The sequence below is a fragment of the Macrotis lagotis genome, chromosome 1 (genome assembly GCF_037893015.1).
Source record: "Macrotis lagotis isolate mMagLag1 chromosome 1, bilby.v1.9.chrom.fasta, whole genome shotgun sequence".
Classification (NCBI taxonomy): domain Eukaryota; kingdom Metazoa; phylum Chordata; class Mammalia; order Peramelemorphia; family Peramelidae; genus Macrotis; species Macrotis lagotis.
In genome coordinates, this window is record NC_133658.1 from 848,175,364 (window position 1) to 848,276,621 (window position 101,258).

General features: G+C 36.6%; 1 protein-coding gene and 1 pseudogene across 4 annotated transcripts; both read left to right on the plus strand.

The window, feature by feature from the left end:
- Positions 1-1,703: 1,703 nt before the first annotated feature.
- On the plus strand, positions 1,704-98,062 carry LOC141508692 (protein argonaute-3). 4 transcript variants are annotated; one of them, XM_074217525.1, is made up of 19 exons: positions 1,704-2,038; positions 19,494-19,668; positions 39,112-39,232; positions 43,990-44,198; positions 52,359-52,495; positions 62,983-63,117; positions 66,130-66,217; positions 66,369-66,516; positions 67,312-67,431; positions 73,143-73,265; positions 73,598-73,731; positions 74,793-74,977; positions 75,603-75,762; positions 77,827-77,917; positions 81,724-81,918; positions 82,698-82,832; positions 84,425-84,526; positions 87,134-87,333; positions 87,992-98,062. In XM_074217525.1, the coding sequence occupies exons 1-19, from the start codon at positions 2,020-2,022 to the stop codon at positions 88,098-88,100; spliced, it is 2,586 nt and encodes an 861-aa protein (XP_074073626.1). In that variant the 5' UTR covers positions 1,704-2,019; the 3' UTR covers positions 88,101-98,062. The 4 variants fall into 4 exon arrangements, with proteins under 4 accessions (XP_074073626.1, XP_074073627.1, XP_074073628.1 ...); XM_074217526.1 differs by having other exon boundaries at positions 19,497-19,668; XM_074217527.1 differs by lacking the exon at positions 1,704-2,038 and adding an exon at positions 2,205-2,254 and having other exon boundaries at positions 19,497-19,668.
- Positions 44,205-49,688, plus strand: LOC141508694 (transgelin-2 pseudogene; annotated as a pseudogene).
- Positions 98,063-101,258: the final 3,196 nt, after the last annotated feature.

The window sequence follows — 101,258 nt, forward strand, 5'->3', positions numbered from 1 at the left end:
TAAAACAATCTCTTTCTCATGACTTTCAGGAATTTGAAGTCAGCGATACTGTCCACGATAGCCTAAACACCAAATGGTGTCAAGGGTCACAATTCTTAAAGAGACTGGGTTAAATAGGTTATGGTTGCCAGAAACTTCCTCTACCTTGAGTCCAGAGATTCAGTTCCAGGAACCAGCTGGTATTCGGTAATCACACACACTTTCCCCTTTACTAAGACTCAGAAGCATGACTAGAATGGGGAATCTTTTAGGGAAAGAGAATCATTAGGCCATCAACAGTGCACCATAGTGGGACAGTTTGAAGATAGTGTGGAAGATTTCCAGGCAGTTGCAGGTGCTGGATTTCCCAACTCTTATTCCCCAGCTTGAGGAGTGTGTTTTTGAAATTCCCTCATTGAAACTCCTATTGCTCAATCCAAGATTTTGACTTAAGAAAAATTAGAATTGGCATGTGAGGGTGGGGATAGAAAACCAACGGTACTGGGGTTATTAAGGATCGGGTGTCAGTGTCTAGCCTTCCACTTTTCATTCCAAGAATGGATTTGAAAGCAGCAATTCTTTTTCTTGGAAATGCGGTGACCTTTTTTAGAAAAAGTTTGCTCCTGCATCCCTTCCTCCTAATCCAACATAACAAAGATCAGAAGGAGCGACGGTGCTTGCTGTTGGGAAGGGGGCCTTACTTGAATGGCTATTTAAGTCTTAAGGTCACTTTTAGCGTTCACATCAATGCACCAAGAATTTCTCACGCGCCTGTTATGGATGGGAATCCAAAGAGGAAAAGAAAAGCCTCCGTGCTCAAATAGCTTCCGTACAGTGACTGGAAGCATATGATGGACCAGGCCATGAGAAAGGCTGCGAATGGGTACCGCGTCCGGAACATAATAAGCGCTTAATAACGCTCCTTGACAGATCGCGGCGTGGGGGGCGGGGCTGTCTGTCTAGAGATGCCTGAGACTAGAAACCGTCATGGCGGCCCCGCTGGGCTGGGCAAGCTGCCGGGTGGGCAGCGTCCCGGACTGCCCGTCCAGGGCGCCAGAGGTGGGCGGGCGACCGTTAAACGACCGGGCGCTAGCAGTTGGTGGAATGTTCACGCTGCTCTACGCCGAAGTGTAACTGTCTAAACGGGGGGGGGGGGGCTCAGAGCGCCCAATCAGAGAAGCGGAAAAGCTGACAGACCTGGCTGCTAGCCAATCCTGCGGGGGGGGGAAGGCTGTCTAAAAAATGACACATTCCCCCACCCTCCTGTCAGTCAGCTTGGAGCAATAGGAGGCACCAGGAGAGCTCTGCCCCCTGGCAGGACCACGCCCCCAAGGCTTTCTTTTTCCCGATTGGCCTCTTCCCCGGCGCACCTGAGGCCGGTGGGACGCGCCCCGAGCCCGCGGGTCTCCTCCGTCTCGGGGCCGGGACACACCCCCCACACGAGTCCCTCATTCCCCTCCGCTCCGCCCCAGCCACACACGTCTCCCGCTCCCCTTCGCCTCCATCCCCGCCCACCTGCCCGGAGTTTCGCGCCCCACCTCTTTCCCCCCCGCCCCGGGCCGGCCTGGGGTGCGCGCGCCGGAATAAACTATTCATTCAGGGTAAAGGGCGGCTGGGCGACGGAGGCGGCGGGTTGGAACTGGCTGCGGAAGTGACGCAGCCGGGCTTCCGGGAGGGGCGCCGGCGGGGAAGTCGGCGGTTGAGCGAGCCCGAGCCCAGCGGCTGCGAGGCACCGCGGCTCCGGACCCCGGCCCGCGGCGCTCCCCGCCTCTCCTCCGCTCGGCCCAGCTCGGCCCGCCCCGGCGCGCCGGCCGCATCTCCACGGCCGTCTCCTCCCGGCGTGGTCGGAGCTCCAGCGGAGCCACGGAGTCCTGAGCCCGGCCGGCCGTTGGCCAGCTCGGGGAAGGGGCCCCGGAGGAGGAGCCGGCGCCGCCCCGAGAGCCCGGCCCGGGCGGGGAGCCGCCGCCCGCCTCGTTTCGTCGCCTCCCTCGCCGGACCGGGCCCCATTCTCGCTTAGAGCAGCCCTGCCCAGCTCCATGAATGGAAATCGGCCCCGCAGGTGAGAGGGAGCTCCCTCCCGGGGGCGGCCCCCGCCTCTAGTCACTCGGGACTTGGGGGGCCGGCTGTCCGCCGCTCTGCCCCTCGGCGTCCCACCCCCGGAGCTGGAGGGTGTGTGCGCCGAGCGCGCGTGCGTGCGTGCTGGCGGGTGCCCACTGCGCCGAGGCCGGAGCCTGTCACCCTTAGGAGATCCTTTGCCATTCATTGACAGGAAATGGTTTGTTCCCGTGTCTGTGTTTCTGTGTGTGTTTGTCTCTGTCCCTGTGTGTGTGTGTGTGTGTGTTTGTCTCTGTCCCTGTGTGTGTGTGTGTGTGTGTGTGTGTGTGTGTGTGTTGTTTTTAGCTCTCCTTTGCCACCTCAGTGAATCTTCAGGATTAAGGAGAGAGGGGAAGTGTTGGGAGTAGCTTTGGAAAAGTGTGTAAGCTGCTCTGGAAATGCGATGCTTGTTGCTCCTCACGCCTCGGAACCGTTAGAGAGCTTTAAAGTTACCCCTGCACGCACGTCGCTGTGTGCGTGCTTTGGCGGTGGCCTAGCCCTGACTGGGCCCTTGGGCACGGAGAAAGCGATTCCTCGGCCTCGATAAACTCTTTTTGTTTATATTTGTATCCCCAGTTAGTGCGGCAGCAGATACATAGTAACCGCTCCGTGGGGTGGGGGCGGGAGGGGGAGGGCCTTGGTGCGTGCCTGCGGAAACTGACGGGAAAGAGTGAGCGCGGTGATTGGCTAAAGATGTTGCAAATGCAAACATAACATTTCTGGAGACTCTGCTTTGGGGAAAGTTGAAATCGAGGCTACACTTTATTCCACTTTTATTTCTCAAAAAATCATTTCGAGTTCGACATTAAAACTTGATTTGTTTTTTAAAATGATCATCTTTGGCAAATCCAAATTTAAAAGTATGCAGTTTCTTCAAGCATTTAGAAATTAATTTGATTTACTATTTAAGATAATTATCATAAAGGGAGCTACAAATTGCTGAGCTTTGAACTTGGTTTTTGCTACTCTTAGAAAACAGGCAAAAACTTGAACAAGGAGAAACCAACATTATAGTAAAGGCCAATTGCTACATTTTTCTGGGCATGGTGCCCACCATAGCAGCCAACTAATGAAGAAAACATTCTTTTTTTTCCAAAAAAGATTTTTGAGGGGGGGAAGCCCCCCCATCTCTAAATTCATTTGACTATAGTTTTTACTCTCCAGATGATACTTTTTTACCTTTACAACATTCTGTAAAGAGGAAGTTTTGTTTACCTGAATTTGGGCAAGCTGCACCATCTTTTTGCAAGAATTTTAGAACTGGGGCAGTTGAGTTGTTCAGTGGAGAGAGCTCCGTCCCTGGAGTCTGGAGGAACTGAGTTCAAATCGACCTCGGACTCTTAATAATTGCCTAACTGTGAGACACCTTGGGCAAGTCACATAACCCCCCATACCTTGTAAAAAAACCCAAAAAAGTCTAGAACTGGACTTGAAAATCAGAAGGGACCTAGGTTCTCTGATACTGACTGAGACTATGAATATTTTGAGTTTTTACAATTTTGTCCCCTATTCTTGCTTCCCTTCCCCCACTCCCCACAGAAGGCAGTCTGTAGAGACTATGAATATTCAATAAACATTTTAAGTTTGAAGCAATATGCCAAGTATTTATGCTAGATCTGAGGATACTAAGACAAAAAATTCCTTTCCCTCCAGCAATGACCTTGCTTTGCAAAGCCTTTCTCACATAGCTATGATTGTCATTTTACAAATGAGGAAACTGAGGTTCAAAATCAACTAACAGTAAGCACCTACTATGTGCAAAGGATTATGCTAGAATAAGAAAATTTAAGGAATTATGGTCCAAAATAAGGATAATATCTGCAGTACCTGCTCCCATTTTTGTGAAATAGATATAAAATATATAAAATGAAAATTTTAAAGCTCCACATAAATATTTCCTTGCCACATGGTTTTTGACTTATTCCAGTAATGATGTAGGCGCACCTTATGTCATTCTAAAAGAAAATTTTTCATTTATGCTTTAGGCAGAAGAAAAAAATTTCCTATTTTTTCACACTTTGTTCTCCACTTTTTTTATTCTTTATATATCTAGATTCATACAGCTTGATTTTTCTGTTTGCATAAAGTTATGCAAAAGATCAGGTATAACCCATCTGTTTAATTGAATTTTTTGAAATATTTTCCCTTAATTTAGCCTTTTGGCTCAGAAGTTTGGTTTAATGCAAATTATACTGTTTTTGTGTCATTTGAATAATTTTATTACTTTTATATTCATGCTGAAATACATTCTCATTCAAGTGAAAGCAGAGGAAGTTAATTTATACTTTGTCCATAAATTTGGACATTTTGAAACATTAGCTTTATATGCTTGGTTAAGTAATCAAAAATAACATTGTTTTAAAGTAATCATCTTTGGTTATTTTTAATAAAACAAGATAATGTACTATTCCATAAATTTTTAATAGTGGGAAATAGAACAACTCAATAGCAAGCATTTATATAGTACTTAGAGGAAAAAGGAATACTGAACTTCAAAAAGGTTTGTGAAAAAAGAATCTTAGATATATAGTAGAGAAGATGTATTAGAATTTTTAGAAATTAGAATGCCAGATTTTTAGAGTTGGAACTAGGACCCACAAGACTATTTAGTCCAGTGATGTCAAAACCCAAATAGAAATGGGACTACTACACTGGACAGAAAAATCCCTGGGAGCTGCATATTGACTTGAAAAACCATATAGTAACATTATTTATATTCTTTTGTATTTTTTTATTTTACTAAATATTTCCCAACTACATTTTCATCTAGTTCTGACTGTGCTTGAATTTGTTAGGATCTACCTGTAGGTCCAGTGTTTGAAGCCTCTAATCTAAAATCCAGCCTTTGTCTGAACCAGAATACTCAGCTACAATTTCCCTGACAAGTGGTAACCCAGATTGCTACTGTAGCCTATTTGATCACCTTAATACTTTAGAAATATCATTTGAGCCCCACAGTTATGGACTAGTGATATTTTTCTGAATTTCTGAAATGCTAAAGTAAGATTCTTAGGACATAGAGTAATTGTTTTAATTAGTAGTTAGAAAACAAACTCCCAATTGTAGAATTGTATTGTATTATGATTCTGGGAAGGAAAAATTATATAATTGTATTTGAATCATTTTGTGAATCATTTTCTCAAACTTTTGTCTCTTGTTTCATATGGAATATTTTCTTTTTTAGGATTTTGCAAGGCAAATGGGGTTAACTGGCTTGCCAAAGGCCACACAGCTAGGTAAATAAGTGTCTGAGGCCAGATTTGAACTCAGGTACTCCTGACTCCAGGGCCAGTGCTTTATCCACTACACCACCTAGCTGTCCCCCATATGGAATATTTTAACTAATATTTAAAGAATATTTTATGGTCTTTGACCTCCTTGTTTATCACTATCACCATTGCATGTTGCATAAACAAAGCAAAACAGTTACTTCAGTGAGGAGTGTGAAAAACATCAGAAAATGTCAAGCCATAAAACATTGAATCTTATTTACTAAACAGGGAGATACATAGCCAGTGGAAATGTCAGTTTTAATTATAAACTCCTCTATAAAGTTTAAAGCATTTCAAGGATGACAAATTATGACAGTATTTCCTTGCAAAGAGTGGGGAAAAATGAATAGAAAATAACTGCTGAGAGGTCGGCTTTGGAACTGACTGAGTTCCAATATATTTTTATATGAAACAAATTGATCAATAAGTCAATAATCACTTCTTAAGAATCTAATATGTGCCAGGTGCTATGTGAAGCACTGAGAATACATAAAAGTGAAACAATAAGTACACTTAAAGATAGATGAATACTAAGTAGAAAAGAAGGAAGGGGTCCTACTGAAGATGTTTGAGAGGAGGTGGTGGTCAGACCTATATTGTAGGGAAGTATTTGTGTAGTTGTCTAAGAAGTTGAATTGAAGCAGAGTTCAGACAGATCAATTAGAAAACTATTGCAAGAGTCTAGGCAAGAGATAATGAGAGCCAGAACTAGAGTGAGTAGAAATAAGGGTGATGTATTTTACTGCCATCATTCATTCTCCCTGAATTTAACTCCAGTCTTATCAGCTTTTATGGTTCTCTCAAACTTGGCCTCATATCAATGTTGTTTCTTTTTAGCATTGGAAAAAATGTAGGTTTCTTAAAAGAATGAATCTGTCACAGAGTGCTCAAAGAAAAACCAACCAAAGATAAAATGTGTGCAGTCTTGCCTAAGATAAGATTATATATGCTACCTAAAGAGTTTTTTATTCAGATTTTTAAAAATCTTAATTTCAAAAGCAATACATTATGAGGTAAGATTCTGACCCTAAACTTAGCATGTTTGGATTGTATTGACCTAGATAACTGAAATACTTTTTATAGTATTATACAGCTTTTGGAAAGAGTTAATAAAGATTAGAGTTGTTACCTAAAAAGTGAAGGTAATTCATTTTCATGGAACCTAATTATATGCTTTTGAATTTTTTTCTTCTTTTCAATCTTTTCCCATTGCATCTCAGCACTGATGCCAGCTGATACAAATGCCCTTCCAAGAGTCATAGTCCTCACTTAGAACCTGAAACACAAAATACATGTTGATCTTGGCAGCAGTCCCATCATGAGGGATGAGGGATGGGCACCTCAGAAATTCCTAAAAATAATTCTAAAATGAACATTATATTGAATCTGTGTCCTGTGTTCTATTGTCAGTTGTGTGGTGTTTTAGTGGTTCTTTATTTATTAGCAATGACTATATGGCAAGTGTTGTACTAAGCACTAAGGATATCAAGAAGGGTGTCTATGAGCAACTTCTATTCTGGTAGAATAAGTGAAGCATTCCAGTCTTTACAGAACTGGTGAATTTGTGAATATCATAGTTTAAGTTAAACTTGGAGGCTTTTCTTATCTGGGTTAAGTCCTTTAATAGTATTAACTAACATTTATATAATGCTTACTGTATGCCAGGCCCTGTGTTAAATGCTTTGATCCCTACAATAATAGCCCTGGGTGTTGAATACTATTATTATCCCTATTTTACAGATGAGCAAACTAAAGCAAGATTAAGTTCCTTGCTCAGGGTCACATTTCTGGCTAAGTGTTTTTTTTTAGGTTTTTGCAAGGCAAATGGGGTTAAGTGGCTTGCCCAAGGCCACACAGCTAGGTAATTATTAAGTGTCTGAGATCGGATTTGAACCCAGGTACTCCTGACTCCAAGGCTGGTGCTTTATCCACTATGCCACCTAGCTGCCCCTCTGGCTAAGTGTTTAGGCAGAATTGAACCAGGGTCTTCACATTTCAGGCCCCACTCTTTATCCACTCTTATTTGTTTGGCATTTAAAGTTCTTTACAAATCTAGGCTTTCTACCATTTGTCATCTTACATTTTACTTTCCTCCACAAACTGATTCAGCCACATTAAGGTGCTTGCATGACATTCTTATCTTTCATCTTGTGCCTTTACATTGTCTCTTTATCTCCTTATAGAAGAATCTCTGACTTCCTTCAAGACTCAGCTCAAAGCCCCTCAGTTCTCAGAGAGGCCCTTTTATATTCCTCTTCCTCCCCTCCTCCCAAGGCCTCAGTCTTCTTTTACTCTGTATATATCTATTCACATATCACTTTTCTAAGTTCCCTATAGAATCTCAATATCCTTATTGCTCAATATAATTTTTGCCATGTGATAACTAATAAATTAATTAATAAATATAAAGATATGCTACAATTCTGATATAGAATACAATGCATATTCAATGTAATGCTCATTTTAGAATATTTCTATTATAATTTAAGAAGAAAAAGGATAGTCTATATTTGGGAAGCAATGAATTTCATAATTCTCTACAAATTCCATAATTTTGATCATTATAAAATTTTAAACAATTGTGGTAGAAGACTTAAATGAGAAGGTTTTAATTTAGTAGCTGTACTTACTGTTTGCTAATGAAAGAATGGTTTGAAGAAAATTTTTGTAACAGGACTCAAAGAATTGCAAATGTTATGAAGAAATGACTGAAACTGAATGAAAAGAGCTTTAGATGATGGTACTTTTTAACCTCCCTTCCCCCTTTTTTTTTCTTAAGGGACTAAGGATATTTTCATTAATGTAGAATTGACTTAGGTTTTCCAAAGGAAGTGATGAGTTGTTCTGGCTGGGCCTCTGAGTCTAAGCAAAGGTCTGGGGCCCTGTAAAAGGGAATTTTTCCTAGAAGGGTTCTTTCTGTTGGATACAGACCAGTTCTCTATGACATAGAAAACCTCAGTTTATAGCAGAATATCTGCTTAGACAAATTATTTTGAGCTTCTGAACCATAATTAAGTGATTTTTATTGAATAATGAAGTTATCTTTTTTCACACACACTAAAAGATTTTAATTCTTACCTAAGGGGTACGTTAGACTAAATTGTATATTAATATAATCCCAAATACTTTGTTTTGTAATTTTGAAAACTCTGAACAGAAATGTGTTATTTTTACTTGTTGGCAAGTAATTATATGCTTGCAGAAAGGGAAAACTTGTTTAAGGGGAGATTAAAATTAAAGGGATCATTTTATTTCAGATCAATTTTCTTTCCATACTTGTTTAGAAGATCAGAGAAAATTGCCATGGAACCTTTAGTAGAATGCTTTCATGAATAACATTTACCAGACATACCGTATAATTCTTATCTAGGATACTCAGTAGGTCTGTATCTTTGGCTTTTAATCAAAATAGACATGAGAAAGTACAGTATGTGGTTCAAGCATAGTGTTTGTGCAGTTAATATACATAAATAGCCTTTTTGTGTTTGTGGAAATTTTTGGTCTTCAATTATCCTTATGATAATATTAGTAACTTTCTTCAGGCATTATTCTCTCTCCCTCTCAGAGGGGGAAAGGATTCAGTATGATCTTTTCATATAACTCCACTCCTCCATCTTAAAATATGCAGTTGATTATATCAAGAGAAAGAACTGATAGTGATTACAGATCAAATTTTTGTTATTTTTCGCTTATTTTTTCATAGTTTTTTGTCTGTTTTCTTTCATAACATTACTAATATGGAAATATGTTTTGCATGATTGCACATGTACAACCCATATCAAATTGCTTGCCATCTTGGGGTGGGGGAGGAAGGAAAGGATAGAATTTGGAACTCAAAAAACCTCCAAACAAATGTTAAAAATTATTTCTACATGTAGGTGGAAAAAATAACTTTAAAAAATTCCTTTGTCTAGTATTCAAGAGCCTCCAAAATTTCTTAATACTACTTTTTATTATTCTCATATTTCTCTCCTTTAAATACATTATCAAAACTTGACTATTCTTTGTATTTTTTGGTCTCTAACCTTCCTTCATTTTACCATTTGCTTCTCTGTCTTGAATGGCTTCTTTGCTCTGCCTGTTGTATTCCTAATCATCCAGTAAAGTTCAAGTCAAACATCACCTCCTCCACAAGGACTTTCAATAACAGCCCTTATATATTTTATCTCTTAAAGGACATGGAATGTTTTGTTGTCATTGTAGCTCTAGAATATAACTTAATAACTACTTTGCATATAAGTATTTGTTAACTAGAAATTAGAATAATATGTATTTCACTCATTTATATTTGGTCTTATTTCACTATTAGGCAGTAAGTTATACAGGGACTTATCAAAAATCTTTCTCTTACCAAAATCTCTTCCTTAAAACCTATTCTTTTGAATGAAGTTGGGTAACATTTAAAAGTTCAAATGTATCATCCCAGTACATAAAGATTTAAGTATGACTGAATATAGACTACTTTGAAATAGTGCAATTAATTTGGAATTATTCAAGAAAAGTGACAGCAAATCTACAATTTGTGTGTGTACTCCCCATTTAGAGAAATGCTTTAAAAAACACCCAAAATTTTGCATTTTTAAAAAAATTTTTGGAAATTGTAGTGTCCCAGAACTTCATCATAATGACATCAAGAAAAGAATTCTAGAATTATTTAAAAAAATGAAGCATGAGCTATTCAGATAAAAATATATAGGAGAGTTTTAACTAAATCTTAATGTAGGGGCGGCTAGGTGGCGTAGTGGATAAAGCACCGGCCCTGGAGTCAGGAGTACCTGGGTTCAAATCCAGTCTCAGACACTTAATAATTACCTAGCTATGTGGCCTTGGGCAAGCCACTTAACCCCATTTGCCTTGCAAAAACCTAAAAAAAAAAACTTAATGCAGACAACATTATGATTACTGAAAGAAGCAGATAGAAAGAATTGAAGGACAACTGCTTTGGTCTGTGAAAACTTAATTCCAGTGCCTTATCCAGTTTTAGAAGCAAGACCAAACATAATTGATGAGTGTTTTTCATATTCTTACCTGTAATGTATTTTATCACTTGTTCTTTGTATCTGCAATTGAACATTGCAAATAATTAGTAACCAGTTGCCTTTTTAGGACTTTGATTTGTGTTATATTCATTATTCTGATAACACTTATCTCTCATCTTTGCCCTGACAGACCCGACCCTTATGCTTAAAAAAATTTCAGATTGCCTTCCTTTTATTTTCTTCAAGCAACATCTTCTCAATGAGACATTTACTGATACCCTCAGATGTTAGTGCCTTCCCTTCAGGGAGAAAAAGAATCTTGTATTTTATTTTATTTTATTATTTTATTTATTTTATTATTTTTATTTATTGTTTTTATTATTTTATTATTTTATTAGGCTGGATGACTCCAGGACTGGTGCTTTATCTACTGTGCCACCTAGCCACCCCTTGTATTTTATTTTTAGAATCTTTTAAGATTTAAAAAAAAATAGCAAGTATTAAGATGGTGATGTGAAGGCAGAAATTCCCAGCTCCCCCCCCCAAAAAAACTCCCAAAGGTGTAAAACTATGACTCCAAACAAAATCTAGAATTCACAGAAAGACTAAGCGAAGCAATCTACAGCCTAAGACCGTTTGGTGAATCCTTGGGAAAGGTCTGTTCCACCTGAAGAGGGGTTTGGAAAAAGCCACAGCCCTGTGTGCACACCAATTCCATCCTTCCAGGAAAAGCCCAAAGCTGAGGGAACACATGGAGCCACCCTGTACCTGCTTCCAGAGCACTCATCCCATAGATGGTAAGGAGTTGGGGGAGACTGCAGAGGTCTCTTTGCTATCCCTGAGGCAGGACTCTGCTGCCTTGCCCATACTTGCAATTCTGGGGCCCCTATACTACCATGGAGGAGCTGGGACTCTCCTCATAGCTCCAGGGAAGAGAGGGAATGCTTGTAGTCATCCACAGACCAGAGCATAGGCCAGGAGAGCAGTCAGCCTCTCATAAAACATTGGAGTATTAAGGTTGGGGGAGGCAGTGTGTGTCCCAAAAATTCCCCCAAAGCTTTGGAAGTATGGTAAATCAGTCACAGGCTGAGGAAATGAGCAAACGTAAGAAAAAAATCTGACCATAGACAATTACTTTGGCTCCATGGAGGATGAAAATATACACTCAGAAGATGACCAAGTCAAAGCTTCTATATCCAAAGCCTCCAAGAAAAATATGAATTGGTCTCAGGCAATGGAAGAGCTCAAAAGAGACTTTGAAAAGCAAGTAAGGGAGGTAGAGGAAACACTTGGAAGAGAAATGAAAGGGATGCAGGAGATTCATGAAAATCAAGTCAGCAACTTGGTGAAAGAGATACAAAGAAACACTGAACAAGATAGCATGTTAAAAATCAATTTGGTAGGGGCAGCTAGGTGGCACATTGGATAGAGCACTGGCCCTGGAGTCAGGAGTACCTGAGTTCAAATCCGGCCTCAGACACTTAATAATTACCTAGCTATGTGGCCCATTGCCTTGCAAAAACCTTAAAAAAAAAAAGAATTGGTCAGGGGTAGCTAGGTGATGCAGTGGTTAAGAGCCACCTGCCCTGGAGTCGGGGGAAACAGAGTTCAAATCTGTCCTTTGACACTTTTTTTTTGCAAGGCAATGGCATAAACTGACTTGCCCAAGTCACACAGCTAAGTAATTTGCCAACTAGCTGCCCTGTCCTTAGACACTTAATAATTACCTAGCTGTGTGACCTTGGGTAAGTTACTTAACACCATTGCCTTGCCCCCACAAAAAGAATTGGCCAGTTGGAAAAGGAGATAAAAAAGCTTGCTGAAGAAAATAACTAAATTCAGATGTAGAATGGAACTAAAAAGAAGCTGATGACTTTGCGAGAAATCAAAAAACAATAAAAATCAAAATTTGAAAAACAGCTAAGCTGGAGAATTTTAAAATTAAGTGGGCTGGGGGGAGCTAGGTGTTACAGTGGATAGAGCACCTGCCCTGGAGCTAAAAGGACCTGAGTTCAAATCCAGATTCAGACACTTAATAATTGCCTAGCTGTGTGATCTTGGGCAAGTCACTCTTTAACCCCATTGCCTTAAGTCATGACTAGGAAAAGAGCCTAGACTTAATTTTTCAAGAAATAATCTAGAAAAATTGCCCTCAGGTCCTAGAAGCAGAGGGTAAAATAGAATTCAAGGGAATACACTGATCACCTCCTAAAAGAGTTCTTCCTGCCCCCCCCAAAAAAAAAACTCCCACAAGTGCTATAGCCAAATTCCAGAACTCCCAAGTCAAAGAGAAAATGCTACAAGCAGCCAGAAAGAAACGTGGTACTACAGTCAGGATTACACGGGATTTAGCAGCATCTACATTAAGGATTTGTAGGGCTTGGAATATGATATTCTGGAAGGCAAGAGAGTTTGGATTACAAGAATTAACTCCCCAGCAAAACTGAACATCCTCTTTCAGGGAAAAAGATGGACTTTCAATGAAACTTTTCCTGTTGAAATGACCAGAGCTTAACAGAAAGTTTGATCTTCAAGTACAGGAAAAGCAGAGAGGGTAGATGGGAAGGGCTAATTATGAAGGATTTAATGAGCTGAACTGTGTGAATTCCTGCATGGGAAGAAGATACTCTGCATCAGTTCATGCAGATCTTTGCATGTTTTTCTGAAATCATACCTTGAATTATTTATTTTGGTGGTGTGTGATATTATAGTATTATACCACGACTTGTTCAGCCATCCTATAATTGATCCTTTTTTTTGTCACTACAAAAAGGGCTACTATAAAAAATATATTCTTCCCCTCCCTCCCCCCCTTTCCTTGATTGCTTTAGACTATAGGCCTAGTAGTGTCAAAGGACATTCACAATTTATTAACTTTTGGGCCATAATTTAAAATTACTTTCCAGAATTGCTGGACCGATTCATAGCTCTACCAAGTGTGCCTTGATGTGCTTGTTTTCCTATAACCTCTCCAACATTTGCCTTTTTCTTTTATTAACTTTGCCAGTTTTTGATATATATGGGAGTGAGAGTAATTTTCATTTATTTTTAGTGTTTTGGAGCATTTTTTTCTTATGGCTACAGATAGTTTAAATTTCTTCCTCTGAAAACTGCCTGTTCGTATCATCTATCATTTCTGAGGATTATTAGCTCTTGATATATCTGGGAAATGAGACTTTTGAAAAAGGGTTTTTTTAACCCATATCTATTTTAAAACTTTTTAATTAATAAAAATCCTCCCCCATTTATAAAGAAAACAAAACCTTTGTATCAAATATGCATTTCTCAGAAGATTCCTACTCTCCCACTTGTCTTCAATTGTTTCCTATCTACTAATTGCCATGTCTTCCCCAGTCTTCACCCCCACCCCCACCCTTGATTTGATTCATTCATTCCTGCTAGTAGTGGTGGTAGTAGTAGTAGTAGTAGTAGTAGTAGTAGTAGTAGTAGTAGTAGCAGTAGTAGTAGTAGTAGTAGTAGTAGCAGCAGTAGTAGTAGTAGTAGTAGTAGTTGTTGTTGTCCTTCAGTATTGAAAAAGACCAGTACATGAGTGATGTTATGATTTACACATAAGATTGATTAAAGATAAAGATGCTATTCTCAGTGTCCCATGTGAGCCCAGTGACCTGACATAGATCAGGATGGTTGGTGATAAGTGGGTGATCCCATAATACTGAGGTTCTTTGGCAATAGGTATTATCTCTCAGTGGTGCAATGGTCAATTTGATAATTTTTTGGTGTCAGCAGTACAGTAAAGCTGAAAGGATGGTCTATTGTAACTTGATTGTCTATACTATTCAGCTCTGGAACTATACTCCCCCTAGGACCCTATTTTTTGAAAACTTTTGAAAGACTTAAAAACTGAGTGGGTCATGGAATTAATGCCACCTGCTCACTAGTCGACATCATTTATGGTTGAAAATATGATGGCTTCTGATGGTCTTTGAACTTCTGACTTCACTGTGACCCAGTGGATAGAGCACTGGACCTAGAGTCAGGATAGACTCAGACCTGGAGCCTCATCTTCCTGAGTTCAAATCTGGCATCAGTTGATTACTAGCTGTGTGACCCATTGACAAGTCACTTAATCCTCTTTGCCTCAGCTTTTCAGCTAAATGGCAATGCACTCTAGTATCTTTGCCAAGAAAACCTCAAATGGGTCACAAGGAGTCAGATTTGACTGAGAGAACTTGACAGCAACAACATAGGCTCATAGTTCTCTTGTCTTTTGTGACCAAATTCCTTGAGAAAGTCATCTACAATAAATGCCGTCACTTCCTTTTTCTTGCTCTTTTCTTCTGTCTAAATCAGAGTTATAAAATTCAACAGTAGACTAAAGTTCAGAAATCAGCAAGAATCATATTAAAATGTTGTTGGGAAATTCAATTTATTAAGTGCCTTCTATGTGCCAGACACTGTGTGCCCAGGGCACACAAAAAGGGACAACACACAAGTCCACACTTTGTGGAACTTACATCTAATAGGGGAGATAACTTGCAAACAAATCCATATAAAATAAGCTCTATACGGAATAAATAGGAAATAATTTAGTATGAACTTAAGGAAACCAGGGAGATCAGTAAGAGTGGAGGAAGGAGAGCATTTCAGTAAAGGGGGAGAGCCAAAGAGTCTGGCTGGATGGAGTCCAGAGATGGAGTTTTTTTGTTTGTGTAGCAAACAAGAAGCCTCTGTCACTGCAAGGAAAAGGGGTGGGGAGAGTAAGGTGCTGTTTGGTCTCCTTGCCTCCATTCCCTACCCATTGCAGTTCATCTTCCACTTAACTGTCAAATTGATTTTCTATGTCACCTTGTTGTTCAATGACTCTGCACTGCCTGCTTGACCAAATATAAAATCATCTGTTTGGTTTTTTTAGTCCTTCATAACTTGGCTCCCTCCTACCTTTTTTGCAGGCTTTACACATCCATCCTTTCGCCTAAGTACTCTGTAATTAATGAAGCTGGCCTTTGTGTCCTTTATTGTACATAGCAGTATATGTCTTGATTATAGATATTTTCATTGATTGTCCCCCATGCCTGGAATTCTCTCCTTCTTCAACTCTGCCTCCTGGCTTACTTTAATTTTTTTTGCAAGAAGCCTTTTCTAATTTTCCTTAATCTTCATGCCTCCCCTCTGTAACTGTCCCCAATTAATATTGCCCCATAGCTGTTTGCATGTTGAGAGTAGAGATTGTTTTTTCACATTCACTGTGTCCTCACAGTCCCTGACAGTTAGTAGGTGTTTAATAAATGCTTCTTGGGGGCGGCTAGGTGGCACAGTGGATAAAGCACCGGCCCTGGAGTCAGGAGTACCTGGGTTCAAATCTGGTCTCAGACACTTAATAATAACCTAGCTGTGTTGCCTTGGGCAAGCCACTTAACCCCATTTGCCTTGCAAAAACCTAAATAAATAAATAAATGAACAAATAAATAAATGCTTCTTGACTTGACAGAGATTTGGATGGTCTGTTGAGTGGGGGTTCTTTTGAGGTGTGAGTTGGCCATTGGGGTTCCTTCCATCTCTAATTCTCTTTAATTTGATTCCTCTTAATATCTATATGTGCCTATTAGAGATCTATCTGATTCTTTCATTAATACTTGAAAATTATGGTTTTGAGTTAGAAGAACTTAATATCCCAGTTTTGCCACTTCACTACCAGGATTATACTTGGCTGCCTTTGATAAGTTCCTTAACTGCTCTGGGCCTCTGTTTCTCATCTGAAAAATATACTGTCCTGTGTAACTCCTTACCTATCTTCTTCAGTTCACTCATGGATCCAATGTTAGATTTATAGTTAAGGAAGATTAAAATCAAATCCTACTTTAGATTCTAACTATGTAACCTGGACAAGTCATTTAGCTTTATAACCTTATCTACAAAATAATAATATCTCCTTCCCTGAGTTGTGAAGTTCAAATACAATAATTAATATAAAGTGCTTGGGAAACCTTAATTATAAAAGTGTTAACTATTATTTCACCCTTATTTCTTGTTGAGTGTATGAATTTTGACAATTGCTTATCCTTTACTCCAAATTTTCAATCACTTGCCAGGTCATGTCAATTTTTATCTTGACAGTATATTTTGCATTGGGTTTTTTTTTTCTCCACTTAGACCACTATTCTCCTAATTGAGGTTTTCATCACTACTTGGCTAAAATAATGAAAGAGCTTTCATATTGGTCTTTTATACTTCTAGTGTGTCCCTTTGATTCGTTCTTCACTCAGCTATGGCAGAAAAAAAAACCTTCCTTTTGCTTATCAATGTCTATTCATAAACCTTCAGTAGTTCTCTGTTGCCTTTCCATTAAAATGTAAAGCCTGGCATTTAAGCTTCACTATCTGACTCTACCTTACCTTTCTAGCTTTATTTTAGCTGTTTAGAGCATGTGATGTCAAACTCAGAGAGAAATAGGGCCACTAAACTGTATGTAAAGATTCCTGCAGACCACAGGTGGTAATGCAGAGTTGTATTTGATACCTCTGTGGGGAAAAATATAGGACGCAGAGATAGCAAGACCTACTGAGTTCAAATCCTTCCTCAGATACTTGCTAATGAGCATGGTGCTTAACCTGTCTGTTTCCTCATCTACAAAATGAGAATAATAACACATTCCTCACATAGTACATAATTATGAGGATCAAATGAGTTACATAAGTAGATGGGAAAGCAAATATAAAATACAGAAAATACTTTGCATACCTCAAAGTGCTATAGCCATTATTAACACAGTTTTCTAGTGCCAATATTCACTATATTCCAATCCTGAAAGCACTTCATTCTCACCTCTTATTTATAGAATTCTTATGAAGGTTTAGCTCAGGTGTCATTTCTTCCTTATTATATTTTCTTCCATTATCATATTTTCCCTTTTCAAAAGTTTCTTTGGAATATTTTGATGTTTATTTCTCTTTTGGTACAGCTTAGTGTGATCTATATCTTTGTATGTGTTCTATTCTCTTTGAGGTTAAGGACCACTTAGATTCTCTTTATATTACCAAAACTTGGTGAATTTCCGTTTTGATTTGTGGCTGTGGTTGGATGAAGATTGAAATCTTATAGCAAGACAGCCTGAGCAACTTAAGGATAGACTCTCCAGTGTATTTCTATGTAGATTCTCCTTTTCTTCTGTTTTGATTCAACAAGTAGGCTTAATCACACAGACCACCAACCTAGTACCTTCTTCAAAAATAATTAAATATAGTAACATAAGGATGACTGTCACTGCAGATGTGGTCTTACATTTTTAATGACCTTACCATTCATTCAATTAGTCCTTAAGAATGACTTGAGGACCTGAGTTCAAAGGCGGCCTCAGACACTTAATAATTACCTAGCTGTGTGGCCTCGGGCAAGCCACTTAACCCTATTGCCTTGCAAAAAAAAAAAAAATGACTTGAGGAAATAAAGTCAGCAGGGCATCCTGAAGAACTATGAAGACTAGGTTGGCCTAGATAATCTCCTTAAGTATAGTTCCTCCTTCAGTAGATTTTTATCAGACTTAAATCTCCCTCTTGTAATTATTGTATGTGGGGGAGGGGGGCTTTGCCATTCTTTTTAGTGAGGTAGCGTAGTATAGTTTCAAAAAGGCCAGTTTTAGAATCAAACAGACCTACAGATCTTAAGAAACTTTCTCTTAAGCTTATAAATTGAGTAGAGGGAGTTTGAAAGTTCTCTAGAACCGGGCTGCCCCTATTATTATTATTTTTTATTTTGATTTTAATTTTTTCCCCTTTACTTTATTGTTCATGAGGGTCTATATTTTTGGGGGGAGGGGGTATTATATATTAAACAAGAACATTTTAGTAATGTATAAAAAATCATTTGTACAAAAAATAAAATAAATGTAATTTTTAAAAAAGTTCTGTAGAACAGAACTCCTCTTTCTCCATCCCCCAAACTCACTCTGCTTTCCAAGTTCCCTATTATTGTCAAGGGCACCACCATTCTCCCAGTCTAATCTGACCATGTCACTCCCCCCCATTCAATAAAGTCCAGTTTGTTCCCTATTATCTCTGGGATCAAAGAAGAGTCCTGTTTGACATTCACAACTCCTACCTTTCTAGTCTTATGTCTTAAATCCCCTCAATGAACTCAGTAATGTAGTATTACTACATAACTAGACTCTGGATTTTTTTCTTTTCTTTTCTTTTTCTGACCTAAAATAATCTCCTTTCTCATCTCCACCTTCTGACTTCCCTAGCTTCCATCAAGTCTCAAATAAAATCTCATTTTCTATTGAGAAACTTTTTTTGCTTATCTTTAATGCTATTACTATCTATCCATAACTTCTTTGTATCTATCCATAACTTCTTTGTATCTATCCATAACTTGTTTGTATCTATCCATAACTTGTTTGTATATAGTTGTGTATTTTTTCCTCTCCCCCCACTCCAATTAGACTTTGAACTCATTGCCTTTTTTAGGGAAGGGGATTCCTAGTACTTAGCATAGTACCTCACCTCCTCAACTCTTAAAATGCATTGAATATTAAGCTCTTGGACAGTCTTATGACTCCTTTGAAATTCACTATGTGTGGATAGCGCACTAGTTTTAGGATGATTATCTCTTAAGTAGATATGACATGCAATTATGGGCAACCCTGTCAAATTTGACTTTTTTCATTCTAAATGCAAAGGAACCCTCAATCCAAAATTTTATAACTTTGCAACAAGCCCAGATCTAGGAACTATTAAATACTAGGTTACCTCCACTTGGATATGACAGTTTAAATATTAATCATGTAGAATGGGGATTTATAAACTGCTTCATCTTTTTTTTTTTGGCCATGGACCCATTTTGGCAGTCTAGTGAAACCTAACAACCATTTCTTAGGAATTATATTTTCTTTTCACATTTGAACACCACATTTTATTTAAAATAATAGTTTTCCCCAAATCACTTTAGCATGTTTATAAATTGAAGGGATTAGGAGAAATAAAAGGATAGGAAAGCAACATAACTAGCTAATAGATCACAAAGGATTAAGTCTATGGAGAGGAAAGGCAAATGAGGAATTATATTTTTAAATGCATAAAATAAAATATTATTTATATTGAAATAGCTATAATTTAAAAAAAATAAAATTTATAGATCCCAAGTTAAGATTTCCCTCCTCTAAATCTCTGACCCTAGTAAGGTTTAATGATATATTTCTCTTTCTTTTTCCTAGCAGGACCCGTTGGGGCACAGCCCCTGCTCATGGTGCCCAGACGTCCTGGCTATGGCACCATGGGCAAACCCATTAAGCTGTTGGCCAACTGCTTCCAAGTTGAAATCCCAAAGATTGATGTCTATCTCTATGAGGTAGATATTAAACCAGACAAATGTCCCAGGAGGGTAAACAGGTAAGATATAAAAAAGAAATTTTCATTTTAAAGGGAGTGCAACCCATTTTGTTTGTGTATCTGTTATAAGACTATGCCTACAATTTGACTCACTATACTCTTAACTTATTTTTAGAATTCAGTATACCTCAGGAATAAAAGAATTGCAAAAATAGTAATGCTTATTGTATAAACTACTTTGAAGCTACAATTTATGTCAACTTGAACATTTACATTTACCTAGTTATGATAGGAGAAATCTAGTGCATCTACACACCTTTCCTCAACTTAGAGTAAACCTGGTAGGGGAAGTGCTGTATTCTGACATAATAGAAAGAGTTTAGATTTCCAGTCAGGGAAATTGGGTTTGATGTGAGACCTCTGACCCTCAGTTAACTCATCTGAAAACAGGAATTAAAACTAAATTGTCCCTACATTCCTTTCCAGGTCTAAATCTGTGGTCCTGAGTTTGTACTATATTCTTCTCTTCTTCCTCTTTTCTCTCATCCTTCCCAGTTACCTCACATTTCCTCATGTTCAGCTTCTGACAAGTTGTTCTTCCTATTTAGGGACCTTATGGCCAGAAATATAGGTTAAATGATATTAGGCTATTAAGACAAACAGCATGTGTTAAGTGTCACAGAACATTTGTGTATTAAGTGCCCATGCACCATAGCTTTGCTAGGTGCTAGGGAATAGAAAAACCAAAGAAAGAAACACTGTACACTCTGAAAGAGTTTGCTTTCTTTTGGGGTCGAGATATTATAAAGATATTATATATGTATACAGAGTACATATTTAATAGATATAAATAACTTTGAAGTAGTTAAGGAAAGAACTAGCTATTGGGGGAAAAGTCAAGAAAGGCTTTGTCTGTAAGGTGAATTGCATATTGAAAGAAGTGAAATAATTTTTGAGGCAATGAGAAAGGAGTGTTTTCTAACAATACAGAGGTGTCAAAATGATGTAGAGAGCTGTTTTGGATGGACTCTAGAGTAAATGAGAGTAATGTATAAATGAGCTGGAGAAATAGGTTGGGGCCAGTTTGTGAGCCCCCAAAAGCCTACACATACACCTATTAAAATAATTTATGTTTTATTCTAAAGGCAATGAAGTTATCACTAGGTTTTATCAAGTATCAAGTGATATAGAAAAATCTTGAGGGAAATCATTTTGAACTCTCATATAGGAGATTAATTGGAGTCAAGAAAGATTTGAGGCAGGGTGAATCTAGTAGGAGGCTAATGGTAGTAGTCCAGATAGAGGTAAGGAGGGCTTGACCTTTAGGTGGTTTTGTGTGTGTGTGTGTGTGTGTGTGTGTGAGAGAGAGAGAAAGGTTCAGGTCAAATGTGAAGAATATTGTAAATGTAGAAATAGCAAGATTTGTCAAATGTTTCATTATCTGGAAGGAGATGGAAGGATTGAATATCCCTGAATTTGGAAACCCGGGAGATTGAAAAGATGCTTTTGATAGAAATAGGGAAATTTAAAAATACATTCTTTTGGTTATAATGACTTTAAGACATTTCTCTGAGATAACCAATTTGAAATGTCTTAATGCAGATCTAGAACACCACAGAGAGACTTGGGCTGGATATGTAATAAGATCTTGGAGTCATCTGCATAAACATAATTAAACTCATGGGAACTGGATAACTGTGAGAGAGGGGAGGATTCATGACAAAACCTTGGGGAACACCCTCAGTAAAGGGGTGTATGATAGAGAATAAACTTAAAGGAGTAATCAGTTAGGTAGGAGAAATAATCAGAGAATAGTATCAAGAAAATTCAAGAGAAAGCATTCTGGAGAAGAGTGTAGTCAGTCATGTCAGATGCAATCAGGCCAAGAAGTATAAGAACAGAGAAGACTATCACATAAGACAGTACAATCATTTTGAAGAAGACTTAGTAATGAGGTATTTTTGAGTGGTACAAAGTAACTTGTTGATCCAGTTGTATTTTTCATAGTTATAAAAAATGGTAGTTCACACAGATAATATAATACCTTATACTTGAAAAAAATTTTAAAATAAGTGTTATTTTATCTCAGTTAACTAAAATCTACCCTCTCTCTACCTGTCTCCCTACCACCACCTTACACTTTATTTTGAAATTTAATATTTATTTATTGTCATTTGTATAAATGTTTTTAATACATTAATAAAATATTCTTGTTTAAGAGTAAACAAAATGCCCCCTCCCCCAAAAAATACAGACTTGCTTGAGTGATAAAGTAAAGGAGAGAGAAAAAATTAAAATTAAACAAATAATAGTTATAATTGTAGGTATGGCCAGATGTATCGCAGTGGATGGAGCACCAGCCCTGGAGCCAGAAGCACCCAAGCCCATATCGTGCCCCTTACACCCAACAAATCACTCAGCCATGTGACATGCAAGCCATCTCAACCCCACTGCCCTGCAAAAAAAACAAAAAAAAAGACCCAAAATAAAATAAAATAGTAATAATAGTAGGGGCGTCTGGGTGGTAGACAGAGCATTGGCTCTTGAACCAGGAGCACCCGGGTCCAAATCCAGCCTCAGACACCCAACAATCACCCTGCTATATGGCCCCAAGCAGGCCACCCAGCCCCATTTGCCATGCACCCTCCTCCAAAATAATAATAAGAAGAAAAAATGTGCTTCAGTCTGTGTTCGAACACCACCAACTCTGTTGTGGATGTATCACGTTCTTTATGATAAGTCCATCACAAAAGTTACTTCCATATTTTTCCACCATTGCCATGGCTGATCACAACTCCCTCCTTTCGTACTTCTCCACCACCATGTACTATATTTTTTCTCTCCTTTCACTCTGACTCTGCTGTAGGGTAGCTGAGTGGCACAGCAGACAGATCTCTGGCCCTGGAGCCAAGAGGCCCCGAGCCCCCATACCACCCCTTAGCCCCAGAATCCACCTGGTCCTATGGTCCCAGACAGGCCATCCAATCCAAGCCCCTTGCAAGAAGTACAAAAGAAAATGTGTTATATCTGACCACTCTTCCCATATGGTCCATCCTCTCCTCCTTCATTCACATCCCCACACCTTCCCCCTGTCCCCCCCTACTTCTTACTCCAGATGTCTCTATCCCATTGAGTATATATCCTGTTTCCTCTCCTAGCCACCTCTGATGAGAGCGAAGATTCTCTCATTCCTCCTTGCCTCCCCCCTTCCATATCATTGCAATAGCTCATTGTAATAAAGAAAAATCTTATTATATGAAATATCTTGGCCTATTCCCCCTCTCCTTTTTCTTTCTCCCATTACATTCCCCTTTTTTCTATTGACTCCATTTTTACACCATATTTTATCTTCAAGTTCAGCTTTCACCTGTGCTTCAACTATAAAAGCTCCCTCTACCTGCTCTATTAACTGAGAAGGGTCATATGAGTATTATCAGTGTCATTTCTCTATACAGGAATACATGTAGTTCATCATCATTAAGTCTCTCATATTTTCCCCCTCTTCTCCAATCTCTATGCTTCACCTGAGTGAAGATCTGAAGTTCAAACCTTCCAACAGGAACATTTGAAATTCCCCTGGTTCATTGAAAGTCCATCTTTTCCCCTGGAAACACATTCAGTTTTGCTGGGTAGTTGATTCTCGGTTGCATTCTAACCTCGTTTGCCTTCCACTATATTATATTCCAAGCCCTACGAGCTTTCAAAGTAGTTGCTGCTAAGTCCTGTGTGATCCTGATTGCAGCTCCACAGTATTTGAATTGTGTTCTTCTGGCTGCTTGTAATATTTTCTCTTTGACTTAGGAGTTCTGGAACTTGGCTATAATATTCCTAGGGGTTGGTTTTTGGGATCTCTTTCTCAGGGGGGATCTGTGGATTCTCTCCATTTCTATTTTGCCCTCTGCTTCTAGGATATCAGGGCAATTTTCCTGTAGTAATTCTTTGAAAATGATGTCAAGGCTCTTTTTCCTGATTGTGACTTCCAGGTATTCCAATAATTTTTAAATTATCTTTCTTAAATCTGTTTTCCATATCAGTTGTTTTTTCAATGAGATGTTTCACATTTTCTTCTAATTTTTCATTCTTTTGGTTTTGAAGTATTGAGTCCTGATTTCTCATAAATTCATCTATCTCCCTGAATTCTATTCTTTGTCTGAAGGACTTGTTCTCCTCAGAGAGCTTTCTTATCTCTTTTTCCATCTGGCCAATTTTGCTTTTTAAAGCATTCTTCTCCTCAATAACTTTTTGAATTGTTTTATCCATTTGGCCTAAGCTGGTTTTTAGCATGCTATTTTCTTCAGCATTTTTTTGGATTTCTTTGACTAGACTGCTGACTTCATTTCCATGTTTTTCCTGCATCTCTCTCCTTTCTTTTGCCAGTTTTTCTTCTAACTCCATCATTTGATTTTCAAAGTCTTTTTTGAGCTCTGTCATAGCCTGAGAATTTGTTTTTTCTTGGAGTCTTTAGATGCAGGAGCTTGTGCTTCCTCATCTTCAGACTGAGTATTTTGATCCTTCTTGTGCTCACAGGCAAAATATTTCTCAATGGTGTTACTTTTGTTTCTCTGCTTGCTCATTTTCCCAGCCTGAGCCTGTTTTGGGGGTGCTTCCTGAGCTTTTGGGACACTCCCATGAGGGTCTCAGTGTATGAGGCTCTGTCCTCCCTCCTGGTCTGTGAATGACCATAAGCACCCCCCTCTGCCACGGGGCTGAAGTGGAGGGGGCCCCTGCTGTTCTATGGGGGGGCCTTGACTGCAATCAAGATCTGTATTTGGTCAGAGCCCCAGAGTCCTCCCACCTTATACTTTTAAAGCCCATTACACATTTTGTCATCTGATCTTTAAAAAATTCTCATGAGACTTGAAATCATTTATAAAGTGACATGGAAAAATAAAAATTATCTGCATTAATGAGGAAGTGGAGTCTTAGATGGGATCTAATGTAGAACCATGGAGTTACACAGCTGGAAAGTATTTTGGAGGTCATCTATTCAGATCTCTTCATTTTGCAGATATGAAAATGGAGGTCTAAAAAAGTTGACTTAATGTCGACTATGTGGCACATAGAAGTTCAAATCTAAATCTTCTAGTACTAAATCAGAACTTTTATATTGGTGAGAACAAATATAAGTAGAAAATCAATATAAATAACTTTGTACTTACTTGAATTCAGCAAGAATTGAGCTCTTTCATGCCCCTGTTTTTGGATGCTAATGTGATCCCTGTCCTATAGCAGTTTACAACCTGCTTGAAATGGTCATCCACAGGTATATTAAATTTATTAGATCATAAAAATATAAAAAAGAATGTGCTAAATTGTATACTAAGGTGTTTAAAAACTTGATATTCAACATATCTATGTATATTCTATGCAATTCAATCAAATTCAACAAAAATTAAGAGTCTACTATATTTAAAGTTCTCTTGAATTTGTCATTGAGTTACCATATTTTCCAGTTCTTGACCTTTGTTATCCAAGACTAAAATGACATCACTACGTTTGAGACAAATTACAGTGTGTCCTACTGTGGCTGATTAGACCAGTACAAGCTCGGAATGCTCTACCACAAGTAAGGAACAAATACTCCATATGAACAACTAGCTGGAGTGGGTATTCTAAATTTATATATGGCATGTTTCCTTTGAGCTGCTTAAAATCTCCCTCATAGAGTGCAGTACCCTCACGCCATGCTGGGTGATCTTGTGCCAGTGTCTCCCATGCTGTACAATTATTTCTAAAGTTCTTTAATGAGACCTTCAGGGTGTCTCAGTATCACTTCTTCTAACCCCCTTGAGAGCAATTGCCTAGTGTGAGTTCTCCATAAAATAGTTTTTTGTGGCAAACATATGTCTGGCATTCTAACTATGTGTCCAGCCCATCATAGTTGCATTCTCTGTAGTAATGTTGGAATGCTAAGCAATTTAGTTCAAGAAAGGACCTTGGTGTCTGGTATTTTCTCTTGCTGGGTGGTCTTCAGAATCTTCCTAAGATAATTTAAATGGAAGTGATATTTAGTTTCCTGACATACCGTTGGTGACTGTCAGGTTTCACAGGCATTATAGCAATGAGGTCAGCACAACAGTTCTGTAAACCTTCAGTTTGGTAGTTAGTCTAATCCTACTCTTTCCCCACACTTTTTTTGGAATCTCCCAAATACTGAGCTAGCTCTGGCAATGCATGTGTCAACCTCATTGTGAATGTGTACCTCCTTGGAAAGGACACTAAGGTAAGTGAACTTGTCCATAGTACTCAAAACTTCTCCATTTGTAATCAATGGTTCCACAAGAACAGAGAATCGATCCATACTTCAAACCTGCATTGAAGGCACAATCATCTGCAAATAGAAGATCATGCACCAACAATTCTCCATTTTGGTCTTGGCTTTGTAGCCTTTTCAAGTTGAAGAATTTGCCATTAATGCAGTAGCTGACCTTGAAACCATGTTTATCTTCAGTGAAGGTATTTGATAACATGGCTGAAAACATCATGCTATACAAGGACACAGCCTTATTTCACTCCATTGGTGACTGGGAAATCTCAAGAGCATCATCCACTATCCAGAACCTAAGCATGCAAAGTTGTCATGAAACGACATACAATACTGATGAACTTCTCTGGGAAACCAAATTTTGACATAATTTTCCATAAGCCTGATGGTATATCAAAGGCATTGGTCAGATCTACAAATGTTGTATATGTTGTATACAGACCACTGTTCTGTTCCTGGCATTTTTCCTGGAGTTGTTAGGTAGTAAATACATATTGACTGCTATTCTACCCTTTCTGAAGTCACACTGGCTCTCAGGGAAGTGACTATCTTCCAAGTGAAGGATTCTGGCAAGAATCTGAGCAGCAATGACTAAAAGAGAAATACTCCTGTGATTGTCACAAGATAATCTATTCCATTTACCTTTATAGAATGGATGATGGAGGCATCCTTAAATTCTTGGAGGGTAACCTCTTCATGCCATATAACCTGGAAAATTTCAATCAGTTTTTGGATGAGCAATGTACCCCTCACCTTGTAGGTCTCAACTGGAATAGAATCAGCACCATGTGCTTTATCATTTGAAAGAAACCTAAAGACATTCAAAATCTCCTCTCCAGTTGGAACTTCAGCTAGGGATTGATTGACTTCATCTTGAGGTAAATGGTCAATGGCTTTTGCATTGATTGATGGTCTATTAAGAACATTATGGAAGTGTTCAGCCCATCTCTCTAGGATTGTATCCCTATTGTTAATCAATGTGGATCCATCAGCACTGAGTAGTTGAAATGCACCATATGTCATATGTCTTTGCCCATAAATAGCCTTCAGGACAACATAAAAGCATATTTTCCAGAAACATTGCACTCAATGGAAATACAAATGACAAAAAAATGAAATTATTCCTGATCTCAAGGAGCTTACATCCTAGTGGGAGGAAACTATATACTTAAAAACATAGCTAAATATAAGGTAATTTGAGCTGAGTGAAAATGTTAAGACGGGGGAGGGCAGTCATAGAGTTAGGGAAAGATTTCATTATAAAAGATGAAATATGATTTGCCAGTAATTGTAAATGAAAAATATTTGCAATTTTTAGTGGACTATCCTCTTTTGAGCCCTCATCATCTCAAGTCTTTTCGAACTCCCAATTTTTTAGTCATCTTAGATTGCGATAATAGAAACCTAGCTTTCAAGAGTAAGGATCTGATAGTTTCACTATTAGTAATTGAATATTGTTTCCAGTTCTGGGTGCTATCATATAAAAAAATTAACAAACTACAGTATTCAGAGAAGGGTAACCAGAAAGGTAAAGGGCCTTGAATTGTTGATAAGGAAGATTAGTTGAAAGAAATGAGTAAATTTATGATGGAGAGGAGAGAAGATGCTAGGGCAGCACAATACATCAAAGTTATTTGAAGGACTGATAATGTGGAGTAAGATTGGACTGGTTTTGTTTGGACCAAGGGGAAAACTTGGGTTTGTGATATCAGTGGAAACTGAATCAAATAGAAGTATACAGAAGTGGAATTGGCTTCCATGAGAGGTAGTGTGTTCCCTCTACTTGGAGGTCTTGAAGCAGAGGCTGGATGACTACTTGACAACTATGTTATAATATCAATTCCTTTTGGATATCAGTTGGACTTGGCTGCTGAAATGTCCCTCTTAAGTATAAAAATTTGTGATGCAGTTCTGAGCCTTGATAATAGCAGTAGGTTAAAGTCTGTGTGCAGGGTTAATTGACTTCTTGAAGTAAATCAGGCTTGACTTGATAAAGGACTGGACCAGAGTGGTAGCAAGCAGAGTAGAAGAAAGAGATGTATTAGTAAACTAGATGTTTAAAAACAAACAAACTACTAAAACACACGTGTGTGTGTGTGTGTGTGTGTGTGTGTGTGTGTGTGCTGGTTCTTTTTTGTAATTTTAAAAATTTGTGTGGATTGATTTACTATAGAAATGCTAAGTGTAGATGAGATTAAGCCTTTGGGTCTGCAGTGGATTAGATGACTTCTAACTTTTCAGCAACTCCATGTTTCTTGGTCTTAATGCATTGTTCCATTAAGTCTCCAATTTTATATCTTGAAATTTGATTATATTCTCATTTAATGAATCATTTTATTGTTACTTAAGTAGGAGGAAATAGGATATCTGATTTTGTTCATTTTATTTTCATTTCAGTTTCAAATTCTCTCCCTCCAGCCTCTTCCCCACCCAACTGAGAAGGCAAGAAATACAATACAATTCATATATACATATGAAATCATGCAAAGCATATTTCCACATTAGCCATATTGTGGGGAGGAGAAGAAAGAAGAAAAATAAAGTTTAAAAAAAATATAGTTTGGTATGCAGAATTGATCAGTTTTATGGAAGTAAATAGCATTTTTATCATGAGTCCTTCAAATGTCTTGGAAGATTGATCAAAGCATCTACATTTGATTCTTGTTGCATTGTTGCTGTTGTATCAGTTCACATAAATATTCCCAAGTTTCTCTGAAACCATCCTCTTTGTCATTTCTTATAGCACAATAATGTTATTCTATCACAATCATATACCACAACTTGTTTAGCCATTTCCCCTTGATAGGTACCCCTCAGTTACCAATTCTTTGCCACCACAGAAAAAGCTTGCTCTAATCTCTTTGGGATACAGACCTAGCAGTATTTTTTGTTCAAAAGGGGTACAGAGTTTTATAGCATTGTTCCAAATTGTTCTCCAGAATGGTTGGACCAGTTTACACTCCTCCAGTAATAAGTAGCTTCAATTTTTTGTTCCACATCCCTTCTTCACATTTTCCTTTTCTGTCATGTTAGACAATCTGATAGGTCTGAAGTGGTAACACATCAGAGTCATTTTAATTTTTATTTCTCTTTTAGTGATGTATTTAAGTATTAACTAATTCTTTTTCTGAAAATTGCCCATTCATATCCTTTGACCATATATAAATTGGGAAATAGTTTAACTTTTAGAAATTTGACTCAATTTCCTCTATTAGAGAAATGAGACCTTTTTTTCCAGGAAAACTTACTATAAAATCTTTTCCCAGTTAACTTTTTCTTATAATTTTGGCTGCATTGGTTTTTGTTTGTGCAAAATAACTTTAATTTTGTGTAATCAAAATTTCATTATTCTCCCTTGATTCTCTCTATCATTTAGTCATGAACTCTTTTTTTTCCCTTACAGGTACTTAGAATCTATAGTCATGATGAATATTTCCAAACTAAATTACTCAAGGAATACTTTCAGATATATAATGTAAGGAAGGACTTTAGCATAGAATATGGGAATTGGACCTAGGATAACTGTGTAATGAGGAGCAATATAATGGTAATTAAACTTGTTTCCAGATTGTAAATTTTCCTTACATTGAAAAACTAATTTTGGATCTATGATTGCACATTAAATGTTTTAAAAGGAATTATTTGTTAACATCTGTATTCTCATAAAACCTTCTACACATCATACAGAATAGAGTTTGAAAAGTACTGCTTTCAATGATTCCAGATGGAAACAAATTTTGCTTTATTAGCACCCTTCACCTTAAGGCAGCAACTAATTTGTTTTATCTTTTTATCTACAATGCCTTTCCTATTATAATAATCACTTAATAATTGTTTGTTGAATTTTTTTTTTGTAGCTCTGGAACCTATTGGTATTCTAACAGTTTTATGCTTTATGAATATTTTTAATTTCAGTAGACTTGATTGAGTTGTAAAGATCAAAATTTAATTCTAAATTCTTGATGTCTTCTTTTTATATTCTCCAAATTCTTTTCATACTATGTTGAATCTTGATTAATTTATGAAATTTGTGGTTTAAAAGGGGGAAAACCCAGGAGCCTTTACCTTCTGAGAGAATAAATAAAAATGGAGTCACTTTATCATGTTTAAAAAAAACCTAGGTGCCTTTACCTTCTAAGCAAATAAATAAAAATTGAGTTACTTTATCATGTTTAAAAATAAATAAAATAAATAAAAAAGGGGGAAACATCCTGAAATTGCACAGATACTATTCTAAAAGTATGAGAGGGAGCAAGGATTCATCTGTAATTTGCATTTAGTTTTAACCAGACAGCTGTGACTTTAAACCCCAAAGCCAATGTATGATTCAATTTTAATTTACAATGTGCTCAGGTTCTACCCAGTTACTTGTTAGTGGAAAGGTTTGTTCATTTCTGAGAAGGCTTACAAGTAACTCACTTAGAAGAGATTAATGCTCAGAAATACTCTTGAAATCAACATATTAGTTCCCTAGGTCCTTATCTAGTTCACATATTAGCCAGAACTGTATTAAGTGGAGTTTTAGAATGATAGACTCCAATGAATTTCCACTTCAATCAGAAGGAATTTTTATTGGTTCTTAGCATGTCATTAAATGCTTTGAATCATCTCATAAGAAAACTGGCAAGATTCTTTCATTTTTTTTGGTTTTTGCAAGGCAATGGGGTTAAGTGACTTGCCCAAGGTCACACAGCTAGGTAATTGTCTGAAGCTGAATTTGAACTCAGATCATCCTGACTCCAGGGCCAGTACTTTATCCACTGTACTACCTAACTGCTCCTAAGATTATTTTTTGGACTACTATTATTTTAGTTTGCTACCTTTATGTCCCTTTTCTCTTGTATTCCTATCTGAATTGAAACATGTCAATAGTATGTGACCATTTTTATTACTCTGGTATCAAATGCTATAAATACTTATTTGAAATATTAGATGATTGCAATAAAAAAAATCTTTTAAAAACTGACTCAGGGTGGCTAGGTGGCGCAGTGGATAGAGCACCGGCCCTGGAGTCAGGAGTACCTGAGTTCAAATCCGGTCTCAGACACTTAATAATTACCTAGCCGTGTGGCCTTGGGCAAGCCACTTAACCCCATTGCCTTGCAAAAACTAAAAAAAAAAAAAAAAAAAAAAAGCTGACCCAGTTCAGAAGTACTTCTGAGTTCTTTGCTGTTTTTTATTTTTCTACTTTTTTTCCTTCTTTCCTTGTATGCTCATGCTTGGAAGTATCTCTGGGGTAGACATGTACTTTATTTTAAATTTCATTATATAGTATTTACTTTCAAGTGAATATCTTTGTACTCCTGTAACATGACATTCACAAGCTGCTGAGTTCTGCCAACTAGCCTTACTCCATCAAGGGTAAACTCGAAGGATTTTAAATGACCTATATCAGCAATGTTATACTAACTCCTGACTAGATGGGACCATTTGATGCCTGTCACTTCCCACTGCTCTATTGAAGCTTGTGAAAGCTGTGTAGAATTGAATATAATTTTGAATATAATTGAATATAATTGTGAAATCTGCATAGAATTGAATATAATTGAATATAATTTGAATAAACTCCTTTAAGGAGTTTCTTTTTTCTTTTATTTTTGTACTCAAAGCCACAAAATTTGCTGCTTATGCTAATTTTGGTCTAACAATTAACTCAACCCAGGTGCTCCAACAGCTAGCACCACACCATCCATATGAGGAACCACTGATTATAGCAAATGGAGTTTTGAGTACTGTAGACAAATTCATTTACCTTGGCAGTGTCCTTTCCAAGGCGGTATTAGATTGACTACCAAACTGAATGTCTACAGAGCTGTTGTCCTGACCTCATTGCTAAATGCCTGTGAAACCTGGACTACCAGTGCCATGTCAGGAAACTGAATTGCTTCCATCTCAATTGTTTTAGGAAGATTCTGAAAATCACCTGCCTGGAGAAGATAACAGAGACTGAGGCTCTTTCTTGAGCTAAACAACCTAGCATTTCAATATTACTACAGAGAATGCAACTACAATGAGCTGGACACATTGTGAATGCCAGATGTATGCTTGCCAAAAGGCAAGTGCTCACAAGGCAGTCAGAAGAAGCAATACTGAGACACTTCTCATTGAAGAACTTTAGAATTGATTGTACAGCATGGGAGACACTGGCACAGGACCATCCAGAATGGCATGCCCTCATCTGTGAGGGTGTTGCATTCTATGATGAAGGCCGAATTGGGGCAGCTCAAACTTATGTAAGTTTAGAGAATCCACTCCAGGTGTTCATGTGGATTGTTTATGCCCATATTGTTGTAGCATTCTGAGCTCATTTTGATCTGATCACCTATAGTCAGACACAAACTGTAATTTGTCTCAAATATAGTGATTTAATTTTGATCTTCTTTGAAAAGGAAGGACAAGAACCAACCAACTAACCAACCAATCACCCAACTAAGGCCACACATGAAGCACTGTGGCATTCTACTTGACAACTAAAAGACATAGAAAGCTTATATTCATTAAATGAATTAGTATGAAATAATAGAAGAGTATTAAATGTTTTCATAAGATTTCAATCCATATTGAAGCTGGATTTTCTAGTCTCCAAAAAAGGTAAAAATACCATACCAAATACTATCCAGAAATAGTTTTTAATCTAAGCATCTGATTGCAGCATGGCAAAAGCTTCACATTCTTCTATAGAACAACTGAACTGCCCAACTTAAGAAATATGAGGTTTTTTCCTTATTTATTATGTGATATTGTAGAATTCTGAATAGATAACTCACAGAAGCCAACAGGATTAGTAGAATTTCCTTCTTGTTCACTTGGAAGTAGCTCTGGGAGACAGATGTGTTCTCCAGGATTTCCTTCTCTACTTCAATGGTACAACAATCATGCCACCCAGAACTATAGCTTTTTTGGCCTTCAATTCTTTCTTTCCATTGACAGTACTATTCAATCTCAGACAAGGGCTGCTTTTACCTGCTTCAGTTTCTGATTCTTATGTCTGCTCCAGAAACCTTAACAATTCAATTCTGAGCCTGGAGCAGCTGCTATATATCCCACAGCAAGTGGGCTATAACCATGCCAAGACTGCTACGACTATCACTAGCAGATATTTAATTGGTAAAGCAAAGTCAGTGAAAAGGACATCTTTTTGGAATGCTTTTGAAGCTACACCATTGACCTGTATCATCAGTGTGCCAAATGCTTGCCTCTTTGTTTAAAAATTCTCTGTAAAACAGGATGATATTCCTTTTGTTGCAGAGATATTGTGAAGTCAGGGGTATTAAATGATAAAATATTTTGGTGCAATATAATTTTTTTTAAATTTATTTAAGGAATGGGGTTAGGTGACTTGCCCAGGGTCACACAGCTATTAAATATCTGAGGTCAGATTTTAACTCAGGTCCTCCTGATTCCAGGGCCAGTGCTCTAACCACTGGGAAACTAGCTGCTATTCAATGTAATTTCTTAAGAAAAGAAACTAGTAGGTATGAGGACAGGATTTCTCAGGGCTTGCTTCCAAAAACCTTAAAATTATAACTAAATGAGACAGACAGAACCAACAGAAAGATCCAGTGAGGCAATTCTCCAGCCCAAGGTAACCTGGAAGATTATGGGAAGGTTCTGTTCCACAGGATTGGAAGGGGCAGCAGTACAGCCAGGATCACCAGGCAGGAGTGAAAGATCTCCAGTCCACAGGGTGCCTGGGTCCCCGGGAGCACCATCTCATAGCAGCAGAAGTAGTTTCCTGACCTGCCAACCCAAGAAATACCAAGAACAACTTGGAAGATCAACAGGGAAACCTCTGCTGGAGTGAACGTGGCCAGCATAACCCTGAGCACAACCCAGATCCCAGAAAACAGAAGCAGGCCCATAGAGCTACCCAGCAAGGAGCTGCCCAGCAGCTGCTCCCAAAGCACTCACTCCACAGAAGATAAGGGGGTGGAGGAAGACTGTTGAGGTCTTTCCTCTGTCCCTGGGACAGGACTCTGGTGCTTTGTCCATATTTGGGCCCCCAAACTACCAGAGTGGAGTAGGGACCCTCCTCACAGTTCCAGGACAGAGGGGTGTGCTTGTCATCCACAGACCAAAGCACAGGCCAGGAGGGCAAGCAGAGCCTCTCATAAGACCTTGAAGAAACAGGACCTTGTGGGGGTATCCAAGTAACAACTCAAAAACTCAGGAAGCACCTCAAAACCAGGGCACAGGCTGGGGAAATGAGTGAACAGAAAAAAAAGAAACCAGACCATAGATGATTTCTTTATTCCCATGGAAGATCAAAACACACACTCAGAAGATGACAGAATCCAAGCTTCTGTATCCAGAGCCTCCAAGAAAAATAAGAATGGACTCAGGCTATGGCAGAACTCAAAAAAGATTTTGAAAATAAAAAAAGATTTTGAAAATCAAATAAGGGAGGTAGAGGAAAAATTGGGAAGAGAAATGAGAGAGATCCAGGACAAACATGAAAACCAAGTCAGCAACTTAGTCAAGGAGATCCAAAAAATACCAAAGAAAATATGTTAAAAACTAGTTTAGGTCAAATGGAAAAAGTCCAAAAAGTTAATGAGAAGAATACCTTAAAAAAGCAGAATTGGCTAGATATTAAAAGAGATAAAAAAAAAGCTCTCTGAAGAAAACAACTTCAAATGTAGAATGGAGCTAAAGGAAGTTGATGACTTTGAAAGAAATGAAGAAACAATAAAACAATACTAAAAGAAAGAAAAACTAGAAGAAAATGTGAAATATCTCATTGGAAAAACTGACCTAGAGAATGGATCCAGGAGACACAGTTTAAAAGTTATTGGGCTACTGAAAAATCATGATCAGGAAAAGCGTCTTGACTTAATTTTTAAAGACTCTCCACAGGAAAATTGCCCTGATATCCTAGAAGCAGAGGGTAAAATAGAAATTGAGAGAATCTGCCAATCTCCTCCTGAAAGATTCAAAAAGAATAACCCCCAAGAATATTATAGACAAATTCCAGACCTTACAAGTTGAAGAGAAAATATTACAAGCAACCAGAACAAAACAATTCAAATATCATGGAGCTACAGTCAGGATTACAGTCAGGATTTACCAGCATCCATATTAAGGGCTTGTAGGGCTTAGAATATAATAGTCCAGAATGCAAATGAGCTTAGAATGTAATCGAGAAGCAAGTACCCAGCAAAACTGAACATCCTCTTCCAGGGGAAAAGATGGACATTCAATGAAATAGGGAAATTTCAAATGTTTGTATTGAAACAGCTTGAGCTGAACAGAAAATTTGATCTTCAAGTACAGGACTCAGGTGAAGCTAAGAGAGGGTGGACAAGAATGGCAAATTATGAGGGATTTAATGATGATGAACTGCATATATTCCTGCATGGAAAGATGATATAACTCATATGAACCTTCTCATTTATTAGAGCAGTTAGGAGTATATATAGACAAGGCACAGGAGGGAGCTGAATTTGAATGTATAATATATTATAGAAATGAAATCAGTGGGTGAAAAGGGAATGTACTGGGAGAAAGAGAAAGGAGAGGCAGAATGGACTAAGATATTTCATGTAAAAGAGTTAAGAAAACTATTGCGATCGAGTAGAAGGGAGGGTAGATGTGGAGGAATGAGGGAAACTTCATTCTCATCAGAAATGTCTTGAGAGGAAACAACTACATACTTAATAGGGTATAGAAATCTAAAGGAAAAAGGAGAGGAAAGGGAATGGGTCCCTGTGGTAGGATGTAGAGGCCTCCTGGCCCCAGGGCCAGTGCTCTGTCCACTCTACCACTGTACCCATAGTACACTTTTGAAGAGGGGGGAGTGAAAGGAGAGAAAAAAATAAAATAAATGTGGGGAGGAATGGATGGAGGAATTATAATCAGCAAACTGGAAAAATATAGAAATAACTTTTCTGATGGACTTATGATAGAGAATGTGATCTACCCCAGAGACAGAGCTGATGGTATCTGAGTTTTTTAATTTTTTTTTGGGGGGGGGGATTCTTTACTCTTGAAACAAGACTAATAATGTATATATGAAAAGAAAACCAAAAGAAGTTCAACTCTTTCTCAGTTTAAGTGTAGAAATTTTTGGAATGGTCTCCACCTTTAGGTTTAAATGGTGAATCTCAGAGAATAAAACTTGACTAATCTAGTTGTATTAGGGTGTTTTTTAGTAGATATGCTAATTCTGTTCCAATCATGATGGAATGGATAGGAAAATGAGTACCTACAATTAGGTAATTGCTCCCAGTGCAGGATACAATGCTTTTGTTTGTTTGATTGAATTTTGAGGAAAGACCCAAGAAAACACCGCTTGTGAGAAACTTAATTTTAGGTTCTGCTCTTAATGTTTAGGTCTCTTGGAAAAACTATAGCAAACAAAATATAATAATAAATGGTAATTTTTTTTAATTAAAAGAACATTTACAAATAGCAACTGAATGTCTCACAGAGCTTAAAATGGCCTTGGAGTGATATCTAAATACATCTTATTGAAAGGAAGAATGAATCTTTTTAGGACAGAACTATGGAATGTCTCTATACTTTTACTAACTTTTTGCCAATCTCTGCAAATCATAATATTTTAAAGCTGAATAAATTGAACTTTAGAGACTAATTCCTTATTTTTCTTAACTTTATCCTCCTTTTTGAGTTTAGTCTGAGTATTTTTTTCTTCATGTAGACCTGTGATCTGACCCCCTCTTTCAATAGAGATTCTAGGAGATGTCATTACAACAGAAAGAAAAGGGTCTGAAGAAAGCAGTGAGCCTTTCAGGGTTGAAATAATCCTCCAGCATGAAGAGATTTTGGGGGGATATGGAGAACTCCTGAGGAATGTAACCAAATGAAGATTAATAGAATTCTGTAATGACCGATGTGGAGGAGGACCCTAGTTATTTAGTCCAACCCTGTCCTGATCAGGATTCTCTAGTACAGTATCTCCAGGTCATTATTTCCCTCTCTATCTTTTCTGAGGGAACCTAAAGCCTTCTGAAAAAAGTTCTGTTAGGGAATTGTTTTTGATTCAAGATGAAAGACAGCTTGAAGTAGTAGACAGCGATCATCAGAGCTCTGAAATCCTAGGTCATTTGGTCATCCAGTAGTTAATTCCTTGTTTTGTATCAAGGTATGTGGTAGGAATGCAAAGAAAAAAATACAGCCCTTGCACTCAAGCAGCACACAATGTAATGGAGGAGACAAGAAGACAGAAGCAAGATTGATGGACGTTCATCAGTGGGGGAAGGTACTAGAAGAAAAGAGAATAATAAGGAAAGCTTTTTGTTAAAGATGGGATTTTAGAGACATGGAATCCAAAGAAAACTGCCTATAAGCTGTGATTCAGATATAAGCTGATGAAGGCCTCTACTGGGAAGTGGCAGTTTCAGAAAAGGAGACATTTGTGAGAGGTATTATGAAGGCAGAAACAGCAGGATCTGATCAGATTGAAAGTGTTAAGAGTGTGAAAAGTAAAGAAAATGACTGGCAGGCCAAGGGATGATGATGGAAGTGGGAAAGGTTTGGATATATTGAATTTAAGATTTCTGTAGGAATTCAGTTCAAGATATCCACTAGGAGATGGGAGATCGGAGATCATTGGAAAAGTTAGGACTGGACAAATCTGATGATCATCTACATAGAGATAGTAGTTGAATCCATGGGAGTATTTCTGTGAAAATGCTTTGTGGTTGTGTTCATACAATTCTTGTATGTGTCTTAGCAAATGAACTCACAGATATTGTTACATTTGGTCAGTCAGTCAACAAGCAATTATTAACGATTTATGATGTCAGGCACTTTGCTAAGCATCAAGGGTGTGAAGGATAAAAACAGCAAATTTTCTGCTTTCAAGCAACTCAGATTTTCATGGGAGACAACTTGAAAAATTAGCTACTAAGTACATACATTATGGATACAAGGTAAATGGAACATAATTTCAGAGAGAAGATACTAGTAATAAGTAAGAAAGTAAGAAGGTGGAATTTGAGTCTTGAAAGAACTCAAGGAAGTCAGGAGTCTGAGGTGAGGAGGGTAAGCCATCCTAGGCATTGGGGCAGTTAGCATAAAAGCAGAGTTGGTATAATGGCACTAACAGGACCAGGTTATGCGTGGAGGGAGTCCTGACTAGTGGGAAAATTGTAGGATTAGCAGGGTTGGGTCTAGCTGGTCCTCTATATTAGTGGAAGTTCAGTATTGGAATGAAATGAGTCATATAATCAGTTAACAAAGGAATATTTTCCTAGCTATTCTTAGAGTATAGAAAAGATCTTGAGCTTCCTAGAGTATAGAAAAGAGCTTCAGCAACAAGAGGATGTCACTGAGCTTGTGTAGAAGTGTCTCCTAGGCTATTGTATGAATAGGCTGTCCCCAGTGTTTGGAATGCATTCTTCCCATAGATCTTTTTCCTAGAATCTCTTTCAGGAAGGCTATCTGATGTCAATTGTCAGTGTTGTTCCTACCCCCTTACCCCCCAAATTAATTTGTATTTAATTTTTTACACCCATGTTTCTCCACCCTAATAAAAAACAAACTTTTTGTAGTCAGGCAATATTTTGTTTTTGTCTTTGTATCTCCATTACCTGGTTCTGTGCTTGATCCCATAATAGTTACTAAATGCTTTTTTAGATGAATAGGTGAAAATAAAAATTTCTGCAAGGGAATTAAAGCGTTTTCTTAGTAAGAGAGGAGATAGAGTTATATTAGAGACCTGAAGAGAATGGAAGAGATTTGAAGAAGAGCTTTGTGAATGGAATTGGGATTCCAAAATAAAAAGATTATCAGATATAGTGTGGCCTTATTGTACTTTTAACTTCTGATTTTATGAATTTCCATATAATTATATAAGCAAAGTTTCCTAGATAAAATGCTATTTAATTGCTCTATTGGACCGGATTCTTTTGAATTATTGCCTATATTCCATCTTTTGGGGTGTAGTTCATAAATGTTTTAACTGAGATATCTAGCTATACAATTTTTAGATTTTTTTTTCCTACCTTATTCTCCCACATTCCATTTGTCAGCCTTGATCAAATTATCCAACCAAACTCATTCTTAACCTGTCTTCTCAAAATAGCTAATCCTCGTAAGAGCATATTATTTTCCAGAAAACCAAATGCCTTTGAAAATTTTGATAGGTTTTTAAATCTTAACCAGAATTGATTCACCTAAATTGGTTATGCTAAAGTTCTTCAGATTTGTGATTTATTGTTTTTTTCCCCTCAGTCTTACATAGAAGTTAATGTTAATGTTTTTTTCTTATTTAGGGAAGTGGTTGACTCAATGGTTCAGCATTTTAAGGTAACAATATTTGGAGACCGGAGACCAGTTTATGATGGGAAAAGAAGCCTCTATACTGCCAATCCACTTCCTGTAGCAACTACTGGGGTAAGAAATTCTATTTGTAGTTTTTATTAACATATATACATAGGGGCAGCTACGTGGTGCAGTGGATAGAGCACCGTCCCTGGAGTTGGGAGTATCTGAGTTCAAATCTGGCCTCAGACACTTAATAATTACCTAGCTGTGTGGCCTTGGGCAAGCCACTTAACCCCATTTGCCTTGCAAAAACCTAAAAAAAAAAAAAACCCCATATGTGTTTTGTGTGTGTGTGTGTGTGTGTGTGTGTGTGTGTGCTTTTACTAAGTCTCTCCTCCCACCCAAAAAAGTAGAACCGATAAAACACCATATACTATGACCAAAAGAGAGAAGAAATGAAGGAGAATGAATGAGTAGGAGAGAAAAAAAAAAAACTCTGATGGTAATCACAGAGATTTGACTGAAAAGTCATGATAGTTTAAATGTAATTTGTTACATTGCATCTCTTGACTTTAGTCTTCTAACAGGGTAGAAAGAAAATCAGTTCAGTCAAGAAAATCAAGCTTCTAACATTATATATACCATTTCTTGATCCATCTTGATCTTCTACCAAGAAGGAAAGGAGGTGAATTAATTATACCACTTCAGATATGTGTGACTCTGGGAAGGTCACTAATCCTGATTGCCCCACATTCAAGGCCATCTCCAGTCATCCTGATTCATAAATCTGGGGCTGTGGAGGAGAAAGTGAGGCTGGTGTTCTCACTCAAATCCAATTCACGTGCATGTCATGGCATCACCTCCTTTACGTCAACAAGAATGAAGGACAAAATAAAAACATAAATTCATATGACATCTCATGCTTTTCTATAAATTTCCATTGTCTGTCTTTCACAGAATAGGAATATTCTAATACATTTGATGTAACAGTTTAGTCATTCCCAAGTTGTGATGGCATTGTGAAAATGATGCTATAAATATTTTGATTTATTGGAGCTTTCATTTTGTCATTGCTTCTCTGAACTATGTTCTTAAAAGTGGGACTTCTGTGTCATAGTTTATGAACATTTTAGTCATTTGTTTCACATTGCTTTCTAGAATCTTTGGACTTTCTATAAGAAATTATTCACTTTTCATGGCGGGGAGGGAAGGGAAGGAGGTAGAAAAATATGGAACTCAAAAGTTGACAAAAAGATGAATATTGCGGAGGGCAGCTAGGTGGCACAGTGGATAGAGCACCAACCCTGGAGTCAAGGGCCTGAGTTCAAATTTGACCTCAGATACTTAATAATTGCCTAGCTGTCTGACCTTAGCCAAGTCACTTAACCCCATTCCCTTAAATAAAAATTTAAAAATTAAAAAGAAAGATGAATATTGAAAACTATCTTTGCATGTAATTGGAAAAAATAAAATAACATTTAAAAAAGAACCTTTGAAACAATTCATAAATATCAACAGTGCATCACTTTTTATCATTTATTATAACTTTCCATTTTTGAGGGGGTGGAGCCAAGATGGTGACAGGAGAGGATCGTCTCTTAGGTGCTCTCTCTCAAAACTTATAAATTAAGACTCTAACTAAATTTTCAAGAGACATAATCCACAGAGGAATTCAGTGAGGCAGTTCTCCAACCCAAGGTAGCCTGGAAAAGAGCAGAAAGGCTCCACTTCATGGGGTTGGGGGCGGGGGTAACCTGCCAGAGCAAAGGAACTTCAGCCTCCTGGAGGCAGCCCCAGGCCACTGGAAGCAGCTGCTCATGGCAGCGGGGGCAGTTTCCTGACCTATACTCAGAGAGCACCGGGCTCAACTTGGGGGATCAGCAGGAGGACCTCTGCCAGAGCAAGAGCATGAAACCCAGCCCTGAGGCACTCAGTGAGCAGCATGGCCTGTGGCAGCCCAGACCAGGAACCAGAAGCAGGAGCCGGTAAGCAGAAGCCCCCAGGGCATGAGTGCTGAGTCTAGGGAGGGGAGTGTTTCTGATCCTGATCACAGTCTAGGCCCCCCCACCTCAGCCCCATGGCAGAGGGGTGTACTTGTGGTCATTCACAGACCCGGAGGGAAGACAAAGCCTCACAGACGGAGATCCTTGTGGGGGGGGGGGGGGTGTCCCAATAAAATTTAAAAGCCCAAAACCAGGCACAGGCTGGAGAAATGAGTAAGCAGAGAAAAAAGAGGAACACCATTGGGAAATACTTTGCCTATAATCCCAAGAAGGATCAAAATACTCAATCAGAAGATGAGGAAGTCCAAGCTCCTTCATCTAAAGACTCCAAGAAAAACAGAAATTGGGATCAGGCTATGACAGAGCTCAAAAAAGACTTTGTGGGGCAGCTAGGTGGTGTAGTGGATAAAGTGCTGGCCCTGGAGTCAGGAGTACCTGGGTTCAAATCCAGTCTCAGACACTTAATAATTACCTAGCTATGTGGCCACTTAACCCCATTTGCCTTGCAAAAAAAAAAAAAAACCCTTAAAAAAAAGACTTTGAAAATCAAGTGAAGGAGATAGAAGAAAAATTGGGAAAAGAAATGAGAGAGATGCAGGAAAAACATGAAAATGAAGTCAGCAGCTTAGTCAAGGAGATCCAAAATATGCTGAAGAAAATAACTTGTTAAAAACCAGCATAGGTCAAATGAATAAAACAGTTCAAAAAGTTATTGAGGAGAAGAATGCTTTAAAAAGCAGAATTGGACAAATGGAAAAAGAGATAAGAAAGCTCTCTGAGGAAAACAAATCCTTCAAATGTAGAATGGAATTGAGGGAAGCTGCTGGTTTTACGAGAAATCAGGAGACAATACTTCAAAACCAAAAGAATAAAAAATTAGAAGAAAATGTGGAACATCTCATTGAAAAAAATGACTGATATGAAAAACAGATTTAGGAAAGATAATCTAAAACTTATTGGAATACCTGAAAGTCATGATCAGGAAAAGATCCTTGACATCATTTTCAAAGAATTACTACTGGAAAATTGCCCTGATATCCTAGAAGCAGAGGGCAAAATAGAAATTGAGAGAATCCACCAATCTCCCCAAGAAAGTGATAAAAAAAACAACCCCCAGGAATATTATAGCCAAGTTCCAGATCTCCCAAGTCAAAGAAAAAATATTACAAGCAGCCAGAGCTGCAGTCGGGATCACACAGGACTTAGCAGCAACCACATTAAAAGCTTGCAGGGCTTGGAATATAATATTCCGGAAGGCAAAAGAGCTCGAAATGCAACCGAGAATCAACTACCCAGCAAAACTGAATGTCCTCTTCCAGGGAAAAAGAGGTACTTTGAATGAACCAGGGGAATTTCAAATGTTCCTGTTGGAATGGCCAGAACTGAACAGAAAGTTTGATCTTCAATTACAGGACTCAGGTGAAGCATAGGAAGTGGAGAAGAAGGGTAAAATGTGAGGGACTTGATGATGATGAACTGCATGTATTCCTGCATAGAAAAATGATACTGATAATACTCAAATGAACCTTCTCATTTAATAGAGCAGGTAGAAGGAGCTTTTATAGATGAAGCACAAGAGAGAGCTGAATTTGAAGATATAATGTGGTATAAAAATGGAGTCAGTGGATAAAAGGGAAGTGTAATGGGAGAAAGAAAAAGGAGAGGAATAGGCTAAGATATTTCATGTAATTAGATTTTTTTTATTACAATGAGCTGTTGCAATGATATGGAAGGGGGAAGGCAAGGGGGAATGAGGGAATCTTCATTCATCAGAGGTGGCTAGCAGAGGAAACAGCATGTATACTCAATGGGTTATAGACATCTGGAGTAAGAAGGAGAGAAGGGGGACAGGGGGAAGGGGGGATGTGAGTTTTCTAAATGTGAAGTTTAGATTTTAGAAGTATATTTAGAAGTATTTAGAAGGTTTAGATTTGTATTTTTCTTAATGATTTGGAAATTTTTATGAATATCATTACAATTATCACTTTAAGAAGTCATTTGTTAAAATAATTTGATCACATTAAGTTTGCAGGGAATACTCTTTTCTTACATAGGGGAATTAATGAAAATTTGTATCTTGGATATGTAACCCTTAATCAGAGGTATTTGATTCAAACATTTTTACCCATTCAGCTGATTCCTTTCTCATCTTTATTAATTTAATTTTCTTGTATAAAAGCTTTTCAGTTTTAACCTTGGCCTGGTATTCTACTATCATCTCCCCTTACAACTTTTTTTTAAATTTTTTGTTTAAGGTAATGAGGTTAAGTGACTTGCCCAAGGTTACACAATTAGGCAATTAAGTGTTTGAGGTCAGATTTGAACTTGGGTCCTCCTGACTCCAGGGCTGGTGCTCTATCCACTGTGCTGCCTAGTTGCCCCTTTTCAGTTTTAATGTATGCATTTTTCAATATTTATGTAAGTTTACATTTTCACTTTGTTTTCTCTAATTATCACTTCAATAATTTAAGGCCTTTGTGGTTTTATCTATTATATGTACTTCTTTCTTGTGTTTGAATAATCTTAATAGTTTCTCTACTTAAGAAAAAAGGCTCTCTGCCAACATTTTAGTTATGAAGGTACTTGACTCTGAAGATTTTCTTTAAAATCTGGACCCATTGGAGCAGCTTGCTGGCACAGTGGATACAACATCAACTCTGAAGTCAGGAGGACTGAGTTCAAATCTATCCTCTGATACTGGATATTGTGTGATCTTGGAGAAGTTACTTTTCCCTATATACTTGCCCCCCCAAAAAAAAATTTGGGCCCATATTTGAAGCCATGCAGAACATTTTCTATACCATGATGAAGTATTGGACCTTAGTAGATAAATATACATTTACCTTGTTAAGTTCTGATTTGGTTCTTTTTCTCTCCCAATAGGTGGATTTGGATGTTACATTGCCTGGAGAAGGTGGAAAAGATCGTCCTTTCAAGGTGTCAATAAAATTTGTGTCTCGGGTGAGCTGGCATCTGCTGCATGAAGTTCTGACAGGACGGGCTTTACCTGAGCCTATAGAACTAGACAAACCAATCAGCACTAACCCTGTTCATGCTGTCGATGTGGTGCTACGACATCTACCCTCCATGAAGTGGGTTCTCTTACTTTCTTTCTTTGTTTTTTTAAAAGTGAGGAGTGATTTATCCATTCAAAGGTCCTCATAAGTTTTCCTGTGTTGATCAGGCATAATATATGCAGTCATCTGGAGTATAGATGTATTTTCTTCAGAATTTGAAATCATGTACCTTATTAGTATCCATCATTTGTATTCTGATGACTACTTGTAGTATAATATACTCATCCTTTCTCTTAGCTGATTTTTTAAAATTGAAATTTTATTTTATTTTTCCAATTACAAAGATGATTTTAATATTCATTTATTTGCACATTTATGAGTTCCACATTTTTCTGTCTTCTTTTATTCTCTCTCTCCTCCCCATGGTGGCAAATGGACTGGTAAAAGTTGTACATGTACAATTATGTTTTAAATATTTCCATATTAGTTATGTCATAGAAGAGGAATTAGAACTAAAGGGGAATGAAAAAAAAAAACCATGAGAAAGAAAGGAAAAATATATTTTAAAGTGAAATTATTTTGCTTTGCTCTACATCCTGATTCCTTGGTTTTTTCCTCTGGATGTGGATGGCTTCATCCATAGTAGATCTCTCAGGATTGTCTGCTAAGAGCTGCATCCATCATAGTTCAGCTGATTCTTTAGTAGTTTTTTTGTTTTAATAATGTTATCCATGTTATCTCATTTAATTGTCAGAAAGATTAGGGTTTTATATATATATATTTGTGTGTGTGTGTGTGTGTGTGTGTGTGTGTGTGTGTGTGTTATTCCAATTTCTCAGATGAAACTGAGGCTTAGAAGTGCTGATTTGACCAAGGTTGCACAGTAAGTGGCAGAACTAGAATTAGAGCTTAGGTCTTCCTGATTCCAAACTTAGTATTCTTTGTACTATGTTGCAATGCCTGTATTGCTATATTTAAACCACTTTTATATAGCTTTGTTAAGCTCTTAAGGTTTTCTCAGGCATTCTGCTGGTCATTGGATTATTAAAATGAAGAGATAATAAGTACCTATGTAAGCATATGTAGACTAAATGTAGAGAAAAATAAATACAAAGTAGTGAGGAAGGGAGGGCCCTCACAGTTGGAAGGTAGGAATCAGGAAAAACTTCATGTTGGAGATGCCTCTTGAGCTAGCTGCCTCTCTAAGGAAGAGAGGAATACACTGAAGTAGGTATGTGGAAGATGTGCTTTCTAATTATAATGCATAGTCTGTGCAAAGCCTGGGAATAGAGACTAGGAAGAGGACCAGAGGGATTACAGCTTGTGGGAGAAGTAGGTGATATGTTGGATATGTTTTGGATTAGTTTACACAAAGGGCTTTTTTTTTTGCAAGGCAAATGGGATTAAGTGGCTTGCCCAAGGCCACACAGCTAGGTAATTATTAAGTGTCTTGAGACCAGATTTGAACCCAGGTACTCCTGACTCCAGGGCTGGTGCTTTATCCACTGCACCACCTAGCCACCCCACAAAGGGCTTTTAAAGCTTAAAAAAAAAGTACTCATACTCTCAGGTGATCCGAGTTCTTCCCATGGTTAGGCCTCTCTGGATTATTGATATTAACACTCTTAAGATCTTCAGATCATTTTTGGCACATCAGGTCAGAACAGAAGGATCATTAAAACCTTTGAGCCTGGGCTGGCTAGATCGGAATACATTTTGCTGTGATCAACAGTAGGCTAGGCCAGGCTGAGCCCTGAACACTTTCTTAAGCCTTTTGTTCTTGCTGTTTGAGGAAACCCAAGTCTTACAATTTGCAGGTGCCCGTTTTTGGTCACTCTGAACTGGCACTGACTGATTTATTCCAGTTACCTTTGAGCTTCTGATTGACTTCTTATACAGTTCTGGGATAGAAGAAGTCATTTAGTATGATTTGTCAGTGGATTTCTTAATCATTATTCTATCTGATACACAGTCTTACTGGAAAGGCATGTGCATGTTAAGTAATCTTCTCCCATTCAGGGAGGCTGAAGAGTTGGCAGTAAGACTGTGGTGTTGTCTCGTGGTCATCATCCTTATCAGTTTATCTTCGGTTTTATTTGACACTGTTGACTACTCTCCTAGCTCTCTGGTCTGTAGATTTTTTTCAGTCTCTTTTGCTGGTTTGTATCATCCACATCATGCTCCCCATCTGTGGGTATTCTTTGAGGTTCCATCCTAGGTTGTCTTCTCCCTCTACTGATTCTTGGCTACCACATCAACTCCCTTGATTTGAACTATCATCTCTATGCTATTGATTCCTAGATACTTGTATACAGCCCCAATTTCTCAACTAAATTGGTCTCCTATCCCCAGATGATTGAATATTTCAAACTAGATAACTTGGAGGCATCTTAAAGTCAACAGTGTCCAAAACTGAACTCATTATCTTCTCCCAAAACAAATTCCTCTTACAAATTTCCCAATTTCTGATAACCAACCTTCTTTTATCCCACATTGGTATACATCTTAGCATTGTCTTCAACTCCTCTCATTCTCCTTTGCCCTATTATCCATTTAGTTGCCGTCTTCTGCCACTTTTACCTCCACCCATCCAACTCCTTCTCTACTCTTAAATAATTACCATCTTTGTTCATCACCTCTTGAATAGATTATTGCAAAAGCCCCCTTAATTGTTCTCCTTGTTTAAAGTCTTCTCAGGTCATCTTACACATTACTGTCAGGTAAATTTACTTAAGCATCAGTTTGATCAAATAAGCTAAGCTGCCTACTCAGTTAACACTTGTGACCTTCTATAGCCTCTAAGATAAAATATAAATTTTTCTGTTTAGTTTTTTTTGCTTTATTTATTTTATATTATTACAATAATTTTGTTATAAGAGTAAACATAAACCCCTTTCCCCACCCCAAGAAGATGAGAAACCTCAAGAAGTGAGAGAGAAAAAAAATGTATTGCAGTCTGTGTTCAGATTCCAATGGCTGTCTCTGGTGTGAGTTGCCTTCCTTATCATAAGTCTATCAGAGAAGTTGCTTCAATATTTTTCCCACAGTTGCTATTATAAGCTGTATTTCCCTCTACTCTATTCCTCTCCACTATCATTCTATTCTCTTTCTCCTTTCATCCTGTCCCTGTCCGAAAGTGTGTTGTATCTGAGTATCCTCTCCCACAATCTTCCCTCTCTTCTATCACTTATTCCACCCTTCCCCCTTATCCCATCCCTTTCTTCTTATTTTTCTCTAGGGTAAGATAGATTTCCTCACCCTATTAAGTGTGTATGTTATTTCCTCTCTGAGCCATTTCTGATGAGAATGAAGACTCACTCATTCCCCCTTGCCTTTCCCCACTGCACTCCATTGAAAAAAGCTTTTTTCTTGACTCTTCTGTGAAATTTCTTAGCTTCTTCTTCATCTCCTTTTCCTTCCTTCCAGTACTTTCCTTTATCACCCATTGACTCCATCTTTTTACTATATTATACCATTATATTCTGTTCCTTCCTGTGTCCTGTCTATATATGCTCCTTCTAACAGCTCTTATAAAGGAGAAAGTTCATATGAATTATCAATATCTTCTTCCCATGCAGGAATACAAACAGTTCAACATCATTAAGTTCCTCATAGTTAGTCCTTCTCATCCACCCCCTTCTATCATTCACCAGAGTCCTGTACTTGGAGAACAAACTTTCTGTTCAGCTCTGATTGTTTCAACAGGAAAGTTTGAAAGTCCCCTATTTCATTGAAAGTCCATCTTTTCGGGCTCTCCATCCTCTCCCAGTCAAGATACCAGTATCACCATTTCAGAATGGCCAACAGGGGACCTGCTTATGGACTGAGTCAGGAAGTACAGCAGAAAATTGAAAAGCAGTATGATACTGACCTAGAATAGATCCTTATTCAGTGGATCACAACACAGTGCCGCAGAGATGTTGGGCAGCCTCAGCCTGGGCGAGAGAATTTCCAAAACTGGCTCAAGGATGGCACAGTGCTGTGTGAGCTCATCAATGGGCTATACCCTGAAGGCCAGGGTCCAGTAAAGAAGATCCAGGCTTCAGGGATGGCCTTCAAGTAGATGGAGCAGACTTCTCAGTTCCTTCAAGCAGCAGAGCGCTATGGCATCAATGCCGCTGATATCTACCAAATTGTGGACCTCTGGGAAGGAAAGCATATGGCCTGTGTGTAGCGAACACTGATGAACCTTGGTAGGTTAGCAGTAGCTCGTGGTGATGGGCTCTTCGCTGGAGATCCTAATTGGTTCCCTAAGAAGTTCAAGGAGAATCCCCGAAACTTCACAGATAACCAACTGCAGGAGGGCAAGAATGTCATCAGGCTACAAATGGGCATCAACCGTGGGGCATCTCAGGCAGCCATGACTGGTAATGGGATGCCATGCCAGATCTTCTGATCACCACTCTTCCTCATCCTTCCTTGAATGGTTAATCTTATTTCTAGCAGTGACATTTCTGGAAAGTCCGTGGAACTCTCAAATCCCTTCTGTTCCCTCTTTTTCCCCTATTCCCCAGCCATTGGTGGCACTGCTTTTCTTTGGCTATAGGTGATGAGCAAGTGCCTTTTCACCTAGATGTATACACTTGATGAACCTGATGTATACATTCCTTGTCCCCAATCAGCAAAACTGGACCAACCACCCCATCTTCCTCTCTCCTGGACCAAAACTCAGGGGTACCTGACTCCTTCAACATTCCTATTCACTCTCCCACCCTGGCTTATTCTCTCATTTTGGAATTGCACCCTTATAGTCATTCTTTAGGCCACGGTTCAGGGCACTGGCTTGAAAGGAGCTGAACATGGGACCAGTTTCTTTTCCACAAGGTTGTTCTTCCTGATTCCTCACTCCAACCTTGCTACTGTGGGCACTTAATTTATAGGGAGGGGCCTGTGGTGGCTGCTATCTAGGCCACATCTGGGCTTTGAAGCCACACATCTGTATAGGCCTTCCCTTGGCAGGGGCCTCTTTTTCCCTTGGTCCCTCCCTTCTTGGCATTCCCCTCATAACCCAGTAGCCTGAGACAAGTTTGTGGGGTAGAGGGGATGTCTGGGGAGGTGGGTTGGCCTTGCCTTCTCTTCTCTCCTCCCTCCTTTTCTTCCTCAAAAGGCCCATCCAACATCTGATGCTTAAGGAATGTGAGTTTGCTGATCTGAATAAAGATTTCCAGTCTTTGTAAGATGGAAAAAAAGAAGTCCATCTTTTCCCCTGAAAGAGGATGTTCCGTTTTACTGGGTAGCTGATTCTAGGTTGTAAACCCAACATCTTTTGCCTTCCAGAATATCATATTCCAATCCCTATGAGCCTTTGATGTAGATGCTGCCAGATCCTGTATAAACCTGACTATAAAGCCATGGTAGTTGAATTGTTTGTTTCTGGCAGCTTTTAGTATTTTCTCTTTGACTTGGGAGTTCTGGAATTTGGCTATAATATTCCTAGGGATTGGTTTTTTGGGATCTCTTTCTCAGGGGGATCTGTGGATTCTCTCCATTTCTATTTTGCCCTCTGCTTCTAGAATATCAGGGCAATTTTCCTGTAGTAATTCTTTGAAAATGATGTCAAGGCTCCTTTTCCTGATCATGACTTTCAGGTATTCCAATAATTTTTAAATTATCTTTCCTAAGTCTGTTTTCCATATCAGTTGTTTTTTCAATGAGATGTTTCACATTTTCTTCTCATTTTTCATTCTTTTGGTTTTGAAGTATTGATTCCTGGTTTCTCATAAATTCATCAATCTCCCTGACTTCTATTCTTTGTCTGAAGGATTTGTTCTCCTCAGAGAGTTTTCTTATCTCTTTTTCCATCTGGCCAATTTTACTTTTTAAAGCATTCTTCTCCTCAATAACTTTTTGAACTGTTTTATCCATTTGACCTAAGCTGGTTTTTAGCATGCTATTTTCTTCAGCATTTTTTTAGATTTCCTTGACTAGGCTGCTGACTTCATTTTCATGTTTATCCTGCATCTCTCTCATTTCTTTTCCCAGTTTTTCCTTCTAACTCCTTCATTTGATTTTCAAAGTCTTTTTTGAGCTCTGTCATAGCCTGATCCCAATTTCTGTTTTTCTTGGAGTCTTTAGATGCAGGAGCTTGTGCTTCCTCATCTTCAGACTGAGTATTTTGATCCTTCTTGTGCTCACAGGCAAAATATTTCTCAATGGTGTTCTTCTTGTTTCTCTGCTTGCTCATTTTCCCTGCCTGAGCTTGTTTTGGGGGTGCTTCCTGAGCTTTTGGGACACTCCCATGAGGGTCTCAGTGTGTGAGGCTCTGTCCTCCCTCCTGGTCTGTAAATGACCATAAGCACCCCCCTCTGCCACGGGGCTGAAGTGGAGGGGGCCCCTGCTGTTCTATGGTGGGGGCCTAGACTGTGATCAGGATCTGTATTTGGTCAGAGCCCCCTGTTCCAGGGGTTCCAGAGTCCTGTTCCAGGGACAGAGCTTGGCAGTCTCTCTTCACTCCCCTCCCTAGGTTCAGTGGGCTCATGCCCTGGGGGCTCCTGCTTACCGGCTCTGCCTGCTTCTGTTTCCTGGAACTCTGAGTTGTTCACTGTGTGCTCTGAGGGCTGGGCTTCAGGTTCTTCCTCTGGCAGAGGTTCCCCACTGTTCCCCCAATTTGTGCCTGATGCTCCCGGCAGTGTAGCTCAGGAAACTCCCCTGCTGCTGTGAGCCACAGCTCCCAGCGCCCTGGGGCTGCTTCTGGGAGGCTGAAGTTCTTTGCTCTGGCGGTGGGCCGCCCCTCCGACCCCGGGGAGCAGAGCTTTTCTGCTCTTTTCCAGGTTACCTTGAGTAGGAGAACTGCCTTACTGGGTCCCTCTGTGGGTTCTGTCTCTTGAAAATTTAGTTAGAGTCCTTAGCTTATGAGTTTTATGAGAGAGCACTTAAGATACAATCTATTCTTGTCGCCATCTTGGCTACCAGATGTGGAACTTTTATATGAATTTTTTAAGTTTTTCCTGATACCTAACCCCCTCATATTGTACTTTTCTCTAGTTTTCATATAATTATATATGTATATTATATATATTAACTTTATATTTACATTATGTATATATTTACTTGTAGGACAGCTAGATGTGCAGTGGATAGAGCACTGGCCTTGGAATCAGGAGGACAGAAATTTGAATCTAGCCTCTCATGCTTACTATAGATGTGTGACCTTGGACAAATTACTTAACCCTGATTGTCCTGCATCCAGAACCTTTTCCAGTCTTCCTAATTCATATCTGGCCACTGGACCCAGATAACTCTGAAGGAGAAAGTGAGGCTGATGACTCAGTCCAGCACCCACTCACTCAAATCTAATTCATGTGCTTATCATGGTATCACCTCCCTGATGTTGTGGTCTTCTTCTAAATGAAGGACAAACATTATATTTACTTATTTTCTCCCCCATTACAATGCAACCTTCTTAGGAGAAGGGATGATTTCCTTAATTAATGCCACATTAATTGAAGAGAAAATAAATATGTTCTAGAAAACTCTTTGATAAACAGATTTTAAAAAGGTAACATCAAAGAGTTTCCTGGAGTAAAAGTGGTCAGCAAGGTCAGAAGCAAGAGGTCAAGAAGGATAATAATAGGAATACAGTCTTTTTTTTTTTAAAACTAGACTTGGGATTTCATTCTCAAGTAAGGAAACTCTTATTGTAAGTCAGCATTACCTCTGTAACTTATAATCTTTGGGGCACTGAGAGGGCAAGTGATTTGTCAAGGTAAAATACATCAAGTATGTCATGGATAGGACTGAACCTGGGTCTTTCCAAGTCCAAATCTACCTCTCTAGTAGTCACCTTGCCTGGCTATCTCCATTTCTAGTAGGATCTAAATTAGTGGTTTGTGACTACCATTGCATATTTAAATTTACTGTAGAAGAATATTTCCTTTGTTTTTATAGTAGCTTTTTTAAAACACAGATGGCATTTTCTTAAGCTTATGGAACTCCTGAATTTTTAACCCATGTGACTTCTTGGAATGTCAAAATAAAATACTCATTCCACTAAACTAGTTTAAAAATAACGACTTAGCATTAGAGTATGTCGAATGATTACAATCTAGTTGGATCCTTTTTCTTTTCCTTGTCTAGGAAAAAGTTCCTTTTATTTTCATATATTTGCATTTCTGTTCTTTTGGTACTATAATTTTATATGTTAAAATTAAAATTTCTAATATGTTCTAAGGGTTGTTCAAAAATTCATGTTGATGACCAATTGAACACAAAGTGATTTTTTTCTTTTTTTTGTAGATATACTCCTGTGGGCCGTTCATTTTTTTCTGCTCCTGAAGGATATGATCATCCTCTAGGAGGGGGCAGGGAAGTATGGTTTGGATTTCATCAATCTGTTCGACCTGCTATGTGGAAAATGATGCTTAATATTGATGGTAAGAAGCCTGCTTATAGATTAGATTATAATGTCTGCCTCTGATAGTAAAACTGTATATTTGAATTTTGGCAAGCCAGGAAAAAGAGCCTTCTAAAATTTTATTAAAGCAATAGCATTCCAAAAAAGCCTCTTAAAAAAAACTTTACCTAGAGTAAACAAATACATTAAAGTATTAAATGTGAAGTTTGCACAGGAGAAAAACCCCAATTTTATTAATTTTCTGTGTGACTCATTTTTGTCCTTTTGACTCTTAATAAGCAAGCATTTCTTTGCAAAACCACAAACTGGAACAGTAACGATGACCATAGATGTTACATCTACTGCTACTTTATAACAGTACTATTTTTAACCACAAAATTTTTATTTTTCTTGTGATTTCTAATGGTACTTTTCTTTCATGCAAATCTGTTGTTGGGAGACTTTTTCTTTCTTTCTTTCTTTTTTTTTTTAAAGAAAGATTTTATTTATTTTGAGTTTTACAATTTTTCCCCTGGTCTTGCTTCCCTCCCCCCCACACAGAAGACAGTCTGTTAGTCTTTACATTGTTCCCATGGTATACATTGATCTCAGTTGAATTGATGAGAGAGAAATCATACCCTTAAGGGAGAAAAATAAAATAAAATAAAGTATTAGAGATAGCAAAATTACATAATAAGAAGGTTTTTTTTACTCCTAAATTGAAGGTAATAATCTTTGGTCTTTTATCAAACTCCACAATTCCTTCTCTGGATACAGATGTTATTCTCCATTGCAGATACCCAAAATTGTCCCTGATTGTTGCACTGATGGAATGAGCAAGTCCATCAAAGTTGATTATCACCCCCATGTTGATGTTAGGGTGTACAGTGTTTTTCTGGTTCTGCTCATCTCGCTCAGCATCAGTTCATGCAATTCTTCCATGCTTCCCTGAACTGGGAGACTTTTTCCATTTTTAATCATTGAACTTAGCATCCTCAAAACTATCCAAAACTATTTCTAAGTTCAAACATTATGAAAAACACAAAATTGAGGTCTGTCTCTGGTTTTGGTATAGTTTAAAGAGAAAATGGTATAAATTGGTATATTTTAACTTGTCACTTTCAACCCTTATATCCAGTCTAAGGTCAAGTTTTGTCAGTTCTTTACCTTTTTAATATATTTTATGTGCCCCACTCTCTCTTCAGATTTGTTTTGGCAGTAGATTCCATAGGACCTAGAAATTAATTGAATGTTTGAAGCAATATAGAAGCATGGTGTTACCAACAACAAAAGTAGAGGAGGGAAAAGTGATGAGTTTTGGACATGTTTAAGTTTACTAACCTAGATATCATGTGGAGATATATGCAGCTGTAACTGAGGAAACATCTGGGTTTCAGAAACAGATATAGGAGTCATCTACATAAAAGTGGAGGAAATTATAGGAATAGGTGAGACCCTCATTTATTCTGCTAAAGGCTAGGAAGGTAAAGAATAAAGATTAGTGGGACTTATTTTAGAAATTGTTTACTGCAATAGAGAAGGAACAGAGATAAGAGGAAAACTTTGAGAATGTATCAACTTGTAAAACAAAACAGAATATCTGGGAAGAATGATTGATAGTGCAAGGTCATAGAAGAAATGAGATTATATCCCAAAGAAAGATAGATAATACATACACACCTGTATGTATATGTGTGTATGTGTATATACACATGCAACCCTTTGGAAAGAATGCTGTTACTTATTCTGATGTACTTGAAAGAGGGATATGATGATGATGATGATGATGATGATGATGATGATGATGATATTAATGTTGTTTGTCCTTCATTTTTGAAGAAGACCATGACATATAAGAGGTGATGCCATGACAAGCACATGAATTGGATATGAGTCAGGGAAGCTACTGTAGAAATAGAATACTATTTTAAAAAATGGAACTTAATAGTCTAGTGTTTGAAGACAAATTAATTGGAAGACAAATTAATTTAGTAAAGTATTCCCTATTTTATTTTTTAAAAGAAATTGCTGGGAAAATTAGAAAGCAGGCTGATAAATATTAAGCCTTGAAGAACACCTAACATTGTATTCCACAATTTATCAACCTCATCTTCTCCAGGGCCATCTGGGTCCAGTGGCCAGATAAATCAGGATGACAGGAGATGGCCCTGGATGCAATCAGGATTAAGTGACTTGCCCAAGGTCACACAGCTAGTAAGTGTCAAGTTTCTGAGGCTAGATTCAAACTCTGATCCTCTTGATGCCACCTAGCTGCCCTAAAAGATTAGAATTTCAGCAAGTAGTCATTAGATTTGCTATAATCAAGAAGAGAGAAACAATAGAGAATAATATGAGCAAGGATATAGAGGCAAGAAAGCATGCAGTGTGTTTATAGAGGACCTCTAAAAAGACTGATGTGAAAGCAAAGGATTTATTCATAGAATTTCCTACTTTTATTGATTATGTGGGTATGTGCATATTTTTCTCTAAATTAGAGCTTCTTGAGGGTTGAGATTTTATATTACTCAATTTAATTATTTCCCCAAGCCACTAAATGCAGGACCTTGTATATAGAAAAGGTGTTTTGATTTTGCAAAATTGAATAACATGTGGATTTTATATTTTATAACAGCCATTTGGGGGCAGCTGGGTGGTGCAGTAGATAGAGCACCAGCCCAGGAGTCAGGAGTACCTGAGTTCAAATCTGACCTCAGACACTTAATAATTACCTAGCTGTGTGGCTTTGGATAAACCACTTAACCCCATTTGACTTGCAAAAATCTAAAAAAATAAAAAACCAGTCATTTGGCTAATATTATTTGCCATATCCCAAGCTCGACACAGGAAAAAAGATAACTATGTGCCAATAGAACTTATAACCTAGTAAACTGCTTTGCTATAGAATAGCATAATTCAATGCTAAATATCATTCCAAAATTCAAGTTAGTATATAAACTGATACATTATGATGTTTCCCTAGATGATAATTAAATTCCATTTCCCCAAGAGCCCATGAACAGGCACACCACAAACCCTGCAAATCATGAGTGGGAAAATCTTATTTCAGCATAGTTTGGGTTTTTTGCAAGGCAATGGGGTTAAGTGACTTGCCCAAGGCCACACAGCTAGGTAATCAAGTGTGTGAGACTGGATTTGAACTTGGGTCCTCTTGGCTCCAGGGTCAGTGCTGTCTCCACTGCGCCGCCTAGCTGATTCCTATATTTCTAAATAACAAAATCCAAGAGATCATAATAGAAAGGGAAATTCATTCCAAGTAACTATAAAATGCATAAATAATGTGGGGATAATTTTTCAAAGCAGATTACAAAGTATTCCTTAAATGAACAATTTAAATAGCTAGAGATGTTTGTTTAGTGCTCATGGCTGGACTGTGTGGATATAAGAAAACTGATAACTTTCAGAATTAATTTATACTCAATGTTCCACCAATCAAGTAATCAAAGAAAGACTTTACAGAACTCAAAAAAAGATCCAGATAGAAATATGAAGGGAAGTAAAAAGAGGGAAGAAGGAATAGCACTTCCCAACCTGAAACTGTATTATAAAGCAAATCATCAAAACCCTTTTAGCATTATTTAAAAAATAGTAGATCTTTGATGAGGGAGATTTAAAAAAAACAATGGAACTTAATAATCTAGCATTTGATAAACTGGAAGACAATTAATTTAGTAAAGTTTTCCCTATTATATTTTTTCTATTATATTTTTTAAAAATTTGCTGGGAAAATTAGAAAACCAGCTAATAGATATTAAGCCTTAAAGAATATCTAACAATTTATTCCATAATTCTTTATAACAATAAAGATTATCTGTATTAAAAAAATTAAAAGAAAAGAAGGCCATACTCCATAGTAGGTAGGTATATTCTTAATCAAACCAAGGGATAGAGACAGTTTACAAAAGATCAGTTTGATTATAGGAGAACAGAAAAGATCCTGTACAGACCAAATTAATGGATCTAAGGTAATAAGGGAAGTAGTTGAAAGGGAAAAAATTGGGGGGGGTGTCAGATTTCTCTAAGGGATTGTTAACCAAGATATACATACATATACATGTATAAGTACATAAATATATTCACCATATACATGTATATGAGAAAGAATGCTCCAGATAACTTTAGGTTTCACCCTCACATCCTGAAAATTGGCAAAGATGGGCCTGGTCAATGTCAGAGGGATTATGGGAAGGTTGGTAGTTTGGAATTAAGTAAATAAAATGACTAAAATAGCTATACTCTACCTGTAGTAGAACATTCTGGACTTGTCTTGGTGTGATAGTGGGACATTCTATATACCTTAACTTCAACATAATGATGTTAGTTTAGTCCTTCATGAATGAAGGACAACAATAATCAACCAACCAGTTCTTTGATTTAGAGATTGTTTTACTAGGCATATAACCCAAAGAGACCATTGATGAGAAAACCTGTACATATGCATTCGTGAATACATACACATGTATATACATGTGTATACACACACAAAATATATCATCACTTTTATGATAGCAAAAAATTGGAAACAAAAAAAGATATTCATTGTTTGGGGAATGGTTAAGCAATTTGTAATACATAAATATAATGGTGCGTTACCATGTTGTAAGAAACGATGAATGCTATTAATACAGAGAACCTTGGAAAGATCTTCATGAACTAATACAGGATAAAATAAGCATAACACACACAATAAAAAATTGTAAAATTATAAAAACAAAAAACATAGTTCAAAAGAAGATGGTATTGCCCCACTCTTGCAGATGTAGGAGATCTTTAAGTATTAATACATTACCCATATTTTTAGCCTTTTTAAATGCATTGCTTAGTTATGTTCAATTTTCCATTTCTTTTTCTCTTCAGAAATTTTGATATATCAACACTCTGGAAAAGGAAAGAGAAAGGAATACTACTGAAAATGATATTAAAAATAGCATAAGATATCAGTAAAACTTAATTTTAGAAAAGAAAACCGGCTTCATTTACACAACGATAGAGGGATGACTGGATCACAGATAATTTCAAAAAGACATAAAGGTTTCACTGACTTTCAAATTCCATGTGAGTCAGTGTGATATGCAGTCAAATTTTTCATTTAAATAAAGCAGTAACAGTTATAAAGTCAACGTCCTTAGTACAAGGATTTTTTTAAGTTGCTGGGTATTTTTCTTGATTCAGTTTGAAATTAAAAAAGTAGAATGGAAATAAAGCTATTTTCATTTGATCATTTACCTCACTACCCTTGCAAATATCTTCTCTCATCTAGTTCATAAATTTGGTTACTAAGGAAACCAAAAACCTTGGTTTGCCAACTATTGTGGGCGTAAGCTATTCACTTAGTAATTGACTTTAGTAGGCACTGACTTACAGCTTATGTCATCTGATATTGTGGGGCTGATGCATGATTGAAGAATGTTTTGTTATATTGGGTTTATTTTTTCAAACCTCAGAACTTTAAAAATGCTAGTTAACCAATATTTATCAAATTTTTATGTTTTACCTTAATGTTAATTTAGAGGGGTGACTAGGTGGAGCATTGGATAGAGCACCGGCCCTGGAGTCAGGAGTAGCTGAGTTCAAGTCCAGCCTCAGACACTTAATAATTACCTAGCTGTGTGGCCTTGGGCAAGCCACTTAACCCCACTGCAAAACCTAAAAAAAATTAAATGTTAATTTAGACATAGCATAATATAGTGTTGTTGATTTAAAATATTGAGGGAAACTATAATAGTTCATTTTAGCCTGTTGGTACTGGAGGTAACATTGACAATTAATCACATAATTTTAGAACTGAAAGGGTTATTAGAGGTCATCTCATCCAGATTTGTTTACCTGAAGTCTGAGTCAGTGCCTTGCCAGTCCAATCCTTTTTCCACATATTGGAAGCACACAATCTGCTTTCTAGTCTGTCACTTTTTCGAGAGCTATAAGTAATAGAATAACTAATCTACCTTCCAGACTTTACTTGACCCTAGTCTTGCCACAGTAATGTATTAAAATTGTTTTTATTTATAAAATGCTCCAATAACTTCTTTTTTAAAAATTTTATTTATTGGGGCAGCTAGGTGGCGCAGTGGATAAAGTATCGGGCCTGGAGTCAGGAGTACCTGGGTTCAAATCCGGTCTCAGACACTTAATACTAATTACCTAGCTGTGTGGCCTTGGGCAAGCCACTTAACCCCATTTGCCTTGCAAAAAAAAAAAATTAAGTGAATAGGGTTAAGTGTGACTTGCCTAAGGTCATACTGCTAGGCAATTATTAAATATCTGAGGTTGGATTTTGAATTCAGGTCCTCCTGACTATAGGGCCAGTGCTTTATGCAATAACTCCAATAACTTCTTGCATGAGATCTTTCAGCTATTTGCTAATAGTAGCAAATAATTGTTCTTGATAGCCTATGTTTTCATCTTTTAAATCCAAAATAGTTTGGGTATTTTTTTAACTTTATTGCAGGCTTGTCAGCTTATAAATATGCTGAATTTGTGTTTGAGTTAATAATAGTAACTTGCAAATATTCCATACCTGCAGCATACTTCTTCAATTCCAAGCATATGACACCCTTCCTCATTTCTACTGAAAATGATTTCTTCTTTCTTAAATATTTATATTTTCTCTGAAACTTTCGTATCCTTATCACCTTCCACCTTGTCCCACATGTGTGTGTGCACACATGCGTATAAGTGTCTCTTTTCATTTCCTTTTAGGTTGTTAATCCTTAAGGAAAAGAACTTATGCTTTTAATCTTCCTGTCCTCATTGCCTAAACCATGGCTTTGCAAGTTAGATATTTGATAAATATTGATTGGATAGGATCTATTTTGGTTACTTAAAATTGCATGTTCATGATCCTCCTCTGGATAAATGAGATTTGGAGATCAATTTTGAACAGATGGATAGACTTGGGGTTTATGGAATCATTTTGCAGATAATATTATAACCAAGTCAATAGTTTTAGATCACAAATTCATGTGAATAACATCTGAAAGTAGAGCATTTTGGCAAAGGAGATTCTTATTGATAAGGTAACTCAGGATCAGATTGTAAAGAGATATGACAAAATTAAGACTAAGAAATTTCAACTGTTTTCTAAGCAGTAGGAAATCATTGAAGGTTTTTGAACAGTGAAATTATTTGATTCAATAGACATTTATAAATGCTCAATGTTGGGAAGAAAATGGACCCAAATCCTTCTATGAAGCCTATGATCCAATTGAGTGAATCATATACATGGGAACACACATGTTTATGTATGTATATGCATTGGGTTTGCATGTGTGTATAGTGTGATGTGTGCATGTATATTTGTAAATATATATGTATATACATATATATATATATATTTATTTAAATAAGTGTGCAGCCCCCCCAAGGATAATACTTGCATAATAAGATAGGAGCAAGAAAGCTATCATTTTCATCTTGAAAGAATCAAAAGAATTTGAGGAGGAAATTAGCTTAGCCTTGAAGTAAAAGGAAGATTTCAGCCCACAAAATTGCAGATGTTGGGAATAACTAGCACAGATGATGTGAGGAAGATGGTCTTTAGGTTGATGATTGTGGCAACACATACATGCTGAATTGGAACTGGATGAAGAGTTAGGTCAGGATGAAAAATGGGATAAAGGGCATTTTATAAGAATTGATTACTTTGGTCATTAATTGTGGATTTTGCAGTCAAGGATGGCTGAGGTTTTATGCCAGAAGATTTTTTTTAATAGAAAATTGATCCTTGTGAATATTTTATTCAAATAAAAAAATAGTAACGGTGGCTTTTCTTGGTTTTGTTTTATCTCTGGCTTTCAGCTCTTTATATGTACTGGAAATAAGATTTACTTTTTTTACTATGTTGCATTCTGTATAAAATAATACTTGTAGCTAAAATTTATATAGTGCTTAATATGTGCCAGGTACTTTGCCAAGTGCTTTACAATTATCTCCTTTGATCCTCACAACAACCCTGGAAGATAGAGGCTGTTGTCTCTCCTTTTTTACAGATAAGGAAACTAAGTCACACAGGTTGTGACTTATCCCAAGTCAAGCAGCCCTAATAAGTGCAAGGCAGGAGAGGAACTTGGGACTTCTTGATTTTAAATCTGACACTTAGTGTCTTGTTATCCTTGAATCTTAAGTAGGGAAAAGAACTAGGAGAAAGAACTGTTCATAGGCAGAAAATCTACCAGACCAGGCTTAACTACAAACCTTTTTTGTTGTACTTAGGAATAGTTATTCCCAAAGCTCCTTCTCATGCCATGCTGTCTAGAAAAGCCAAAATAATTTTAGTGTTTTTAAATTTAAATTTAAAATACCGCTCCATAGTGTGAAATATTCATTCTAAAGTTTCATACAAGCTTTATATATTTACCAAAGTGAGAGAGTTTTGTTACCTTCAATAGACTGTTTCTGGTCTTCCAGATGCCTAGAATACCATTTGGCAAACCATTTTAATTTCTAAAGCCTTGATGTGTGTGTGTGCATATAGTCGCACGTGTGAGAGACAGCTTTGAGTCTTACGCTATAATCTGGAATGAAACCCCAGGTATGTATTGATCTTATGAGAAAAGCTAATCAACATATTTACCTTCTTTATCCAAAGGTTTTCAGAAATATATTGCAACGAAAAAGTGAGAAATAGAGACAGACTTGTTTCTGTTTTTTTAGGCTGTTTCTCACATGTGCATGTGTGTGTGTGCACACTCACTTATTCACACACAAACCTACAAAGTTCCTCTAACTTATGAATAAAATAAATCACTAATATTGGAAAGGACAGTGCTAAAAAAAGATCTTCATGTCTTTATTTATTGTATGTATCTTATATAGCTTTATTTGCTTTTTCTAAAAGAGACTGTTGATATAGTAAGGAAAGTATCTCTGAGAGCTATTCATTAAATGTCTGTTATTAACAAGACACTGCTAGGTAAGAGAGGAAGGGGACATCCTCCCTTAACTTCATAGTGCTTACATTTTAGCAGAGTGTAACAAATTGATTGTCCCAACCAATAAGGGAATAAAAAGTAGAACACTAAAAAATATGAATTTTAGTTCTTGAAAACTTCATTTTAGTTCTTGATTCAGTCATTGATTCCTTGACCACTAAAATTTTCTTATGAATAAAGAAGTTGGCTTTTACTTCTAATGTGACTGCATTAACTCTGGAGTTGCTGCTGAACAATTATCTAAACTTGCAAACCAGCAGGAATAAAAAAGCATACTATGACTATCAGGTCCAGGAGAATTAACATCAGATATAACTTGTAGCATGTCTTCATTGTACTGATAGGAAAATTAAAATAAGTTATATTTCTCTTTTTCCTAAACTTTTTCATATTTTCCACATTCATATGAATCTTAGGGCTTGATGATAACAAAAGGCAGGCAATTATAAGAATAATAATCTATTCAGTGATGACTAGATTTTTTTTCCTGTTCTCTGAGAAGGAAAAAGAATCAAAAGCAAAAATTTTGTCAGATAGTAGAAAAAAATCTATTTTTTATCAGCAATAACAATTCATTTAGTACCATTAATATCAATTTCCCTTGATTTCCTTGATACTACACTAATTTTAAAAGTAAAGAGTACCAAGTTATGAGTCTCAGGCATCCTTTGTTTGAATGCCCCCACTCAAATTATTTTCCTTATCTGTACAATGAAATTGAATTAAGTAATGCTGTATCATTAAAGTGATTTTTAGATTGAAAAGAATTATAAAGAAGATTCCTCTATAGTATTTTAGTGGTTATCTCCCACTAAACAGGTTAGGATAATGCTTTATGAATAGGACTTTTAAAAAACTAAAATTGATAGAAATTTTGGTTATTACTGTTGGTTAACTCTAGATGTTGATATTTTAAGTAATATTTGAACTCTTTTTGAAGGTAAAAGTGATGAAAGATTCCTTTTTATATACTTTTAAATATGAAATGTTTACTTATCAAAAAGACAAGAATAATTATAACATTCAACTCAAAAGGAAGGCTTACTAGATACCTTGATTCTTTAAAAATAGTTCTTTCACTTGCATGAACTGAGGCTGAGTGAGATAAGCAAAACCAAAAGAACATTGTACATACTAAGAACATCATGGGGTGATGATCAACTTGCTCACCCTATCAGTGCAATAATCAGGGACAATTTTAGGAGATCTGTGAGGAAGAATACCATCTATATTCAGAGAAGGAACTGTGGAATTTAAACAAAGACCAAAGTTTATCTTCAGTTTTTTAAGTTGTCTTATGTATTACATAATTTTGCTATCTGTTTTCTTCCTTTTGGAGCTGTTTTTTCTCTCTCATAACTCATTCAGTTTTGATCTATACGTAATGAATGCAAATGTAATCACTATTATCAGGTTGCCTTCTTTTGGAGAAGGTAGGAGGTAAGGGAGAGAGAAGAAGAAAAATTGTAAAACTCAAAGTCTTGCAAAAAAATGATTGATAGAAACTACCATTGTATGTAATTAGAAAACAAATAATATATTTATATAATGGAAAAAATAAAAAAATGTATCTTTCTAGTTTCTGCCACTGCTTTCTACAAAGCGCAACCTGTAATTCAGTTCATGTGTGAAGTCCTTGACATTCATAATATTGATGAACAACCAAGACCTCTGACTGATTCTCACCGGGTAAAATTCACTAAAGAGATAAAGGGTGAGTAGACAAGGATGTCTTTGTCTGGAATAGCTTCTATATAATGACTAATAATGGAGTGATAATTACAGCATTCTTTGAAATTTTGTTTCATAATCCAAGCAGTTTTTCATAAATCACACATCACCAATAAGACTATTTCCCAAACTTTCATATGCGGTCATATATATATATATGACCGCATATGACAGTTTTAAATACATATATAGATAGATAGATAGATAGATAGATAGATAGATAGATAGATAGCATCTTAGTTGGGGAGGGCTTTATCTTCATCTGCAAGAAATGAAATAGTAGATAAATGTAAATATTCTATGCTTTTTCAAAATAGTCTGGATCCATTATCATGCAAAATAAAATTTGTGCCAACTAGCATTTTGACTGGATATCAAACCTACCCTAGCTGAAGAGGTTGGGATGCTGGTGGGATCCAGCTTTTGCCATGCCTTTAAAAGCAGGACACTCATCTCCCAAGTTGTTTAATTTTCAAAGCTGGAGTACTTAAACTGACAGTTCCAATACAGTGACCTTTAAGTTCTATGAAATGATATAATGTAGACTGTCAAATTCATTGCCTCAGTCAAGTCCTCTCTATTTCCTGTTCATTTAAAAATATTTGGAATGTGGAGCTGATCAAATCTATTTAAAATATGTTTTGTCCTGGAGTGGTACAGACTAAGGGTAGTTGGCCATATAGTTGATTCATTGAAGTCTTAACTGTTTTAGCCCAGTGGCAAAAACTTGTGTATTGTTACTTGAAATAGTGATGATGAGCAAATTATTTTTCCAATTACCTGTGTGACATAGCTTCCATTTAGTATAACTGATAATAAATTTTTTAAATGCCCATGCCCAAGAACCAGATACATCATGTTTTGTTTTGGTTTTTTACATCACTTACATGGTGAATATGAGTTTTATTGCACTGGACTTAACTAAGATCATTCAAGTTGTCCATTATAAATGTTCTAAAATGAGAAGTGCTTCCCTGTCAGACAGTAAAACTGTGCCTATCACAAAAGAGGAAAGATTTGAAGGGAAATTTCTTCTGCTTTGAAAATAAGCATCCTAGTTTTATCTTAATAAAGGCTGCTGAAATGCTAAAACAAGAAAACTTTTTTTTATCTTGCTGCTATGGCACTGTCTTTATACATGATTAGCATTAACGGCACAGTTTGCATTTTCCAGGAGATAGTGCAGAATCATGAATACGTTACCATCTAAATGCCATAGTTTCCAATGGAGTTGCTGCTTAGTTACCACCTCAATATCATAAAATCACATACATTACTTTGCGGTAACTATGCAATCAACTCATATCACCACTCTATCACAGAAAACACAAGATGTACAGAACAAGGATTCAGCTGCTGCCCGAAGAGCATGGAATCGAGCTTAACTTCAACTGCTCAGGGGCCCAAAGAAATGACTGAAAAATCTCTAGAAATCATTATAAAGTTGATGTTATAGTGAAGGTAAAGCCAAGTTTATAGGTTAAATATTTGATTAAAGCCAACCAAATATTTGGTTGGGTGGAGGTGGTGGGGAGGGGAACTGGGCACCAAAACATATAGCCACATTTTAAAACCTCAGCATTTTATACCCTTTTGACAATGATCTGAATATTTAGCTTTTGTTGGGAAAGTTTGGGAAAGTGGGGGTTGGTGACTGGCTGACAGTATTTTTCCCAAATAATGGATTTAAGTACTTCTCATTGACAGGTTGAGTTTTTCTTCCTGATGTCAGGAAGACAGTTTTAAAGAGATAATGAAAAGATGATCTGTTTATATACCAACAAAAGAAAGTCAAACAAACTTGAAATTTCAATCTTCAATGCTACACACTTTAAATGGAAAAATGTACTTCATTTTCAATTTGTTTTCAGAAAAGAACTCTGATGATAGGCATATTTGGTACAAAGTGTACCGTGTATGAAGTAGAAGCACAAATTGTGCTTTTCCATGACATTAATTTGCTTCCAGTTGAATTTTTTTTGTCTTTATATTAAGAACATTGGTTAATTCAGCCAACTTTCAGAGTTGTACAGAAGAAATCTTGAGGAAAATTTGTTTTTATGATGTAATAAAAATAGTATTTGCCATAAGAGTTTGAAACTTAGGATATTTGCAGAGCTTTATTAATGAAAATTACTTTCCAATCAATCACAGTTTATTCAAATGCTTCAGACAACTGTGCAATTCTTTTTGCAGTTGTATCATTTGAAATATTTTACTCACTTAACAATTTGCTATACAGTACACACACTACCATATTTATTTTCTTAGCCTTTATTATTCTACAGAAAAATAATCTTGATTGATCTAAATTTTTGTAATGTTCACCTCAGGGAGTTTCCAGTAAATTTTTCTGTCGTTAACAATTTTTCTAATATGCCTGCAAGAAGAATATCACCAAAGAAGTATTAGAAAGCAAAATCTTTTAGGAAGTCTAAGAAGCATTTAGGTTGTTCTACTACTGCAATAGGCAAGAAGAAGAAACTCTTTAGTTGTGTACAGAGAGCCTGTTCAATAAATTGCCCAATAAATTTGTCAAAAGAGTTTCCATCCACTGGTTCATGGAGTTCTGTTCTCTAGTCAGTACATTATTAAATCAGGTTTATCAAATATTCTATATTTTCAAGGAGTAGAACTAGTCATCTTGATATTTATACTCACAGTTTCCTCCTGAGCACCTGCATTTTATGACCAATAGGCATTTGTTTATAGTAACGTTTCCCCCATTACTCATAAAAGTTACTAAATTTATAATAGTGTCATGGTTTCAGTATCGAGCCTTTGGAGGGGACTGCATTGGTTATGAGGAGAATTAGGAACTTGTTGACAAATAGTATTGCACTGCTACTTAAATCTCTAAACATTTTTATTTATTTAGAAGTGATTCAGCTCTTTTGGTAATAGACAGGCTTTTCAATTGTGTTTTTCCATGTTCAATTGCAGTTGTATTTTACATGCAATAGTTTGTAACAACAGTTTTTGTTGTTGGGTGTAGGTCTGAAGGTTGAAGTCACTCATTGTGGAACAATGAGGCGGAAATATCGTGTTTGTAATGTAACGAGGAGACCTGCCAGTCATCAAACGTAAGAGAAGCTGGTATTTGTAAGTGCACAGACAATGTGTAGAAAATGTTCTAGCACTAAATAAATTGGGAGCTTTGCTCATTCATAATAGGTTGAAAATCAATGGTCTTACTTTTCATGATATTTCTAAACATCTTCCTCTGTTTTCCAGCTTTCCTTTACAGTTAGAAAATGGTCAAACAGTAGAAAGGACAGTAGCACAATATTTCAGAGAGAAGTACAACCTCCAGCTGAAGTATCCTCACCTTCCCTGTCTTCAAGTGGGACAGGAACAGAAGCATACTTACCTGCCTTTGGAAGTAATTAAAACTGCTTGTAATGGCTTTTAATTCATAACTGTGGGAACAGAAGCTTTTTTGGGGTTTGTTTTACTCAGTCATTTTTCAGTCATTCCTCTTTATGACACCAGTGGGGTTTTCTTGCAAAAGACATTGGAGTAGTTTTCATTTCCTTCTCTAGCTCATTTATCTGAAGAGGAAACTGAGGCAAACTAAGTCATGGCCACCCAGTTAGTAAGTTGCTGAGGCTGGTTTGAACAGCTTCCTGACTCCTGGCATAGCATTCTATCCACTGCAACATCCAATTGATCCTTGGAGTTGTAAGAACATGTAAATAGGCTTATAATGTACTTTATGATTCAAGTATCCCTAGTGTGTTCAATTATCTTTTCACAATTTTCCTTACTCTTTCTTCTGATAAATAAGCAAAGATATGAAGTGAATTCCTCAAACTACCCCTTTAAAAATGAGGAAAAAATCACTGGTGTTTTCAAAAGTTAAAGTAAAATTTGAGAAGGAAGGAATAAGCATAGTTGTCTCAGGCATTATGCTAAGCATTTAGCAAATATTGATTATGAAAAACAGTCCTGGAAGGTAGAGGCTCCATTTCACATGTGAGAAATCTATCTGAGATCAGATTTGAACTCAAGTCTTCCTTATTCCAGACCTATGCACTGCACCACCTTGCTACTTCAGTAGAGGTTTATGGAAATAGACTCATCATCAAATTATGTCAGGAATGGGTTTTTGGTGGGGGGGAGCTGGGCAGCTGGGTGCAAGCAACATCTGGAACATAATCTTTATTCCCATTTGTAGGTCTGTAATATCGTGGCAGGACAACGGTGCATTAAGAAGCTGACCGACAATCAGACATCCACCATGATCAAGGCAACTGCAAGATCTGCTCCTGATAGACAAGAAGAAATTAGCAGATTGGTTAGTTTTTTGTTAATCCTTTAAAAGTTGAGAAAAGTCTCAGCAAGTAATAAATGAAGTCTCTTATTCCTCAGTGCAAGTTCCAATAAAGTTTTTCAGTTTGTGTTCTTCCTTCACCACACTTTCCCAATTGCTTCTGTACAGCTTTTCCTTTTGCCTTTAAGAGGACTAGAATCCAACCTCCATGTCAACTTGAGAAACTATTAAGAAAACAATTTTTTTTATTTATTTTTTTTAGGTTTTTGCAAGGCAATGGAGTTTAAGTGGCTTGCCCAAGGCCACACAGTTAGGTAATTATTATTAAGTGTCTGAGGCTAGATTTGAACTCAGGTATTCCTGACTCCAGGGTCGGTGCTCTATCCACTGCTCCACCTAGCCACCCCTAAGAAAACATTTATTAAGCTGCTTCTATGGCTTGTGATGAGAATATTGCAACAAAAATGAAATGGTCCATGCTTTCAAAGAACTTGCGTCTTCAAGAACACAATTTATACAAAATAAGTTCTGAGTGGAAGGGCAGGTCGCAGGGAGGAATAGAATGATAGTACATTGGTTGAGCCACAAAGGAAACAAGGTGTTCTTCAGAATGGGAAATGTACATTCATACATTAGAGAGTCTTTTCAGTGGCACTGAAATATGGAAGGTGACATGTTGTTTCAGAAGAACATCAAATAGGCCACTTTGACTGAACCATAGGATATGTGAAAGAGACTAAAATGTCATAGGCCTGAACTTAAATGTGTTTGACCTGGTTTATGATTATTGAATAAGTAAATTAATTTTGATAGAATTGGTGTTATTGGCTTGACCCTTCCATGAGCAACTGATATTTCTCCACTTTTTAAATTTGTTTTGTAATTGTATTCCTGTAGTTTCTGGCTTTATCTTTTCAGGTTAAATTTAATTTAATCTATGTTTTGATGATCCTTTATTGACTATGATGTTTTTTGAATTGTGATTTGTAAAGGGTACATTTAATATTTCTGCTTTTCTGCATTTATTTGTGAGGTTTTTATGCAGCTACTATATTTATAAAACCGAGAAAAGGATATATTTCTTTCTATTCTACTCAATCTTCTCCAGAATTTTCTAACATATATTCATCTCCTTAACTTTTTAATAAAATTTTTACAAGGCAATGAGGTTAAGTGACTTCTCCAAGGTCCCCCAGCTAAGTAAGTATTAAGTGTCTGAGGTTGGTTTTTAACTCAGGTCCTCCTGACTCCAATGTAGTGCTAACTGCCCCCTTAACTTCTTTTTTAATTATTCTGTGGTTAGATTTATCTCATTCTTCTAAGAGGGAAATGTTGAAGTCTCCCATTAGTATAGTTTTGGTTTTTCTTTCTGTAATTCATTTAACTTTTCCTTTAAGACTTCAGAAGCAATGCTATTTTAGAATATACATATACAAACACATACATATACATATTTACACAGACCTCTCTATATGTATATCTATATACATATGTGTGTATAGATATATATGATGAGATATATATGATTGATTTGCATTGTTTTTGGAACCTTTTAACCGAATGTAGTTTCCCTGATTAGGTCTGTTTTTGCATTTGCTTTTTCTGAAATCATGATTGCTACTTCTGCCTTTATTCTTTTGACCTTAACTGAAGTATTATGGATTCTGCTCCAGGCTTTTATTTTCACTCTGTATGTATCTTTCTATTTCAAGTGTGTTTCTTGTAAATTCATCATATTATTCTGGTTTCTAATTTATTGTTATTCATCTCTATTTTTGTGGGTGAATTCATTACATTCACTTATTTTCCTCTATCCTATTTTTTTCTGTTTCTGCTTCTTGGTCCATTTTACTCTGTCTCTTCCCCAAGAATTTGTTTTGCTTCTGGTATTACCTCCCTTAATTCACTCTTCCCTCGCTTTTGTCTCCCTTTCACTCCTACTTCCCTGCTGGGTAAATTAGTTTCATACCTAATTGAGGTTCTGTGTGTGTGTGTTTCTTCCCTCTTTGAACCAATTAGAGTGAAGTTCAAGTGTTGTCCACCACCCCCACCCTATTTCCTCCTGTACTGTAAAAACTCTTCCTTGAGTGAGATAATTTTTCTCCATTTTTGTCTCCCCCCCCTTCTCTGAGCATATGCATCTTTCTCATCCCCTCATTTTTTTTGGTAAATAGTCCTTAAAGAATTGATGCACACCTGTGCCCTCTATGTAGACTCCTTCTAACTACTCTAACAATGATAATGTTCTTAGGAATTACATGTATCATCTTCCTATTTAAGCTCATAAACAGTTTCACCTGATTTTTCTTTAAAAATTTGCCTTTTTTTATACTTCTTTTGAGTCTTGTGTTTGAATGTTAGATTTTTTCCATTCAGCTCTGGTCTTTTCATCAAAATTGCTTGAAAATCCTCTTTCATTAAATGTCCATATTATCATTATACTCATTTTTTTCTGAGTAGATTATTATTAGGTGTAGTCCTAGCTCCTTTGATTTCTGGAATATTATATTCCAAGCCCTCCACTTTTGAAAACTGGAAGCTGCTAAATCTTATGTCATCCTGATTGTAGTTTCATGGTATCTGAATGGTTTCTTTCTGACTGCTTTTGTAATTTTTTCTCCTGGAAGCTTGTTTTTTGAGGTGTCTTTGAGGAGGTGATTAGTAGATTCTTTAATTTTCTATAATTTTACTTAATAATTTGATAGATGATGGCTTTTTTGTTTTTATTGTCTTTCATGTAGTTCAATAATTATTTTTTTTTGCAAGGTAATGGGCTTAAGTGACTTGCTCCACACAACTAGGTACTGTCGGATTTGAACTCAAGGTCCTCCTGACTCCAGGGCCAGTACTCTATCTACTGGGCCACCTAGCTGCCCTCAATATTTCTTAAATTATCTCTCAATATATTTTCTAGTTCAGTTGTTTTCCTAATCTTATATTTCACAGTTGCTTCTTTTTTTGAATTTGAATTCTGTCTCTTGATGTCTCACTTTCTCAGTTCTATTTTTTAAGGATTGATTTTTCTTCAGTAAAACTGGTATGTTTTTCCATTCGGCCATTTCTGTTTATCTCATTTACCATTTTGCTGTTATGCTTTTTAAAAGTATTATTTTCTTCAGTATCTTTGTGCCTCTTTTACTAAATCATTATTTTACTAAATTATATTACTAAACTTTCCCCAAGTTTTCCTCTGCTATTCTTTTCTCTTTAGTGCTTTCAGGAACTCTTGTTGGGCTTGTTTTTAATTTGCTGTTTAGTTTTGCTTTTAAACTGTTTTTATGTTTTCTTCTGGGTGTGTTTTCCTTGTCACTATTATAGATGTTTATTTTTTTGTTGTTGATTTCTCATTTTTGGGAGGCACTGTTCCATGGTGCTATTTTCACAGTGCATTCTGGGAATTTGGAAATTTCTGGTGCTTTTAAAGGTGATAAGATCTGAGGAGGGATGTGATCTGAGCTCTGGTCTTTACCGAAGCCTCAAGAACTAGTATTCTACTCCACCCTGGAACTGGGTCCCAGAAGTACATTTAGGTAGGGTTTTACAGTCTGTTGTCACATCACATGCACTCCAAGGTAATCCTTTTCTCAGTGTCACAGACCTTTCCTGCCAATCTTGTAAGTTGTCTTGGAATGGAAAAATATATCATTTGACTTTTTTATTGACTCTGCTTCTCTAGAATTTGTTTTGACAGATTATTTTAAAATTGTATGGTGGGGAATATTGGTAGTTCAGCTGGGTTGCTTCTTCTATGCTGCCATCTTGTTTCTGCCTTCTGTAAATATTTGTAAATATTAAAGACATTTGGGAACCTTTTGAGAAAAAGAATATCAAAGTCAAGGTCAAACTTCTGCTTTAGAAATTTTATTTAGCTTTGGGATTAGCAAAGGGAGACTATAGAAATAGGGAGACAGATGTTGATGAGGCCTGAACTGGGGGAGAGAAAAGGTAGGTAGAAGAAACACTGTAGAGATATAGACCATAGAACCTGGCAACTGAATATGGAGAATGAGGAAAAGGAAGAAATGAGTGTGTTGGGGTTGCAAAACTGGGTGATTAGAAGAATAATGAATAGTACCTTCAATAGAAATACTATGTTTTTTAGATCTTGGTAATGAAAAAGAATATGGTATAAGTGAAAGAGATGAGTTCTGTCAGACTCTAACCATCCCATTAGACATTGAGAGTTGGTCTCATTTTTTTAGTTGTGTATTATTGCTATTAAAACCTGAAAAAATATCAAAAAAAGAGAACTAATATTTTCATGATAATGTCTTAACACTTCTTAGCACTTTACAAAATAATCATAGCATTTGATGGTATCTTTATTCTTCTGTCAAATTGTTCTCAAAATGGAACAAATCTGCCTGTTTTTCCATACCCTTGCAATTATTGAATTTAGTCTTTTTTTATTTTATCTATATGAATCCTTCAGAATTGTTTTAATTTATATCTCATAATTAGTGAGATTGAATATGTTTTCAAATCTTTAAACATTTTGTATTTTTATAGTAAATCCATATATTTTGGCCATCTGTTATTATATTATAAAACTTTTAAAAAGTTTCTTGATCCATTTTTTGTCTTAACTTTTTTTTTTAGTTTTTGCAAGGCAATGAGGTTCAGTGGCTTGCCCAAGGTCACAAAGCTAGGTAATTATTAATTGTCTGAGGCCGGATTTGAACTTAGGTACTCCTGACTCCAGGACCAGTGCTATATCCACTGCGCAACCTAGCTGCCCCTTGTCTTAATTTTTTATGGGTCCTGTTTAGCAGAGATTTCCCAATCTTTGCTTTTATTACAGCTATATTTTGATGTACAGAAATTTCTCATTTTAATATTGCTAAATTATATCCACTTTTTATTAATTCCATCTCTATGTTGTATATAAATAGAAAATCCCTTCCCCACAATCAAGATACATAATTCCATTTTTTTCATCTTTTAAAATTTTTTCATATTTTTAAATCTTTCATCTAGTTGCTGAATAGTTTTCCCAAGTACTGGGTTTGTCAAGTCAGTCTAATTTTCCCAATTTTATTTTTTTCTTTATAATGAGAGCAGTTCTAAAACATGAAATTTATTTTGAAGAACACTTAATATTATTACAACAATGGTACAGGTATAAAAGGTCCAGTTTCACATTGGATTATAATTTTCATATCTTTGATTTTCTATGATTGTAGTAAAATTTAATGTCAGTGGGGGCAGCTAGGTGGCACAGTGGATAGAGCACCAGCCCTGGAGTCAGGAGTACCTAAGTTCAAATCCGGCCTCAGACACTTAATAATTAACCTAGCTGTGTGGCCTTGGGCAAGCCACTTAACTCCATTTGCCTTGCAAAAAAAAACAAACATAAAAAAACAAACATAAAATTTAATGTCAGTAAATGTCATTATGTAGAAGTCTGTGCATAAAGTGGAAATTGGACCCAGGAAGTCATTAAAGAACTGATGGTATGTAACCAATTGTTTGTTGACCATTTTTCAGATACATCTTTTTGGAGATATATCCTTCAATTTAGTAAGAAAAGAAATATTATGAAAATTTAGTGGCCATATTTGGTGGGTAAATACATCATTGGAATTTTGATCAGTATTGCTATCTCATAAAATTTGTTTCCATTAGCAAAACAACCCTTAAAGACATGGGCTTAACATATTGAAAAATAACTAGTTTCTAAATGACAAGTCACTGAATTCATCTTTTCCTAACAATTGCTTTTCTCCTGTCTTTAGGTGAGAAGTGCAAATTATGATGCTGACCCATTTGTTCAGGAGTTTCAATTTAAAGTTCGGGATGAAATGGCCCGTGTGACAGGACGTGTACTCCCTGCTCCTATGCTGCAATATGGAGGACGGGTAAAAGCCCTCCCACATATTTCATTTTTCAAGAGTGGAACAGGATAGCTGAGCTGGGCTGACATTTTAAATCTTTTTCCAGCTCTTCTTTGTTTAAATGAAAGGTTATTTAAAAAATTAATTGCTTTCATTTAGATTGTTTTGCTATGAATCTGTTTTCTATTTAGAGTCAGAATGTGAGCTAAAAAGAGAAGGCAGTCATTTCTTGGCATAAGATGAAAGTTTGTTTTTATCCATTGGTACATTCATTTAGATAGCTTATAGGTGTGCTTACTACCCTTTCACTTATGTACAACTTCAAATTGTCTTGTTTGTTTCTTTTTTTAATTTAGAATAGAACAGTAGCAACTCCAAGCCATGGAGTATGGGACATGCGAGGGAAACAGTTCCACACAGGTGTCGAGATCAAAATGTGGGCTATAGCTTGTTTTGCAACTCAGAGACAGTGCCGAGAAGAAATATTAAAGTAAGACAACATGTTACTTTCTTAAATCCTTTTAGTCTTAATTTGATTTTAAAATCGCTAGCTACATTTATTTACCAGTTTGGTTTTGTTCTCTGAATACTGAATACACTTGATTACTGTGTATAGCAATCTGATTGCTCTTTTGAAATGAGTTATAATCTATCAGTCTTGATCAGTAGGTCTTAAAAACTTAAATGGTCTATATCTAAAAGATTTCTTGCCTAACTAGTATCAACTGATTTGGTGAGAAAACACCTCCAATTTAATCTCAGTATTTTCAGTGAATTTTTATTGTGGCTTTCTCTATATATCCTGACTTAAAGAGAAATCTTAACTTATTTCATTGTTTAATTGACATTCAAATTCACCCTTCTCCTATTTGTCAAAATTATTTTTTTTCTTCTTTGATAAATCAGCAATAAGGTTTGGAGTATTTTTTTAAAATCTTTTTTCTGTTATCTGGTCATTGTTATTGACCCATGTTTAAGGAGGGACAAGGTCCTTAACTTGAGTGGGCCTTTTTTCATTTAGGTCCTAATGATTTAAACTTCCTAAGAATACACATTTATTTTTAAGCTAAACATTTAATTCTGTTTCCTATCTGGGCTTTCTCATAATTTTTCAAAATGATTTAAAGTACATCTTATCAATGTATACCATGGAAACAAGTAAAGACTAACAGACTGCCTTCTGTGGGGGGTTGGGGGGAAGGAAGCAAGATTAGAGGAAAAAATTGTAAAATTCAAAATAAATAAAATCTTTCTTTTAAAAAAGAAGTACATCTTAGCCCATTGAGCTTAGAAAATAATAAATATGAAAAAAAATGCAAATAAAATGGAAATGAAAAAATATTACTTTTTCCTACTATTACACAATTCTTTATTCCTTTAAAGCCAAGATTTTTGGCAGTTATCTTCATTTTCAAATATTTTACCCATTCTAATTTTCTTATCGAATGCATGGTGCTCTTAATTCATTTTACTCACTCATCATCTTATGCATTGTACTCTTACATGTTGTTTCTAGAGAAAGGTAATATATTCAAAGGTTCTTCTCTGCAGGGGTTTCACAGACCAGCTTCGTAAGATTTCCAAGGATGCAGGGATGCCCATCCAGGGCCAGCCTTGTTTCTGCAAATACGCACAGGGTGCAGACAGCGTGGAGCCCATGTTCCGGCACCTCAAGAACACCTACTCAGGACTACAGCTCATCATTGTAATCCTGCCTGGGAAGACACCTGTGTATGGTAAGAAGTTAATTTAATTAATGCTGTGTTTTTATTCAATTACATTATTATATTATTTCACCTGGCCTCTCCATTACCTCTCCAATCTCTTTACACGTTGCCGTGCACTCTGGTTCAGGGATGCTGGCCTCCTTGCCACTCCACTTCATAAGACAGCTTAGTCTCCTGACTGTTGTCACTGTCCATCCACCATCCATGGAGTTCTTTCCATCCTCTTCTCTGCCTCCTGACTTCCTTCAAGCCCCCTTCCCAAGGAAGCTTTGTCTAACTAAACCCTCTCTTCATTATTTCCATTTCTCCTGTCTATAGCTTGTGTGTTCATTGCATGTTACCTCCCCTGTTAGGTTGGCACCAGGAACTGCCTTCTGTCTTTCTTTGTATCCCAGCCCTTAGCCCAGTGCTTGGCAAATAGTGGGTTCTTAATAAACTTTGACTGATGGATTTTCAGATTTTTTTTTCATCAAATATAACTAAGTGCTAAAGACAGCCCTCAAATCAATCTGTCTCATGTTTTAGTTTAAACAAGTCAAATTGTGATGTTATAATAGTATATAGCCAGCTTGATTTTGAGATTATGCTTTTTTTATTTCTTTTTCCTAATGAAATCTCTGTATTTGTTCTTCAGCGGAAGTGAAGCGAGTAGGAGACACACTTTTGGGGATGGCTACTCAGTGTGTTCAAGTGAAGAATGTTATAAAAACATCTCCTCAAACCCTCTCAAACCTGTGCCTAAAGATTAATGTTAAACTAGGAGGAATCAATAATATACTTGTACCTCATCAAAGGTAAGAAAATCTCATAATAAATATAATTCTATAAGTGACCCCAATTGGCTTTGCATTGCCATAACCTATCAAAGATGATTCTAGGAGAAAGAAAGAACATTTAGTTCTATAAGTATTCCTACTAATACAGGAATTCATTTATCCATTGTAATGTTTAAGGTTTTATCAAATAGTTTTTATCAAAATCCTTATGAAATTTTGATTTGTGAAAATCAAATAAGAACCTTTGCATCTTACATCAATTAATAAATTATTGGGAAAATTAGTTGTATTGTACTTTGTTAGGAAGGATAAGTAGTTGTCATCCTCAAAAACCATTTTTCAAGTAATACAGTCCACATGTTCTAGTTGTGTGAAAGAGAAAGGCATAGCCACAGTGCTTTGTATTCTAGAAGTATGCAATTTAAATCCAGTGTTTTCAGGAGGCAGAATGAGATAGTGGAAAAGCTGAATTTGGAGTCAGGAGACCTTGTTCATGTGGATATTGTAGCTTTTTAACTTGGGCTAAACATTTATCAGTCTACTATTATGTATTTGTTTAAAAGGTGGATAATGACCTACTTCATGGGATGAAACATAAACATAGAGCATTATAGAAATATGAGGGGATTTTAAAATAGTCATTGTTTTAAACTTCATAGAGAAAAGAGGGGAAAACATCACCATCACATATTTTGTACTCTTGGGAAAAAAGTATCAAGGTAAAAACTTAATCCTGAAATGATTTTCTAAATTCATTGCTATCTCTACTATTAACCTGGTAAGATACCAGCCCTACCTGTATGGAGCTTAGAATCTGTTAGGGAATTTAATGTATGTATAAGTAACTTGCTAAAGTATTTTTTTAAGATATCTGAATTGAAATCATTGCTGATTCTGGCAGGCAGGTCATAGGTAAGACATAAATAAGAAAGGCTTCATTGGAAAAGGTGTTACTGTTCAAGTTGAGTTAAAAGTACAGGGCATTACATTAATAGACATTCCAGTCAAAAGGAACAGAATGAAAGCATGGAACCTAGAAAACATAAGACAGGTACAGAGAATTATCTCTCAACAAGCACATCTTTGTCATTCTTTAATCATTTTTAGTTGTGTCTGACTCTCAGTGACCTCATTTAGGATTTTCTTGACAAAGACACTGAACTGGTTTGCCATTTTTTTTCTCTGACTCATTTTACAGATATGGAAACTTTGACTAAATGACTTTCACAGAATCACACAGCTAGTAAGTTGTCAGATTTGGACTCAGGAGGAAGAATCTTCCTGACTGCAGACCAGTACTCTACCCACTGTGTCACTTAGATGGCTCAAACATTTCTTACATGCCTTCTATGTGCCAGGTTCTGTGGTTGATGTTGGAGATACAAAAACAGAAAAGGAAAGCATTCTATCAGAGCATACATGTGTGTGCATATGCATGTATATATGTATGTGAATATTTATGTATATGAATGTGAAACAGAATAAATCCTTAGTCCTTAGTTTCAGAATAACTAAAGAGAATCTGGGGCAGGGAAGGAGAAGAGTGGAATAAATATATACTAGACTAAAAACCAGAAGATGTGGCTTCTTGTTCTAGCTACTTAGTATTATCCTAGCTATGTGATACTAGACAAATCACTCTTCTTTGGGCAACAGTTTCCTCAAATGTAAAGAGAGGAATTTGGGTTAGGTGCTTTGTAGCATTTCTTTTCATGAACTTGAAGATCACATTACAAAATGTCATAAATAATGAAAATATAAAAAGTCAAAAGATATTTAGATAAATTGGAAGATCTTAATCTGTAAAAAATTATTTAAGGATAGTTGGCAAGATTTGATATAATTTCCAAGTCTTCTTATTACCACTCATTATTACCATTGTCAGAACACTCAGGATTATTGATTTGACTTAATGAAACAATTTAAAAATATTGCTATGGGATAGTGATAACAGGCTTGCCAAGCAAACTATTCATGGACTTTTCACAGATCTGTAACTGGCTTATCCATTACTAGTACCCTTGTGTGTGTCTATGTGCACACACATACACACTATTTGTTTGCTTATTTTTGATCTTTAAGACCTTCTGTGTTCCAACAACCAGTGATCTTTTTGGGAGCAGATGTCACTCATCCACCTGCTGGTGATGGGAAGAAACCTTCAATTGCTGCTGTGAGTTTCTCGTATTTAAATTTATTTATTCTAAATTTAAATATGCATATAATGTATGTAATACATATACTGCTTGAGTATGAAGCTGTGAATCTCCATTTCACACCCTGGGTTCAGTGAGTTTCTTTCTGCTTCTTATAAGTTTATCAACATCCTTAAAATATCATTAGATTAACTTAATAATTTCAGAAATTAACTTGGAGTACTCTATATCAACTCTGGTTTATCTCTATGGAGGCTTTAGATTTTCAGTTCATGTTTTTAAATTGTTTGACTACTGAAGGAAATTATCCTTTTACTGTTAAACAGCACCTTATACTTCAGTACTTGGTTGAATCCATGATCCTCCTCCATGTGGGCATTCAATTCAAGTATAAATCTCAACCCACCTATGCCCATTCATCCTATGTAGTTCATGTCAATATCTTTCTGTAAATTAACTTCCTAGATGAGATATATTCAATTTGCTAGAAGTCTTCCTCCTTTCATGGTATGTCTGTTTTTTTGTGTTTTTTATGGGTTTTTTTGTTTTTTTAGATTTTTCAAGGCAATGGGGGTTAAGTGGCCTGCCTAAGGCCATATGGCTAGGTAATTATTAAGTATCTGAGGCCGGATTTGAACTCAGGTACTCCTGACTCCAAGGCCAGTGCTCTTATCCACTGTGCCACCTAGCCGCCCCTATATGTCTGTTTTAACTCACAAGAATAACCTATGCCATAAATGAACCATGTCTTCCTTTCTACATTTTGGCCCTTCGTCTGTTATAACTCACTCTAGTACACTTGTTTTTCTCATCATGTATTCCTTGATGTCTTTAACTTCTCATGTGCAAATAATATGCTTCTACCTGCTTGTACCTACCATTTGCCTTTCCATTGTTCTGTAGGTTACCTGCATTTGTAATTCTTCTGTGATCATGGTGTTCCTTGTCTCCAGCTATATAGCATCACAAGAAGAACATTGGTATTCAAAATTTAGGATTTTAAAACATTGAGCATTAAAAATGATAAATCATTTTCTAAATGTCCTCCTCCCTATACCATTTTAGGCCTGATTCACTATCCATCTATAGTAGCCTGTCCAAGATGAATATATTAATGAATTATTAACTATCTGCAGAATCTTAATAGGAAATACCTTTTCTATTTTGACTTTGCCCAGGACAGCTTCGTGATTCTGGCAAAAACCTTTGGTGAACATGTATCCCAATTTGATGCCTTGCTTGATATTGATGATCAACAATCATTGAATGTTAGCTCTGTGGCTATATTTGGCATGAAATCTTGTTGTTAACATACATGTGAGCAATAAATTGGAAAACACCATTAAGACTTGGTCCTTGGAGTCAGGGAGTTCAAATCCAGTCTCAGACACTTGATTCTTACTAGCTGTGTAACCATGGGCAAGTCACTTAACCCTGATTGCCTCGCATCCAGGACCATCTCCAGTCATCCTGATTTATATCTGGTCACTGGACCCAGATGGCCCTGAAGGAGAAAGTAAGACTGGTGACTTAGCACAGCCCCCCCTCACTCATACCCAACTCATGGGTTTATCATAACTTTATCTCCCTTAATGTTGTGGTCTCCTTCGAGAATGAATAACATCATTATGGCATAGTTCATTCTTGTGTCATGAATATATATGTATACATCGTGAGATATTGGTGATTACCCATTTAGTTTATATTAAGTTTTGAGTCTCTGAGTTAAAAAATTTTGTGGACTTTAAGGAAGCAATGTCTTTTCATATAAAATTCGTGCCTATTAAATAACCATTGTCATTTCTTTACAAATCAAGATGGATTTATAAAAGGAAATTTCTGATATCTTCAAAATTAAAGTTCAGTCATTATCCTCTATCATCTTTGAAGTACATTGGTTGTTTGTTTTGTAAATGTAAAGGGAGGGGATTGTTTCATCAAGATTATGATAACTTTTAGAGAAGTGGAAGAAATTACTGGAGACAAAACTAGTTGGGCTGACTCAACAGGAAAAAAAAGATTTTCTACAGCAAAAAGCAGCGCTTCCCCAATAAAAAGCAAAGTGATAATAAAGGGAGTGAACCTTTGACCTAAATAAATGTCCTAATAGCCAGAATCTGGAACTCTGACACAATAGCAGGGATAATACTTATTCCTTTGTGAATAAATGAGCAAAAATTACCCAACGACCAGTTTGTGACTTAGAAAACACTCTTGTTTTGTTTTGTTTTTAGATTTTTGCAAGGCAAACGGGGTTAAGTGGCTTGCCCAAGGCCACACAGCTAGGCAATTATTAAGTGTCTGAGACTGGATTTGAACCCAGGTACTCCTGACTTCAGGGCCAGTGCTTTATCCACTACGCCACCTAGCCACCCCCAAAGTTGTAATTTCAATTTCTCATATTACACAGTTTGAAAATTTTTATTAAGAATGTGTTCTAGGGGTGGCTAGGTTGGCACAGTGGATAGAGCACTGGCCCTGAAGTCAGGAGTACCTGGGTTCAAATCCAGCCTCAGACACTTAATAATTACCTAGTTGTGTGGCCTTGGGCAAACCACTTAACCCTGTTTGCCTTACAAAAAAAAAAAAACCTAAAAGAAAAAAGAAATTACAACTTTGAAATAAGGCAATAATGTTTTTAGTCAAATTGGCAAAGATAATAAAATTCGTTGTTGGAGGATTGGAAAACAGACATGAAGCTGTGAATTGGTTCAATTTCTCTGAAAAGTATATTTAAGTTACTCTACAATAACTATAGAGTTGATCATAACTTTTAACCCAGTAATCATGTTTCTAATTAAGATTGTTCCTAAAGATGCTATTAGACTACTACAAGTATGTATATTTCTTTTAATTATGATGACAAAAACTGCATCTAGTGATTTGGGAATAGCAATGTTATAGAATATATATATTGTGCTGTAAATGACAAAGAATATAGCAAAACAGAAAACAATTGATTTTTCTTAACTTTTTCAGGAAGGTTGGGGGTTGGACATTTAGGGGAAATGACTATGGAAGTGATTCAGGACAAAGAAGATGGAATCTGGATAAATTAACTTCTGCTAGGGGATTGGAAGGGCAGGGCATGCAAAAATCTGATAAATTTATGGAATTGTATTGGGAGGGGTCCTCAGAGCAAAATAAATGACAAAAATTTGCCCCAAAGTGAAGCAGGCTTGCTTGGTATAAATTCTACCTTTAAAATGGCTTCAGATGAATGTTAGAAGACTACTTGCAAAGATATTAGAGAAGATCCTCATTCATCTATGAACTGGATAGATGAGATGGCTTTGAGGTTCTTTTCCAGTTCTGAAATTCTATGATTTTATATGAAGGTATTATTGTCCTTTTGCTAAACTTTTTCATTGAAAGTTAATGGTTTTATGTTTAATTGTATTATTTTTAACATCATTAAATTTATAAATTTTATCTTTTGAAGAAAAAACCTTCCAGAATGATGCTTCTGAAGCTAGTATGTTGAATGAATCTTGAGTCAATTATTAGTGACACATTGTCTCCTTTTTTCCTCATTTCCTTTCTCTTCCACTCATCTTCTCTATTTCGCAGTTTTTCTTTCTTCTCTTACTTAACTTAGGCTTCTTGGTGGTGCATGTCAAGTAATACTCCTCCATTGTTGGTGGCATGGGCTACAGAGGTTCAAAGTCTTTTGCCGCACAATAATTTGTAAGGTTAGATTTGGGCCTTAATTATATTCATTAGAAATTATCCAATAGTGCCAATTTATATAAGGAAGATAATAATTTGTAGGAATTTCACATGACTTTGGTAGTCATTATTCATTTTATGCATCTTTTTGTAGGTTGTAGGCAGTATGGATGCCCACCCAAGCAGGTACTGTGCCACAGTAAGAGTTCAAAGACCCCGACAGGAGATCATCCAAGACTTGGCCTCCATGGTCAGAGAACTTCTCATCCAGTTCTATAAATCAACTCGGTTTAAGCCCACTCGCATCATCTTTTATCGGGATGGTGTTTCTGAGGGCCAGTTTCGACAGGTAACTTACCCAGAAGTTGTTTTAGGGGTGAATCCAAAAATGGTGCCTATGTAATGAATTCTTACTCTGAAGAATGTAGAGTTGAGAGGTTATAAATTGTATTAAATTTTGATTTTTCAATGTCATTTATTTTCAGAATGACCAGTAGATAAGCTTTTGAATGGTTTTGAGAAGCAAATAATTTGATAGAGGGGATGCTGCTGTTCTTTGAAACCTTTCTTGATCATCCTGTTCCCCATTACACAATGCACAGTGCTTAGTTTTGTACCTCTTTAATGCATTTAGCATGTAATACGTATTTTTACATATTTTTGTCTTGGCCCCTTTACTAGATTGTACTCTTCAGAGGGGCAAGGATTGTTTCTTACTTAAACTGGTACTGCACAAAGTTGGCAGTCAGTGAAGAAACATTTAAGTAATTATTTATGTTCCAGGTATGGTGCTAAGCACAGGGAATACAAATACAGCCGGGGCGGGGGGGGGGGGGGGGGTGTCAGTATCCTCAAGGAGCTTACATTCTATGGGAGAAGAAAATCCATAAAGGAGCATTCTCAGGGTGGGGGGGAGGGGGGAGGAGTAGAGGGTAAGACTGGTGTACATCTTGAAAATGGGAAGGAGGGAGAAGATAGGAAAGCATGTTGGCAGAGTCTGAAGTACTATGTTGAATAAATATAATAAGCTAAATTGAAAAAGGGTAAGAGAAAATAAGGAACCTTAAGGATAAAAATTATTTTCAATGAAAGATATATAACAAGCCCCATTGAACTTCTATAACATAGGTATTATATTATGAACTGCTTGCAATTCGAGAAGCCTGCATCAGCTTGGAGAAGGACTACCAGCCTGGCATTACCTACATTGTGGTACAGAAACGCCACCACACACGACTGTTTTGTGCTGACAGAACAGAAAGGGTAATAATCTTGCATCTGGGATGGTATCATCAGTCAGGCATACATTGCACAGCAGATGATCATCAGTTTGATTACATGTTTGAGGGTGATCCTTTCCATGCCTTTGCAGACTGGTATATCTAGCACAAAGAGGGGGTACAGAAGCAGTAGGTTATAAGTGTTGACCATTAGAGATGAATGATCCTTCTTAGTTTCTAAACAACCTGAATTTCTATTAGAAATTAATTCTGTTTTAAGTTAGTATGAAAACATTACATATCTGTTTATAAACTGTTGATGTTCAAAATTTCAAAAGGATAGACCTAGCCTTTAGAGTGATCTACTCTCTAGCGGAAGCCAGGTTATAAAGCAGAAAATTAAAAGAGCTGGCTAGTCTGGTTCATGTGTGATATCATTCCATTTGCTGCAAATTAACTTTTATATCAAAACAATTAAATTAGGGAAGAGAAGCTTCTCAGGTGGAACAGTTGCCTTGTGCTGCTGCATAAGGGGGCATCTCAGTGGTCAGGTGGAATACTTGTGTGCAGAGCAAGAAGGAACAGGTCTACCAAGCTAGAAAATGGAGCTACTTGGAATAGAGAAAGATGCGGGAAGCAAAAGGTGAATGTCATGCTCTTAGCAGACTGTTAAAGCAGTAAGGAGTTGAGATAGTAAACTGTCTAAAAGCATAAATAAAAGAAGGCCAAAGGTCTTAAACAAATTAAACCAGAGTTAAATTAACTCAACAGCTATAACTGGAATGAATTTTGTTGTCTACATTTCGATGCTTATCTTTCATTTAGTTTTACTCTAATTGATATTCTAAATACTTTTACCTACTGCCTCCTACCATGTCATTTCTTCAAGAGTTCACAATGAACCAGCAGTAAAGTAAATTTCCTTCTGCCAGTGCAGCTCCCAAGGCAACTGCTCTACAGCATAGTTTCAGGGCCTTGCTTGAAGTGAGTGGTTAAGTGATTTCCCACAGTCATGGCCAATTTTGCGTCAAAGGCTAGATTTGAACACTTACATTCCTGACTCCAAAGTCAACTCTTTATTTACAATGCTACACTGCCTCTCCATTTTCACATATAATTAGGATAAATTGATCATTATGTTTCTGTATTTTAAGAGTTGAATGTTTTTAAGAGAAAACTTCAATGGAACTTCAATGGCTAGTTCATGTTAATCTATATAAAAATGGCAAAAAGTGATCTAGTCAGTATAGTTTAATGATAGCATCTGCTAATTTTCAACCCTTATTAAACCTAAGAGGAAAAAAATTGCCTCTGAAGTGATTAAGATCTAAACTGGAAAATACAGTGATGAGAAAAAAGATATGAGAATGTAGATTAGTAGAGTTGGTAATAAAATAATGTATTTTAAAATGTTTTCTATAATGCTCCATACTAAATAGAGTAACCCTGGGAATGAGGAAGCCTGGCTGAATTGATCCTTGGCACCTTATTGGCAGGAAGGCCAGAGAGAGGTAGATCTGGAAACAGAAGAACTCACATCGGCCTAGGCAGCAGATGTATTTTGTGGATTTATTTCCTTCTCTTATACATTCATGTTATTTATGTCTCATTTACATTTTAATGGGAAAAAAATAGGTTGGAAGAAGCGGAAACATCCCAGCTGGAACAACAGTAGATACAGATATTACCCACCCATATGAGTTTGATTTTTACCTCTGTAGTCATGCAGGAATACAGGTAAGCCTTTTGCATGCTGACATACACTTTCAGAAATCTTTTTCTTTTTTAAAATTTTTATTGGTCATTTAGTATATATTCAAACTACATTTAGTAGCTTTAGGTGAAATTCTCTTAAGTATCTTTTTCAGGAAATTGGTACAATTTCACATTTTACTCCAGGTGGATCTATTCACCTTTTTTAATCCATCTTTAGTATACAAAGTACAAGTAATATGAACAGAATTGAGGAATGATCCTTCCTGTCAACATCTGCCTTATAATGAGGGTTTTGGGGTTTTTTTTAGGGTTTTCTTTTTTCTTTTTTTTTTTGTTGTTTTTTTGCAAGGCAATGGTGTTAAGTGGCTTGCCCAAGACCACACAGCTAGGTAATTATTAAGTTTCTGAGGCTGGATTTGAACTCAGGTACTCCTGACTCCAGGGCCAGTGCTCTATCCACTGCGCCAACTAGCTGCCCATGCCTATAATGAGTTGAGGGAAGTAGAACATACTAATGTGTTATGGTACATACGACTAAAATGCAGAATTGTAAGAACATAATTAATACCAAAGGATTTGCAGCAGATTCCAGGAAAGAACAGATGTCAGGGATGTTGAAAAGAGACTTGGAGAGGGGTCCTGAAAGAGGTAGCTCTTATGACCTGAAAGGTGCAATTTCAAAATGGTGAAAAATGGGGTAGGAACATAGGCACCTCCAGGAGGAAAGTGCCAGAGAGAATGAAAAGGATATCAGCAGACACTGATTGAGCTCTTATTCTGAGCCAGGCCCTGTGTACCAGAACTGCCAGTGAAGGAAGACCAGACTAAAAACCTCTTCCGAAGTCATTGGAGTCATAACGGAACCTTCATTCTACCTCACTATTCACTGTCTAAGGCATTTATCACTTCTCTTCTGCATGTTTGCAATAGATTCCTCATTGTTCTCTACCTACAGGTTCTTCCTCTCTCTTGATGCTTCTGCTATACAGCTGCCAAATTTATACACCTATATTTATACATAACCTTAATATACCTAGGTCATGGTATTCTTTTGTTCAAGAAGCTTTCAGTGGCTCCTTATTGCCTCTTGAATAAAATGCAACTCAGCTGTATGGGAATTAAAGCCCCCTTTATGCCACAATTCCCACCTCACATCTCATACTGAATTTTGTCTTTCTCCCTCTCTTCAAGACATAGCTTCAACCCTACCTTCTGTACAAAACTTTTCCTCATCTTCCCCCCTTACTGCTTGTGTCTTCTCTCCCAAGATACCTTGCATTTCATTTCTTCATTTTTGTTCTATCTTCATCTGTATATGTGCTGGTTATATTGTCATCACTACATTGTCAGCTCTTTGCACCGGTGTTTATAAGTTGTCTTTGAATTTCTGGCATCTAGTATAGGAACTCACAGATACTCCATGGATTAGAATATTTTGTTCAGTTGTATCTGACTCTTTTTGCCAAGAAATTTCCAGATACTGGAGTGGATCACCATTTTCTTCTCCAGCTCATTTGAATGAGGAAGAAACTGAAGCAAACAATGAAGTGATTTGCCCAGGGTCACACAGCTAGTTAAGTGTCTCAGGAAGAGACAGTTTTCCTGAATCTAGACCCAGCACTCTATCCACTCTATCCACCTAATTGACAGTATATGGATAAGAAATTTTAATTGATATACAGTCTTGCCAAACTAACCTGCTTGCCTTTAACCCTTACCACACATCCCATCTCTAGCCTTTGCAGAGGCTATCTCCTTTGCCTGGAATGTTCTCCCTTTTCCCATCAGCTTCTTAGCATCCCCAGCTCCCTCCCAGCTCAGCTAAAGTGCTGCCTCCTGAGCCCTCGAGATATTAGTACTGCTGTACTCTCCTGCCAAGACTGCTTCATATATATGGTTTGAATTCACCTAAATGTGCACATCACTTCTTTATTTTTGTCTTCATAAAGCTGGGCCTTGCACAGTGCTTCAAACACTGTTGGGTCTTCATAAATGTTTGTTAAATTGAAAGCATGATATGACCACATGGACATAAGGAAAACTGTTCTGGCAGCAGTGGTTCATCAAAGGGAGAACAGAGAGGGATTCCAGGCAGCTTCTTGATTTTACAAGGAACTAGATCCCAGCAGGGTAAATGATTCATTCTCAATCACACAAAGTAAGAAGTGTAGCATTAGAGATGACCTGAAGAGGGGATAGAAAATGAAGGCAGAGGGGCAGCTAGGTGGTGCAGTGGATAGAGCACTGGTCCTGGAGTCAGGAGTACCTGGGTTCAAATCCGGCCTCAGACACTTAATAATGACCTAGCTGTGTGGCCTTGGGTAAGCCACTTAACCCCATTTGTCTTGCAAAAATCTAAAAAAAAAAAAAATGAAGGCAGAGAGGCTGAGACAGAGGGCAGGTACTAGGAAACTAATTATGGGAACAGGAAGGTGTAGATGACTTTAAAAGAGATTGGAAGATGGATGAATCAGTTTTTATTAATGTAGCAAACTATTTTTTAAAATGGGTTAAGTTTGTACATTTTGTGTGTGTTTTATATATAGATGTGTGTGTGTGTATGTGTATATGTGTGTATTGCTCCAACAGTTTTCTATTCCATGAGAACTGCTGTTGCTTTTTGCCTAGGGTACAAGCCGTCCCTCACACTACCACGTTTTGTGGGATGATAACTGCTTTACCGCAGATGAGCTTCAGCTGCTGACTTACCAACTCTGCCACACTTATGTGCGCTGTACTCGATCAGTTTCAATACCTGCACCAGCGTATTATGCTCACCTGGTAGCCTTCAGAGCCAGATACCATCTTGTGGACAAAGAACATGACAGGTAAAATGGGACAGGACCCAGGTACTATACGTCATCATTCTTTTGAGTGTTTATGGCACAGTGCCAGTTTGCAGAAAAGCCACAATAAAGGTTTTTTGAATTGAGTTGTGAGCCTCTCCTCTCCCTCACCACACCAGTTTCCTGCTGTAGTGAACTCGTGGGTTTTTGAAGGCTTCCTAGGTGACTTCTATAAGAGGGAACAGAGCCTAGAAATTCTGTCACTGACATAAAATAATTCAAGTAAATGAATTTGAAGTTCTTCCTTTCAGAACCAGTAATGCACATCTATTCTCTGAAAAATAATGGCATTCTCTGTTTATGAAGACTTTTGAGGTGTTGTGGCACCCAGGGGAAGGGGAACTTAGAAGAGTTTTTGCTTTATGCCATAATAGAGATCCTTTTACTCCAAAGGGTTGCCTTTCAAGACTAACATTCCAACTAAGTCAAATGGGTCCTATGATGTTAGGCTGCATAAACCGTTCTATGAAGTGTTGTTTTTATCCCAAACTCTAAATTTATTCGCTATGAATGTGAGGGATAATTTCCTAACAAGTAATAACTGTGATATGATTATTCTATTTAATTATTCGAGGAAGAGAGTCTTCTTTCTCTAGGGGTATCCTTTGAGTTTACATATTGATTTTCACTTCTCTTGCAGTGCTGAAGGAAGTCATGTTTCAGGACAGAGCAATGGTAGAGACCCACAAGCTCTCGCCAAGGCTGTACAGATTCACCAAGACACCTTACGCACAATGTACTTTGCTTAAAAAAAAGGAGTCCAGGTGTACTCACTGAGGGAAAAACTGAAAATGAATTCACATACAATGTATGTTTCCAGTGGGGTCAGTGAAATGGGCATATGTGCCTCTAGCCATAGGGAGGCCAGCCCTGTGGAGGGGCTGGGGGCTGATCCTCAAATTGGAACATTGTTTACTTCATCAAGGAACACAGCACTATTATGCAATATGAAACCAGCCAACTCCTTTTTATGCGGTCTCCCATAGGAAGTAGCGCAATCCATTTTTTTCTTTTAGTTAAACCCTTCTAATGCCTTTACCTCAAGTTGCTTAGCAGCACAACTATCTTTGCAAAAAAGAAAAAAAAGAAAATTATGATTTAACAGATATACACCTACCAATATAATCAAAACGATTTTCAGAAATGTGTAAAAAGTTAAAATACATATACACATAAAAAAGTGTTCGTGTGTATTTTAAAATATGCACATGTATACTTTGCATATGTGTGTATGTGCATATATATGCATAAATAATAGACATATGGCTATGTATATATTTTTATACCCTATTCCATTGGAGAGCATTCTCTTTCCCTTTTGCTTATCACATCCCTTTTTCTTTTTCCTTCTCTCCACCTCGTCAACCTCAGTTCTTCTACCAGTAACATTTGCAAACTTTTCTCTCTAGTACATTTGATTGTGCAGCATTGGCTGACTAGATTTTTATTTTTGCACATCCTCACAATTAGTTTAGCCAGCTGCTGTCTTCGTGTCTTAACACAGCTCTAAGTTCTCATCTAAAAATCATTTTCATGAGGAGAAAATACTTATATATTGACATGTATGCATTTAGCATGTATGTAGATATATATAAAAATGGGGAGTCGTGTTTGCTGATTTGCAAGAGGTACACATAAATGAGCAGTAACCGTAGGTAACCTAAATTATTTTTAGTTGTTTTTTTACCTTGTTAGAAGTTTTCACTGTTTTTCTCTGGTAAGCAATATGGATTTTGAAACCTCTTGCATTTTACAAATTGAATACAGATGAGCACCCCAAAAAGTATTTCTGGGGGGGTACATATTTGAAGTAATTGGAATTCCAGAGTTGGAGGTCTCTCTGAAGTATGAGGATAATAGATGGATTTTCTTATTAATTTACTTGCAGCCTCTCCTACCTTAATGTGACTTTCATATATGTATTTATATTTATATATATATATACACACATACATGCCTACACACATATACACACACACATATATATATACATATATGTATATATATATCTTTTATGTATGTATATGTAACCCTATATGTATGTGTCTTGAAGTTTAGCTTCCTTTCATTGGTATTTATTAGAATAATAATGCTTTAATTTAATAATTGTAGATCATATTGGCCACATCCTTTTTAGAAATGTAATCATGTTTTATTTTAAGAACTGACGCCTTGTTTTTGCTATCTTGTGTAGTGCAATAAGCTGTTCTAAAGGAAAGTTGTGTCTGCTTGGATGTATTGTAGCAGCCTTTGTACCACTCGCTGGGCGAGAGCGGCACCTCCACACTTTTAAAAGGGCAAAGTTATACCAAAAATAGCCTTAATTTCAGAAAGTGCTGTCATCTGTGGACACACAGGGCGCTTTCTGGGGAACTTCATAGTGATGGTGGAAGGCAGTGGAACTGCCTTCATTGCAGCATGTGTTTCTCTTTTAGGAATGAACTAGAGCTTTGAGTTTAATTAATAAAGGCCAGTGCACAGTTCGAGTGTCAGAACACACTGAAATGCCTTCAAAATGACTGGATGTAAAAAAAAAAAACACCTCACTTGAGGAAGAAAGTGAAGTGACTGGATGTTTTGGTTAGGTTGGTTAAGGTTAGTTTTCAGGAATCACATTTCCTCATGCCCATTTTCATTTGGCTGAAGTGAATCAGGAAAATTTCCTAGTAAACTGGTAATCCAGAGGCACATTTTTGCTTAATCATTGTTATAAATTCCCTTTTAAAATTAGGATGTTGGTGACTTAAATACTTCATTTCACTTTAATACAGACTAAGGGCTGGGATAGAATTATAAATAATTTAAATCACTGATGTGAAATTTCACAAAACTCTTAATACCTTCATTCCACTTTCAAATGTAAAAATGTATAAAGTTGTCAGAGCAGAGCATTCAGTGAGAGGGAATCAGGGGAGCTTTGCACTTTGTAATTGTTTAGAAGCATTTGAACTGTTTTGTTTGCACTGGTTCAGAGTATCAATCCTGCTGGTAGGTGATAATGGGCATTGCTTTATCCCAGCCCTGTAGCATCCCACCTGTTCTCCACATGAAAACCAACAGGTTTAGTTCTTTAGTTTGTTTTCTTATACATAACCCACCTATTGCCAATTTACTGTATTTTGAGCCTAAAATCTGAGCCCTTTACTCCAACAGGCAAAAATTCTTTGGTCCCTTTTTCTATGTCAGAAAACTAAGGAAGTACTGTATTTCATACATTGTTTCTATGTTGCATTGAAACATATGTAGTGCTGTTCACAACACTTGTCTCCAAGAGCTTTACATTGCAGTGTGTTTACTGAATACACCCAGTTTTCCTTGGGGAAAAAATGTATGCTACAAAGACATAAATTTTTAATAATTAAATTTGCACTGGATGTGATTATGTAGCAACAGAAGGAAACATAATAGACCTCTAAAAGATAAAGGACCAGATTTCTCTGTGGCTGCCTTTTCTTGGTGAGACAAGAGGAAAAGAACTCTAGGTTCTTAAAATAAAATTTATATTTAAGGACCTGCTTGAAGGAGGCCCTTGTTTTATATCTATTGGAAGCACTTTTTTAGAGAAAAATAAATAAATGTAAACGTTTACTTTTCCTTTTGAAGGTGCTCTGATTCTTCATAACAATGTTAGTTTGTCTTAGCTTGGGTGAAAAATTCTATTTTGCATACAAAAAATTATTATTGGAAGATGCTGGGTCAAGTGGCAAAATTTTTTTTGAAACTGGGTTTAAGCATTTATTATTGCATCTTGGTGCAAAATATTATTTTTTAAAAGAAATGTTTCTGAGATGCTGTGCAACTCCCCTCCTGCCCTTACTGTTAATGTTCTTTTAAATTTGTTTGCTGCTTTAATTTTTTTTCCCCAAATGTTAGCCCTACCAGCAGGAATAATGGTTTTCATGTGAAGAAAAGTTGGAAGTTGAATGCAAATATGCCAATCACATTTTTGCATTTCATTATTATATTTCAGGCATTTTGGGCCAAACATTTGTGATTTTGTAGCTGCTATATTTATATAAACAGACAGTTAACTGCACTAAAGAATGAGGAAGTGAACAAGAATCAAGGCTTGGTGTTTGAAACCAGGTATCTATTTTTGCCTCCTAAAGAAAACTGATGGAATGAAAATCAAGTATCATGATGGGTGCTGTCATTTTAGCTGATATTAAATATTCTTATCTTCCTTTATTTAAAACATTTGAGTTTATCTTTCCCTTTTAGAAAAAGGGCAGCTCATCTTCAGTGGTAGTTGATAACATTTTTTTTTAATTGGAGCCCCTGGATTTCTTTTGTTGTTTTTCTTTAAGGAGAAATTCAGAATTTTTTTAGTATACTTTTATGGAAATAAATAATCTTGCTCATAATAGTCCAGAAATAATGTTTATTAGCAAAGATGGACTACTGTTGATTGACAGGTACGTGAAGACGGTTCATCCCTACCTCTTGGAATTAACATCTCTAGCCTTTTCATTAATTACCTGGCTTGGTTTACCTAGCTAGATATACATACATATATATATATATACACACACACATAAACACACACACACACACACACACACACACACACACACGCTATTGTATCCTCTGCCTACTATTCATTTCCACATTCTCAAATGTAATGTACTTGACTGATTGTAGAAAATTCAGCTTCAGTTACAGATAAGAGAATATCCAGGAAAATAAAAAGCTCACTATAGTGGTAAAGGAATGGCTGGCAAAGGATCTCCTTAGTGAGGAGCAGGTTGACAATAAGCTAGGGTACTAGTCTGATGGTCTGGATGAATTACCATTGTCTGAGAAATGCAAAACTGGAGTTCTTTTCAGAAGATATGATTTTGCCAAGGGTGATGATTTTTATGTTCATGTGATACAGGAAGTTTGACCTTTGGCTCCAACTTTCAGAAGAAACCAGCTAGAATTTTAATATTTGTGTTTTTGCTTCAACTGGGATAGGGTTTGGTTGGGGCTGGAATTGCGAAGGGGGGTGGTGAAAACATTTGCCAATGATGAACTTAAAATTCTGTATAGTGGCATTTTTATTAAGGGTCATTAGACTAATTTTAAACATTTGTTAAACAATTCCTTTCTTATACTGCTTGGATATCTTTTGGGGACTGATAACATATAAAAGTGTTATCACTTGTCACATTAACATGGGCTAATCTGATTTTTCACCTATAGCCAGATGTCATTAATCTGGCATATTTTCCTTTTGTGTGACTCATAAACCTTTAGCTATCATCTATCATACATGAATAGTTAGATTCTCCTTCTGTCATTGCTGGACTTTTGGTTTGATTTGGCTGTTGGGGATTTTGTTTTGTTTGGTGGATTACTTAGGTTCATAGAATTCCCATAGAGATTTTGTTTCAAGATGTGAAGTCTTATATGAGATCCTATGATCTTACACCCCTGTTGTATGTCTGACTCTTCCAGTGCTACCAAAAGTAAGGAGGGTATCTATATACCATACACCTCTTTCCTCACTTTTGATAACCCTGAAGGAGTCAAAAAAGAAATGAGAAACATTATATATGCATGTCATACTCTCTTTCAAATATAAAATTTACTAAAGGAAATATAACTAGGTTCCCCTCTAATCATTTTCCCATAACCAAGGACATACTTGTTCTGTTACTATATTGGTAACATTTCTTTTTTCAGGAGTCAAGCTGACTCCTGGGACAAATTATGGCTTGCTTTCCTACTCAGCATATATATAACTTAAATAGCTTTGGTTTCAAACTTTGAATTGACAAAATAATGAGGGTCATTTTAATAATATTGAGACAATAGTGGTCAGGTTATGCAAATATTCACTTTAACTGCTTATGGTTAACTCAAGTTTTTGCTTGGTCATCTAAAATATTGAAAATAAAAGCTTTGCCTCCATCCAATATTAAGAGATTACCAATCAAATGACATAAAGAAGCTTAGAGTTACCAAAAGAAATGCTATTCTGAAGTATCTGTTCAAAGGATGTCTTATCAAATTATATATCTAGCTCTGTGACCTCTTCCATTCTAAATATTGTCTGAGGTAACTCAATTTTTCAGACTAGATTAGAATCGCCATGAAGCATTTTTTTTAAAGTCATGATTGTCCGCAGAATGTGCCTTTTCCAGGAGATGGTGCTGTCAAATTTTATTCTCAGCAATTATGTGGTTAGAAACTAAGGAACAATTATTTTTAAATGCCAAGTGTTTTATTAACCAAGAATCATTGCTTCTCTTAGGACAAAGATAAAACAAGGGAAAATGTTTTGTACATTTGTTTTTTGTTGTCTCTGGTAAAAAATTCTCACCAAAGAGTTTGTGGAACTAACCCTTTCAGTTTTTAGTGTCCATAGACACCAAGAAACATGGTGGTTTGTAGAACAATAATACTGCCAACAAAATTACAGGATTATAATTGACTCAAGTACAGATGAAAATAACCCAAATGGTGAAAAATTACCTGCCAGGGGCCATAGATCACAAATTATTTCACTCTTCCTCCCCATGTCTTCCCTCCCCCCCTTTACCCCTCCTTTTTAGATTAAATGGCTTGCCCAGGGTCACACAGCTAATAAGTGTTTAAGGCTGAATTTTCCCTTAGGTCCTTCTGACAGTAGGGCCAATACTTGTGTTCTATTATGCCACCTAACAAACCCCATCTTCTCTATTAATTCATAGCTTGGTCATTTTCTCATCTTTATCATGAAAAACTTCAAAACTTGCTAAAAGGAGGAAGGTGCACATGCACTCTGCCCATCCCCCCAAAAAAGTCCACTTCTGATACATATTGACTGTGTGACCTTGGTCAGGTGCTTGGTGCTCTTGATCTGTGGTGTCAAACTGAAATAGAAACTGATCTCCGCAAGCCATATATTCACTTAGAAAACCATAAAATCAACATTATACGGTATTGTGTTATTTGTTTTGTCAAACATTTGCTAATTACATTTTAATCTGGGTCTGATATTCCCTGAAACTTTTGCAGGCCTTGAGTTTGACCCAAAACAGCAAAGACTAAAGATTGTCAAGAAAGTGCTGAAGGAATTATATTGGTAGGAGTTCCTTAATCCTTGGCAAACTATATATGTCCATTTTTATAAATGCTCTTATTAGCAATTATGAGCTTATTTTTTAAAAGATGAGTTTTTTACTGCAGCATTTATTTTTAATGGCAATATCTGTGCACCTCATTATCTAATAGCCTAGAAGTAACTTTTAAAATCTTTTGACTAAAGAAATTTTCAGGCTTAGCTAACTTCCTTTTCTCAGTTGTGTTAATTTGTTGTCATTGTAGTCCATAGACTTTCTAATCATATATAATAGAACTCAGAAGCAATGTAATTAAGATATCAAATTGCATAATTTCATTCATTTTATATAATCCCTTTTTCTATCAGTTTTAAGTCTTTTAATATCAATATAGACATTAAAAATAATGAAGTTGTAAGTTTCTGATATTGTAACTTGTTCATGTTGAGCTACCAGAGCTGAGGATATTTCTTCAACTTACATCTCAGACAAAAATGTCATGGCATTTTGTTTTCAAATTCACATTTGAAATTATCTACCAAAGAGTAACTGAACTTCTTTTGGAAATTAAGAAACAATTTTACAAATTCAGCCAAAGGGAGCAAGACATAATCTAACATAGTAGATATTTGTCTTTAGAATTCATTTTATTGTGGTTCACCATCACCACCAAAAAAATCTGCCTTCCAAATTGTTTTGTGTTTTTTTCACTTAGTTGTCAGTATTAAAGGTAGTCTCTAAGCATAGGTTGTGTTAGCATATAATTTTTAAAGTTCTAGTGGTTTAGTTGAGAGTTATGTTGTTATACCTCATTAATTTGAATTAATGGGAAGGAAAACTAGTAAGATTTGATGAAGACAGAATTGTTACTTTATATATAATAATTCATATTATTGCCAAGTGTATTTTCCCTCCCAGGGTTTATTTGTCCATTGTATTTTTCTTTAATACAGAAGCCATTGGAATCTTCCCAAACACTTACTGTCTCCTGACTAATATGGCTTTATCAAAGTTGATTTATCTTTAATGTGTAATCACTTGCCTCTTTTAAAAAAAATACCCTTTTACCATTTTTTTTCTTTTAGTGTATATTGTGATACATTAGGCCTTTGTTGTACATTTATATGTTGTAATCAGTTTAAAGTAGAGCTATGTTTCTCAACATCCAATATAAACCAGAATTTTTATAGGGAGAAATCTCTCCCTTCTGAAATGAATAAACCTGGTGCATAAAAGTTCAGGTTGCTTTTTGGCTTAGGTTAAATCCCTGGACCCAAGTTCTCTGACACTAGGTTTTTTACAGTACAAAAACCTTAAAGTGGAAAAAAAAGTGCCATGAACAATGTTAGGAGAGAAGGAAACATAAGGATATTGGGGGTTGGCGGGGGGAGCAGGGTTTTCTAAGCTGACTATAGATTTAAGTATTTATATATTAATTAGGTTATTTTTCCATTTAAATGGAGCTGCTTTAGGACAAATAAGGGTGATTACTTTGGCCTTTGATATATCTCCTCTAGGTGAGTGGAGTATCTTTTATTACCTTTTTAAAAATATTTTCAAAACCAAAAAAGGGAGCAATGTTTCTGCAAAGACATTGCAAATATGTCTAGCATCCATTTGTTATATGGAGCTTGTGGAGGCATCAGAGATTTCTGTAAATAAATGAGTGAGTGAAATTAAGGAAAAAGACTGAAGAAAATAGGACCTCTCGTTTTGCTTTAGTTGAAACCTTCAAAAGTGGCTCACAAAGGGCGGCTTGGCAGCGTAGTGGATAAAGCAGCGGCCTTGGAGTCAAGAGTACCTGCATTCAAATCCAGCCTCAGACACTTCATAATTACCTAGCTGTGTGACCTTGGGCAATCCACTTTAACTCCATTGCCTTGCAAAACCTAAAAAAAAAAAAAAGTGGCTCACAGTTGGGTGTTTAAACAACAGTACTTGGGGAATTTTATAGTTAAGAAGAATATCTAATGAATATACAGAGCAGACTTATGTAGCAGTGAAAACTCAGTTTGAATTCTAAAATGTTGCTTTACTCTCTGTTTGAACTGAAGTATCTTGGAGTTTGCATATAGAATGGGTATTAAGCTAATTATTTTAGTATATATTGCCATCATCATAGTCACCTCTCTCCCTTTAACAGACTAAACCTGAAACATTAATCAAGGCTCTCCTACTCTGAAAAGATTTTTTCTATGGTTAAAATAATGACTTTTGCTTAATGGTGTAGATTTAGATGTTGAATTTTATCAAATAGTTTTTGATGGAGAGGGAAAAAGCATATTTGACTGTAGAGACACTTCAGACATCCATAATTGTATCTGTCTGGTTACTTTCTTGAATGAAACACAGGATCACGACTCCGACTCTTAAACATCTTAGGTCATTTTCATGAATTACTGTGATTGAAAAAAATTCGCCTAGTGACTAACTTTCTAATGGCTGAGCCTCTCCGCATGAGATTCACATGACAGGCACAGGCTATCACCAGGCCTCAACCCAAATCTTTTCCAGCCTGGTAAGACCTACCAGGTTTGTGCTTTACTGCTCCAGAGCATATCCTCCAAGAACCCCTAGTCAATTCATTGAAACATCAGGGATTGGGAATGAATAATTGATACAAGTTCACTCAGTTCTGAGGAGTTATTAGCTGTAGGAAGTGAACTAGTTTCTCAGATGTACAGGGTATTCATAGGATCTGTTCCTAATAAGGAAAAACTACATGAGCTTTTATTCTTTGCAAAAACTACATGAGCTTTTATTCTTAGTAATAACTTTAATGTGTACCATGTGCCCTTTTTTTGAAGCTGATAATAAGGAATTCCTCCATCTAAATATATTCCCACACTGCAAATTTCCCCCATTCATGCTCCATAAATTACACCCTGGTTAATCAGAATCATTTAGCACTTTTTAAAAATAACTTAGTAGTTTTGTTTGATAAATACCAGCAAGCATAAATGTTTTCATATACAGAAATCAACAGGAAAAGATTGTACCTGAAACTATGAATCATTTAGCACTTTAATTATGCTTTGGTTTTTACTAAGCTATTGGTTTCTTCCCTTTCACTTCATTTAAATGTACTCTTTGAAGATTTACCCAACCTAGATCCCATATTCTAAATTGTGATATATTCAGTTTTATGCCTAATGTTTCTTCAGAATCTAAAGCTATTCTTGCCTTTCATGTTCTATTTCCAGTTCTAATGTAATCAATTAGAATGTTGCTTTTGAAGAAAGACTCCTTTCATCTAATTTAGAATTGAATGCGTTAACGCTACAACTGGTAAAATTAATTTGCTAGTAATTGGATGGTATGTCTGATTATAGAAAATAGTATATTGGGTTGGGAATGTGTGTAGCAGAATGGTATAAAAAAAAACTCCTCTTTTTTTGTTGTCTTCAAAGAAGTGTTCATTCGGCCTCCTACAAAAGAGACTTCATTCTTCTATCAATGAAGATTGCCTTCCAGTTTTACTGAGCTGGATTTCATCTAATTTCAACTTTTATTTTACTTTTAATTTTAATATCAATTCAAATACTATTCTTTTTTATCTATGAATTTATTTTTATTTCACCAGTACATCTGGGTTTTTTTTTCCTAGAAAAATACAATATATCTTTTATATCAATTAGACCATGGGTTGAATGTGAGAAGGAAGTATTTTCAAATGCTCAAATGCTGAAATACAAATAAAAAAACTGGAGGCTGTTCTAGCCCTCACAAAGTAGAGCAATGGGAAACCTAGCCCTGGTGCCAGGTCCCAGTTCTGCCACTGAATTATGTGTCCTTAAAGTTCCTTAACCACTGTGCCTCCGTTTCCCCTTAAGCAAAATGTTTGCCCCTACCTACCTCACAGAGATGTTGTGAGAATAGATACTATATATTATAAGTTTATAAACCAAGTGGTACTATGTAGATAATCTCTCTCTAATTTGTTTCACAAAAACAGTATCAGAGAAATACAGTATTCACTTGCAAACATATACTGCTTCATTCCCCTCTTACAGAGCCTCAGTGCACAAGACTTAGCAAATAATTCAAAAAAACTAAACTCATTTTAGTGGTGCTATGCTAACTGAAGTTGTATTTTAAATTCATTTCCACAGGGAAGCCATCATATTAGCAGTACATTAACTTCAGATTTGTTTGGTTTTGTTTTTTGGCTAAATTTTGGCATCTGGGGCTATTTGAGATTTATATACAGAGTTATTCATTAGCTGGTTGGAGGTTTAACAATCTCTTTGCTCTCTGGGTTGGACTTTTTTTGTTTTTGGTGGGGGGAACATTATTTTAAAGAGAAAAGTGTACTTATTTCTCTCAGTAACTTTGCCATATGAGCCTGGCTGTGCCTCTGGCAGCTCCAGGGGCTCAGATACTTGCTAAAACGATCATACCTTTTCCATTTCCCTTCAAATCCACAAAACCTATAGATGTCTACTGGAAAAGAAAGTTTCTTGTGTATGACCAGTTTTCTATATCTATAGAAAAGAGTGAAGGGGGTGAAGGTTAGGGAACACTACAATTTTAATGGCAACCCTACACCCCACTGTAGGCTTTCATCCCTTGGTAAAACAATTTGCATCAAGGTAGGAAATAGATTTGTTACAACTATATAGTTTTTTTTTAATACATTTGATACACAGGGTATAGATTCATTTAATACACATATGTGCATGCGCACACACTCACACACACACATGCACGCACCCTCTTGTTACAAGCAATTGGGGTTTTCTAACATGCTAATCTGAAGTGGGTGACATTTGTCCATGTTATATTAAGGTATTTGACTTCCATTTCTGAATAGTAAAAGGTAAATTATGCCTAAAGAGGGAGAATAAAGCAATTACATGATTTCTGTTGATGAAGAGCACTGTCTTTTTACCATATAACAAATATTTATTTAAAGAATTTTCACTGTAACAGCTTTTAACATTTCTTTATTCAGTTATGGACACAGTATTACGTGCTATATGTGAGCTTGCTAGTAAAAAAAACGATTATAGGCTTTAGGAAAGCATTGATTTGTAGGTGTGTGCATATAAACAAAGTAATATTGTGTATCAGAAAAACCTGTAGAGAGAGAATATGCTCAGTGCTTTTTAGAATTAAATTATAAACAAACCACTCCAGTGGACCAAGAGACTATTTATATTTATATTATCTGCACACACACTCCATTAGCATTACCAATCCATTCACTGCTACTTTGGGCAAGTAATGGCAAATTCTGCTCATAATAGTAGATATTTCTCAAAAGCAAGTATAAATGTGGGCCTTGCTGGGAATAGGAGTAGGAGAGGGAGACTGCACCACAGGATAACAGGTTAGTTTACAAAACCTTTTAATAATGTTCGTTGTAACCATCTTGACCATGTGTGCCTATCTGTGTTGCTGATGTAAACTACTATTAGGGTTTTGGGGAAGGTTGTATGTGTTTTGTGTGTAATTGTTTTAAAGCTGTATTACTATATGAATCAATCTCTTCAGTCTCCTTTCTCTTATACTAACTATACTTGCCAAAAATTTCTATCAATAACCAAATTTCAGCATGGTAAAACAAGGGACCCTAAAACTGTCTTCCCCATTCTGCTCTGTTTTACCACCAGGACTGTCTTTATTTCTTGCTACTTTGTGTGTGTATGTTGACTCTTCTGAAAAATGATTAAGTGGTCCATATTAGCTCCTGTAGTCATCTATAGACTGCATGATTTTGAAATGCTTCTTTTATTTAACTATTTTTAGTCAACACTCAAATGTAACAAAATGAAATTTTGGATAACTATCAAACAGAGTAGCCAGATTTTTATAAGATGAACTAGAACTTTTCAGGAATGGTTCAGTTATAGTTAAGAGGGAAGACTATGGGGCACAGGCAAGCTGAAATGGTTCAATTCTTGAATTAACTCCAATGAATGTTTTAAAGCATGGGGTCATAGAGTGTATCTTATGGCATTCAGCAATATCAATGTCCTTAAGCCCATCAGGTACCATAAATTAATCCATTTTTGACTTCCTGAGTCTGAATATGAGCACAAAAATAAAAAGGGTAATTAATTTGATGGTCAGTGTACCCCCTTAAATATGTTATCTTGATAAGATGTATTCCAAAGAACCCATAGTTTCATATGAGAAATCTGGGGAAGGTATCTTGGGTGGGTTGTGTTTTTTAGTTTCTTAATGTCACTACAAGTACTTTTAGAAACTAGTCATGTTAATTTTTCTGAGCCAAACTCACCAAAAATTGTGATAGTCTCTCTTCCCTCTCTGCCTCAGTACTGTATACTGGAAGAATTCTATATTGTGTCTATTTTTACAATTTTTTTTAAAATTTTGGTTTGTCTTGCTTTGCCTCAGTTTGAAGTGTAAACTTTCACTACTGCAATAAAAAAAATTTAAAAAAAAGCTTTGCTCCAAACTCTGTCATCATTATAATGACCAAAGTTTCATTTGAAAGCATATAGAGGACATCTAGAGAAAACTGGCCATATATTAGGTCATAAAACCATTACAATCAAATGTAGAAAGGCAGAAATATGCAATAAAAATTATTTGTAATAAAGGGCTATGGAAAGATTGGTGGTGAATTTACTTTTTGGTATCGCATTCAAAGAAAAGGAGATTAAAGCAATTCAGAGAGCTATTTTTGCCCAACTGTTGACAACCTTAAGGTCAATGGGTGAATATTTACAAAAATATAAATTGCCAGAAGCAGAAATAAAATATTTGGCAGAGAAATAGTAAGGGTGTTGATACCTAAACCAATAAGAGCTAAAATGAAATTAGACTAATTTTCCTAAAAGATATTGATGAAAAATTCTTTTAATAAAATAGCAGTAATATGAGGAATGGTCATAACATGAAGACAATACT

Coding starts and splice junctions, on each gene's coding strand:
- LOC141508692 (XM_074217525.1), top strand. Junction 67,432..73,142: donor AAGAAGAAATTAGCAGATTG/GTTAGTTTTTTG, acceptor TCCTGTCTTTAG/GTGAGAAGTGCAAATTATGA. Junction 75,763..77,826: donor ATACTTGTACCTCATCAAAG/GTAAGAAAATCT, acceptor TTGATCTTTAAG/ACCTTCTGTGTTCCAACAAC.